Source organism: Alligator mississippiensis, chromosome 3 (assembly GCF_030867095.1).
Source record: "Alligator mississippiensis isolate rAllMis1 chromosome 3, rAllMis1, whole genome shotgun sequence".
NCBI classification, from domain to species: Eukaryota; Metazoa; Chordata; order Crocodylia; family Alligatoridae; genus Alligator; species Alligator mississippiensis.
In genome coordinates, this window is record NC_081826.1 from 175,730,286 (window position 1) to 175,874,464 (window position 144,179).

Here is a 144,179-nt window from a genome sequence, read left to right on the forward strand (position 1 = left end):
TGCTGAACACTTACAAATCCTGTTCCCAAAACAACTCTGTATTCTATGGTACTGGAAAAGTCTTTCCTAACTGGTATCTAGTGTCCCAGACATTTCTGTATAAAAGCCAGTGTAGTTAATCCAATTTTAGTTTCTTTGAAATACACTTGCAGAAAAGAAAAATTGAAAGGTTATATTCCTAGTATGTTATCTTTATAAACACCATTAAACAAATAGGTTTAGTAATATACAAAATTCATTATCTCCATGTTGTAGTAGTGTTGAAGTGATGTAGCCATGATGGTCCAGGAAATATGTGAGAAACAAGTATTCTTGAGGGTGATATCTTTTATGGGACCAACTGCATGGTTGGGAGAGAAATAGACAATGCTTTCAGGGACAAGGCATTTTTTTTCTGGTCTGAGAAAAAAAGGCACAGCTTAAACTCAGATGTCTATAAATTTAATTTTTAACTGGACTGAGACAGATGGCTTGACCACTCCTTCAGCACACCACTTTTCAAGTTCATTTTCAGAAATTTTGTCTGGATCCTCCCTTGCCTTGATCTCTTTGAAACTGATTCTGCAATCTTTAAAGTCTCACTGGCTTCAGTGGGGCTATTCAAGCATATAAGTACTACTCAATATGACTAAAGATTGTAGAAATTGGTCCTTTGGGAATAACCATCTCATCTCTTCTTCCAGCACAGTTTTTTTCAGAAGTGAGGCTCTTCTGCCATTTTCCCCAGCTCCATCCCAATTCTGCTCCCCTGACTGAAACTGAAATGTAAATTAGCTGGAAACATTAATGTCTGAGAGCACAATAAGCATATCATGTCAATGGAACTGGTTTACAAAGTTCATTACCGTGTCTTCATTGACATCACACAGTCAACCAAGCAGCTGTTGACACTGGCAATATGTAACATAGAAAGCATGGAAGAGATGCACTTTATGGACTAACTAAATCAGAGAGAAATATGAGCCTGAGCTGACTTCATCAGATACTGTAAAAGGAAACCCAAAGAGCAGTCTTTCAAATAGACAGTAATTTAAATATAAAAGATATGAAATGGAGAGAGTGAGGCCTGATTCACTGCTGGAAACATGCCCCTCTGATTACAAACAAGTAATAAGCACATACGGACAAAGAGGTCACAAAAACTAGTCCAGGTAATGGGGTAAGAATCTGTAGTCCTTGTGTAGACCACATTTAACACAATTCAGTTCTGTGACTGATTTCTGGTTCTGCAATTTTGTATTCAAGTTGGTTTTTAAAATTTCATTTACTGCTATTCCAGAGATGGGGTAGCCATCAGACAGAGCTGAGAGTCCAGCTGGGCAGGGATCAGCAACTTACAGACCATGGGCCAAATCTGGCCCATGGAACCTCTGGATCTGGCCCACAGATGTGGGGCTTCAGCAGCATTCAACAGCGGGGGGCATCTTCTGTTGGTGCTCTCCCTTACCACTGTGTGGATGAGCGCCAGGTGTATGCACTCTCTTCATGCTGCTAGGGAGACAAGTGATGGCAGCAACATGGTCCTAGCACTTGTCTACCTCTAACCCAGGGTAGGTCATTCTGGCCTACAGCTGGAAAAGGCGGCCTAAAAGGGAGATGTCTGGGAAATTAAGGAAGGTCTTGGGTAGCTGAAGGTAGAAGTGTGAAGGGAAGGAAACTGAGTGCTTAAAAGACCCCTGTTAAAACTGCCTGTGAGTTGGGTCACAGGATGGAATATGGAAAGAGAAGAAGCAGGATTGTATGGAGCCAGGGAGGTAATCACAAGAGCCAGCTGCTACCAAACTGCTACCAGCTGCTACCAAGTTTGAGGTAATCACAAGAGCCAGCTGCTAACACAGGAAAATTACAAGGGGGAGAGATTCCCAAAGATTGCAAGGGTCATAGGTGTTCATAGAATCATAGAATCATAGACGTAGGGTCAGAAGGGACCTTGCAGATCTTCAAGTCTGATCGCCTGCCTGGGCAGGAGGAAAACTGGGCTCAAGTGACCCCAGCCAGGTAGGCATTGAGCTGCTTCTTAAAGACCCCCAGGGTAGGAACCAGCACCACTTCCCTTGGAAGTTGGTTCCAGATCCTAGCTGCCCTAACTGTGAAGTAGTTCTTACGGATGTCCAATCTAAACCTACTCTCCAACAACTTGTGGCCATTATTCCGTGTTATCCCGGGGGGGGCGCTAGGGGAAACAAGGTCTCCCCCAAACCCTTCTGGTCCCCCCCTAGTGAGTTTATAGATGGTCACAAGGTCCCCTCTCAGCCTTCTCTGTTGAAGGCTGAACAGGTTCAGGTCCCATAGCCTCTCATTGTAGGGTCTGCCCTGCTGTCCCCGGATCATGCGGGTGGCCCTCCTCTGGACCCTCTCAATGTTGTCCACATCCCTCTTGAAGTGGGGTGCCCAGAACTGGACACAGTACTCCAGCTGTGGCCTGACCAGTGTCGCGCAAAGGGGGAGGATCACCTCCTTGGCCCTACTTGAGATGCACCTGTGGATGCACGATAAGGTCTGGTTAGCCCTGCCAACCGTGACCTCACATTGTCGGCCCATATTCATCTTGGGATCAATGATGACTCCAAGATCCCTTTCTGCCTCCATGCTCTCAAGAAGGGAGTTTCCCATCTTATAAGTGTGCTGCTGGTTACTACTGCCCAAGTGCAGCACCCTGCACTTGTCCGTATTGAAACGCATCCTGTTTTTGTTAGCCCACCCTTGCAACCTATCCAGGTCTTTCTGCAGTCTTTCCCTCCACCTCACCCCAAATTTTGGTATCATCAGCAAATTTGAACAGGTTGCTTTTCACCCTGTCGTCCAAATCTCTGATAAAGAAATTGAAGTGTGGGCCCAAGGACCGAGCCCTGGGGGACTCCACTGCCCACTTCCCCCCAGGTCGAATATGACCCATCCACCACCACCCTCTGAGTACAACCCTTCAGCCAATTTGCAATCCATCTGACTGGGTAGGCATCAATGCCACAGTCACCTAGTTTTTTAATGAGGATGGGGTGGGAGACAGTGTCAAAGGCCTTGCTGAAGTCCAGAAAGACTACATCCACGGTGACACCTGCATCCAATGCTTTTGTGACCTGATCGTAAAAGGCAATCAGGTTGGTCTGACATGACCTGCCCCTAATGAAACCGTGCTGGTTGCCTTTGAGCATCATCCCCGATGCCGGCCCGTCACAGATGTGCTCCTTGATGATCTTCTCAAAGAGTTTCCCCAGGATTGAGGTAAGACTGACGGGCCTATAGTTGCCCGGGTCCTCCCTCCTCTCTTTTTTAAAGATGGGGACCACATTGGCCATCTTCCAATCATCCGGATAGTCTGGATAGTCTTCCTAATCGGGGGATGGCATGCACAGCTATGCAAGGTCTTAAATGCCTGTATACCAATGCTCGGAGTATGGGGAACTCGCCCTCAGAACAGCCAGTTCAAACCCAGACATAGTAGGGCTTACAGAAACATGGTGGGATTCATCCCACAACTGGGCAGTTAGCATTAGGGGCTATAGGCTCTACAGGCAGGATAGAGAAGGAAGGGAGGAGGTGTGGCGCTCTATGTCAAAGAGCAATACACATCCTCTGCCAGCAAAATGGGGTCAGAGGAGGGGCAAGCTGAAGTGCTTTGGGTCAAGATACATGGGGGTCGTGGGGAGAGGGATTTAACGGTGGGGGTCTACTACAGACCCCCCAACTAAGGGGAGGAGCTGGACCAGGAATTTTTGGGCCAGCTTGCAGAGGCACTTAAGGCAAGGGATGTAGTTGTCATGGGTGATCTAAATTACCCAGACATCTGCTGGGAGGAGCAGTCAGCCAGGTCGGACCGTTCCAGGAGGTTCCTGGCCGAGATACAGGACCTCCACTTAATCCAGGAGGTGCACAGTCCCACCAGAGGAAATGCCCTGTTGGACCTGGTCCTGGCCACAGGCGATGATCTGGTAAGGGGTCTCCAGGTCCTTGACCACCTGGGTGATAGTGATCATCACTTGCTGGAATTCATCATCCAGCGCAGGGTGGTAAAATGGGGACACAAAATTATGGGTGTGGGCTGAGGTGTTGATTCTTAGGTTTCTGTTTCCTTTCAAGCAATGAAACACTTCATTTGAAAAGAAATGATTGAAATTTGAAATAGTAAATCATGGAAGCTAAACAGATACCTTCCAAGAAATTGTAGATTTAGTCTTCAGGGTGGCGATAGAAAATACCTGTAGTGGTTCTGACTCACTTTATTTAGAGTAATTTAGAGCTCAATCTTACAAATTTTCATAAGCAAAACTTGTATTATGCTTCAGTGGGGATTCTACATGGGAAAGATTTGCAATGTCCTCACCCCTTTTCCCTAGTTAAGACCAAAGGGCAATTATTCTTCTTGTTTGATCTTTGTAAGGATTGCAGAACACATCTCCTAACTGTTACACAAATACTTAAATTAATTTATGATAATCTGAAGTATTGAGGGTACTGGGTAAAGTCAAATCCTCTTAACTGACACATCCCAATGGGCACAGAAACTTGCCAATTAAGCAATGATTGGAATTATCAGAGGCTCATAAGGATACACATTTTTAGAAATGATAATTTTCATTCCTAAATTTTGGTATGAATAAGGTTTGTACATTGAACTTTTTGAACAACAGACACATGACAAAGAAATTGTAATTTAACAGCTGTGGGTGCTTTTTCTTTATCTGGATTTAAGATTGGCTTAGCTTTATGAACTGAAAATGAACCAAACCATTTAAAAGAAAAAATAAAATGTCTGAGACAGAGGTTTAAAAAGTTGATCTCTCTCTCTCTCTCTCTCTCTCTCTCTCTCTCTCTCACACACACACACACACACACACACACACACACACACACACACCATTTTTCTTAAGCAGATTAGATGTCATTTGAGAATATGGATCTCAACCACAATTATGAACGCTATTAATACACATTTACTCAGCAGGAACATGCAACATAACAGATCTGAAAAGCCTTCACAAAAGGTTATTTTTATACAAAGAAAAAATAATTATGTTGAGAAATGAACTGAGACTAGACCTGAGTGAAAAGTGAATGTTCAGTGAAAAAATGTTCATCTGAATTCAAAAAGGAAATGAAATGTCTATTTTAACATTTTTGCGTTTGTGCCAGTAAATCAGAATGACTCAAATACTTCTGCAAAGCCAATATTAAGATCCAGTATTTGAATATTCACCAGGGGTGAAACTCAACTTTGTCCTGAGGTCCAGCAACAGAGCCATGTGCAGAGGCATAACAAGCAGTTTTTTGCCTTGGGTAGTGACCGCTACTGATCCTGTGCCCCCTGTAAGTTGGTGCTAGGGTCTGGTGCTCCATTCACCCACCTGTAGCTATGCTACTATTCACATGCTATTGATACCTCCACATACACCCACGTCATAGGGCTAAATGATAATAGACTCATGCTTCCCAGGGTGAATTTTGCTCTGAAATCAAGTTCTGAATGATATGATTTAGATGAATATTTAAAATGTGTTATTTGTGCTGTGATGGTTATTCACATAAGTCAGTGAGCTGAAATAATGCCTCAGTAAGACCCATCCAACATAGTGCCAGTTTTGAGTTCAGATACCACTGTGCAAATAAACTGCTTGCATGTGCTCATGGAGAAACAGCTGTTTGCAAATAGGCAAAGAGTATCCATAGAAAGAGGCAAAATCCAACTAGGACAAATCATTACTTTTAAGTTCCAACTCTAATTGAGATGACTAATGTGCTCTTTTTCAAGCCTTGGCCTTGTAATCGCATTTTAGCACAACTGAGGGGAAACCTCTTTTATGACAGTGCCACATTATTATATGTTGCCTTGTCAACTATCCTTAGCATTTCTCTGGGGTAGGTAAAACTAAAATGCTACTTACTATTTCTGGAAAGCTCCCTGTATAAGTATAGATTTGGATCCCAATCCTAAAAAGAATTATACACATTTAACTAAACAAATCAGGAGTGCCACTAGGACTATTTTAACAAGTAGGTCTCAATGGGACTACTAGCATACTTCAAAAAAGGAAATGCATACCCACTGATAAGTCTTTACACTAGGGAGTCATTCTTATGCAAAGTAATTATTTTGACCTCAATTAGATCAGGAGCAACTCCTTGGCTCCCTGTTATAGGTGAAACACTGCCCCATTGAAGTTCATAGGAGTTTTGCCACTAATATTACTACTGAAATAAAGATTTCACCAGACAGGAAACAATTCTGTTCATCTAGGCTTCTGGTTTGAAAGTATAACTGTTTTTTAATCAACCCATTCACTAAGTTCCAGTGATATACTCTTACCACACACATATTTGCTTTAATTCTAGATACTGGAGGATTATCCCATTCTAGTCCTAAATTAATTACTTTGGCCTTAAATTATTGGTGTTTTGTTGGTTCTGAGAATCGCAAACACAGTTCTGAACACATGATTTCTGAAGTCCTTTGAAGTAAAACAGCTGGGTAAGATTTTGCCCAAACTGACAGTTTCAAAAAAAATTAGGTTTTCTAAACCTAGAATTAATAGAATGTTTCCATAACTGTTCTAGATCATCATTCCATTGGAGATTAATTCTTTTCTTTTTTTAAAAAAGCAAAGATTCTCTTGCAGAATCTTTGCAATACAAATACTGCAACACTGTTATTCAAATGGGTTTAAAAAACAAACTCACTTTTATATAGAAAGCAAAATAAATCAACAAGTTTTGTTGCCTAAACTGAGAGATACAAAAAGAAAAGAAATTATTTAAAAATCTTCTCATTTTTAAAATTCTTTCAGCTTTAATAAACTAAAGGGTCATTTAACACAGATAAAGAAGTTACAGGATTTTTAACTTGGCAACATCCCTTCAATACAATGAAAGTTGAAGTTACACCCAGAAGATCATACTTCAAAGAAAGCAATGGATTTTTAAACCTTATAACAGTTCCACATGCATTTGTACTAAGTGCCCAATAATAGATTTCTGAAATCACTTTAAGTTACTTTTAGTTTCATTTCAGTGGTGTTAATGCATAATATACTGTTATAAGGCTTTAAAACTTAGTAGCAATCTGGAGTAGAGTACAGGAGATATCAGAAAGAGAAGGATATACAAATACCATCTAGGAAAGAATAATACCTTTTCTATCCAATGTACAAATTCCATGCTTACAGTGGACCTCATTTAATCTAATGAAGGTAGAATTATTTCTCATACATAGCCTTATCAACAGAGGTAAATAAAGAACAGAAAGTTCTTCCAGAATTAGGCCCTGATCCAGCAAAACATTTAAACACACACATAACTTAAACAATACAAATAGTCTAAGGTTGCATACAAGCATTCAAATAATCTGGGATAATTCTCCCAGGTTTGCTTTCCTAGTAAAGAAAATTACCCATAGCTGTGTATATGCTGAGGCCTTGAAGAGTGGAGAACTTGCAGTTCTGGGCAGTAGAGGGTGGGGGTGGGGGTGGGGGCAGCGGAGGGGTAGGAGAAGGGGGGAGGAAGACAGATCTGGAGGAAGAGGGGGGACAGGTCCATGCACACATCTCAGTGTGCTCTGTAGACTCCCTTAGTTTGCCTAGTGAAAGATGGAAGCAGCGCATAGCGCAGCTCTGTTCGGCTGACTCAGACTGCCCCTAGTCAGCCTGTTTCCCTACAGCACAATGTGGGGATTGTGAAGGTGGAACACTGGAGTCCAATGAATGAAACACTATCTCTCTGGGAAGGGACCAGGGGGGATCCTGGAGGACCATGTTCTCTTCTGAGAGAAGCAACAGCATGTACATGCATTTACTCTCTCAAGAGAAACTCTCCCAGGAGTGATAATATATATGATTTATCGCTGGTTGTGCCCAAGTTATTTTTCTCCTGGAGCAACCATTTTTACCCTAGGAGAAAAATCCTGAACATCTGTACATTTGTGCTTTCTCCTGAGTGACCAGCGACTCTCCCAGGAGAAACTGAATGTCTGTACAAGGCCTTAAACTACAGTGGAATTATTCACATGCTTAAAGTTACAGACTTGTCTAAACACTGCATCTTAAAACTTCCTCCCTATATTCTCTATTTGGAAGCATGCCATAAAAGATACCCTGAACAATTTTCAAGTACAATTTTATAGAAATCCCAAGCACTTAATATTGTTGTCAGCAAGGGTTTTATCACTGAGGTCAAAGGGATCAAGACTGGATTCTGAGTATAAAATGTATGTTTCTCTGTGGAAAAAAGCATTTGCCCTAGTCTTTTAAAGAGAAGGGGGGAAAAAAGATTTTAGGACTAGATCCTATAAATGCCACTTAGGTGTCTAAATGAAATCCTATTTCACCACTGCTCAAGTCCCTGCATAACCATCAGTGCAGTGCAGCCAACATTATCTCCATCTTAGCTTTTAGACCAGGTCATTGAAAGAGGTTAGGAGAGGAAGGACCCACCCACATTTTGCACTCACAATTTTTTAGGGCCAAAGCAAAGGCCTCCTCCTGAAAATCCTCCCCTTTTGTGTAAATGAGTAGTTCTGAGTGGGAACAGAAGTAAGGCATGTTCTGAGAAGTGATAACTGAGCCTTTGCACCCAATCAGTCCTTGATTCACTGTGACTGCCCATTATGACAATACATTTGTCCATTAAGACTAGAAGTGTCCATCAGCTTTTTTATAGAACATACTTCAGGTATTAAGTACTTTCAGTCACTGTTAATTTGCATCAAATTTAAACTAATAACTAGAAGTGACAGGCCGCATACCCTATTTGGAGACCTCAAACTATCATCATCGTGCCTATTCTCAAAAATATTAGACAGGTCACAAGTAAAAGCTTAATCATAAATGTTGTGCATCTCTAGTGATGAAGCACTTACCTCTGCTTTGAAAAAATACCTGAAATTTAAAATTCATAGGGGCAGTATCAGGATAAAAATTGTGTATGTTTAAAAAGGCACAAATGTCTTCATATATGTTAGGGATATCAATCTTCTTCTATAAATGTATGTTACTTTTAACCATCTAATTTACTTTGCTGCTTGTATACAGTTTCTTTGCTTTTTGACCCTTGCATAAGGCTTTATAAACCTCTTTTTCCAAATAAAGGAGCCGCATTTTGCCAACTTCACCCATACAGATACTTTTTGCTCTCACAAGGCACAGACAGAAATGCAGCTCCCCAGTATAATCATGGCATTTCACAGAAAGCGCCATGAGTTAGATCAATCCTCCCCACCCAACAGACATTAGCTATTAGGTCAGGAAGGTGGAGGATCAGCTTGAAATTGGAGACAGGCTGCATCTCTAGCTCTGTCTCCCCTCTTGCAGATCTAGTGCTATGTCTGAATGGGAAGCGGGAGAAGACAGGGAAGGGAGCTCATTCTGGGGGTTCCCCAGCTGCCCTGGAGTGGGGAGGGGGGTAGATTGGAACCCTACACCTCAGGAGGGCTCCAATATACCCACCCCAACATCCAATGCCAGCTGGACAACCCCCAGAACAAGCTCCCTATGTTCTCTTTCCCCCTTCCCATTGTGAAGACAATGCAGGAGCAGAGCTGGACTGCATGTCAAGCCCTGCTCTTGGTATACACAGATATATATTAACGAAGGTGCTCCATTTTGGAGGGTTCAATGAGGGTTCAGATAGTCTTGGGATCAGGCCCTTTAAAGTGCTCTGCAGCCGTGCATTTGTTTTTGGTCAGGGCTACAGACTGCTTTCTGGGGCTAGACTGGATGAAAACTGTCACATTTGTCTGTGCCCACAAACAGCCACAGTGGGCACATCTACACATGCTATTAATTCGAAGTAGACTTACTGTGCAGTAAAAATACTGTGCTGTAAGCCTACTGGTACATCTACATGTACTCCATCTTGGGAGCAGATTTGCTCCTAATGGGAGCAGACCAGTACAGGGCTGCCCCTGCCCTGCTCTGCCCACCTGCAGCACCCAGGGGGAGCTCCAGGCTCCTCCTGGGTGCTAGTCCAGAGGCTGGCAGTGAGCACAGAGTCAGGAGAGTTCTGCTGGTTGCACACTGTCTCCTGGCCCTGTACACATTGGGAGAGGTACAGAGGTGCATGGGCTGGGAGACAGCTGCTGCTGCAGAGCTCTCCTGCCCCATGCACATGGGGACAAGCCTGGGGCTTCCCCACACAGCCCAGAGTTGGCCAGAACCTGTCCCAGAACAGGACAGTTCCTGGCCTAGAACTTCCCCAGGCTGCATGGGGAAGGCTGCAGGTGCAGCCCAAAGCTGGCTGGGACCTGCCCCAAAACAGGTTAGTTCCCAGCCAGCTCTGGGATGCATGTGCAGACTTCCCTGTGCAGCCTGGGGCTGGCCAGGAACTGTCCTGTTCTGGGGCAGGTTCCAGCCAGCTCCAGGCTGGGTGGGGAACTCTCATTGTGCATGGAGCTCCTGGTCCCAGCTCTGCGATTAGAGGAGGGGCAATTTTCCCCAGACCAAGACAATGTCCCCCTATATCAGCAGAAGGCAGCTCCTGGCCCCAGCTCTGTGATTGGAGTGGGGGCTGGGAGGTTGCTCCCTGCCCCTGGGAACTGCCTGCTGCCAGGTGGGCTCCGATCGCAGAGCCCAGCCAGGACAATGACCCCCTACCCCAGTAACAGGCAGCTCCCAGCCCTGGTTCCGTGATTGCTCTTGCAGGTAGCAAATTAACCACACAACTGACTAATTGGCTGCACAGTAAATGTCTGCATGTGTAGATGATGACACTTTACTATGCTGTCATTTAGTCAACTGCATGGAAAAGCGTCTTGTGTAGATGTGCCAGTGTCATCAAGATGGCCACTTGAATTAAGGCAGGTTGCAATTCTTAAATGAGAGAAGGAAAAGGAAAACTCCTTCCGCAAAACTGAAGTACAGTATCTCTATTCCTGTTAATTGGAAAGTTTGATGATTGATTTTATACTGCAATAGAATATAATGAAGCAATATATTATGCAAGGATAATGAAGTTCACATTATTCATATTTTAAGCCCAGATCCTGTAGGCCTTGTTTATTTAAGAGCTCCTGCCCACACAAGTTCTTAGGCTAAAATCAATTGGACTCTTCAGAAGAGGACTAATCAATATGGGTATGGGCCAGAGAACTTTGTCTATCAGTAATGATCTATGAGATCAGCTGTAAGGTTTAAAAATATAAACTTAATTCTGCTTACCTGCTTTGCTTTGTTATGAGACAGACAGCAAACCTCTACAGACTACTGATGCAGTATTCACATTTGTAGAGAGATATTTTTTTAAAGGAGGGAGCTTTTCCTTATCTGCTGTCTTCTTCATTTCTTTTATTGTTTCGGCTCAGTGCCAGCACTTAACACATCAGAGGCCAGGACAAAGAGAAATTAATTACTTTATATAAACCTCCTATGACTCGTTTGTTCTCAATGAGATCTCTTTCCTGCTAACTGTTAAAACAGCACAGTCATTACATTTGACAATTAATGTCATAGTTTTGCTCTCTCCAAATTTGACACCACCCATCAAATATTCAAGATTGATTTTTTTTTCTGTTTATCACATGATACAATTATCTTAGATTTGAGACTCAATCCTACAGTCCTTACTCAGACAAAACTCCATTTGTCTGCAGTAAATATTTTATCTGAATAGGAAGTCTTGTTTATTTAAGAGCTCTGGTCCCATGGAGCTCTGGTCCCATGGAGTCAAAACTGTCACAGTGTAATCACTTTTTTCCAGTTTGATTTAGATTTTTTACTCTAATATGAAGATGACATTTAGAACTTCATACACAGCCTATAGCTCACAGAAAAGTACCCAGTAAAGCTATAGAAAATGGTTTAGTGGCTTCATCTGTAGGTATTTAAGGCAGGCACTAAGTATGTTCCTATGGTAGTCTGGTAAAAGTTTTAGCTATCAAAGTACTGGATTCCTGGACTGTTTAGAATTGCAAGTTCCAATACTAGTAGGGACAGTTCATAATTTCATCCTATTGAACTATAAAATCCATGCTTTGTATCAGTCTTTCAATTTATCCTCTTTACTAGCCTATCCTGATACATTATTTACTCCAAAAAACCATTTATCAGCAACAGCACTTTAAGTCATTTCTCTTTCACATTTGCTATATAACTTGTTTTCTCTATATTATGGCAGAGCTCATTTTACAGATCTGTTTTTCCTTGCTTTGCACTCTATTAGCATTGAAAAATATTTTGACCAAAGAATCAAAAGAAATATAATTATGACTTGAAAAATTCTTGAAAATAGCTAGAAGTCACTTGCTTCTCATGTTTATTGATTTAGTTCAAAATGATCACCACATACTGTACATTTACTATCTGCCAGTACACTGCTCCAGTCCTTGAGTTATTATTATATGCTTCAAGGAATATAATTAACACAATTTCTTTCCTGAGACTGTATTTCATCCAGCTCTGACGAAAGACCACAAGAGAGAGCAAAGAAAATGATTTCATGAGATCTCCTACTTATGCAATTTTCTTCAACCACAGATTGTGTTGGCAGTCTAGACAGTGGCTTGTAAAGCAATCACTGATGTCATCAACATCCTTATTTTATATATTTAGTATGACACATGCAAAAATATCGCTCCTTAAAGTAACATACAAATAATGCATCTCACTAGAGATGGGTCTGGACTAAAATAACCCAGATCAGAACTCCTCCAAATGAGAAGGTATTTGAAATTTGAACATAAAACAAAATTGGAATCAGAGCAAGGAGGAGCATGGTCCAGGATTTAGGACATTAGCCTGAGACTCAGGAGACTCACAGTCATTCCTCAGTTCTACCAAGGAACTTGTGTGATGTTGGGCAAAATCAGTCTCACTCTCTGATTTAATAATTAAACTTCCTTATATTGTAAAGCGTTGTAAAAATGACAGCATTAAAGATCATGAGAGGCCCACATACTAAGGTAATTAGGGCCATAAAACTATTGGAAACCACATTTTGCAAATACTACCTTACAACGCTTTCTATTTCCAAAGCATATTTCTGTCGACCTGAAAACATTTTGCAAAGATGAGTAAAGATGTGTATTTTCCTGTTACAAAATGGAAACAAATAAACACCTGAAGAGCATTAAAGATGGATTAACTCCTATTAGACCTGCACTGACTTCAAACTGGCTACTAAAGAAAGGGTTGAAAGATTTGCAACAAAATATATAAATGCTGCTACAGTGATCACACAAAGAATTCCTACAGGTCTGAACATTTCTACTTGTTCCATAATCAATGCATATCTAAACTGACAAAGGCTTTTCTCTGTTAAACCACTGTGTAGCATAGTCCCATGTCAGGATTAAAAAAAACGTCTGAAGCCTCAAAGACTTAGAGACACTGATCAGATGGTCAAACTTGTAAAGACTGCTATCACAGTGAAGAATCTCCAGAGACATGTAAAGGGACAGGTAGTTCCCTCACTGGAAAAGGCTACAAAACTTAACCCAGAAACCACCACATCTCCCATTCAATTTCACAGGCCAGTCATATACCCTGTTCAAGTTGTGCATTCAAGGCTTCCAATTTGCTATGACTATATCCAGGAAAACAGACTAGGCACAAGAGAAAGATGCAATTATCTTATTTCTCTGGAACTGACATAGACATGAAATTGGCAGAGTTGGTTGAATACTGCCAAAGATCTTCACTTGACTTACTGAAAGATTGGAAAAGACCCCACGTAATGTGTTCAGACACTGATATTCTACTAGCTCAACTGAAAAAAAAAAGAATGTTTCTGTTGTTTCTATCCTGGTTTCCAGATTAAATAAGATTTGAACTAAAATCCCCAGAAGTGAGAGGATCTAATAATTACCAGTGTTTCACTGTTTGTACATAAAGTCAAAACTTCTTGATATTTTGATAGGCATATACAGTATTTCATATCCCAATGCCTATGTTTTCAAAGACCAAATCTTTTAATTATATTTTACATTTACATATGCAATATGAAAATATCTAACAGCTGCACATGCATTTTGTATATGGTGTATGTTATTTAAACACAACACCTCAGGACTGAAAAAAAACCTATGTACTTTCTTGGAGTATATGCTTACCTGAATTTAAGATAACTGAAGCTTACTAACTACCAAAACAGCCTGTGCTGAGCATTTTGCACCTCACTAAAGCTTGTTACTTTATTGCTCAGAGTGCCTTCAGCCTCTAACAGTAGCCTTGACATTGAGGCTCCTAGTCAGTTTCAGAAATTTTGCATAAATAGGGCACGTCTACACATGCATTAATGTGCTTTAGTTAATGTGCATTACATCTAGTACCTCCATTGTGAGGTACTAGGAAAATGTGTATTAGACTGTCTAAATGCACATTAGCTAAAGAGCATGGAGTACTTTTACACATGCTCTGGGAATCAGAGTTGACGCTTTAATTTAACAGCCATTCAAATTAAAGCGCCACAGTGTCTCGTGTATCAGCATCCCCACACTTAAAAATGGCAGTAGAGATGCTTGAACTATAGCTCCTTTGACAAGCTTTAATTCAAGCTCACCACCATTTTAAGCATGGGGATGCTGATACACAAGACACAGGAGGCTGCTGGAGTGCAATAATTGCCATGTTCCAGCAGACTCAATTAATCAATTACAGCTATAATTACAGTGTGTCAGAGCAGCCTCCACTTGTGTACACACACCCATGGTTTAAGGCATGCTTTAATGTGCATTAGCTAAATAGCATGGTTTTTTAAATACACATTGAAATAGGCTAATACATACTAAAGCACACATGTAGACATGCCCAGAGAGTATAAAAATACTATAAAGTAGACAGTAGGGTTAAGAGTCCCCATGCACTTAATCAATATGCAGACCATCAGAGTCTGTCACACTGTAATTGGTGACAAATTACAACTGGTATTGTCTTATGTAATTAAGCACTTATCTAATGTGCATATAAATGGAGTACAGTGTAGTCTAGAACCAAACTGTAGACAGCTATAATGATTGTACATTTGCATAGCTGTAGCAGTTGTGCAGGTACAATTCTTCTTGGCATAGACCCGTGTCCATGGCTAGAAAGTGCTTTTCCACATTTCTCAGTACACTGTGGTGGATGGATGAAAGCCACACTGAAATCTTACTTCTAAGTAACTGGATGCTATTTGCTGTTAGTAATCATTTTATTTTTTAAAAAGTGCAAATATATGTATATACTAGTGAAGGCTAGAAGACTGACAACCCTGGAAACTAAATTCCTAAACATAACACCCCTAGAACCAAAATATCAGAGGCAGTGGCACTGTAAGCTTCTCAACATCGTTTCACCAGGATCCATTCTAGCCCAAGTTAAGGTACCCTCTCCACACAGTCTTTTGTTATAGACCACGTTTTTTTCAACAGGACCTCATTCAGCACACAATAAGGCACAATAAGGACAGCATTAAATTAATAAGCGGATATTGACCAACAAGGAGAAAACTAAATGTCCAATGTGTGGACCTTGCCTTTTTCTCTACAGACCACACTCAGAAGACTGAATTCTTAGCTTCCTCACTGGCTTTTCTAGGGAAATCATAACTAAAATATCTAGGTGCTTTACAGGTATTAATGAATTGCTTTCACACACACCTATGGAATGAACAGGGATTTTTGTTGTTATTTTACAGGTTGTTAAAACACAAAAAAAGTAAGTAAATAATATCCAATTTTGGGTTCTCAGTTTAAAATACTTAGAAGTGGGTTATTGGGTTTTTCAGAGTCCAAGGTCTCAAGTCAGGCCCCCCAAAACAGGGAGCATACAATGGATGACCACCCATGTAAAGTTTGATTTAAATGAAATGCGTTGCACTATGCAAGAACTAAGTGGCAGTATCCAGCTGCCCTCACCATAAAGCCACCCCTTCTCTTCCTGTAGTCTCTGGATTATTCATTACACACCTACAAATTCTGTAATAAAGGATGCAAAGGATCCAGAGACAACACTTACATGATTTCTTCCTTTCAACTTTGTCTCCAGGTACCACCTTCCGTTATCCTACCTCCACTAGCTCCCCATCCTATGCATCCTGCCTGATTCATTATTCATTCAATCTGCCTCTGCCCCACCACTCATCCCCTATTCTTTTTCCCAGTCCCTTTCCTATGACAGGCCTGGCTAAGCAAATAAGAAAAGAAAATAAAGAAAAAAAATGTCTTAAAAAAGGAAGCATCAAGCAACCTTAATTATAGAGCCACATGTGATACTGTAAAATGCTACAAGAATTATCCCTACACAATTCGCATGGCATCAGAACCACTTTAGTTTCCTTGGTGAAACTTTCAGTTCACGAGTTATGAATGTGGTTTGGCCCTCTGGCTAATTCACAGAGATTTTAATCTCCACCAGGGATAATGGAATTTCCGAGTTGAAATCCAACCCAAGTCAAAAGAACCATCAAACTTTCAGCTATATCAATCTACTTTGAGTTCTGTCTTCCACACAGATCCCAGCTGCAGCAGCTTGCCCTAACACCTACTTAAGAACTCCTTGTAACTCAGCAGCCACCTTCCCATAGGAGGCCTCAAATAGACTACAGTTTTTATCTGGTATCTGGTCCAGGCAAGTTCCTCACACAGCATGGCAATCTGCTTGCAATTTGCCTCCCAGTTACCTACAACCAAACTCTGCTTCCTCTCCTTTAAGGGTACCTTTCTTACCTGTGTAATAAGGGCATGCAAAGCGGGCCATATTTGATTCAGATTCGGCCCAAATCAGGAACAGTGATTCAATTAGTTGATTTGGATCACTGACCCTGGTTCGATTCAGCTGAATCTGAATCTGAAGATTCAATGCTGATTCAGAGAATCAGCAATACAGACAGACACAGCTTTAAAAGTTTGTTCTACATACCTTGAGGTAGCAGATGCGGCTCATGATCACTGCAGTGCTGGGGCATGTGGAGCGTCCCACAGGAGTGCGGGGCGGGGGGCCCTCCACATGCTTGGCAGCGAACCCAGAAGTAGATCGGAAGTACTTCCAATCCACTTCTGGGTCTGCCGGGGACTGTGTGGGGGCCCCTGCCCCCACCCCTGCGCCCTCCCGAGGCAGCAATTGGCTACAGGAGGACCCTGGATGCCCCTCCCAGACCCAGGAGATGCCAGTCACCGAAGGCATAGGGGGCACCCCCGGCGCACACCCCAGCAGACCCGGAATTGGACTGGAAGTGCTTCTGGTCCACTTCTGGGTCTGCTGCCAAGTGCACTGGGGAGCCCCACAGTGCTTCAATGGGACACTCCATGCACCCTAGCATCATAGAATTCATGAGCCCCTGCTACCTAGAGATATGTAGAAAAAACATTTAAAGCTGTCTCTATGTCCGAATCTTTCTGAATCTCTCCAAATCGATTTAGAGGGTTCCGATTCAATTTGGAGAGATTAAAGGGTCCTCTGATTTGCTTTGGATTTGGAGATTTGGCCACCAAATTGGGCCAAATCTCCACCAAATTGAATCAGGGAACGAAGTTTCACACAGCTCTACTGTGTAACCCTAGTCACGGTGCTATGTCCGGATTCAGGGTCCTGGGGCGCCAAATAGCCTTGGTCAACCTCCCAGCCCCTACAGCTGGGGCCACCTCCCCATGGAGTGCTTTCTTGGGGTTTTCCCACACACTGGAGTATATACAGTCTAACTATTTACACAGTTTATTGTTTACAAAACAGTCCACATATGAATGAGGTTAATAGCAGAACAGGATATCAGTAATCTAATTGTCAAAGGCAGGTATCAGTGAACTAAAACACTCTATACAAATTGAATCAAAGACACCCTCAGTACAACTCCCCAGCTTAAACCTTGAAACTCCAGTGAATTTTAGTAGGAGCACACAGGTTTAACACAAACATCAGCTCTCCTTCACACTGGCAACACAATAACCATGGCTGGCCCTGCTGCTTCAGAAAGTCCTGCTCTCTGCTAGAGCCTGCATAGGGAAGAGAAGCTTTCCTCTGCTCCAGCTGTCTATGGTACCTGCAAAGAAAAAAACACTGTCCCTTTCCCCAAAAGCACCTTTCTCCAATTCTCAAAAATGGCCCCTTGTGCTGATAAGTGAAATAACCCTGGGTTTATCACCCACCTGGCCCCAGGCTGCTACTCAGTTAACTCTCCCCAGAGCCTTCTCAGATCAACACCCTGCCCACCTAGGCAAGTCTACCTTACCACCCCTTTTTCTTCCACACGGGCCCCTCTGTCTCACAGAGGGAAAAAAGGATATCACAGTACTCTAGATGTGGCCTCACCAGTGCTGAACAGAGGAGAAAAATCACTTCCCTTGACCTACTGGCTACACACCTACCAATGCAGCCCAGTATGCCATTCATCTTCTTGGCAACAAGGGCACACTGCTGGCTCATATTCAGCTTATTGTCCACTGTAACCCCCAGGTCCTTTTCTGCAGAGCTGCTACCCAGCCAGTCAGTCCCCAGCCTGTACCAGTGCATGGGATTGTTTGAACTTGTCCTTGTTCAACCTCATGAGATTCCTTTTGGCCCAATTCTCCAATTTGTCTAGGTCACTCTGAATCCTAGCCCTACCCTCTAGCATATCTACTACTCCCTCCAGCTTGGTGTCATCTGCAGACTTGCTGAGAGTGCACTCTATGCCATCTTCCAGGTCGTTGATCAAGACATTGAACAAAACTGGCCCCAGGACCGACCCCTGGGGCACTCCACTTGATACCAACTGCCAACTATGCAGTGAGCCATTGATAACTACTCTCTGAGCCTGATGCTCCAGCCAGTTTTCTATCCACTCTACAGTCCTTTCATCCAGCCAACACTTCCTTAGCTTGCCTGTGAGAATGCTGTGGGAGACCTTATCAAAAGCCTTGCTAAAATCAAGGTACACCATATCCACTGGTCTCCCCACATCCACAGAGTCAGTCACTTTGTCATAGAATGCAATCAGGTTGGTCAGGCATGACTTGCCCATGGTGAATGCATGCTGACTGTTCCTAATCACCTTCTTCTCCTGCAAGTGCTTAGAAATAGATTCTTGGAAGACCTGTTCCATGATTTTTCCAGGGACTAAGCTGAGGCTGACTAATCTGTAGTTCCCTGGATCTTTCTTCTCCCCTTCCTTAAATATGGGCACTATGTTTGCCATTTTCCAATTATCTGGGCCCTCTCCTAATCACCATGAGTTTTCAAAGATGATGGCCAATGGCTCTGCAATCATATCAGCCAACTCCCTCAGCCCTCAGGTGCATCCCATCCAGATCCATGGATTTGTACACATCCAGCTTTTACAGGAAGTAGTCCCTAAACTGTTCTTTTAGCACTGAGGGCTGCTCACCTTCTCCCCAAACTGTGCTGCCCAGTGCAGTAGTCTGGGAGCTGAACTTGCCTTTGAAGACTGAGGCAAAAAGGCATTGCGCACTTCAGCCTTTTCTGCATCATCTATAGTTCTCCCCTTCAGACTGGCTTCCCAGGGGATCCTTCCCATGAATTCCCATAGCAAGTCAAAGTCTGCTTTTCTTAGGTCCAGGGTCCTTACTCTGCTGCTCTCCATTCTTCCTTTCCTCAGGATCCTGAACTCAATCTTCTTGTGGTCACTGCTGCCCAAGTCACCATGTACTACTACATTTCCCACCAATTCTTCCCTGCTTGTGAGCAGCAGGTCAAGAAGAACATGGCCCCTAACTGGCTGCGCCAGCACTTGTACCAGGAAGTTGTCCCCAGTACTCTCCAAAAACTTCCTGGATTGCCTGTGCACTGCTGTATTGCCCTCCCAGGAGATATCAGGGTGATTGAAGTCCCCCATGAGAAGCAGGGCTCGTGATCAGGAAACTTCTGCTAGTTGTTTGAAAAAAGCCTCATCCACCACTTCCTCCTGGTCTTGTGGTCTATAGCAGACCCCCACCACAATAACCCATTTATGGCTATTGTGCATTTTGTACAAACCATAAGATGTATATATAGGGTACCATACTCACATATGCAGTAAAAACACATAAGATACCCCAGAGCTAAGACTGTCTGGGGGTTCCTTGTGCCCCTCAGCAAAACTCAGACTTCTGAAAATCAGAAAACGTCAATGAGAAGATGTACCTTTTTGCTGACAAGAGGCATTGGTGTAGTGTTCCTTCTATGGAGAAGGCTGCTTATCTTTAGTGCAGGTGTAGGCAGCTTCTACTCAGTACAGTTCAAAAGCATAGTGTAAATATGTGTATTCTGGGAGTAGAGGGGGGAATTCATTCAAGAAGACAATGTTAAGAGTATGGGTGTGCAAGTTCTCTCTCCATTTGCTCATTTATGGAAGTCTGAGTTCTGCTGAATTCAATTTTCTGGAAGGATATGATGTGCCAGCAGACAACCAGACCTCTCTGTTAACCTAAGAATGCTGTCAATTAATATAATGGTTCTTAGAACAGTAACACAAACGTTTCTGGAAGAGTTATTTATCATTTAAGCGGTTGTAGTTAACATGTAGATTTGCTACATAGGGGAGGCTATATATCCTGGGAAACAAATTCAGATGATCTGAAACTTGGACTACTAAGCCCTACCTTGCCCCTCTGGAGATCATACCAAATGTCAAAAACAATACAAATAGTCATGTGTATTTTAGAGCACTTAGGCTGCTCACAGACGTGGAAAAAAAACCAACGACTCTTTACCAGAACAGGCAGTTCATTAGTTAGTTCACTTCTGAGGCTGGGACTATCAGTCAGTGGACTGGCACTCTTGAGGCTGGGAGCACACCAGTCACGTGTTCAGGTGCAATGGGAACATGTAATAATTGCATGGCTTATTCCCTGTTTTAACACACCATTAACTGCCTGAGTATGTAGCCAGGTTACTACTTAAGACATGATTAACTGTTTAATCACATCTTAAGTGTAATGTCTGCGAGGGGCCTAAGGAAATGCTGGAAATGAGAAAGGATGAGTAGTCAAATATGTTATATTTGTTACACAGATGACAAAAAATATGTGCTGTCCCTCAGGATCTAGAATGCACCCACCTCGCTAAATTGGCCACAAGTGATATGAGCAGAATGACTGACCCAATAGGTCTGTCCTCTAAAACTAGATTAAAAAAAATGTTTCTCATGCTCCTAAAATACTAATTTCTGTCTTCTTTCATTTCAGCTTCTTTCACAAAAACATCCTTTTGCTGGACTTTTTTATTAATGACTTTTCCTTTGATAAAACCGAAATGCATTTACTATTTACTGAGCAATTTGCTCAAGAAATAAAGCAAAAAAAAATGTGTATTACAGCCTTCTTTACCCACCCACCTTCTACACACACCAGCAGCAAATTTTTTGGCAATATGCATTCATGAATCATGTGGTCCTGTTCAAAGGGAAATCTAGATTCATAGATGCTAGGGTCGGAAGGGACCTCAATAGATCATCGAGTCCGCCCCCCTGCATAGGCAGGAAAGAGTGCTGGGTTCAGATGACCCCAGCTAGTTGCTTATCTAACCTCCTCTTGAAGACCCCCAGGGTAGGGGAGAGCACCACCTCCCTTGGGAGCCCATTCCAGACCTTGGCTACTCTAACTGTGAAGAAGTTCTTCCTAATGTCTAGTCTAAATCTGCTCTCTGCTAGCTTGTGGCCATTATTTCTTGTAACCCCCGGGGGCGCCTTGGTGAATAAAACCTCACCAATTCCCTTCTGTGCCCCCGTGATGAACTTATAGGCAGCCACAAGGTCACCTCTCAACCTTCTCTTGCGGAGGCTGAAAAGGTCCAGGTGCCCCAGTCTCTCCTCATAGGGCTTGGCCTGCAAGCCCATAACCATACAAGTGGCCCTTCTCTGGACCCTCTCCAGGTTATCCACATCCCTCTTGAAGTGTGGCGCCCAAAACTGCATGCAGTATTCCAACTGCGGTCTGACCAGCGCCCGATAGAAGGGAAGTATCACCTCCTTGGATCTGTTCGTCATGCATCTGATGATGCACGATAAAGTGCCATTAGCTTTTCTGATGGCTTCGTCACACTGCTGACTCATGTTCATCTTGGAGTTCACTAGGACTCCAAGATCTCTTTCCGCTTCTGTTCCACCAAGCAGGTCATTCCCTAGGCAGTAGGTATGCTGGACATTTTTCCTCCCTAGGTGCAACACTTTGCATTTCTCCTTGTTGAATTGCATTCTGTTGTTTTCTGCCCATATGTCCAACCTGTCCAGGTCTGCTTGTAGTTATTCCCTGCCCCCCGGCGTGTCCACTTCTCCCCACAGTTTTGTGTCATCTGCAAACTTGGACAGAGTACACTTCACTCCCTTGTCCAAGTCACTGATGAAGATATTGAAGATTATCAGTCCAAGGACCGAGCCCTGCGGGACCCCACTGCCCACACCCTTCCAGGTCGATACCGACCCACCCACTACAACTCTCTGGGTGCGACTCTGTAGCCAATTCACCATCCACCAGACTGTGTAGTCATCCAAGTCACAGCCTCTTAACTTGTTTACCAGTATGGTGTGGGATACCGTATCAAAGGTCTTCCTGAAGTCTAAGTATACAACATCAACCCCTACTGCTGCATCCAGGCGTTTTGTAACCTGGTCATAAAAAGAGACTAGATTAGTCAGGCATGATCTACCTGCTACGAACCCGTGCTGGTTTCCCCTCTGCATAATTTTTCCTGCCAGGCTCTCGCAAATGTGAGCCTTGATAATTTTTTCGAAGACTTTGCCTAGGATGGAGGTGAGACTGACTGGCCTATAGTTGCCCGGGTCCTCCTTCCTCCCCTTCTTGAAAATGGGGACCACATTGGCCCTTTTCCAGTCCTCCGGGACCTGGCCCGTGTGCCATGAGTGTTCAAATATTACCGCCAGTGGCTAGATTAGTTTCTGTTGCTATACATTGTTTTACTGTATATACAAGAACAAATTAGAATGGATAACACACAGGGAATTTAAAAGTTAAATAAAAGAATGGAGACATCTTTCTCTTACCAAGTAAAACATCCTACAGCAGTTGTTTTGGTCAGTGCCTTAATCTGGACTCCATTTACAAACCTTAGAAGCTGACTTACAGTTCTGATTTTGCTCCAAATGGCCTTTGCAGATGTGGCAATTTGTAAAGATATTGTTTATAGCTATTAGGATGTGGGTCAGAAAGGAACTGCAAAAATTGAGGTACATTTAAAACATAAAGCATTAATAAATATGCAATTATTCCTGCCTTGGTTTTGAATCAGGGGCCTTTCCCATGTTAGGAAAACTACACTACTGTAACTACCCAGCTGCAGTGCTCACAGTACTGTCTAGACCACTGAAGTGCAACAGCCCATTTTGAAATAGAACTTGAGAACATACAGCCTGATCTCAAACTTTTGGATTAAAACCCCACATGCAATAATGAATCTTCCATTTCCCATGTTGATCTCTCGTCTTATAAATGTTCTGAGACCCCTAATTTATTGATAGAAGTGTTCCTGCAGAAAGAACCAAGGAGACATTGAACTCTCTCAAGTGTTCCTGTCCTAACCTTAGGGCCCTGACATTGCTAAACTATGTTAACTAACATGTGAAAACCCTAGTACAGACAGAGTGAGTATTTTAACTTTTGCTAGCTAGTAAATATCCCTACCGTGGTTTACTTACCTACATAAATGTTTTATATCATGTCAGTCAAGACACTTTCTCTTTCATGTGTTAGTGCTACTTTCCTTATCTAATCCCAGAAATTCATTCTATTCTGTCTCCAGATAAGATAATGGGTTGCCTAGAGAAAGGAAAAAGTAAAAGCAATGAATCTTCAAGCTAAGTATGAACTCTTCTTTCTTCAGCAGCTTCCTGACTATTGCACAGCAGGCCCCTCAGAGTTAGAAATAATTCATATAGCACAGCTGCCTCCCTCATGCTCCAGCAGATCACTGACTATATTATGAGAGCAAAGCCATCCAGCTTATTCAGCACTCTCTGTTGGAAAGAATCCATGAGAACTTTATTACCTTGGTCATCTGACTCCTGAGATTCATTGTCATCAGTGTCCCCCTCAGGTGGCAGTGTCTATACCCTGGCCTACAGGAAGAAAAAGGTAAAAAAGAGGAGGTGTGACACTGCCCTTGTGCTGATAAAATTCCTACTGTTCATTAACAGATGATTATGAGAGAGAAACTGGTGACAGAGGGGCAAGCGTAATAAGAAACCATCAAGCTGAGAAATGATAAACACATAGACATCATTTCTGTGAGGCCACACAGAAGTGAACCTGAATTAGATCAGTCCATATAAAGGGCACGAACAGAAGAGCAGCTCCCCACTGTAACTCATAGAGATTTGCAGGGTGCTCTATGAGTAACAACAATCCCCTGGACCCAACAGAAATTCACTGTTGGGTCCCGGGGTGTTGGAGAATCCAGCTGCTGGCTGCGTGTCTGAAGCAGGTCTCCCTTAGCAATATCTCTTCTCCCCCTTCCTCCCTTCCAGCTCCAGTGCTGTTTTAAGAAAGGTGGGGGAAAGGGAGTGGAGGGAGCTCATTCTGGGGGGCCCCCAGCCAGTGTTGGAGGGAGGGGCAGGTGGATTGGAGCCCCTGTCCCTGCAGATGGATTGGAAACCCCCTCCTTACCCTGAACTGAAACAAACCCAGACCAAACTCCCTCTACTCCCTCTCCCCCCTCCCCCCATTCTGAATACAGCACTGGAGCAGGGATGAGCTGCAGTCAGCCCAACTCTGCATACAGCCACAAGTTACTGACGATGCTCTGTTTGGCAGCATCTTCATCTGACCCCTTATGCAATGAGGGTTCAGATTTTGGTGGGATTGGGCCCTTTTAAAGTGCTCTGCAGTCATGCATTTCTTTGGTCATGGCTGTAGAGCACTTTCAGGGGCCAGATCAGGCAAAAACTGTCACTTCTGTCTGTGCCTAAAATGTACCTGAAAGGAATGAGAGGGTTGCAAAGCCAGGACGTGACAGAATTCAAGCTGCATATTCAACATTAGTTTTGTTCCCTTGTGTGAATGAATTACAACAAATGTTCCCTTATTCAACACCTTTTTTTTAAATCACTGACACCTGGACAAAATGGTAGCTCTAACTGCTTGTCTACACAAGGGGTTTGAAATGTATTAGCTGACGTGTATTAAAACAGATTTTAACCCTAGCATTGTCATAGCTTATGCTACATGCCTTGAATACCAAATTCAAGAGAAAGCCCACAACTAGACTAATCACCCCATTTCCAAAAATCCTTCTCTTTTCTCTCCAGGTTAGCTTTCACAGTGGCTGGAGAAAGTAAAAGGTATGAATGAAAACACTGTCTGCTTGTACTAGCCTCTCTTCAGTCACAGTCTGTAGACAAAAACGAGCTGAGCTTCTATTGTTATCTAGAAGTGTTTATGCTCTGGCAGAAGCTGTGGTCAGGTTTCATAAGTGACATTTTAAAAGTGTGGAGCTATTATGGCAACAAGTGAACCTGGCTGGGAGGAGGAAGCAGTATAGTAATGCCTGAAGGTTTCATGCTTATTTTCTTTTATATTTCAAAAGACTATGTTGAAAAAAATTGATTAAATAAAGTCTAGTCCTCAACACATGAGAATTAGGTCAGCTTAGTAGCCAATGTCTAGGTTATCAGCTCCTCAAGGAAAATAACAGGGAATGATGCAGACAAACCTTAGGAATAAGCAAAGAATGTTTATGATGCCTGAAATTAAAAAAGAAATATGAGTGACAGGAAGAAGTTTCCATTATCTGATTTATTTTTAGCCAAACATGTATGATGTATAATTGACTGAAGGTTGTTTCAGCAGTACAGTGGTTACTGTGTGCTGGATTTGTGAAAGTTTGACACCAGGCAAGCAGGAACGGTGCTAACTTCATTTTGTTATTTTTTAATACTTCAAAGTGTTCATTTCGTCATACATAGGAGGGCATTTGTCCTAGAGCCTGAAAGAAGATTTGATGTTAAGGAAGGACAAGAACTTCCATAGACATGGAAAAAATGTGCAAAAGATATGACTAAAACAAATAATAATAATTTTAAAAAGTGATAGAATCTGCCTGCCTTAAGAAAAAAAAGCTGTTAGGGGTTTGGGAGGGGAAGTCTGCTCTCAAATTACTCCAGTTTTGAAGGACTGTTCCTAACCTGGCAATTTATGAAGTACACCAAGTTTCAGGGCAATCTGATTAAGCATATGGATTTTAGGCACTTTGGAAGAGCTGATCTTTATTCAGAAGGGGCTATGCAGCCTTTACAACAGCAAAGTAGCATTTCAGTTTTAATGAAACCCATAACAATTTCTCTCTTAACAGGAATGAAATATAAAATATATGGATTTTTCCCAAAGTTAAGATATTTCATTATGAAAATGCAGCTTTTGCTAATTTAGAGTAACAAAAATTCCTTTACAGCATGACAAATTAGAACCTTGAAATGTTATAAACATATGAAAAGATCTAGAACCTTTGCAGAATACAAAAGAGCTTCTGTTATCTACTGCTATAATCTTCAAAGTGATCAGATTCTGGGTAGGTGGGCTTAGTATACAAACCTAGACAGACTGATAAGAAGTCTGTGGAGCTTGTTTGATTTCTCTCTCTGAAAAGGCAGGAGCAACAATTTCATCTAAGCTGCTCAAAATGAGCACAGAGCTAGTGAGAATTTCCAGATAAGTAATATGGGTTTTGTTGTTGTCTTTTTTTAACCCTGACCTATTTACACATTAACATGAAACATCTCTGTTTCTCAAATGGCAGGTTTGAAACCCGTCATATAATTTATCATTCTTAATAAGATTGTATTTAGTTGTGGGTGTAAAAAAATACAAAGATGAGGTGTGCCTGGCGAACCCAGGATATGAGTCACTTCACCCAACATTTTGCAATATACTCTTCCTACATAGTAATTACACGAAAGAAAAAAAGAGAAGGGGTAACAGAAAGGGGAGGAAATGGGTTTCCGTGGGGTTGGTTTCCTCCTCCCCATCCATAAAAACTATGTTTAAATTTTCCTCACAAAAGGGATTAGTAAGAAAGAGAACAGTAAATCAGTCACCAGTGAGGCAAATGATAATAATGACATGGGCTGACTAAGAATTATGTGTCCCAAAGGGTCACTCCTAAAAAAGTCTCTCAGAAGTTGTCTTTGCTAAATTCCAGCCCTACTTGAACATGAAACATGAACTGAGCTGTCTGAGTTTCATATTCTGGGTAGCATGTATGAGAAAAAGACAAAAATCAAAAGACAGAAAGTGTGTGTATGGATGCATGTATGTATGTTTTTAGAATTATCAGCATCTGGAAGCTAACTACCCAGAAAAATAGTCAAATTCTGTACGTTAAAAGGTAAGGGCAACATTTAATTATTATTTAAATTAATCTATGGATATGGAACACTGGTGTGGAATTTTAAAATCTGGATACTGGTTGTTTGCATATTTACATGTATTTTTTTAAATGTTAACATTTTATTTATCTTCATGTGAATGGAATGGTCCTTGGCAATACCATTGATCTTTCAATGCTAGAGTAAGATGTTGTTTTTATGCAAAATAAACATGCATAAATGCTGGTTTCTTTCTAGAGCTTTATGCAAGAAAGAAAAATATTCAGGATTTGTCAGAAAATAACATTTTTGTCTAACTATTGGTCCATACAAACACTCAGTCATAGAACCCAAGCACTCCCTAGTTACCTACCCTCTGATATCAACTTCTTGGGCTACCTTCTTATGTGTCTTTATGGGTTTCAAATAGGTCAAGTTAAATACAGAAATTCTTTAAAAATAGATTAAAGAAGATCTGATTCCACTTAAGCAGTTAACAAACACCAATAAAAATCTGCTGCAGAATAATCCTGAGGTGAGATCATAGCATCAGTATTTCTTAAACTGGGTTAGCAAATATTCACATGCCAATAACAAGGTAGTAAGAACAGTAGGCATAACACACATGATGACATAGTCCAATTAATATTTTCCATAAATCCTTCTGTAATTTCACCCCACTCCTAGCAGAGCATATCTTAAGTGTCTGTTCCATGTTCAGAAATTTCTCTTAAGGGATTTTATTATGTATTTTTGACATTCTGATGCTGTATTTACGGGAACCAAGATATGTCCTTTTAAAGCACTGGTACCATTGTTGGTCTCAATACTGTAAATGTGTGTAATAATTCAGTAGAACTACTCACATTGCTCACATATACAAATGAATGCACAACTGAGGCTGTGAGCATGTTCTGATAGCATGGATAACATTGTGCTGATTTTGTGCACTTACCTCCATACTACCAGTGATGACTTTGTACATGTATTAATATGAATTTTTAGACATTTGTTGTGGCTTTGTGTGTGCTCTTGTTCTTATTTTTTAAACATAAGTCATTCATGCATTTTTAACATTCCTGGGGGATTCTATCTTGTCAAGTTCAATATAAGAGATTATGTTTATACATATGAATAGTAGCACTGACTTTGTAAGAGTATTCATGTTCATAAAGTTAGGTATTTGCATATGTAGTGCAAGATAAAAAAATATGTGCACAGTACAAGAACTCCTTAGGAAAAATGGTTTGCTTTGATTTAAATTTTCTTTGAAGAATTACTAGATTAAGACAATAAGAAAAATACTTTAGAACGTAAAAAAAAATGGAAACACCAAATTTCACCAAATATCCTGGTATCTTTATGCATGTTTTTAGATGACTTTAGTGGAACAGCTATTCAGTCTGGCAAGTAATTTCTCTCCCTGTGGAGAAAAAATATGAAGGGGAAATTCAAACATGTTATACTCCATTCATACTCTATTTTTGTTTTTATGTTTCAACTTTGCATCTCTAAGCCTGACAAAACATATTCTAACACATAATTTAATGTGAACTTTTGTAAAGTGGTGCTGCTAACGCACTTCTACAACAAGCTCCATAACTTCCATGACTCTGTTGAGATTTATTATATGCAAATTATTAAGAAAAAATTACAACTATTCAGCAAAAGTAGGTTTTTTGCTCAACAGAAATATGTAGAGGAAAAGTTCCATTTTAATAAAAGGTTAAAACTTGCTGCAAACTCTGCTAATTTTAATTCTCTACTGTTGTAGTTCTAGAGGACAAAGATTCCACTTGAGCTAATTTACAACTTCATCCATCAGTTGAGCATATGATAACAGTCTGCAAAATACTAGTGTGACTGCTGAAAAACATTCTCAGTCACCATTTTGGTTGTAAGAACCTAATTATGGTGTGTTGAGCTACAGTAGATCAGCGTTTTCCCTTGAATTTCAGAACACTATCAAATGTCTCTCTTAAGCCTAAGCTCATACAATTGCTCAAACAGTGTCTGCACAACGGACCTTTCAGTATAATACAAGCTTTTCTTTACTTTTAGTTATGGATCCACGAAAGGCAGACACTTGATCTTTTCCTTTAGGTTTTACAAGCAGATTGACTGAGTGCTATTGAAATGCTCCAGGTAGAAATAGGAAATCTGCAGATATAAGGGATCAGTTTTGCTAACTCCAAATTTAAGAGAGAGATTTTCTAAAGCAAAATTGGCAGCAATGTAGCTAGCTCCCATTGAAAGTCAGTGGAATACATATAAATCAACAGGAATTGGGTACGTAGTGCCATATGTGGCCTTGAAAACACATCCCAAATATTTTTCACCATTAGGAAAAAACACCCAGAGAGGATGCATGTATTGAAAAGCAGGAGACCTTGATAATACATTTAATCCAAAAAAGGATGGAGAGATTTCTACAGATATCTGTACTTGAAAGCTATTATAAGCAGGCAATTAAAAATATTTGGAATTTGAATTATGTGGTATACAATGGTTAGAGGATCCAAATTAAATTATATGAGTTTGCTTTTATTCTTAAAAATAGTTCAGTGATCCAGGTGCTCATCCCTAAGGTAACTTTCTGCAGAAATTGCTGCTTCCTTGGCATATATGTCAATCATTTTGCAACTGGAATAAGAAGTAAAAATCCCTTCATCAGGCAGAGCACAGCGCTTCCCATATTTCCAATCAATCTACTCCTGAGCATCCTTTCTCCCAGTGCATTTCTGCTGCTGCTGGGAGAAAGAAGGACCAACCTGGGAAAGATTATTACCCAATTACTATGAAAAATATATTAAATGGAAATTAATAAACTAAAAAACAGGGCAGGAGCAGTGACATCCAACTTGCTTTAATATAGCTGAAATCAGGTGGGACTTTCATGAGAAATTACTTGAGACAAAGCTATTGGTAAAAAAAAAACAAACAAAAACCTCTATCACTCAGCTAATAAAGCAGGAAAATGTTAGCTAGACAACTAACAGGCAATACTGACCCTAATCCACTCTGTTATTAAAAAGGTAGAAACAAGAAGCATTTCACACAATACAGAAAATAGCTAGCAGATTTTATAAAATATGTTTTATTAGCACCTTCATTCATCAAACTTTTAGAGCATAATGGTGGATTAATTAAATGTCCCCACCATTCAGTCATACCATTTAGCCTATAACCTGGGTAGGATTGATGGAAAGAATAAGAATAAAGTTTTAAAAAGTTCTTATGGATATGCAGAAAGTTAAGCATGTACTTAAGTACCATGCTGAGCAGAGATGATTCTTCAAACTGAGGATATATTTCAGTGATTAATTTAAGCACAGTTCAACCACCAGTGCAGATGGTTAAGTGCTATTTGTCAAATTGTAGATTTAACAAAGAATGATAAAAAAAAAAATTTTGTCAGTTCTATGATTAAAGTTAGGTCTCAAGACATTAACAGGTTGGGGTTTTTTTGTTTTGTTTCGTTTTTGCCAATTGATTAAAAATGTAAACTTGTTAACCCCCAAACCTTGATAGGGCTTTATTCTGAATTATTTTTTCTTAGCTAGCACAAGACACATTCAGCCAAATGGCTCACTAAACTAAGGCATCTGAAGAGTTTGCTTGAATGAAGAAAATACTTCTGACAATATGGAGATGCTTAAGGACAATGGCCAAGATTTCCAGAACTGACTGGAAATGTTTCATGCCTCTTTTTGGTGCTTAAATTGAGACCCATTTATGGAACTGTTTTTTGGAAAGAGCTGAACACGTGCCCTCTGAAAAAAATAAGCTCCCCTTTTTTATAGGTACCTTACACAAAAATGGAGGCACTCAGAATTAGTTGCCATTTTTCAAAATCTCAGGTGATTAGAGCCATATTCTTAAAATGGCTATGGTCTGGGAAGCCTACAAGTGAAATGTCCTATCTCAGAAAGCATCCTGAAGAACTGTAAGGAGAGGTGTTCATCATTTCTTGTGGCTTTTACTCAGAAGCTGGAAGGCTTTGTTATGGTTGTATGAGGTTCTGGGGCTTTATTGGATTAAAGTGGGTGGGCACATAAAAAATCCAGTTACCTAACTGAAGAAAGCACAACAATTATAGTTTGCTATCACCTGAGTCCCCAGCAACATTGGGCAGAAGTTAAACAAGCCCAAGCTCTTCAGTTTCTGTTTAATTACAAGACCTTTCTCAGTAAATGGCCAACCATTTACTAGGCAACCAACCCACAAAACATACCAAATGTTTAGAAACATGCCTCTAATGTAGTAAAGGTAATGGCTTGCCCTCATGGAATATCAGCTATTCACAGGAATTCTTATGCTATAATCATGGCATTGTATTTATACTTCCATTAGGGCCCCTTTCTAGGGCTGTGCAAAGCTTTGGGAGCTGTTCAATTCAGAGGAGATTCAGCCTGATTCAGGGACCAAATCTCCAAATCCGAATCGAATCAGGAGACCAAGTAAAAGCTCCAAATCAATTTGAAGCATCCAAATCAATTCAGAAAAGCTTTGGAAAAGATTCAGCTGATTTGGAGATTCAGCCATAGACTAAATAGGAAGCTGCCATCAGCTGGTAAATCTGTTGGGGCTGTGGGGCGAGGGACAAGCTTACTTGGGCAGGGGGGCGATAGGTTGCAGGATGTGAGTGTGGCAGCGCTGGGAGCAGGGGCTCCACTCACTCCAGTCAGAAGGGGGCAAGCAGCTGCAGGGCACAGCCCCTGCTGCTCCCCACACTGGGGCAGAGGCAGGCACAGCCAGGGGAGCCACAGGAGAAGCCCCCTGGCTGCCCTGCCTGGTCCCATCCCCTGCCAGGCCCCAGACTCTGGCACTTTAAAAAAAAAAAAAGAAGAAAAAGTCCTAAACTCACTGGCTCTGGCAGCAGAGATTGGGGCCTTTGAGGGAGCCCCCCCACACATTACGGGGCAGTGGGGAGCAGTGGGGATGGCCCCCCCCAGCCTTGCACCTGTGCAGCAGCTGCCTTATGGCGCGGGTACAGCATGGCTTGGCAGGGCACTGCACACTGTCTGGGAGCTGGGGTGGCTCCACATGTCAGCTGGAGCCTGGCAAAGCTCAACCCAAGCAGCCCCAGCTCCCAGATAGTGTGCAGCACCCTGCTGAGCATGCTGCACCCGCGCCATGGGGCAGCTGCCACATGGGTGCCAGTCGGGGAGGTGATCCCTGTTGCCCCCCACTGCCCCATGCTGCATGGGGGAGCTCTGCTACGAGCACCCCAGGAGCCCCAATCACTGGTGCTGCTGCCAGTGAGTGCAGGGCTTTTTTTTTTCATTGCCAGGATGCTGGGGCCAGGTGGGGCATCCAGGGACAGGGCTAGCTGGGGAGGAGATCAGGGAGTGGGGGCTGTGTGGGACGCTCTGCCACATGGCCCCAGAGCCCCCACAGCCCCTGCTACAGCCAGTGGGTGCAAGTTTGGGGTTTTTTTCTTTATTCATGGATTGCTGGGGCCAGGCAGGGGGGCCATCAGGGGCGGGGCCGGGTGGGGGGATGTTCGGGGAGTAGGGGCTGCACAGGGGGGCTCTGCCACGAGTGCTCAGAGGCCCCAATTGCCGCTGCGGCAGCCAGTGAGTATAGGGCTTTTTTTTTTTTTTTTTTGCTTTTTTTTTTAAAGTGCCAGGACCAGCCTGGTGCTGGGCAGGACAGCCATGGGGGCTTCTCCTGTGGCTCCCCCCACCTGGGGAGAGGAAGGCACAGCTAGAGGAGCTGCAGGAAAACCTGTAGGTGCCCGGCTATGCCTGCATCTCCCCAGCCAATCCAAATCACTGAATCTCTCCAAATCAGCACTAAATCTTCTGAAGCTGATTCAGCCAAATTGATTTAGGACAGTGATCTAAATCTCCAAATCAAATCACTGTCCTTTGAGTTGGACGAATCCGAATTGAATACTTCCCTATTTGCACAGGCCTACCCCTTTCCCTGTCAGAGGTGTAAAGAACTTTTAGGCTAAATGAGAATTAGGCCCTGGTTGAGTTGAAAGCTGACCAAAGGCTCTTCCAACTGATTCATCAAGTCCAAAACAAAAAAATACGAAGTTGGGGTTTTCAAAAGCATTTTTAGGGGATTTAGGAGTCCAGAGGATTTAGACACATAGCTTGACATACTACTTTCTTCTGAGCATGAGTAGAGATAGAAACAGCCACCTTGGTTAGATGAATATAGTCAATAATAAAATTGAAAACTATTTACAATTTTTAAAAGATAGTATTTTACTTGGGGAACTCTCTTAACTGCAGGACTTTTCATTAGTGCTTGTATTGCCTTTTTATGATGAGTCTTTGCTTCACAGAAATTTGCATATTCTTAGACATGTCTCTAAAACCCACAAACTGCACTCTGTGTTTTGCATTAGGATGCATTCAGATGCGTAGCGCCAGGTCCAATATTTACTGCCAACCTGCAAAGGGACCATCATTGATATATTTCATAGAAAAATCACACTCCCTCCCCTGCCACAGTTAACCTTATTTTAAAAAACATTTTAAGCACAACCTTGCAAAATACTAAGCATCTCATGTAGGTCGTGATCAGACTTGGGACCCATTCAAATCACTAATGTATAAAAACATGTGTCATTGTGCTGGAAGCACTCATAGATTCATAGATTCATAGATGTTAGGGTCGGAAGGGACCTCAATAGATCATCGAGTCCAACCCCCTGCATTGGCAGAAAGGAGTGCTGGGTCTAGATGACCCCAGCTAGATGCTCATCTAACCTCTTCTTGAAGACCCCCAGGGTAGGGGAGAGCACCACCTTCCTTGGGAGCCTGTTCCAGACCTTGGCCACTCTAACTGTGAAGAAGTTCTTCCTAATGTCCAGTCTAAATCTGCTCTCTGCTAGCTTGTGGCCATTATTTCTTGTAAGCCCCGGGGGCGCCTTGGTGAATAAAACTTCACCAATTCCCTTCTGTGCCCCCATGATGAACTTATCATCTCACAAGAAAAGTCTTTCAAATTCAGTTGAACATCTGCCTATAGGATAAATTCCACAGAAAGGCAAACTCAAGCATCCCTAATATCTGGGGGAGAGACATGGGAAAACAAATCTCTGCTAAGTAGTAGATCTTAATTTGAATAGGTAGTTAAGATTATATACATATCCAAAATATGTATCCAGAAATGCTAAATCCTGCTTGTGCTACAACTGATATCAGTGGGACTCTACACAGGTTAAAATAAATGTAAAATAAGCAAGATTTAGACCTTTGTTAAGAAGTGTTCCAATGAAATTATTTTGGAAGAAGAATGTACCTACGTTGGACAAAGAGGACTAACAGCAAACCACTCAAGATCAACCATGTATCTTTGGAGAAAGTGAACAGGTATGGGGATTAAGGATACAAGGATTATTTTCTCTTAACATTTAAGCCAGAAAATTCATCACTCTTTTAAATGGGTGGAATTGAATTCACCCACCTTATCTAATTGGTATGATTAATGTACTTTAATGACATTTAAAATGTCTACAATCTAATTCTACAATCCTATGAGTAATTCCTTTCATGCACAGAAGCTAAAGAGACTACTTGTGAATCAGTGCTCACAGGAGGATGGCTTACAGAACTGAGTCAACTTTGTCCAATCAAAACATCTTTGTTTGACACAATTTGAAAATATTTTTAGGAATATTTCCCCACACAGGCTTGACAACCTAGTTAGTCTTCATTCCCAGAACAGCCACTCTCTAGGAAAATACCGCTGAAAACGGATAAGAAACAATTCTTTGTAAGTACAATGAATCATATTTATAGTTCATTATGGTTTCTCTGGATAACCTCATTGTTACAATTCTTGATTTATTTATAGTTATTTCTACTAATGAAGTCTATATATTATTGCTTAAAGTATTTTCTGAACTCTTTTGTTGGTCTGTTTCTTCATCCTAAGAACAAATTGCTCTGTGTTATTTGCTATCTGCATGTGAGCACATTTTTCTGAAAGGAAAATATACTGGACTCCCTCAATAGCCTTTCCATGCTCCCTAACCCCACATTACATAGCTAGACTGATAAAGACTGGTGGCACTTAAAAAATATACAGTATCCCAAAACGTGTCACTCAAAGTCAGCATTGAGGCAGATTAATCGGGCAATCCAAAGGAAGCTTGAACTGGCTCTGCCCAGGGCACTGGCAATGACAATGTAAACCAGGGCCCAATTAATTTAACATTATAATTCCAAGATTCTTTTCATTACAAATTTAGCCAGAGCTTGGAGCTATACTTAAATCTTACTTTGCATTTAAGTAAAAGACTCCTGTTTTAAAGAGTGGATGTGATGACTTAATTACAGGGAAAAAAACTATGACTACTCTGCCTCCAAATCCAAAGAATTTAAAATGAAAAAAAATGCTCCAGAGATTAGGCCCAGAGCATGGAAATAACACATCTTTGACTTAGAAACGTGCTGGAGAGCAACTGTCTTTAGTGCAGAACCTAGGTTCTGTTCACTAATGGTATGTCTCCACAGTACAATCTCATGTTATGGAGAGACAAGCAGGGTTAATTCTGCATACTGTTTTGGGGATTGGAAGAAGTATAATTACAGTAGCATGGCACTTTGCTTGAACTAATGTGCCCTGATACTCAGGGCATTTATGTAGCCAGTCTGTTTCTAGTATGTGGACTAGGGTATTCAAAGCTATGCTCTGTATCTCTGCATGGTACTGCATTGTGGTGTATAGACATACCCTATGTGGCTGAAGGACAGAAGTCTCCTTATCCCATGCAAAACAGTTCCCAGTGAAGCCCCTCCACTAATATAATTTAAATTATTGAGTGGCCTTACATGTGCCTCTGTGTCTGTTTGAAGACCTCTTATTTCATAAAGGATCTAAATTGTTTCTTAATAGCAATCTTAAATGAAGGGCATGATTATACACATAACAACATTTTGCCAGTCCAGCCAGGACAATTACCGTCATCCTGAAAATTATCTGAATCCATAATTTTAAAAAGTTAAAGTTAGAAAACCGCAAGGAACATACCATAAGCCTTTACATGAAGAGGTGTGTAGAAAAAAGGAATCCTGTACTCCCATCACAGCAAACCCAATGGAATATGGAACAGGGGGGGCTTAGATGTAATGGAGGGTCATACTTCTCTAGTAATTGCCACTAGATTTGAAGGAGAAAGGGAATCAAAGAGGGAGATCTTGGATGAGTGACACTGAAGGATATTTTGTTACTACACCTGAAAACTACAAGAAAGTTTGCCAATACTGCAACTACAAAGACATTGTTTAGTATGTTTAGCTGTGTTGAGAACATCAGAATTAATAGAAGCCAAAAGCTGCAAATGTATTTGTCAGTAATCAACAAATCAGACTATGCCCAGGAATTTCTCCACAGTCCACTGTCAGAGTAGAAGCACATGTTGATAGCATAATCATATATATTGCCACTATGAAAAGGCACCCTAGAGAGGGTTTGGCTATGCATACTGTTTCACAGTGCTCGTAAGAGCTTATCTACAAGGGAAACTTCTTACAAAATAAGCAAGAGTTAATTTTGAAAGAACAATAGCTATTCTTCACTTGTTCTCTATGTGAACAGCCATGCCCCACATGGCAAGTCAATTGCATAACAATTATTCTGCAATAGCAATTCTCTAGTCACCTTCCCAAGAAGAAACATTCTAATGCTCCAGCTTCCAAGGAAAGGAAAGCAATGGTGAATTTCCAGGTACACACTCCTGGGCTCTTGGGTTTTTGCCACCATAAAAAATTTCATGACAGCACAAAGGCAACATCTGTTTGGCAGCAATTTCATGGCAGCACAAGGGCAACATCATGATGCCCACACCCATCATGTGAAATGATGCCCAGAAAGGGTGGCTTGATGATTCCTAGTAATAGAAATTAATTCCTCCACTCCTGGGCTCAAAAATTTCTTGTTTGGTAGAAAAAAGGGAGCTAATTTCTCAGAACTTAAATCAAACCTGTTTTCATGTATTTATGAATACATACACATATAACAGAAGCTTTTTGACTTTGGCTTGTCTGACATTTGAAAGAAGTTTTGATACTGGAAATAAATATTTTAAATGATCAAAATTTAGGCATATAAATCAGTACAAATTAATATTATTCCTCTTCTTACTAGAGAGAGTCAGCTGCCTCTCAACAACCACTTATTATAACCAATACCTATTAGCTCTTCCTACAATTTAGAAGTACATTATGTTATTTAAGATACTGTCTTTCCTCTTCAACTCCTTAACCCATCAATTCATACCATTTATATTACATGAATATTTATTTAATTGGTTCTTGACAATGATTAACATTCACATATTCCATGTATTTCATACACATCCCTAACCCCTCATTATCTTATTCATTTATTTTTCCCCTCAGAGACAATTGCCAGCTTGACCATATTACATGCATTACATCCTTTCACTTTAATTATCTTTCTGCAAAATGAAGGACAACATAACTAACACACACTTGCATATATAATATCTCTCACATGGGTGGGCACACTGAGGCCTTCCTACCTATATACTCAACACTCAGCATCATCTCTAGGGACCAGATCTGCTCCTGCTGAAATCACTGAGTGTTTTGTCACTGACTAGGACATGAGTTTGATAAGAGCCTGTGTTGACAAACAAAATAGGACATTGTGAAGTAGGACATGATGGCATGGTCCCATCAATATAGTTGCCTCTTCTTTGATGAACTAGCGCAACTCAAACTGAAAACAAAGAATGAAAGCAGCAGCTGGTTTTCTGTAATCCCACCTAATTGTTGTTCTACAAGTGTCGGGGGATAATGGTCTTTCCCCTCTCTAGTTGCCCCACAAAAAATGTCATTTCAGCAATTTAGGCAAACCTTACAGACTTTGCCACTCAGTCTTTGCCTGCTAAAAAACAGCACACTTTGAGTGTTGAGTTCATGCATATACACAACCGGTTTTACTGAATAATCTGGGTATTTCCCTCCCCAGAAGAGTAACATCTACGCCAAAGGCTATTTACGATTTGAAACAGATCACATGCGTGCGTGCGTGCGCCCACGCGCGCGCACACACGCACGCACGCACATCAGGGTTACCCGACTTGGGTAAAATATCCACTCTCTTCCAAAAGCCAGGTTATTTTCTAGAACATTTAGGGACCACAAGTATATACATGATGAAATAAAGTTCTCTAGCGCTGAAGGAGAAGATTATGAATTTGTCCAGGTCACTTTACAGCACATTGTTTTGAGGTTTCACTTTGAGCAAAACTTTCAGGGAGAGGCCAGCTGGAGCAAGATAGACTCACAGCTCAGATAAGGTCATCAATGATTTTGGAGGTTGTGGACTGAAACTGTTTTTCTGAAAATAGGATAGGAGATCTGCTATGGGAGATCTGTAAGAAAGGCAAAGAGCTAAATCAATCAGCATACCTAGAGACATGCTTGAATGAGGGCATGCATGGAAGAATTGAAGAGTTATCAAGATAGCATTAAGTACACGTTTGTGTATTTAACATAATTTCAGGGTTTCATGTGTATATGCTATTTCCTCTTTTGTTAGGATAATAATGCTCCTGGCTTCTTTTCTTTAAAGCAATTTCCTGGTTTGTTTAGGTTTTGTTATCTTCTGTTTTACCCTGCCTTGTGACCTGTCATATCTTTTCATTAGGAAACATAAAAAGGACCCTAACTTTGATCTACTTTTAAAAACATACTACCATCAAACAATGCGTATTATAGATCAGGGTGTCCCCACTCTATGCTGATGGCTACAAAGAGCAAAGAATGGCAGTCAAAACTTACAATAACCTTCTTAAGACAAGCTTTGTCACTAATAGGTTTTGTTATCCAACAAACATCTGAGGCAGGTGAGAACAAGGGTGAGCTGCTTATCATGTACCACTGGCCAAAGATCTTATAAGTTAAAGCTGCTTGGAAGCAACAAACATAATGGGGAAATCCTGGCCCCAGTGAGGTCAAGGGGAGATTTGTCATTAAATTCAAAACTAGTTAGACCTCTTTCTCTATTCCTGCTGGTATACATCAAGAGAGACTCTATGAAAGTTGAATAAAACTTGTCCAAATGAGAAGCAGGCCAATCAGATCCCCAGGTATTTAAAGCAAGTTTAAAGAGAAGAGCATATACTCATTGCTATGACTTTGTATTTCTATTACACCTTTCAGCCAAGGATCTCAAATTGAATATGTAATATAATGAAGCAATCTTCACAGCTGCCTTACAGAAAACACATTTTACACGTTAAAAAAAAAAGAGCCTATCAAGGTGAAAATACATTTTGTTTTGAACCAGTTTCTCTATGTTATTTTTATACAGCAAATAAAAGGGGACCCCTGGGGAAGGTTCCCTTATAGGGCACCCTTGGGGAAGACCAGGTGCAATGAATACAAACTCCTGGAAGGCCGCTTCAGGCTCAATTCCAGGAAAAACTCCTTCACAGTTAGGGTGTCCAGACTGTGGAATAAACTCCCTCCAGTGGTGGTGCCGTCACCTACCCTGGAAATCTTCAAAAGGAGACTGGACAGTCACCTCACTGGGGTCACTTGACCCCAGTTATCATTTCCTGCCTAGTGGATCCGATGATCTACAAGGTCCCTTCCAGCCTTTAACAATCTATGAATCTAATCTATTAATTTATTTTTCACTGTCAACTTTCACATGCCACATAGCCCGTTTCTTGAAATGTGCTCCACAATGAGGCTAGTTTATCATGCAACCCGTCCTTCACACAGCATGTACACTAGTGAGTCCCACTGAAGTCTAACTGCATGAAAGAGAACAGGATTGAAAGGACTCTGCAATAGAGGCATTTTCCCCCACTGCATGCTACAAATAGAAATTCCAAGCTACATGTGTTGCACAAGGACAAAATAGAATAGAGCCCAAAAGATGTACAAGAGAAAGAAAACTGCACTTGAAAAATCAAATTACACCTACAAAACATAACCCATCAAAATAGGTTTCATTTTTCTTCAAGGTATTCTCCAGAACTTGGCTACATTATACTTGAAGCAGTAGTGATGGCATACCAGTCCAAGTAATTCTGTTGTATTTACATGTCTGCAATGCTTAACAAAAAAAAAATCCCCAACATGTAAGGGAATTTAGCAGCTGCCTCTAACTCCAATCATGGGAATGCCTGCAGTCCTAAACATGAAATCAATGTGTTCAATTATATAAATTTTGTGAATGTTTATTTTGGCTTTTACCTGTAGAAGCTGCAATGATCATGAAAACAAAATGACTTTTTCCCATGATGGGTGTGGGCATCATGATGTTGCCCTTGTGCTGCCATGAAATTGCTGCCAAACAGATGTTGCCTTTGTGCTGTCATGAAATTTTTTATGGTGGCAAAAACCCAAGCAAACAGATGATGTCCCTGTCCTTTGTCACACCTTAAATGCCCAGAAAGGGTGGCATGATGATTCCTAGTAATAATTTGTGCTGCCTTTCTGAATCAGATGTCTGTGCATTGATGATGTGAGAGTGCAGGCAGCCCACACTCTCCAGCAGCCCCAGGGCTTCAGGGGCCCTATCCTGTGGTACATCTACCCCGGGTACTTGGCCCCAACTTGAGATGTGCATCTGCAAGCATGGAGCAAGGAAGTGCTTCCCAGCTATGTGGGATATGCAGTAGGGCTGTGTGAAATTCTGGCAGCCATTTCATTTAGTTTCGGATTCGGACGTTTCAGGAGCCGAAACACCAAATCCAAAGCGAAACAAGGCTCTGAAACAGCTCCAAAACTAAACAGATCCATCCAAAATGTTTTGGAAATGTTTCAGACTGTTTTGGAGGCAGGCTTGCAGGGAAAGAGAAACTAAGAAGAGGGAGGGGGAGGAGGGGGGGAAAGGACTGCTCTGATATTGACATCTGTAGCTGGCCAGTGACAATGACCTGTCCCTGAGGTCCCTTCCAATCCCAATGCTCTGGGGGAGAGGCAGACAAGCACCATAAAAGGCTGTTTGTGAATTGCTTTCTGTCATTTTGCAGCTGCATCTATGTCTGTGTAGCAGCAGCAGCAGCAGCAGCAGCAGAGACCAGCAGCTGTAAGCTTGCAGCTTGGTAGTGCCTTCCTACCAAGTTGTAGCCAATCCTTTCCTATTTACCCCTACCTATCCTCCCTATTGTTATCCCTTGCAACTCTTTCTTCCCCCAAAATCCTGTTATTGGTTCTTCTTATTTTTTCCCCCCAAACAAAAAGAAGGCAGTGTTTTGCCTGGCAGTCTCTCATCACTGTGCTCTTCATGAAAGCACTACACATACATTACATACACACTCACACAGACAAATTTTTTTCCAGCACATGAAATATGAAGTGTGCTGGTAAGGCAGGTGCCAGGTCTTCTGGCAGGGAAGCCAGAGGGGGCAGAGGGAGAGCTGTAAGTTCCCCCTCCCGCAAACTCACCCTCTTTCCTAGCACTAGCAGGCATGAGGCTTCTGGTGCTAGTGGCAGCAAGCAGGTGGCACCAGTGCCTGCATCTGCACCCCCTCCAATAACACCAGACATAATAATAACCCCCAGCACCACCATCATGACAGTCTCCTCCACCCCCATTTCAGTTCCCATCCTGAGCCTTCCAGTGCAGGAGGAGGAGCTGGATCTGGAAGCAGGGGAACTGAGTGCCCCAGCAAAAGAAATTCTGGAGACTGAGGAGGAATCTGAGTTTGTGCATCATTCCCCTCCAAGTTCCCTTAGAGCCAGGTATCCTTCCCTGGAAGGAAGTTCAGAGGAGGTTGACGTTGTGGAGGCAAGTGGCTCAGCTGAGTCAGCTCCTCCTGTTGTTGTGCCTGCTGAGAAGAGGGATCAGGCAGGATTCGCACCTGCACCTCAGAAGCAAGGGGGTAGTGTGGTTTGGGATCATTTTGAGATGGCAGATGATCCTACATATGCTATCTGCCTGCACTGCTGATGTAAGACCAGCTGGGGCAAGGATGTGAAGCACTTCAGCACCATGGGGACGCTGATGCATCTCAGGAGACAACAGCCCCTTGCCCTTGCTCCTCCTCAGCCTGGCACCAGAGGGAGCATGTCCAAAAAAGAAGTCCCCCTCTCGCTCCAAAGCCCCCATCCCCTAGAAGCAGAGGCAGGCCACCCTGGAACAGTGGGGAAAGGCAGGGACAAAGGCGGGCGAATTCCCAAGGTGAGTGAGATCACGCAGAGCACTGGGGAAATGCTTGCTCTTGCTGGTCAGTCCCTCTCCTTATTTCAGTGTCCAGAGTTTAGGCAGCTCATGGTGCTCGTGGCCTCATCCTACCAAGTGCCTGCATACACCACCTTTAGCAGGACAGTGGTGCCCTTACTGTATGAGGCATGCAGCGAGTACTTGAGGGAGGAGCTGTGGAAAACAGAGCTGCAGGTAGCCCTGCACTTCACCTCAGATATCTGGAGCAGCTGGAGTGGAGATCATACCTACCTCCCCTTCACAGGGCACTGGTGCAATCAGTCAGGGCATCAGTGGACTCTCCTTCAAGCGGAGGTGATGGATGAGTCCCACACAGCAAGGGAGATCATGGTGGCCATGAACCACATGGTGCAGGGGTGGGTCTTTGGGCAGACCAAGCTCACCCGCAGGTTCATTCATGGTCACTGACAATGGGGGCAATATGGTGAAGGCGGTGCGTGATGCCAACTTTGTTGGCATCCGCTGTGTGGCAAGCAAGTTCCACCTCATAGTCAGGGAAGCCTTGGAGAGGGACAGGGCTGCTGGTGACAACCGGCCAGCTCATTTTGAAATGCAGGAAGGTGGTGGGCTACTTCCACCTGATCAAGGGTGGCAAGATGCTGCAGGACAAACAGACAGAGCTGAGTGTCCCGCAGCACAAAATCATCCAAGATGTGGAGACTCAGTGGAACTACATGTATCTCATGCTGGAAAGCCTGGTGGAGCAACAGAAGGCCATCCATGAGATGGCCTTGCTCAGGGAGATTGGGATCAGCAGCCCACTTAACAAAACAGGGTGGGATAACATCTCTCAGATCTTGGTGGTCCTCAAGCCATTCCTCGAGGTCACTGAGACTGTCAGCACTGGTGATGCCCTCCTTAGCCAGGTGATCCCCATAGTGTGGGAACTTGAGAACCAAACAGAGAAGTTCCAGGGGATTGATGTTCCTGGCTGGAGCAAGCCACTGTCACCAGAGGTGCAGGCACTGGTGAAGCAGCTGAAGGAGGGCATCAAGAAACAGTTGTATCCATTGCAGTCCAGTACAGTCCACATGCTGGCAGCCATGTGTGACCCAAGGGTGAAGGGGAACGTATGCGGCAGCAAAACCCTGGATCACTGGATAGAGGTGCTGGTGAACAGTCAGGGAGGCAGAAGGGCACATGTGGGGAGACGTGGAAGAGGGTGGCTACCTATCTCGGTGAGGACGTGAAGCGGCTGGACTATGACCCCTTGGCCTATTGGACAACCTGCAGCCACATGTGGCAGGATCTGGTCATGGTTGCCCATGAACACCTGTCCTGTCCCTTAACCAGTGTGCCAAGTGAGAAGGTGTTCAGCATTGCTAGGGATGTTGTGACACCCCAGTGCACCTCCTTGGATCCTGGTTTGGTGGAGCAGCTGGTGTTCCTCAAGGTGAACCTCCTGCTGCTGGGGTTCCCCAAGCTCCACATGCAGACAAAATGAATGCCACCCTCTTCACTCCATCCACACCTATTTCCCTTTTTTATTTTTTTAAACCATTTAATGCCCTGCTCTCAGAACTGAAGGTGGCACTTACTGCATCACCAGCCAGCAGGGAAAGAACATGTCCCTGCTGAGCTCCCACACCAGGACGAACGTCAAGGTATGGGCTGGGGCTCTGGAGAAGAAGGCGGCCCCAGGTCCTGGGTATGACCTAAAACTGCACCCTACCAGGGTTGGGAGGCCTGGTGCGACTGCTGGTGGTGCAGCAGCTCCCAAGAAATGCCAGGACCAAGGACCTCCCTAGTGAAAGGTGGGTAGGAGGCACCTTATAACCTCCAGCCACCACACGCTAGGGAAAGCCCAGACAGAGGATCCCTTTTGAGGATCAGGACTGAGAGACTGGAGACAGAGTGGTTTTCTTGTGAGAAATGTGCCCACACAGGGAGTTGGGTATTTTTTTTCTGTAATAGATTCTGGTGTGAAGTTTGTGGGGGTACTGGAGATATGTTGACAGGTTCTACATTTCTTGTCATGTCATGCTATGGATCCATTCAGCATGTTTTGGGCTGTAGGAAGCTGGTTTCTGGTGATGAGGTTAGCAAGGTTCAGTGCTTGTTCAAATTTACAAACTACTTCTCACAGACGGGCCTATGAACTTCACTTCATCAACCTCCTAGATACAGAAACTCATGGACTCAGTATAGACACTGGATTTATGACACATTCCAACCTGCCTGACATCTGACTCCCCAGGTAGCAAGTACCTCTGCACTTTTACCTGCTACATCCCCCTTCCACTCCTTCCCACCCCCCAGCCTGTGACTCACGCGCTGACGCCTCAATTTACGTTTTCACTGACTGGATTTCTTGCCTGCCAGCTTCTGGCTTCTTTACTATTCCTTCCATCCAGGAAGAGCACACACAGCAACTGCTGATAACAGGAAGTCCTTTTTTAAATACATAGGGGGTAAACAGAAGGTACCAGGTAATGTGGGGCCCCTGAAGGACATACTAGGAAATCCGGTGGTTGCACCAGACAACAAAGCTAATCTCTTTAACAATTTCTTTGCCTCCATTTTTTCTGAGCAGGGACCAGGTCATCCCCCCCCACCGGGATCCCCAGCGGTCCCAGGGGAGGCACAGCCAGGCCCAGGGTCAGTGAGGACCTAGTCAGGGAACTTCTGGTGGGATTAGAAGTGTTCCAAATCAGCAGGTCCTGACGATCTCCACCCCAGAGTGCTGAAGTAATTAGCAGAGGTCATTGAGGGACCCCTGGCATGGCTTTACGAGCACTCATGGTGCTCTGGTGAGGTGCCAGAGGATGGGAAAAGGGCCAATGTGGTCCCCATTTTCATAAAAGGGAGGAAAGAGGACCCAGGAAACTATAGACCCATTAGTCTTATCTTGGTCCTGGGGAAGCTCTTTGAGAAAGTTATCCAGGTGCATATCTGCAAGGGACCAGCAGGGGAGATTATCCTTAGGGGCAACCAACATGGGTTCATTAGAGGCAGGTCCTGTCAGACCAACCTGGTGACCTTCTACAACCAGGTCAGAAAAGACTTAGACGCAGGTGTCACAGTGAACATAGTCTTTCCGGACTTTAGGAAGGCCTTTGACACTGTCTCTCACCCCATTCTCATTAAAAAATTAGGCAACTGGGGTGTTGATACCTACACGGTCAGATGGGTCACTAATTGGCTGGAGGGCTGTACCCAGAGAGTGGTGGTGGATGGGTCATTTTCAACCTGGAGGGATGTGGGCAGTGGGGTTCCCCAAGGCTCAGTCCTGGGGCCTGCATTGTTCAACATCTTCATCAGCGACTTGGATGAGGGGGTGAAAAGCACCTTGGTCAAGTTCGTGGACAACACTAAGATGTGGGGAGAAGTGGGCACACTAGAGGAGAGGGACAGGCTGCAATCAGATCTGGACAGGTTACAGGGGTAGGCAGATGAGAACAGGCTGGATTTCTATACTGACAAGTGCAAGGTACTGCACCTGGGGAGGAAGAACCAGCAGCATACCTACAGGATGGGGAACTCCCTTCTCATCAGCACAGAGGCAGAAAAGGATCTTGGAGTCATTATGGACTCCAAGATGAATATGGGCCGACAATGTGGGGATGCGGTCAGGAAGGCTAACCGCACCTTGTCGTGCATCCATAGATGCATCACGAGCAGGTCCAAGGAGGTAATCCTCCCCCTCTATGCGACATGGGTCAGGCCACAGTTGTAGTATTGCATCCAGTTTTGGGTGCCACAGTTCAGGAGGGATGTGGATAGCATTGAGAGGGTCCAGAGGAGGGCCACTCGCATGATCAGGGGGCAGCAAGGCAGGCCCTATGAGGGGAGGCTACAGGGCCTGAACCTGTTCAGCCTTCACAAGAGAAGGCTGAGAAAGGGGTTCTGGTGGCCATCTACAAATTTACCAAGGGAGACCAGCAGGCAGTGCAAGAGTCACTGTTTCCCCAAGCACTACCAGGAGTAATGAGGAATAACAGCCATAAGTTGATGGAGAGTAGATTCAGGCTAGATATCAGGAGCCACTACTTCACAGTCAGGGCAGCTAGGATCTGGAACCAACTTCCAAAGGAAGTGCTCCTCACTCCTACCCTGCGGGTCTTCAAAAGGAGGCTAGATAGACACCTAGCCAGGGTCATTTGACCCCAGCATTCTTTCCTGCCAATGCCGGGGGGTAGGATGATCTGCTCAGATCCCTTCCGACCCTACTAACTATTAAACTATGATGCTTCCTCAGCCTGATGAAGCTTCTTTGAAAGCTTCTTTGCAAGCTTTCAGGTTTTTAAATTCAAAAACTTGCAAAGAAGAATTTCTCCACCTATTCAGTTGGTCTAATAAAAGATATCAGATTGGTCCTAAGAACCTTGTCTGGGCTATGTCCTTAGACCAACACAGCTATAACCTACACCCCTTAACACACACAAGTGACACAAGTTTTGTTTTCAGAAGTTTGAGGTGCAGTTTCACTGAAACCCCTGTACCACTCTGCCTGAAACCTGGCAGGCGTCATGCCTACACGAGGGACTTTATGTGGCAGGACAGGTGCCAATTAGGGTGGCCATTTAATGCCTCACTCTCAGAGCTGGAAGTAGCAGTTTAGTTTCTCACCAGCCAGCAGGGGAAGAAAATGTCCCTGCTGAGCTCCCATGCCAGGAAAAACCTGGCGGTATAAAGGCTGGAGCTATATGGGGAGGAGAGAGCCCCACAGCATCCTGGGCATGATCTAAAACTGCACCCTGCCAGGGTAGGAAGGCCTGGGTGGGACTGCCAGTGGCATGGCAGCCCCAGGAAATGCCAGGACTGTGAATCTCCCTGGTGAAAGGTAGGTAGGAGGCACCTCCAGCCACCTCACAGTCCTGACTGGGGAAAGCCCAGACCTGTAATATCTTTGAGGGGCCTGAGGCTTACTGCTTGCAGTGGAGTTGTGAGGGTGAGAACAGGGACTACTATCCCTGCAGTTTTCATCCCACTGCACCTTAACACACACACAAATTCACACATCACAAATTTTGCTTTGAACAGTTTGAAGTGTGGTTTCCCAGAAACCCCTCCACCTATCTCCTTGAAACTTGGCAGGCTTCATGGCCTCAGAAGGGGCTAGCACCCATGCAAGTCTAATCTGAATCAGGCAAGAAATGACAAAGTTATAGGCAGTTTTGTGATTCCTCATTATAGCCTATGGCTGAAACACTGTCAAAATTCCATAACAGTTTTGGCCTAAATGAAACGGGACAGCAATCTAAAACACTGAAATGAATCACTGTCATGGGATGGGGTCCCCAGAGATGGCTGTGACACCCCTAGGGCTCTGTGACTGTGTTAATCTTCCCCACAGGCACCCTTTTCCTCGCCTGCCACCTCTTGCTGGTAATTATAATATAGGGAGGCTGCCCTTGTTTGTATTTAAACATGGTCCTGATAGACCCTGCTGACCCTGTGGGTTCTTGGACAACTTTTTGGGTCCTGCTCAAAGTGGATGCCTCACAGGACACCCTCAGCCTTATGGGCTAAACACATGGCTCCAGAACTGCCCCTTACCATGCCTCAAGTCTTGCAGATATTATACCAATGTCATCTCCTTGAGTTGAGGCCTCAGCTTAGTCTAGCCTCCATAACTGCATCCTCTGGCACTGGGGTCTGCTTTCCCACTTTGTCTGTGCACCCCCTGGCACTGGCGTCCCCATACTGTAATGGACCCCAAATGAGGCATTCTCCTTCCCCAAAAGCTTCAGCCCAATCCACCAGGCTACAAACAGAAACCAAAATATGAGCCCCCAGCTATAACATAATGCAAGCAGCCCATGGTGTGCTCTGTCCCTTTAAAAGGACTACTCCTCCCCCCAGCACTAAATGCCTTGCAGGCCAAGGTCCCTGGTAAGCTCCTGGAGCCTCTTAACCCTACCACAGTAGAACACAGTCATACAACTCCACATAGCTTCTTCTAAGAGAACTCTTTACCCCCCTCCCAGCTGCTGACAGAAAACTACCCTTTAGTCCCAACCCTGGGGTTTGTGTGTGCCCCAGGCCCTACCTCTTCCGGTCAGCTGACGGCCTGCAGGTGCAGGCTAATTCCCTCATTCCTGCTGCCATGGTAACCTGCAGCTGAGGGGTTTCTGACTGACTGCTAGGGCCCTCTCTCCAGGCAGTTTCTGCCCTTAAAGGAGCAGGCACCTTAGTGCCCTGCGACAATCACTTTTCCTCCAAAACACCGAATCCAAACCGAAACAAAACACAGCTGTTTCACACAGTCCTAATATACAAACGCACATCCTGGGTTGGAGCGAGGCACTCGGGGCTGTTATCTCACAGGATTGGACCCCTGAAGTCCCAGGAGCAGCAGCAGCCTGATCCTGTAGAACAAGGGCCATGGGTGACAACTGTCTCAACCCATTTATCAAATTAGCTTTGTCAGGACATACCCCAGTGCAGCTTACCCTGACACAAAGAATTGTCTGTTGCCTGTTTGTAGCCTAAGTTACTTAAGAGCTGCCTGTATTTGGTAATGCTATGATTGTCACAGGGCACTAAGGTGCCTGCTCCTAGAAGAGCAGAAACTGCCTGGAGAGAGTCCACAGAGACAGACAGAAGCTCAGATGCAGGTTACTAGGGCAACAGGCTGAAGAGCAAATTAGCCTGCAGCTGCGCTTGGTCAGCTGACCAGAAGTGGGCAGGACTGTGGGCCATATAAACCCACAGGCTGGAGCTAAGGGAGGTAGTTCCCTGCTAGCAGCTAGAAGGGAAGGAGTCTATAGGGAGGAAGTGCCCAGTGATACTGCAATTGCCTGATATGCTGCACCTAGGGCTAAGGGAAGTCTGTGAGCTCTACAGGTACCCTTGCCTATGAGGTGCTTGGTGTCAGGGACAAAATCTGATTCTTTTAAGAGGGGTAGAGCACACCCTAATCTTCTGTATTATGTTATAGCCCAGGGGCTTATGTTTTGTTTGCTGTTGTATAACAATGGTGGTTTGGGTGAGGCTATTTGAGGAAAGAGGAGGCCTCACTGGGGGCCTACTACAGTGTGGGGACCCTGGTGCCCCCAAGGATGCAGCATTTTGCAGGTGCACAGACAAGGCTGTGGAGAACCCAGGGAGGACAAGGGGGGCAAATCACAGCAACGCCAAATTGGCACAGTTAAGGGGCCCTAGGGTAACATGGTCATCCTTGGAGACCCCATCCCGTGACAATGATTACAACACTTCCAGACGTAACTGAGCTAGCTTGTAAACTACGTAGATTAAGTGCTGTTTGTAATGTAGTCCTAGCAGCATGAAACTCAATGTAAGTTGGCAAAACCCTCCTGTGAAGTCAAAATAATGACCTTGCTGCCACCATAGCTCATTGTGAGCTGTTCTTATGCTCACAAGTTTAAAACTACTCCGGTAACTGCAGTGTACACATACACTTAAGTGTTCCTGAAGTCTCACCTGAACTTACTTAAACCAATTGCTAAACTGAAGTTTAAGCATGATTAAATTGCAAATGGAAATGTGCAAGCAACTGGACTTGCGTTAAACTGCCATGTAAAACTTACAGAAACATCAATTCACCCACCTTCATAAAGGTGCAGATTGCAGCTGTTAAATCTACTATGCATGTATTTGTGCTTGTGTTCTAGGTTTACCTTTATCTTACAAGCTATTGGACCAATATCACAGTCATAGTTTCATAGCTGGTAGGGTCAGAAGGGACCTGAGCAGATCATCAAACCTGACCCCCTGCCATAGCAGGGAAGAGTACTGGGGTCAAAAAACCCCAGCAAGGTGTTCATATAGCCTCTTCTTAAAGACCCCCAGGGTAGGAGCCAGCACCACTTCGCTTGGAAGTTGGTTCCAGATCCTAGCTGCCCTGACAGTGAAGTAGCGCCTCCTGATATCTACCCTCTGCCAGCTTGTGACCGTTATTTCTAGTCACTCCTGGTAGTGCTCGGGGGAACAGGGACTCCCCCAATACCTGCTAGTCCCCTCTGACTAGTTTGTAACAGGCCACTAGATCCCCCCTCAGCCTTCTCTTGTGGAGGCTGAACAGGTTCAGGTCCCTTAGCCTCTCCTCGTAGGGCCTGCCCTGCTGCCCCCTGATCATGAGGGTGGCCCTCCTCTGAACCCTCTCAATGCTGTCCACATCTCTCCTGAAGTGCGGCGCCCAGAACTGGATGCAGTATTCCAACTGCGGCCTAACCAGTGCTGCATAGAGGGGGAGGATCAGCTCCTTGGACCTGCTTGAGATGCATCTGTGAATTCATGGCAAGGTACAGTTGGCCTTCGTGACCGCGTCCCTACATTGTCGGCCCGTGTTCATTTTGGCATCAGTAATGACTCCAAGATCCTTTTCTGCCTCTGCACTGATTAGAAGGGAGTTCCCCAGCCTGTAGGTATGCTGCTGGTTCTTCCTCCCCAGGTGCAGTACCTTGCACTTGTCAGTGTTGAAATCCATCCTGTTCTCATTCACCCACCCCTGTAACCTGTCCAGGTCCGATTGCAGCCTATTCCTCCCTTCTAGCATGCCCACTTTCCCCCACATCTTAGTATCGTCTGCGAATTTGAACAGGGTGCTTTTTGCCCCCTCGTCCAAGTCACTGATGAGTCAACTCAAGCAAAATCCTGGAAACTGCTATTGACAATTTTCCAAACATCTGCTTACTTCAAAAGATTAGAGTACTCTCTAAATAAGCATGGCACAGAAATAGCACACATTGCTTCATGAACTGGGGATGGGGGAAGATTTACAACATGAGGAAAATTGAAAAACTCTTCTCTGTGTACTCCCATGAAAGGTCTCATGATATGGAAAAACATTTTGTTACTCCAAGAGGTGACAGATTGTCATAAAGACTTGGATCCTTAAAATACTTACGTGTATGGTTAACTTCAGACATGACAATAGCCAGATTCTATTTAAAGTGATCCCAGGGAATTATTTTTTAAATACAGGCTCCTGAGAAAGATATCCTTGAATTCTCCAAGCAGATACATAAATGCTCCTTTTATTTGCTTTGACTATTCCAAATGGGATCTTATTAAGAAATCTTATATTTAAAAAATAAGCCTAGAGTGATATAAAATATATGCAACTAAAATATATGGTCCTTTCTACTCTTTTATTAACCACTGTATATTATATCACATTTCCCAGTGTTGTGGGATCAGATAATTGGAGATGTTGTTCTAATATACATACCTCAAGAAGCAGAGAGAAAGTTGACAGAAGAATCTTACCTGGCTTTACTGATTTTTGTGAACTAAAATTTCTAACGTAAAACCTCACATGAGGGCTTAAATATTAAATTTAACCACCACACAACACTATACTCTGGAGTCCCTGGTTAGATCCTAATTCTTAAAGCAACCCTTATGCTTGAAAAAGGCTCCTTTCTCATGTAAAAATATCTGCTCAAGTAAGTAATGTTTACTGCTGAGAGACAGGGTTTGTGAGGTTGGTGAACACTGAACAAAGATTTCTGGATATGGTTTGTGAGGGTAGAAAGGTAGAATAGGGAGGTAAAAATTTATTTCCTAAAATCAGGAATTCTGTAAAAATGAGGAAATGTTTTTAACGATAATCAAAAATTAAAAGGAAGACTTTAAAGGTTCTTAGAAATAACAGGACAACAGGTGAGAGAGAGAGACAGAAAAACAGAAACATTCCCCATCTTCTATCCATAGCATTTAAAATGTGCTTATCTTGATGTCAACTTTCTGCATCTTTATCCAACAATAGCAGCTGTTATTTCAGTGCTTTGTGTGCCACCCATGCAAGGGTTAACAAATACATTATAGATAAGGAGCAAAATAATATCCCATAAACGGCTAATGATTTGCAGCTAAATTCATCCTCTCTGAGATGAGCCCAATCCTGCTGTTCTGCGTGTTAGTTGGGTTCCAGATGTTGCATTGTATCCCTTACAGTCTTTGAGCCACGTAAGTAGCTCGGTGCTGGGTTTCCCATCAGCAACCCAACATGCCCAGCCAAAAAAGAAAAGACCCCTCAGCACATGCACCCACCCCTTGGAGAGCTCCCAGCCTAGAATGGAGAAAGGAAACAACACCTGAAATTAATTTGGGAATTTCATGAGGCAAATTAACCAGATTTTCAGGGAGGCTCAGGTTTAATGAATGAGTTTGCTCTAACCCATTCCAAGTCACATACTTTTTTTTGTACCAAAGGGGAACTATTTTAATAGTGTTCAGAAGTCAAAGGTCCAAATTCAAACCCATGAGTGAGTACAAGGCTCATTTAAGTAAATGGTACTGACAACCACTTGCACAAAGATTGAATTTAATCTCAATGTCACAATACATCATATAAATTAGGAACAATAAGATGAAGATAGAAAAATTAGGGAAAGAGTACCAGGGAATGGGGGGAATAGGGAAGGAAAGAAAATACTAGCTGAAACATGTAATCTTAATTTCCTTTTGGTATCAGTTGGCTAGCCTCCCAGTGCAACTAAAATAAAAACAATACAACAGGTCAAAGATACTTTCAATGAGATGAGTGCATCTGACTCTTCAATCAACATTACTACCCTAGAGAGAAAGTTTCAGCATAAAACTTGAAAAAAGAATAATGAAATTAGTTCCTTAGACTCAATATTATATGCCTGAAGAAAAAGTTTCAGCAGAATTTTTAAATGTGGGCATTTTATTTCCCCCAATGATTCTTTGCAATTCAGTTACATTTTAAAAAATGTACACTCTAAATAAATGGATAAACAAACAAACAAACAAAAGAATGTCATGGAAAACAATGACATTCATTCCATGAACACTAAGACTTGGGGAGTTTGAATAAAAATAACAAGAATGTACTTTTAATGCATGTGTTTTTCAGTCTTCTTTTTTTTAAAGCAATGTTTACACTATGTCTCTCCAGCCTCAAATATGCAGAGTTCTTAATCAAACAACCTTGTTATTCCTTTAGTATTTGTTTTTGCCTCATTAAAAAAAAATCCCAAAATAACAATCATTTTTAAAAAAATAAGAAGTGCTACTCTGAATTTCAAAACCTGTCCAGGGGTGTTGGATATAAATATATGTAGAATATATTCCTGACGTATTCATTTCATTCTCTTCTGCTAAAGAAGTTAAAGAAGCCCAGGGATTGAATAAATTACTATTGATAAAATGCCAGAAATATCAGCTACATATTACGTTTTCTTCATTTGGGAATCTTAAAAAAACAAAAGAGGCTACACTCAGATGTTGGGATGAATCATTACTTAAAAAAAAACAAAACAAAAAACTACAGGAGGTGTTAATTGAAATGCTGAATTGGCTGGTACATGGCTGGGTGTTGCCCTTGAAGATCCGGATCAAAACCTGTTAAAAGCAATGAAAGGATTTCCAGTGTCTTCACCTTACAAAAGATCAAGCTCTCCTTTTCCCTCGCCCACTCCACCCCACCCCCATGGAAAATTGGTGTGAAGCAAAATTCCCATTTTTCTTTTCTACTTCCCTGTGTCTGCAGGTATTGAGATCTCTGAGACACTTTCTAAATATATTTATGTCTGTCTCACTGAGTCCTGTCTACAGAAAAATAAAGTTTAGTAGAACAGTCCACATAGCATGTTAACTTTTTATTTAGAACTACCTGGGAAGCAAGTCCATTCAGAGAAAAGACTTGCCACATAATGTAAATACAAGTAAGCATGCATGATTTTAAGATGGACAATTAGTTAACCTCTTTCCCAGCTGCATACAAGGCAAGGAACTTGTTCAGCAATTTTTAAAATGTAGCATCATATATAAATTAGGTTCAGCTCTTACAACAGAAAATAAGTATATAAGTATATTTTCAGTGAATGTGTGCTGCTTTAGTGACTTATTCATGACACAGTGAATTTCATTAGCATGGCTCCAGTAATGACTTATTTCTGAGCAGAGAGATAAAATTCTCATCCAAAGGTTAGAGTTAACTCAATGTCTAGTGTGTGGGAAATAGTCCCAGGGAAACAGATGTAAACAGAAAAATCAATTTGGTAGAAAAATAAAAGATATTCAAGCTGAAGGCTCTGAAATAGTAAAATCAGCAGTCTGCATCACCAGAAATAGCTAGAAGAGAAAATTCACTTATGCATAATTAGCTTCTATACCCTTCGTTTAAGATGGGCATATTCTCCCCTGCAGACTAGAAAATGAGAAGTTTTGAAGCACACAACTGTTCAGAGTTGGGGAAGAAAGCGAAAAAAATGCCTACCTATTATTTGATTATCCAAGTAATCTTGGGCAGCTTTTTCCCCTGCTGTAGTAAAAGCAAGCAATTAGGGATTAAGGCAGCAGTATAAAACTACAACCATTATCTCTTGGACTTTCTGGTCCACTGTCCCTATACTATATAGCTGAATTAATTCATTTCTGATCTTGCCCTTAACTTAAACCTGCTTATGCATAAAGTCACTGTCGAGAAAACTCAAGGGAAGGATGCTTCTTCAATATTTATTCAATAAACCAGGAGGGGGTAGGAAAAAAAGACAGCAGACCTTATAGTATTTTGACCATGTAATGCACCAGTGCTCTACACACACATTTTTTTGGACTGACAAAGCTTAATGCAAGTGATGGTGGTAAATTTGTTTTTATGATTTAGATGTGGTTGATGGAACATGAGAACCTCCTATGTGAGTGATATAGGAATGAATATAAACAAAAATATACCTTTTGTGGCTATTCATTTTGTTTTCATTAATTTTGACATTTGAGAGACCATTTTGTGTTACAAATTAGATTATCCTGTGGCAATGGTTGGGTGGTTTAAGTTTACTAAAACAAGTATGAAAATTGTAAATACTACAATTGCAAAAGCATCTTTTTTTATATTTATGGCTAAGACTGTTGTGGCCATGATGAAACATACACTGATTAAAGTGAATAATTTGGCAGAATTATCACAATTTAGGATTGCAATCTTTTCCCACTTCAGCAAAATGTCAAAAATAATTTTCCACATAACTCAGTTTATCCACCAGGGTTGGAAAATTGTATGACCAGAACTCCCTTAAACAAACCTCTGCCTTAACCACTTGACCGTACTGCAACCCAGCCAAGTCACAAATTCTTTATCTCAGTTTTCCCATCTGTCCAGCATTATACTAACAACACTTAACTACCTATACACCAAATGAATGAAAAGCTACATTGTGAGGCTCAGCAACTTTGAAAAGTGTTTGTTATTCATTTAGATATTTAACTTTAGACATCCCAGTTTGAGAAATCTGCACTAAATAATTTTCTTGTGACCTACAGAATTACCTGTAGGACTGGGAATCCAAAGAACTGCCATTTAATTTGTTTTTGACAGTTAGTTTCTATGTAACCATGTGCATATCAGTTACATCCTTTGAATTGCAGTTTCAACATCTGTAAAATGAGACATTAATATCTACTTTACAAATAACATTTGTAAAGTGTTATCCACGTGCAAAGACAAAGGATGATTAATACCAGAGGTGGGGATGGAATGCTGCATCTTTATTCCCTAGTCTTACATTAAGGGCACTGAGCCACAAAACTGTCTCATTAAAAAAATTCACAGTGGTATGTTTTTTTGCAGAAAAATATCAGATGTCCCCTCTTCTCTCCACTAAATTCCTGGATAATGAAAATAATTAGCACACATTAGTCTAAATTTCATTCTTTCCATTTACCTCAAATGAACAAATGTACAGGTTTACACTACATGTAGTACAATAAATTAGAATTTATTATATATCTAATATGTCAAGAAAAGACAAATTATCAAATTGTACTCTGGAAAGTAACTAAGCAAAGATCTGAATTTCTTCAAATGATATGAATGTGTGGGAATGGGTAACCTACAAGTTCCTCACTGAAGTCAACGAAGAAGCTAATGCACTTACCATTCCTGTTTTGTGGCAGTACTTCCCATTCTAGAGGTGAACCTCAAATCTACATTATATTTAGATCCCATCTTATATGTGCAAGATAACATATAGAGCTTTTAAAGTAGCCCCAGAAGCCTGTTTAGATTAAAAGATATTTTAATGAGTGGCAAAATCAGTACATTTCAAATCCTTCAATCTGTATATAGGGAAAACTCCCAATGAAATCAATGCATGTCTTATCAGTAGACATTTTAATTAAAAAAAGGGAGAAGAAAGAATTGGGAATTTCCTCACATTTGAGAATCTTTGGATACCCATTTAAGCCAGCTTCCAAGTCCATCTCTGCCATCAGAGGAATCTAACAGGGCATAAATATTATCTAGGATCTGCCATATCATTTTTAAGACAACTTCTAAGTGCAAGAACAATATGTATTATTATTTCTGAAGAGGCACTGAATTCTAAAATCCATAGAAAGCTAATTAAATATGACATTTTTTGAAAGTCACTGGTTTTCAATCTTAGTGAGAAAGATAGGGCACACACCAAGAGTCTGAGTAAATGTTTTTATTTTAACATTATTATTCTTTTATCAGTTCAGTTTCTATTTCTAGTGACCTTTTGGTTCACTGGAATCTTATTTCATTATGGCCATCCATTTTAAAAAGGCTTCCTGGCTTTTTTGTAAGTATCCTTTTCCATACAGATCTCAGCAGGCAGAAAAACTCTTAATGAAGCAAAGATCAGCTGACAGAGGACTGTCTTAATCAGATTCATAAATAAAGGAAAAAAATCACTGGATGAAAAAAAAAGAGTTCTGTTCTACACTTAAATAGAAATAAAATTCTACCTTAGTTGTTCAACTATGTTCTGCATCAAAAATCACAATTTACTCTGAACTCACAATACAAAGAAGCATTCTTGAGCCTTGTTATGTGAAATGATATGCACAACATAATTAATTGCTTACAGATTAAAAGAACACAAAGAAGCTTGACTATTGTTCAATGACGTATTCTTCAGGCACCTGCTAGGCAAGACGCTTCTTCAGTTTTACTGCATGAGACGTTTTAGAAGCTCGCTGCAAGTTGCCAGCAGTTTAATTTAAAATAAATTTTTTTGCTTTTAAATACTTATAATAAAAGTTAAATCCGAATTTCAGTCACTGTGAGATGGTTGGTATGTGGTCTTTATTTCCTTTTCTGATGGACAATTTTAATTAACTTCACACAGGAGCTGCCTATTATCCAGTGTGATGCTGCATTTTCCTGCTAATGGGATGACCGTTTGTGTCTGGCTATGTACTAAAATAAACAGGCATATGTAGAAAAAGGCAAAAACAGAGTATCAAAAAGATGCCCAAAAAGATTTTTTTTTCCCATACAGATTTTATAGGTCAGAAGGGCAGGAAAAATAACTCGTATCTCTCCACATAAGGGACTTTCCAAATAAGGAAAAAGGAGCATTGTATTCCTATTTTAACCCCTCCTTTCCTTTTGGAATTCATACAGGCATTCCTGAATGAACAGGGATCCACACACACAGGAAGAAAGTGGAGATTGGCTGCACCACAGAAATAGATGTTAGTTAGATGTGTTGTTGTATACTGTTCTGCACTAAGGAGAATCTGAAGACGACCATGTGGCCTCAGATAGTATCACCATCTCCCCAGGACTTAGAACACAAGAACTGCCATTTACTAGGTTTAATGCTCCTGAATTTTCTGAACAGAACAGGTGTATTAATTTCATGTGTAGATTCATAGACTGTTAGGGGCTGGAAGGGACCTCACAGATCATCAGGTCCAGTCCTCCCGCTCTGGGCAGGAAGACAACTGGGATCAAGTGAGCCCAGCAAGGTGACTATCTAGTCTCCTCTTGAAAACCTCCAGGTTAGGTGACTGCACCACCTCTGGAGGGAGTTTATTTCACGGTCTGGACACCCTGACCGTGAAGGAGTTTTTCCTTGTATTAAGCCTGAAGCAGCCTTCCAGGGGGTTGTATCCATTGGTCCTGGTCTTCCCCAGGGGTGCCCTAGTGAACAGTTGTCACCGAGCTCCTGATGCACACCTCTGATATAGGGGTAAGCTGCTATCAAGACTCCTCTCAAGCTTCTCTTCTTTAAGCTAAAGAGGCCCAGGACCTTCAGCCTTTCCTCATTTGGCTTGCCTTGCAAGTCCCTAATCATACAGGTGGCCCTTTCCTGGACCCTCTCAAGTTTTTCCACGTCCTTATTGAAGTGCGGCACCCAGAACTGGACACAGTATTCCAACTGTGGTCTCTCCAGTGCTGAGTATAGCGGGAGTATCACTTACTTAGTTTTACACTAGATGCATTGGTTGATGCATGCCAGTGTGTTATTTGCCCTGCTGGCCACGGCCTCGAACTGACGGCTCATATTCATGTGACAGTCAATAATTACCCCTAGGTCCCTTTTGGCTGTGGTGCAAGTCAAGCTGTCACCACCAAACCTGTCGGTATGTTGAGGGTTGCTTGCCCTCAGATGGAGCGCCTTACACTCGGAAATGTTAAACTTCATCTGGTTCCCGTCTGCCCAACTCTCAAGCCTGTCCTGGTCCAACTGTATCTGCAACCTATCTTCTGACGTGTCCATACTGCTCCATAATTTGGTGTCGTCCACAAACTTGGCCAGCAAGCTTTTCACTTCCCCATCCAAATCGTTGATAAAGATGTTGAAAAGCACTGGTCCAAGCACAGACCCCTGAGGGACACCACTGGCCACTTTGCACCAGGATGACACACATCTATTCATGAGAACTCTCTGCATCCTACCCTGTAGCCAATTTCCCACCCACTGAGCCGTCAAGCAGCTGAGCCCACAATCTTCCAGTTTTCCCACAAGGATATCATGGCATACAAGCTCAAAAGCCTTTTGGAAGTCTAGGTATGTAACGTCTACCTCATCTCCCATGTCCAGATGGCGAGAGACCTGGTCATAGAAGATGAGATTAGTAAGACAAGACCTACCCACGACAAAGGTATGCTGGCCGACGTTAAGAATATTACCTTCCGCGAGCGTATCGCACATAGATTCTTTAATGAGCTTTTCCAGGATTTTCCCTGGGATAGAGGTTAGGCTGATTGGCCTATAGTTGCCCAGGTCCTCCCTCTTCCCCTTCTTGAAGATGAGCACAATATTGGCCCTCTTCCAATCCTCAGGAAATTCCCCTGGGCACCACAAATTCTGAAAAAGCTTTGCCAGGGGTTCTATGATGACCTCAGCCAACTCCTTCAGGACTCTCGGATGAAGTCCATCCGGTCCTGCTGACATAAATGTCTAGCTTTTCTAGTTGGTATTGCACCTGCTCAGCATCCACAGTGGGGAGGCTGTCATTCCCGGCATGCCCCTATGAGCCTTATCTCACTTGTCTTTCCCCTTGGTCCGGTGAAATTCCAAAGCAAAATGAGCATTCAGGAGTTCAGCTTTTTCCTGGATGTTGGTTAACAGCTGTCCCCAGGTGTTAAGCAGGGGTCCCACACTTCCATTTGTTTTCCTTCTACTGCCTACATACCTAAAGAAGGACTTCTTATTGTCCTTGACTCCTGTGGCTAACCTAAACTCAGTCACCACCTTGGCTTTCCTGATCATTTCCCTACAAGTGCTGGCCACTAATGTATAGTCCTCCTTAAGGACTGTCCTTAGCTTCCACTGCCTCTGTGAGATCACTAAGGGTCTAGATGGCACAATGTATTCCCTCTTAACTCATAAATCACTTCTTTCTCCACTGCCTTGGGGAATGAATCCTTAAAAAAGGACTGTTCAAAAACTAACTCAATTTTTCAGTGTTTTATGGAGCTTCGATCTGTTAGTTCCCCACACTGGAAGAACTGCCATGAAACTTTGGGTTGGGCTCAGAAAGTAGCTATTATCTTGTCATTATTTTCCCTGAGCATTTGTTGGAAGCTTGCTCAAGTGTAGCCAGTGTTGCTCCCTTGCCTATGTGTTCCAATAGCCCTTTATTAACACAGTTATCTAGGAAATTCTATTAACCCAACATATATAGTTACATTACCCTACTAACAGGGCACATACAGTATTCTTATTACTACAAAGCAGCATTCCTTGATTACAAAATAGCTCCTCCATGTCCATCACAACCCTCACAAAACTATTTCTCATAGGTCATATAGCATTCAGCTGGTATCAGCTCTCTGCTGCTAGTGGTCTGGTCCAGAACTAGGCTAGTGACTTAAAAGGGGGAAGGATCTACGTGCCATTTGTAATTCCTTGATTCACCCAGTCCGTCCTGTATTACTTAGTATTTTTAATTTTGTTTAATAAGTTGTAGCCAAAAAATGTGAGATTCAAAGATAAATTAACTTTTAGAATGCAGGAATATCATTCTATCTACCCTGCTGCTAAACCCTCACCATTAAAAAAAACATAAATCAAGCTTTACAACATTATGAAATTCTCATAAAAAATATACCATAACTTTAAGAGATGAGCTATTTGTTTTTGTCTTCAGGATGCATTTGCTTCATGTTTGCAAGCTTCTATTTCCATTTTAAAAGAAATTCTGTAAAATCTTTTGATTTCAGTAGCTGGGTCTCTCAAGAAAAAAGGTAACTATAGTAAGTAGAAGTGACAGTAAAGTGAGGAAATTTTCTGCTGAATATTTCAACTTTTTTCAAAAAAAGTAAACTTTTTTTGGTTTTCTAATGGAAAAAATTGTCAATGCATGAATAATTTCATTTGATCAAAATTAAATTATTAAAATATTTCAAATGTCAAAAATGTAACCACCAATTAATATATAAATACAATGGGGGAGGTATCTAATATACACATACACACACACAGGTTTGGAAGTTTCTGATTTTAAAAAATCAAATTTACAAGGCAGGAAATTTTTCATTAATCAAAACCCACTTTTTCATCAAAAAACAAAAACAATTTAGATAATTTTGAACCAGCCCTAACTGAGGGGCTTGTGATAGAATTATGATAAATAGCAACATGATACAGCTAATAATTTTTTTTTTGCATGAATGCACACTACTTTCTGTGGCATCATTCTCAAGGTATTGTATAAATGTAAAGATTGTATTGCTGTAAAGATGTACATGTTGCATACTCATTAGGTTTACTGTGTAATATAGAGACAATTTAAGCCAAAATTTGGAAATTATGAACAAGACTTTGCCCTAATCTTATCTTCATCTCCAAAAAAGCCAGGATTGCATAAAAGGGACTTAAAAGCAGCATAATCACTAAGTGCTCCTATAGACGTGCAGCAAGGCTGTTCCAATGTGCTGTAAATCTAGCACATCAGAGTCGATTAATCAAGTCTGCTGGAACACGGCAGTTAATGTACTGTAGTAGCCTCCAGCGCCACGTGTATCGATGTCCCCACACTGAAAAATGGCAGTGGGGATCTTTAAACTAAAGCTCATTTGATGAGCTTTAGTTCAAAGCACCCCACCACCATTTTTCAATGCGGGACACTGATACACGTGATGCTTGGGTAATTTTAATTAGCTCAGCTCTCTAATTAAAGGCCCCCCCCCCACCACCACCACAGTAATAAACACCCTGCAATAGATGGCCATATGACTCCCTTTCACTGACATTCTCTCAGGTCTTGGTATAGGTGGCCTGACAAATTTATCAAGGCACAGGTTCTTTGCAGAAAATTTAGACAGGCCCCAGAATTGCCTAAATTGTGCTGGGGACCTTTTCACACAAAGAGCTGCTCAGAATCCAGAGAGTGTGCCACTGTAGCTTGGATCCCACTCTCTCTCTCAGACTGTAAAGGCTGTGCTATATTTTGCCTTCCGAGTTTATTTCCTAGTTTGCACCCCTAAGTCACTGTGTGAGCTTGGCAAATCACTTAACCATTTTGCACAGCTTTCCCCACTAGTAAAATGGGTATTATTATCTACTACATACTGGAAAAATTGTGTCTTTGGATTCACTTAAGTCTTTCGATGAAAAAATTATATGGAGGTGCAATATAGTACTATTAACACATACTAAAAGTTAAGAGATTAAAATCTGTCTTCCTTATAAAGGAAAACTTTGGGCAGAATAATAGGGTTCTTTTAGAAAAGTCCTCCACTATGTTTAAGTTCCAGCAGAAATAGGCTAGAAACCTCAAGTTTAATGTCCTTCCTAAATAATACAGTATCAGAATAGGAGTTTCAGACACAACATCTATATATGTCTCTGTCTCTCTCTCACATATTTAAGCTGTCAAGTATGTTCTAGATACTGAAAGGAGACATTAAGTGGTTAATCAACAGATACCTGCCATTAATGTTATTGACGGGAACAATACAATCACTGCAGCTTCACGAATCAAATGCCGAGTTTAGGCAAGAAAATGCAAATACCTTTTTAACATATTACTTTTACCCTATAGCAGTTTTCCATGTTATTTTGAGAAGTCTCTGAACTTTCACTGGTTGCCAAATGAAGTAATACGAACGTACAATAACTTGTTTTTATTTTAGTTTTCAGCTTTAGTGTATTTAAGCTGTCTCTTTCAGAAGCTACAGTTTTTAAAATTAATGGTCAATGCACTTACCGATCTCAAAGGCATACATTTAAAACCATTTAGAAGGAACATAGATCCATTCAGCTTTCAAGAGTTTTTTTTTTAATAAATAGGACATAAATGTATCAATATTCAATGAAAAATTAAAATCTTTTTTTTAATTCTTAAAAAAAATTAACCATTTATCATTAAAACACTTTATAATCAACTCAATTTCATAACACAATGAAAAGATAAGAAAGCACTAATTTACTTTTACAGAACTGAAAGAAGAAACAGGTGTAAATGTAATATGCATAGATACTATTTTTTAATGCTATGCCACCAAAATATATGCACATAACCTTTATGTTGTTAAAGGGTCAAAAATCTGCAATCATTGGTTAAGTTATTGACAGATCCTAGTATATTCCAAACGTAAAACCTTGATAAAGGGTAAAATCACAAAGATTCACTGAAGAGTTTGATCACGTGCTGCATTATAATTTTTGTTACTAAGGTGTACTGACCAACATCTAAAATGTAAGGCAGTCTTTTAATTGTGGAGACAAGTATAGTATCATTCCTAACTTGGAACATGATTCTGCATTTATCTGGGTATACTCAACCCTTTTTGTAGGGTCTGCCCTTAAGGTATTAAAATTACCTGGGGTCAGTGGAACAATTTGTTGCAGAACACATTTTGGCAGTCCATGGAGCTGGCAGGTTGCACAGTACTGGTTATCTTTGTCTCCAGCTCTTTATCCAGACACTCAGTTAGGAAGAAGCTGAAAAAATAAACAGTGTAAGTAATTTTTTGCAAAAAATGGTATCATTCTTCTAGCATTAAAAATATACAGATATTTCTCTAACATTGTTTTTTCATGTCAACTACTGCTGTGGCCCCCACAAGGATACATTCTGCTCCAGTGAATGGGACAGAGGAAGCCCCCACAGTATACTGCCCACATCATGGAAAAGTTTTGAGAATCCCTGAATGACAGTTTGTGGATCACATTCAGCCAAGATCTTATGTGGCTATACAGGTGAGTTAGAAGCAAACCCAATCCTGTTCAGTCTCCCCACATCTTGATTTGGCCATGGGGTAAGGGAAAAAGGGAGAAAAGACTGGATACTTAGCATTCCTCCCCCCCCCCCCATCTTCTAAACAGATGGGAGGCTGGAGTTGGCCTAAGAGGAGGGAGTATCCTATAGCTAATAAAATATATAGCCTGTTAGTCTTGGTTAGAAGCTAGGGGAGAAGCAAACAAGGCATAGCTTTTCTCAGTCAAAGGTATTTCATGGGGCTTCCCAGGGATGCTGCAGTATGTGCCACCCCATAGGAAATTGTCTAACCATCTAACAGCAGGAAAAAACTGAAAATGGCTGCATATGTGACACTGTCAAATGTACAATGTCAAACTGAACTGGAGAAAAAAAATATTTTTCTAGCCTTTTATTCATAATAATGAAAATAATATGTTACTTGTAATAGCAACAGTTAAAATATTTTTCTTCAGGAATCATCATGGTTTTAAAATTTCCAGTGTCCTTTTAAGGGCGTTGTTTGCCTTAAAATAAAACTAGAGAGCTGACTCTCTTAAATGAAAGTACAATTCTCTTATACAGCTTATTTTTTTAAAGAAGCTTCTACATACTTTAAAATTTCAAACAACTTCAAAAGCATCAGACTGATTAAAATGTTGCATTCTTTAGCTGTCAGAAACAAACTTTGGCACCTTTTGAATTAAAACATGTAAATTTAAGGTTATTGAAAAAATGCACAGGCTTACCACAAGTACCATGAAATTACTGGAAACAAATACAATTATATTATACATGCCATCTAGTATTCTCCTGGCCTAGCCCAAAACACAAACAATTAAAAGCTAGTGTACCTATCATCACTATTAGATACTGTCAGGGACTGTTGTGTGTGTGTGTGTGTGTGTGTGTGCGTGCGCGTGTGTGCGTGTGTGAGTGTGTTTGCATTTGTGCGTGCATTAATTTCTTCTGGTTTCCCTTTAATCTCCAGGGTCTGCTGTTGCCATTACACCATTGACTCTTTAACTTCCAGTAAACGGAAAATTTACATTTATGTACCTCCTCCAGCCTCAAAGAGCTGTACAAGCCACATAGATGAACTGCTTCTCCCAAATTTGCAATGTTGTAACACTTGAGCAGAACATATCAAGAGCTCATAACATTTCAGGAAAGGAAGCAAAGAGAATCTATCCGAAACTGCAGGGAAAGCTGAGAGGGACAGAATGCAAACTTAAGGCTGAGCTCATCTGAGACTGATGAAATCTTAACTCTATTAAAGACAGCACCTCTTAATTTATTCTGCCATTGACTGCCTAAAGCAAAACATAATGACGGTGCCAGCCTATGGACTTGCTAGACTAATTCACCTGGCACAAATGTCCATTCTCAGGACTATCTTCATATGTAGACAAGTCCTTAAGCACTACTTCAGAGTGACCGCTGATGTTTCAAAAACTGTTATATAACTCAGCTGAGACTCAGTTGTAATAGCATGAGGATGTTAGTGACTGCCAAGTCGTTCTCCATACTAGTTGCTGCCCCACTGGTGAGGCACAGCTGAGAGTAACTCTGGATTTCCCTCCATCCAAAAATAAATCCACCACGGACACAGCCCAGGTGCTCAGCACAGGCTGAAGCAAAATGTCTGTAACAAAGTAAACAGTATAAAGCTTCCTCCCTCATTGTATGATCAGGTTGAAAAAAAAAGGGGGGGAGAGGGGAGGCTCTCAAGGTCCCTTGTGACAACTGGTGGCTACAATGTGTGAGGGTCTTGTAGTTCACATGGGCACTGCCTCAAAGCTAAAGGATTATACACACACACACACACACGTGTATATGCATTAGGTATGTATCTGTGCATGTTATATGTGTGTGGACGTGTGTGTATAAGGTATATATGCATGTGGGGGAGGGAGAAAGACACTGTGTAGTCACAGAGAAGGGCCTTGGCTCACAGGGGGACTCTCCCAGCTGAAGGAACGCGCTGGGCAGAGGACACTGCAGCACCCGGGCTGCCCCCGGCTACCTCCACCCGCCTCCGCCCAGCCCCGCTTTGTAAGTCAGGAGCCAATGAGGTGGGAGAAGGCAGGTGCCCAGAACGCCACCCCCGCCAATAGAACCTTCTCCGGGCAAAGCGCGCCCCCCAGGCTTCCCAGCGTATGCCTGCGTGTGCCGCGCCCGCCCGCTGGGCTTGAGGCGTGCCTCCCACTTTCGGGTCGCCGAGCGACAGAAGCAGCGCGGATCGCTTTGTTTCCCCGGGGGCCCGTTCTGCCCTGCCCCTCAGCCACAGCCGCAGCGGCAGGGGTGGGGGGGGAGCCGCTCCCACCCCCTAAAAAATCCTGCGCGCCCGAGTCATGCGCTGAGACTTGTCCCTGGAGATTAACCTGAGCCAGGTTCCACCCTGAGCGCACACCTCAGCGCCGCACCACAGCCCTGCCCCTCCCCCTCGGCTGGGCTCACACTCGGGCTTCGCGGCAACAGCAGCCCAGCGGAGCCGGAGCTGCGCCCGCCAGACCCGGCAGCCTGCGCCAGGCAAAAGTGCGCTGGGCGGCGCCGGTAGGTGCCAGGGGGACTGCGTGGTCCCAGCCGCTTTGCAACGGGCCCCATGCACGCACCCGCATCCGCCAGCTGTGGGCAGGGCCCCTACCGCCCGCCGGGGGTTGTGGCTGGGGGTGGGTCTCCTCGTGCCAGACCCGTGGGGGCTCGCTGCCGGGGTGCTGGAGCCCCCGTGGGGTTGCAGGGAGCGGCGCTTCCCGCTCCTGCCTAGTTGAAATGAAAGAGAGGAGAGGTTTGAGGGGGTTACATGTAAAATTGGCCCATCCTGCCGCTTTGAGAGTGAGGATTTGGCTTGAGGTGTTTGCACGTATGGGAGGGGGGGTACCCCCCCCCACACACGTACATACACGTCTGTTGTCTGCTTGGCAGTGGATTGAGGGTGCCAGGGCAAATGAATAAAAAGGGCTTCCCCCCCCTCCCCAAGGAAGGGACATGAGCTTCAAGTCGCCTCCCTTAAAAGTTAGAAAAAGTTTTGCCCTGGCTTTCAATGGGAGTGAAAATGTGAGCTCTGGATTTTCACCATTGACCTTTTGAGGAGAGAGCGTACCGAGTGAATCAGGCTACAGCTCCAAGCGCTGAGGTTGATGTTGACGCAACGGTAATAGAGCAAATAAATTGGGTCAGAAAGAAATTAGATCAAGCAGGGTTGGTAACAACAGCCTTGCAGGACCCTCTGTAATACAAACAGCTACTCAGTTCAAAGGGTATCTGTGAAATGCCTTTCTTAAGACAGAATCAGTTTTAAGGTAAGGTTTTATGTGCTTATAAACTTTTTCTTTAGTCAAACCCTCTCTTACAAACATGTTTCCTTCAACATATGTGCCCAGAGAATACTTACTATAGAGGTGCTCATAAATGCAGAGCCTGCTGTTATTTTAATTGCAAGAAGCATGGTGAGAAAAAAAATCAAGATAGAAGAGATACACAGTAGTAGATGAAACAGTTCCTCTCCTACAGTACAATCAATTAATCTTCACCCATTGTGTATTTTGGACTTTTCCTTAAATGTATTTTCTTGTTCTTTCTCCATACCAGGAGATAGATATACAAGTGAATTAAAAATCTGGATGTTATCCTCCTCTCCTGCAAATTATGCAATTCACATATGTTGCATGGAAAAATAAAATAAATTTAAGATTTAAACTGTAAGAACTTATGGTAAGAAATGCCAGTCTGTGGTGGTGCTAACAACGTTTCGTTTGGCCCCTATTCACATACGCATTAGGATAGTCTTCAGTCACGTTATCACAGACTCACTCACAGTACTTCTGCCTTATTCAGTAAATGGGTATCTCCCATCCCCTGCCCACACCACTCAGCATGTGGTCCTAGTCTTTTTTTAATGTCAGCCATTTGAACCTTGCACTAAATACAGAATCATGAATTTCCTTTTTTTTAGCATTTATACAATGCTGCCACCAGAAACAATTTTTTTTTCCAACACCTCTGTGAGGGAGGGAGATGCTAATACTGATGGTGGAGTCGAGGCAGAAAGAGATTAAGACCATCATTATCAAGTGACCCCCTCGCTTTGGGTGACCAAGATAGGTATGGGTTTTTTTCTCCCAAGGTATATGGCATTATAGACCATTTATAGCACAATGCTTTCTGACTTTACAGTTGTGAGTACTTTTGCAAATCTGGTTCCAGCCTTCTTGCTCACTGGACACCCAGACAAGGCACAAACACTGGCCATCTACCACAATTCTAAAAAAAAAAGAAAAGAAAAACTGAAGTGTCTTTCCCAGTATTGCATGGGAGCTCTGTGACAGTGGTACGTGGTAGCAGTAGAATCTGGTTCTACAGACAGATATTAAGCTGTCAAAACTACATGCCATTCTTCCTCTTCTGCGACTGCCCTACTTCATTCACTAAACACCTTCCAACTTCTGCAACAAATCAGGCAGCAGATTATAGGCAACAGTCACTCACTATACACAGATCTGAATCAGTCCCAGGAAACTGTCTATGAATGAGGTAGGTAGGGGGTCCCATGGGTGGAGGGGTGGGGGATCAGGTAATAAAATATCATACTTAAGTATTTTGCAAACTGACATTTTTTGTGAAAAGCAAGAGGGAACTCTAAAAACAAAAACAAAATAAAGCCCCAAAATGTTTTATAGTGAATCTTTTGTTGGAATCTGATTCAACAAGGTGCTTTGTACCAGTAACACCAGTTGACTTTATTGCAAAACGAGTTTTTCACATATTACAGAATTGAGCTAATAGCGTGTATATTAAAATACAAAAAGTAGTTCACCCTTACATTTGTGTACAGAATTTGTAAATTTTTCAAGGCAAGAAGGAAATGGAACTTGGAAGAGGGTAAATTACACACTGGACTTTCTTAAAGTGTGCGCATCTCCAACGAACATAGAATTCTTAATGAATAAACTTACTTTTCATTATGAATGCATGTAACATTATAAATAGTATAAATCAAATGTAATCTAATTTGATTGTTTTTAATGAATTTTTTAAGATACAATTCTGCTGACAAAAATACTGCTGGGTTAAATGCATATAGGATTAGATGCTAAATTTTGACATCAGGATTAATCTCCATCATTCTACATGCATGCGTTTTTCATGAGAAATGTAAATGAAAAATATATTGTATTCCAAGTAGAAAGGCTAGATGTTTTCAGCACAAAATTCTAGCTATTTCAACAAAAAGAAAGTTAAAAATCATCACTTTTATAGTTGTGCACAAACCTTGATTCCTGTTTCTTTAAAAAAAAAAAAACAACCCTGCCTGAAATGATCGTTTTAACGTTTATTTGCTCATAAATTTAAAAAAAATGGGAGGATGCATGTCTTCTTAAATCTGAGAGAAAAGCTCTTAAAGAAATAATGTAGAACTGTTGATTCAAAAATCTATTAAATAGATTTAACTTAGAACTCCATAGGCTGGCTTTCAAACTGCACAGAAAGGTTATCATTCTGTGCTGTTCCTGCCATAGGGTTTCTCGTGAAGAGTCTTTCTCTAGAAAAATGTTTTTACTATTAGATGAACTTACAACTCCATTATATAGATAAACCTATTTAAATAAGAGGTGTCTCATTAGCTACACAACTTGTATGCTAAAATATCTGTGAAATGAGGATGCCATGAATATTATTGATCAACTATCTGGAAAAAAATAGTAAAGCTAACAAGCATGCTTCTAATAATAACAAACAAGCAAAACTTTTTCCTGTGATTTTTGTCATTAGCTCCATCGCCTCCTCCACAGCACAGGTCAGTTGGAATTCCCCAACCCTCAGATGCTCCTGGAACTCTTGGAGGGAGGGTTGTGGAAAAGGCCATTCTGCCTGAGTCTCTGTTGATGATCTTCTCCACAGATTCCCCCTACCACTCCCTTCCCTCACTAGTTGGTTTGTTTGCATGTAGTCATGCAGTGAGCCATTCCCCAAATACCTTCCAAAATTCCTAGTTTAAAGATACCAAAAGAAAAACAAAACACCATGAAATGAGCTGTTTTCACAGCATTCATATGTACGCAGCATAACATTACTAACTTTTCCTTAACTTCGTTGACTTGTCCTTTTTCCACCTTCACCAAAGAACACGGGTCTTACAGAAGGGTGTCCAGAGGATGTCAGCAAAGGGGTGGTAGGGGAGAGGAGAGAGAAAGACGGTGCTGTAGCAATGGCTGAGCTTTCCTCTACCCAGTAAGAACAAGATCTGAGCCAAGTAGTGAAAAGATAGAAATTCTTACAAATTTGTCTGGAGTAGGATCAAGCCACATGTCAAAATCAGAATCTTGATTAATCCAAGTTAATTTTTCAAGCTTCTTTCAAATAAAATACTCCTGACAGAATAGCTATTAAGGCTTGTTTGATTAGCATTTACTCAGCCTACTTGGGAACTTGCTATACACCTCATTAAGAGGCAAGAACACATTTACAAGTCACCTTCTAGGAAAAAAAAAACTGTACAGAACCTTTCCTTAACATATAATGGAGGATTTCAGATCCGTTGAGCCAATTGCACTAAAACAAAACAGCAAAGAATGTAGATTAGCCTGGGAGAAATAGGAGGAGGTTTTGACATGTTCAGATTACAGTAAACTTTAGTAGGACTACGCATTCTTGAGACATCAACGTCTGATCATGAGGTATCATTTTCATAAATCTGTCTCCGTGTAATGTGCAACAGTAAGAGGTCTGAATGTTACATGTTCTCTTGTTAAGTAGCAAAAACTCCTGGATGTCACCAGATATGTGATCTAAAGCTGTTCCCAAATAGCTACAACTTCTATGGGAACAGCTCAGATAAACAGGTTTCCTGCAGCTTTACAGTGTAATAGTTTAAAAAATTAAGTATGAACTTCATTATACTGCAAGTGTAACTCTTGATATTGAATTGAAAGCTGACTAAAGTATCTGTTGTGGATAATTTTTATGATGGACAAGCTTTTTTTTTCTTTTTATGAAGCAGTGCTGACTTCTGCAGATGCAATGTTCTATAAAGCATTCACCGAATCCTTTGAGCAGTTGCCAGTCTGCAAGTTGTCTCTGAACTGCTCGCTAGTCATGCTTTGTGATGTACATGGTCACTAGGACAGTGCAAAGCTTTGGTTCCTGATTTGATTTGGCGGAGATACAGCCTGATTCGGTGGCCAAATCTCCAAATCTGAATCGAATCAGGATACCCTTTAATCTCTCAGAATCGAATCAGAACCCTCCAAATCAATTTGAAGAGATTTGGAAAGATTCGGCAATTTGGACATAGACAAAGCTTTAAATGTGTTTTCTACGTACTTCAAGGTACCAGGCAGCTTGTGAATGCTGCAATGGTGAAGCAAATGGAACATCCCACAGCAGTGTGGCTCCCCAGCACTTTTGGCAACAGACCCAGAAGTAGACCAGAAGCACTTCCAGTCCGCTTTCGGGTCCATGGGGGAGCATGCTGGCTGCCCCCCTCCCCCTGTGCTCCCCTGGCTTGGCACCTGGTGCCTTCTGGGTCTGAGGGACACCCAAGGTCTCCCCCCGTGGCTGATCACCGAGCCCAGGGGAGTATGGGGTCACTCCTGCATGCTCCCCAGCGGACCCAGAAGTGGACCAGAAGTACTTTCGGTCCGCTTTCGGGTTTGCCACTGAGCACACAGGAGCCCCCCATGCTGCTGTGGAACGCTCCATCCACCTCAGCATAGCAGCATGTACGAGACGTGCCTTGTACCTCGAGGTATGTAGAAAAAACATTTAAAGCTGTATCTATGGCCGAATCGCTGATTCTCTGAATTGGCATCGAATCCTCAGATTCCGATTTGGCTGAATCGAATCGGGGACAGTGATCTGAATCAATGAAGTAAATCAATATCCCCAATTCAGGCCAAATCCTAATCGAATATGGCCTGCTTCACACACCTCTATTGGTCACCTCGTATTCCTTCTGTTTTCAGATTGGAAGGCTGAAGTATTTAAGCAGGGAAGTGTGTGAGATAAGTAGCCAGTATTCCTGCTAATGCATGAATCACATCTGCATGCATTTATACAAGATCAGCAATTCTGTGTGAACAAAATCTCTAGGAAGACATAGTGACTAAAAAACAGGAGGAAGAAAAAAGTTCCTTCTCCATTTCTCATTACATGTTCTATGTTGAGTGTAACAGCTTATTGACAAGACACAGGTTTTTATAATACTTGTTGATTATGTTTTAATGCTAGAATCGTGAAGAAAGATATTATACGATCTAACCTTTGGACTGAATTCAGTTTCTGAACAGTAGCCTCCCCTTTTTGTGGGAAATAGATTCTCTATAAATATGCATTTCCTCTTAAAATTGACATGCTGGTATAAGAAAATGAGGGATGCATTTTCTGGATATTTGTATCATACTATTTGGACAGTAATCTGGGTAACTTCACTGACATCAATGTTACTACACCAGGCTATGTTTATTCTACTCTGGATATTGTTGCATGTATATCTTGTATACCAAATTAAGTGATAGTCCTTACCCCTTACATACTAGCTGTTTCTAGGATGATACATAATATGTAAGGTACTTAGTATGCACAAAAGAGTATGCATGCCTTTATAGTCTTATTTTGCAATGGTCCTCACAGTTCATGGTAATCAACATTTGAAAGTAAATACTAATAATTATATTGTTAAATAAGAGAGACAAACACCACCTCTAGCTGATTTCTTGCATTGATAACATTTCCTGTATGTGGTAATACAGCTGTGTGAGTCATTTGTGAAAAGAGCTCTAAGTTTATTGGATTCAATTAAAAAAAAAATCACACACTGAAACGTGAATTATTCAGATCTATTTGATGAATTACTGCAAGTAAATACGAGATTATAGCATTTTATGTTCCTAGTTATCTGTCATCATGTTCTTATTCTTGCATCTCTGTGGGCATGTCTACACATGCATTTAGGCACACCTAAATTTAATGCACATTAGCTTAATGTGTGCATGAAGGCGATTTTAGACTCATGTCTACATGTGCACATGTTAAAGCGCATTAATGCAGTGTTATTAATGCAGTGTGCACAGACTCATGTGGAACTAAAGTTAGTCCCAAGTCAGTCCATATACAGCGTCAGTGCACCTTAATGTACCTACGTGTGAATTAATGTGCTTTAGCTATTCGCGCCTAAATCTGATAACTGCTTTTGCAGGTATCAAATTTAGCCATGAATAACCAAAATCGCCATTTTTAAGGCACATTAAGGGTGCACACTTGTGGACGTGCACCCTTAATGCATCTTAAATTGGGCTAAAGCACCTTAAATCGGCACATGTAGATGCACCCTGTATGCATTAAAGGAGTTGACTGACTTCAATAGTTCTCAGGGAGAAGCTGCATTCCGTTTCTTGTTGATTCATATTCCCAGCTAAAAAAGCTTGTGTCTTATATGCTATATACTCTGTCAGTGGACACTGTAAGGATCCAAGCTGAAGAGCAGAGCTACATTACCCAATTTTGTTTAATTTACACTGAATCCTGTTTCCAAACACAGACATAATCTACTCCTGTAACTGTTAAATCAGTGGCAAGATTCCATGGACTCTATTGGTTTCAGGATTGGGTTCCAAAACTAGAATTGTAAAACTGTTATCGATGAACATGGCAGACATCCACATAGGTAGCAAAAATGGAATTCAAGTACAGGATTTGGACCTCCTTCTAAGACCCCATATTTGAAAACTGCTTCCACCCTTCAGATTCCTTTACTTGGTTATGCATAGGGATGACAATTAACAAGTGACTGTGAAAACAACTTTTATAGGTGAGCTTATTCACCGTTGTGCTCTTTCTTGATCTTTCTGCTACAATGGCTGCTTGCTTTTTCACTATTGTTTACTTTTCCTCTTACTTTGGTGGTTTCCAGTAGATTTTAAATCTTGTTTTGGTCAGAAAGATGGCACTCATGTAAGGACATTCCTATGAAACCAAAAGTAAGCTTCTGGTTTGAAATTGTAGAATCATTTTATATCAATTGCACATTAGATCTGGCAAAGAGATTTAAAGGATCTCATGTCACAAAAAGCTGAATTTCCAAATTATGGCTCCAGTCCTGAAAACAAAGGAAAAATGTTTAAAGTAATTGGGGGCGTGTCTACACATGCATATTAACATGATGCAATAAACTCCAGTGCTTACCATGCTGGAATTTATTGCTCCTGGGCACCATGTCTACACGTGCATCTCGGACTGTAGCATGTTGAGCCAAGTCCAGTCCTGGCTGGAAGGGAGCCCAAGGGGGTCAGCCTGCCAGCCCAGGACTGCTCCGACCCAGCTCAGCCTGCTGTGGAGGAGCTGGCTGGGGCACAAGGCTGCTGCAGTGCAGGGCTAGCTGGCAGGCAGCCCCTACACTGAAGTACCCTCATGCCTCAGCCAGCCACGTCACCATCTACACATGTGGTTGCTGTGGATTAAAAAACTCCACAGTAGGATAGTACTTGTATTTACAAATACTACTCTGCTGCACAGTTAATTAGTTTACTCCTGCCTAATAGCCTTGTACATGTAGATGCCAAGATGTTTACTGATGAGCTAATTAGTCTACTCTGTGGTAAACGTTTTGTGTAGATGCGCCCTGGTACTCCTGCTTGCACGTATCAAGAGTTGTAGGATTGCGCCTTAACTCAGGACAAGGCACATATAACTATTTTTAGTCACTAAAAATATTGCTGTATAACATAAAAGCAGAGTGCCTCAAGATCATTACAAATATAAGTTGTATGGGTCAACACATGTCTCTTGTTTTTTTTGTAATCTCTATTTGGAAAATTATATATTCAGCTGCCATCACTATTACTGTAGTACACAAGCTTCAATTTAAACGTATGTTCCTTATTTAAGAACAATGTACATAGGTCAACATTTTAAAAATTAAATGCCTAATACCTAGATAAGTAAGGATTGAACCTGTACCCACTGAAGCCAGGGGTGCAGCTCCCAAAGAGATGTGGTGCATAATTTTATGTTTAGGTAGGCCAAGGTTTTCAAAACTGATTAGTAATGCTTCTCGAGATTTTCAAAAGTAACTATATCATTCTAGTGCTTCAAAGGTTTGAGATCTCCACCTTAAAAAACTTTAAAGGGGCCTGAATTTCAGAGAGGAAGTGTTTAATACGTGCTGAAAAATCAAGCCTTTTTAGGTGGCTCAAGTAGGAGACTTCAAACCTTTAAGGCATTCAAACTTGGATACCATTTTTTAAATGTAATTATTGTTCTTGATAAGTCTAAAAAGCTATCCAGAATAAAATAAGCTATTTATGTAATACTTTGCAGGATCTTTGCAGAAAACTGTATTTTAAAAATCTTTAACTCTACAATACAATAGCATTACTTGGAACTCTGGTTTGAATACAATACTAGCCTGTAGGAGTTAGAGTTTTCTGGCTATAAAAACGCTGTGCACTGCATCTTTGAAAAAGAAAGGCATCCACCTTGACCTTGTTATTAACTGCTTCACAGTCAGTGGAGAGCAAACAAGAAACTTTTTTCCCCTGGGATTCAATAACCCATATGGAAAAGTCATATAGAATCAATTATATCCTTTCAATGGCTTTTTAGAATGCTGTTACAGAAATATAATTATAATATACAAGTAGATTTACTAACAGTAACAGCAAGATTATCTGTTATACTTTAAGATTTTTGGAATGTTACAGAATTTAAGATGTGACAATTAAATAGCACCGTACAAAAAAAGAAGAAAAAAAGAAACAAACAAAAATCTCAGTTGTGGAAGGCAAACATGACTTATCTGCTAATTTGTAACTAAACAACTAAATGTAGTTTTTGAACTATTCTAAAGACACAGATGTAATATACTGATGCCTAGACACCACAAACAAGGCCAGAGCTACCACGTGCTAGATTCTCAACTTAAACACCCAGGGAAGGACTGCTGTGAGCCCCCAAAGCTTACTTATTATCTAAGCAGATGCCCTAATATGGGGCTGCATACTGACAATTTGTGTAAGTTGCATTCCTTTTTTTCCTCCTTTTACTTTTTTAAATTAAATGTTATATAGTCAGCTTAAGTAGGAGTCCAAAACCAAAGTCAATCTACAACTGCTCCAGATAGCAAAGATCAGGATTTGACCTACTGTCAGGATCCATTTTGATCGAGCCCAGACACAAGCAGCCATGTTGGAATCTCCATGCATTACAATGTAAGCTTGACACTTACTATTTTTAATGAAGCAGTGGCACAGCTTCAATTTAAAACATGTCATTTTTTTCTTCTCAGGTCAAACAAATGGTGATAAATGGATTATACGAACACTACTGAAGTCTTTACAAGAACTTCCCTTATTCAGAGCTAGAGAGGAGGCAAGATGTTGGCATAGCTGTTGACCTAAGAACCTGCTATGCCAACATCTTGTCATCTTTCTTGTCTACATGCAGCAGGGCAAACTTTCTCCATTGTTCTGGACATTCGTACCTGTTTTAGCCTTCTACTCGAAATGCTACCTGCTTCCTAAATTACAGTAATGAAGTAAGGTCTATATACATCTCGTGGTACCTTGATGATGTTCAGAACTCTATAGAAGCACTTATTCTTTTCTAAAGGAACAGCTGTTTAATTTGGATTAGAGAACTTAGCACTGAAATACATTGCATTGGAAACAGGAAGGAATCCTGCATTGTCTGAGCTGTACCTGTTTGTAGAAAGAAGATTTCAGTTGTCCCATGCTGTTAACCTTCAGGAGCACTATGCATGCCTACACTTGAGCAGGGAGGCTGCTCTGCACTGTAATTCCAGCATGTTGGAATAGACTTGATTCATCAAGTCTTCTGGACAGTGGCAATCCCCACACTCCAGCAGCCTCCTGCATCTCATGTATCAGTGTCCCCACACTTCAAAATGTGGTGGAGGGCACTTTATCTAAAGCTTGTTCGAGCTTTAGGTAAAGTGCCCCTGCTGCCATTTTGAAGTGCGGAGACACTGGTGCACCAGACACTCTGGACACTTTAATTAGAGTGGCTCTTGGAGCTGCTCTAAAGTGTCCCCCTCTCCCCCCCCCCCCGTCCTGGAACACATGTATAAATGCCCTATATTCCCTTTTTACATTGTCCCAGGGACACAGGATCAGGCAAGGGGGAAGCCTCATCCAGAGGCAGACCCCAGATGAAAGTAAACGAAGAAAAAAACCTACTTGTTGCAGGGGCCCAGAGAAGCGAGGAGGTGCGCCAGGGAAAACCGCCCGAGTGGTTTATCAGCCACGCCCATCTCCAGCTGGAGCCGGGTGGCATCACGGAGAGGCATTACCCGTTGAAGATAAAAATCGACCCCAAGGGTGCGGGAAGGAGGATGCTGAGTGCTGAAGGAGCGACGGGGAACCGCTGGGCGGAGCGCGTCCAGCCGCTGCAGTTGGCAGTGGCGGCAGCAGCAGGAGCTCTGGGAGATCCCTGCACTGGGGAAGATTGGCGGGGATCAAAGGGGCCGGCAGTGAGGCTGGCAGCAGAGGAACCGGCAGGGAGGCCAGCAGCAGCGACGGTAAGAGCTGGCGAGGGAGCTCTCACTAGAGGCGGCAAGTATCACGACCCCAGGGTGGAGGCGGATCCCGGAGGGGATGCGAGAAACCCCGGCTGGGATGAAGTCGCAGGTCCTGACTGAGGGGACACGCTAGTCTAGGGGCATTAGGAGCAAGGGGAGCACAGGACCCATCATGTGGTTGCTCCTCTTTTCTTTTCCTCTCTATTCCATTTCTCTTGCAATCTTGTCTTTAGTTCTTTTTTTCTTTCACTTTGGGTTGTTCCCAGGGCGTGGGGTTTTCTCGTGGTGCGTGTACCATTTGTGCTTTTCTTTCTTGGTCTGATCTATTTTAGTTCCCTGCCTAGAGCAGGTTAGCTTAGCACACCATTCCAGGTTGGGGGAATTAGAGTCCTTGTGTGAAGACGGAAGACCGCGTGAGAACACGGCGACGACCAACAGCATCCATCACAGAACACACAGGGCGTCGAAAGGAACAACCCCAAAGGCAGAGTGTCACCAGACTCTCTGGGTCTGGCCAGAGCCCAAGGCACCTGTCCGCAAGAGAGGAAGGAACTGAGGAAGACACCAACAGGGGATAGCCGCAAAAGATCCTGAGGCTCGTCTCAAAGGTTGGCGTATGTCCGGGGTGTAGGGGAGGTTGGAGCCCCATGGACATTCACCAGGACGCGTGACAACTCTGGAGGCATCCTCAAAGGGGACCCCCTTCACTGAAAGACCATATGAAGTCGTGGCAGGAGAGTTTGTGGGATACCCCAAAGGTAATCAAGGAACCCTCCAGGGTCTACACAAGGTTCCTTGGTGAGCAAGACCAGCTGCCTGGGCAAAGGCAGCACGGGAGCGAATCATCGAGCCGAGACGGGCACACACATCCTTCAGAACTGTAATTCTTGTATTGTGTAACTTTTTTGGATATCTATTTTAATGTTTGTTCTTCATTGCCAAGAGTCTACTACATAAAGGTCTTTGTAACCTGTTGCATAACAATCCTAAAACAATAACTGAACACACATTAATGAAATGTTGCAACTGTACCATCTCATGTTTCCAAAAACACTTTTTCTAAAATCAGGACAGGAAAAAAGAGAGAGAGAATACTTGATGTTGAGAGATTACCATTTTACTGTAGGGAAAATGATTAAATACTCAAGTAAAAATAGAATATGATGATGATTGTATGGATATATATGTGCATGCTTACTACTTATCCAGAATTACTACATAATTTTAACATAAATTTATGGGAGTCTTCTAAACAGGTACTGGAAATGTAAGCATTTTCTGTAAGCATACTAAGAAGTACTACAAAAAAATACTACCATAGCATCTTCTTTTAAGAGTCTGAAATGTTTTTGTACAAAAATATATAGACACACAGCACCCCAATGACTATATACATGTGGAGTGTCAAGTGTAGTGGCTCTAGCTGGCAAGGGAAATCTTTCATTCTTCCATAGGGAGGTTGAGGTGTAAAAAGCCAGTATGGCCGGGAGGGGAGGGGGGGGAAAGGGGGACACACACATGCTACGAACAGGATGCAAAGGAATAAACCTGTTTTGCCAGAAATTTCTAGTACTTTTGCAGACTGGAGGTGGAGGTCTTGTGGCAGCATATCCATTATTATCCATTATTATTTTGGTGTTAAGCTTGTTAAGTGTTTCAGATCAGAACACTTGCGGTATCTATTGCATTTACTTTATTACTATGAAACAAGGAAAAACATAGGAATAGGTAAACTTATGTTGGCATAAGTTAAAACATTGGAAGGGGGAAGAACATGGTTGGTATGGAAAATAATTTCTTGTTCTGAAAATACAACGGATTCATCACGTTTCTTTTAATAATATAAGCTGTATTTTAGTAGTGTTTAACTGGTAGTTACATTAGAGTAGCAAGTGTAGAGACTATATGACTTGTAAAGAACCCTTAATATAGCATTTAACAGCCTGCAACTGTTCACAAGCATTATCTTAGCTTATTTATGAAAAGCAATAAACTCTTGTTTCCCAAACCATGAAATAAATCGCAAGGCTATGTATAAACTGACTTTATATATGCTGCAGTTTGGTTGGAGCTAAGTGATGTCCGCATACAGTACCATTGTTCATAGTTGCCAAGGTAATGAATGTACTTCAAAGGTCAAAAAGTGGATAGAAAGCTTGAAGCAGAAAAGAACTGAGCATGGAATTAACAAAGCAAACTGTAACACTTGTCTGCAGTATACCGTGCAGCAATTTGTGCAGGTCATCCCAGGCTTTAACATTTCTCACTCAAATGCAATGTGGTCATCTCAAAATTGGGTCAATACAAATGTGGAGCATCCCACATGAGCATGTTTTATGCTTACTGGTATGTCCATCAGCCCTCCTAATACTGCAGAGCTGTTTTTATAAATTTAGCTTGTCAGGCAGGTTTGAAGATCACCACTTTTCAAATGTATCTAGCCCACATTTAAAAAGGAGATAACTACTTATGAAATTAAAATGCCTATGTATATTCTTTTTTTTCTTTTTTTCTGCATATGTCAAGACATAAGGTTGGATCCAGGCAATTTATGATGTCTGTTTTTTTCAGGAATTTGCTTTATATAAAAAAAAAAAATCTCAACATGTAAAAGCTTCCAACCAATAATTTGTTTTTAATTGGCAAACACTGCAACAAAAGCTTCCAAACCTACAGCCCCTATACTCTGCCCCTCCTACAGTTGGCCACACCCAACATGAGAGGCTGACAGAGTAGAATACAACTGAAACAGTCTAATAAACAGGATTATTTCAAAGATGAGGTATAAGTCAATTCACTTAACAACTGCATGAAAACTTCACTTCTCTGGGTTTAGAGATGAGTCTTTTTAAGAGATACTACTGCTAAATATATAAAATAGAAAGCAACAATAAGTGAAACCCAGTTTTCAAAAGTAGCTGCCTAAAGGATGCACATAGATGAGTACTACCTGGGTCTACAAAACAAAGTAACTGCATATCTGAGAGCTTGCTTCCATGGTGTGCTAATACTGGATGGGCAGCTCAGGTCATCGCCCTAGGGAAATTCAATTAACTTTTTGAAAACTAAAACTGTTTAAAGTATTTTTTCCTTTTTAACCTTACTCTCTAGAGATTTGTTTTGGGAACCTAAAAACATATTTTAAAACTTGATAAAATATTTTGTAGCTAAACATAATGCAATGATTTTCCTTCAAAAAACTGGATTAAGTTTAGATGCTGATTCAATTCTCTGAAATCACTGACATTATAACAACTCGTGTAGAATAGTGATTTCTTTTTCCTTGTCACTGATCTATTTTGGGGGAAGGGGTAGAAGGGAAAAAATGTACATCTGCATTTTGGCTAAGTACCAACATTTGGGCAAGTTAAATTGGGTTCAGAATTACTGCCTGATTTAAACTTAGCTCTGCTGGTGCTGACTTTATACTTACAGACCTGGTCTCAATCACCAGCAGTCAGTCTAAACCTGTAACTGTACATACACACAAACAGGTCTAAAAATTGCAGAACCTGGTTTAAGATCAACCTGGATCTATGTACGAGCAAACTCATTCAATTTAGGTCATACCAATGCATAGAACTTATGTACACTTTCCCTGTGCACCCTGGGGCTGGGAAAACCCAGCCATAGGTCCCAGCCCAGGTCTATTCTTTTCACCTCCCTCCCTGCAGTAGGCTATTTTTGCCCACCTCCCCTTGGCCCCCCAACCATTCACCCCTCTTAATCCCCATCCCACAAGCTGCTCTGGATGCAGCCGCTTTTATTGGCATTTGCCATTGCCCAAAGCCAAGCAAGTTGGTCCCAATGTGTGGGGGGTGTGAAAGGGTGTAGATTCACTGGGGGGACCCCACCCGCGGGTTATACCTGCCCCCCTACCTGCAGGTTGCACCAGCCCCCCTGCCCACAAATCACGCCTGCCTCCCCACCCCTTGTGGATCACATCTGCACCCTTCCACCCATGGGTTGCATCTTCCCCCCCACCCCTCATGGGTCACGCCTGCCCACCCTACCCCACCTGTGCGTCACGCCTGCCCTCCACCCCTCATGGGTTGTGCCTCCCATCCCATCCCCTGGCAGATCCCCAACCTGACTTACAGATATCAGGCAGCCATTTTGAATAGATTTAACCTCCCCCTAATTCCCTCAACTGTCTGAACTTAGCCTTTAAGTTTGATTAGCATAAAAAGTAGATCTTCCCATTTCTGGCTGAGTTTCAGGTCCATGCAAACAAGCAGCTTATAGAAGAGTAATGGTGCCTGGAATGGTTCCTTACTAATACCACTGATTGGCAAGATTCTTTCACACAAAATTGCAACCATTGCTTAAGCTTACTGAATAGTGCTTTGCCACCCAGCAGAATTACAAGGCATGTCTTTTTGATGGCAGTTCAGAGTTGCATATGCATTCTATTTAATCCAAAGTTTCCCCTATAGCTAACCACATGATAAAAAGCCTATTAACAAAATCTTACATTGCAATATTAGTTTGTTTGCCAGTTTTTGGTCAAATGTTAAATAGAGATCTTTACAGAATTATTTGTCTTTGCGTGGTCTGATACTAAAACACAGCAACACGATGATTATAATGTAGATATGTAGCCTTTTTTTAAATTGTCTTTTCTCAAATCAGTTTTTGTCTTCATCTTGCTGTCACAATCGTAGGTAAAAAAATGCTTTCCGCTTGAACAAAAAATGTCTATATTGAAACAGACAATCATTTAGAGAACATGGTTATTTTTAAATGCAGCTCAGCAAGATAACATGGTGTTTTGTTTTTATTTTATTAATTCATACTTTAATCATCCTCACTAAAAGTGTAGCTGAATGGGATATAATGACCTGTGTACACAAGGTCAGATCTGATGATCCAGTCAGTGGTTCTTCCTGAATTTAACCTCTGTAAATTGTATAATTTCAACAATATATTTTCATGAAATAAGGTGACAGGTTGGATATTATGTTACTAAATTTAGAATGATTTTTTTTCCTACTTTGAATGTGAGAGAAAATTGCCAGACATTGGATTCCATAAAAGAAGTACTGTTTGGAAAAACAGTTTTTGATATTGAGTTAGTTTTCCCTTGTTTTGAATTAGAATAAAAAGCTGAAATTTCAGTTTCTTAAGAAAGAAACTTGTTGAGAAGTAATGATTTAATAGTTTCAAATCAAAACATTTCAGTTGTGTCAAAATATTCTTTCAGCTCAGACTAAATCCAACATTTGGATTATAGATATTTTTGTTTTATCTCAAGGAAGTCTAAACATTTTTCTTCAGCCTTTTCCCTTTCAAAATTGAATTGAAAAATCAGCATGCTCTGGTGGAATTTAAGTATGAAAAAAATGGAATTTTCCATAGAAAACTAGTCCATCAGTTTTTGAGAACTCTGCATAAAGTGTTATTAAATGATGATATGAAGCTTCCTTGTTTTCTTGCCCATACATACATTTTCTATCAAAGATAGCCCAACGTATTCAAAAGGCTTTTAATCTATCATCTACAGAACAGAAGATTGCTTAGAGAAGTTGAAGGACAGAAAATAATGTCATATTTTATCTCTTGGTGTGCAACAGGGAGAAGAGATTTGGGTGAAATCCTAACCTTTTGGAAGTCAAAGCAACCAGTACCATGTCCTTTTTTGCTTAATATGTATGCAGGTATGGTGATGTTAAAGCTTACAAGGTCTGTTACTAGATTGATTTCATAAAATACTTTAAAAGGTTAACATGCATTTGATTTCTGGAAGACAGATGTTTTACAGAAAAAAAACCCTGATTTTATTTCTCTTAAAATGAAAAGGCAACCTTTTACACTTCAATTGAGGTAGGAGGAGGGGGGCAAGAATCAATAGTTTCCACGCTTTTTCAACTGTTTTTGAGTGCATCACAAAACAACTTTTCTCAGTTAATATGACACTACTAAACATCGTTAAGATTTTCCCACTTGTGACATCTAGAAAACAGTTTCTGGATATTATTTTTATTGCTGTTAGATATTTAATTCACAAATAATTGTTTCATGTTTTGCATACCTAACCAACATGTCTTGAATTTAAAATATTAATCAAATATGTAAGGAATTCCCAACAACTGTTTTGGTTTCATATGCTACCTGTGAAGCATCTGCAGATCTTAAAAAGTGCTCTAAGGTGAGTAAACCAAATTATTCTCATTTTGGTGATGGGAAACACTGATGAAGAAAGGGTTTAAATGTTTTCCAAGCCAGTAGAAGACTCAGGCTTTGAACTCTCTTGACCTCAACTTCTCTGTTCAGTCAAGCAAACTTCAGGTCCACATTGAGTTTCTTTTAGATCATAATTCTGAGAGGCTCAAAAACTTAATGAACTTCATATTAATGTTTTGAACTGAACTTTTGTGAGAATGTATTCCTCTAATAACCCAGCTCCACAGCTAAAATGATGTGCCTTAAAAAAAAATCAGGTAGCAATCAATCAGTATCACATTGTCAGGACAAGAGGTTGGGGTTCTGTTAGTCATTCTGTGACGTTGTAGGACTAATTTTACAAAGGTATAGCTAGCCACCATCTTCAAGATTAGGTCACAACTAACAACAAAAATCTTCAGTTATAGGGTTATTTTAGTGGTGATCCTGACTCTAGCCTGCCATGTCTTGCTGAAAGGATTTCTATTGGGAGGGTTGAATTTTAAACACCACTGGATAGTCGGACCTGTGTTAGTTTCTCTTGTGGCTCTGAACTCTTGTAACACAACTCCATGATGCTGAAAATTCTGCAGTTCTTATTATTAAAACTCGCAGTGCTCACTTTTTTTTACTAATTATCTTTTATTGGTTTTTTGCTTTTTTGTTGTTCTCTAGGTATCTCAGATCTCTCTTCTCCAATTACTAACAGACAGCTTCATCAGCCTCAGGTAAGTACAATGTCCAGTCTGTATCAAAAATAGTAAAATTAAAGTAGGATAATCAACTAAATGAAAAGAAACCCTTCTGGGATATGGTTACTCAGTCCGCCCTTCTCTTAGGGATATACAAATCAAACAACCTTCCACCTTTTCACCTGACTATCTGTGTCAGAGCTTCAATTTCTAGAGCCTGTAATGCTCTGTATTCACCATCTCGGTTCACCCTTTTAACCATAAAAACTAAAAGGAAAAGTTTTTACTTGTTTCTGAAGGGCTCAGTTGACTCCTCCTGACTAGCCCCCTCATTCCGTGCAATTATATTGGCTCTGGCACCACATTCCCAGTGACGCTTCATCAGCCGGATTCTCTGCCTAGAACAACGTCTCTGAGTCTCTCAGGCAGCCAACTGCAGGCTCTTTGCTGCTGCAGCCATTCCACCCCTCTTCCTGGGCTCCTCCCTGCACCATGTCACTCCTCTTCCCCTCCTCCAGGTCCCTCACCATCTCTCCCTCTTTCTGGGGCTGCTGTAACTTTATGGAACAGTAACTCTGGAAATTCATCTCCTGGGGAGCATTCTGTTCCTTCACGGGCTCCAGCCTGCTCCCAGGCAGCATTGGTGCCATCTTCTTCTCCTCACACATTTCTTCAAGAACAATCATTCTCTTTTATATACATACCCTATTCTCTCAAGACTAACCAAAGAGTTTATTAACAGGAAGGAGGACTATTCAAGGGAAATGCAAACCTTGTTGGACAACTGTAGCAGAATCCTAGACATCTGGACAGGGCAACTAGGTGGGCTAATTCAGCAGTTATAGGAACTCTGTACACAGATTTCTGGACTGAAGCTATGGAAGGATGTTCTTTCCTCATGGCACAATGTAGCCATCAGTGCACTCCCCATAATGATTCTGGATGACCCTTTACACTCAGGTTTGCCCTGGTTTATGAAGCCATTGATTACATTAAACCAAATGCCATTGACAAGTATATAGCAGAATTCCTATGTTCAACTATATGCTCAACAGGAACAGGCTGGCGGGTGGGTGTACTTTTCTGAGGAAAATGAAAAGAAGTTGGAGATGTCTGTTTGCACATATGACAGTTCAGTGACTAATGTAACCAATAACATCAACCTGTTGCATTATCCATATCAGTGAAAATGAGATTTTTCCCCTCACATTGGGTAAATGAGGAGCCAGCCGTAGCTGCAGATTGAAATGGTTATTTCTAGGGGTGCACTGATAGAGATTTTTGGGGCCGATACTGATAGCTGATTTTTAAGGAAGCATATCAGTCAATCCTGATCTGATTTCCGATACGCAGCCCGGCATCTTGAAGAGCAGTGTCTGGCTGGTAATTCTGTTGTGGTGGAAGGGGAGGGGAAGTGGCATGGGGGGAAGGAGAGGGACAGATGGAGGCCCCTGCAGTGAGGGAGGGAGAGGGACTGAGGCTGATACTGCCCAGCCAGGGCAGGGCAGGGCAGGGCAGGGCGTGGGCTCATCTGTGAAAGCTGAAAGGTGTGCCTGTATGATAAAGGTGCTTGCTGAAGGCTCTATGAAGATTATATCAAGTGTTTTTCTGTATTTGTTTAGATATTAAGCTATATGTTGTTGCTAAAAGCCTAATTAAGTTTTAGGACGCAGTGAGGCCTTGTATAAAGTATGGCCTAATAAATTTAGCAAAGCCTAGAAGTAGTAAGGCCCTGTGGCGCAGTTAAAATTACTTTATCACAGGAATGCAAGGCTTGTACTGCTAATTGGTCAGTCTAAGGACAGTTGAAGTAAAAGGAATCTGAGTGGTCTTTCGTTATCAGTATCATTCAGAAGCTATAAATGAGCTGGAATATTTGGAAACCATTCAGAAGGAAGAGCCAGCTCTGTGAAAAGGATTAGTAGCTGTTGCCTGGATCAGTGGGCCCGTGGACCTCGAGGAGCCCAAGAACTGCATCCCAGGGTGCTTCACGGTACCCCTTTGGACAGTCGTTCGGGGACGCCTGACTTCACTGAACTTTGAGGAAAAGAAGCTTGCTGTGTATCAGGCCTCAGAGGGGACTGCCGATAAGTTGCTGACGCTAATTGCTTTTGTCTGTTATTGTTTGTCTTGTTACTACGTGTACTTGTGTTTTTGTTAAGTCAATAAATCTTTATTACCTTTCTACCCCCGACCATACTCTCAATCCTGAACCCTCCGCAGGCTGCAGCTGGGACACTCATCCAGGGGGCACGGGTGGGGAGGGGCCGGCTCCTGCTGGTCCGCACACCCTGGGAGGGCATGGGGAGCATGTGTGTGGAGCAGCGGGAGCTGGCCCCTCCCTCAGCTCTGATGGATTTGCACAGGGTGTGCTGCTGCTGCTGCTGCTGCGGACTGGGGCAGTGCTGGGCTCTTCCTGGTGAGGGCTGAGATGGGCTGTGCTTGGGGTGAGCAGCAGTAGAGCTGGGAGGAGGGCTATGGCGGGGGCTGCAGCCACCCCAAAATTTGCTGTAGTTCCCCACAACCCTCCCTCCCAGTGCTGCCACCACCTGCCCTGAGTGCAGCCCAGCCCAGCCCAGCCCAGCCCAGATCAGGAACAGCCTGGTACCGCCCCAAGCCCCAGCCCGCAGCGGCAGCCCGCCCTACCCCATGCAGATCTGGGGGCACACATTCCCCATGCCCTCCTGGAGTGCACGCAGTGGTGGGAAACACCTGCACCCCCCAGACGAGCCGAGGCTCCGTCCTGCATCCCACTCTGCCCCAGTTGGGCAGCGCCTGCCCCAGCCCCACTCCCCCCCTCACTGTCGGGGCCTTGATCTGCCCCCCCACACCCCTTCCCTCCCCCCTCCCCTTCCATGACAATAGACACCAGCTGCATACAGCTCTCCAAGCTTCCAGGCTGTGCTCCTTGCTGCCTGTGTCTGCGTGAATGCACAGGGCATTTATCGGCCATATCAAGGCAAATTCCAATACAGTCAATTTTCTTTATATCGGTGCTGATTTGATATTGGACTAATGTACTGGTGCACCTCTAGTTATTTCAGTAAGCCCATCCTAGGCTGGGCGTGGTCCCTGAATTAGAAATAGTCCATGCTTCTAGACAGACAGGAAAAAGGAGATATATCACACAGAGAAATTATGGATAAAGCTTTGTTGCTGCTTCAAGTAACAGCTTGTTCTTCTAGTGACGGATTTCTCCTTATGTATCATATGAGTTTTACTGATCAACCCTTTGACATAAATAGTAAGTTCTTTTTCCATAAAGTATCAGGGCATGTCCCCAAATACAGGGGCATGTGCTTGAAGCGGCAAAAAACCTAGCAGCACAAATTTGTTTCTGCACGCCCCTGCACATGGGCTTTGGTGTAGGGCAAAATGCCCTGCTTAGGGAGAATGCCATTTCCCCAGCGTGCTGGAGGACCCAGGGAGGAACTGGAGGTGGAGGTATACTCTGGCTGGAAGCCAGAGCGTCTCCTGGAAGGACTGAGCCTCTGTGTCTGCTGATGCATGCTCCTGTAGAGTGTGCCATACTACTTTTCATGTCAGGTTCCCCTTCCCTGCTCCCACTTTTTTTTTTTTGTGTTCGCTACCAGGATTTGCTGGTAGCAAATTTTGACCCCGTGCTGGAAATTTGCAGTGTGGGGCATGTTTTAACATGCCAGGCATGCGGTTTGTGGTGTGCCTCCGCAAACTGCACATGCCTGCTCATCTGGATCTGGCCTCTTTGTGTGTATTATTATGCAACTGTTCATCAACTAAAGCTATTAAATACCCCTTTGCTATATAGCAGGGGTGGACTTCTTTTTTTACTCTTCTGACACTTTCTTTGTAATGCATAAATGATACAGATTATTAAAGGTGAGGAAGTTTCTGAAATAGTGAGTTGCTATTATAGTAAGATGCACTGATTAATGTAACCTTTTATAGAGATGTTTCAAATTCACTATTTTTTTTATACACAGCCATGCAGATTAGCAGCAAATAAAGGGAGGGGTTACAGGTGTAATCATAGGTGCAATAAAGATTGTAGTCCTGCAGGGCTACAATACATATCTTGGGAGTTCCAATTTCAGGCACTATGTGAATACTTTTGAAATGGATATGCCTCTGGATCAGTCAGCCCTTAAGACTAAGTTTCTTTTTGTTCTTGAAGTAGTCCAGCATAAATTTCATATTCTGCTTCATGACTTTGTTTTATTTTTTCATAAACTGGCCTAATCTTCCACTCCTTGAATTACAAGTATTAAGAGTCACTTTTTTATGCCCCTCTCCTCACATCCATTTTATTTATACCTTCAGATTCTTGCCAATCTGCTCTGAGACCAGCTCTGGTGCAGTAGTGCATAGTGAAAGATCAGCTGTCATTGCTAATGTTGGCAACTAGTTTTAATAATTAGTGTATCTTCTCTTGGCATGAAGAACAATTTAGAAATCAAACACGCTGTACATTATGAACAAAAGTTATGAAATGCTCCTAAATGCATTGGAAATGCTTCTGTATCAGGAAACACACTTACAAATGGAGGCAGTTATGTGGGTGAAACTAATCAGTTTCAGTTGGAGTGTAACAAACTGAACTTATGCTTCAAACATAGTGTTTCTTTAATATTTCTCATTCTGTTTATTGCAGCAGGCCTACAGAGTCCTTGGCATTAAAAAAATGTCAAGATTACAAGCAAATACCATAAAGTTCACAAAACTGCCTTAATTGCAACTGGACTCTCACTTCCTTTAGTGCGAGTAGTGTGTGGCCTTTACCTCTGATTGGTACCAATTTCATTCTCATCCACATCACTGTGGATTTTGCTGCTAATTCAGATGGAAATAGGCACTTGTCTTGCTGGAAGGATTTTGATGACAGCTGTTGAAAGGAGCCAATAGCCCTAAAACAAACAATTTATTTTATTTTGTTTACCATGACTATAAAATATTAAAGCACAGAGACCTTTGCTCCTTGCCCTTTGATTTTTCTCTGTGTTTTTCAAACATAGTAGCAATTAGTAAGTGGCAAAGTTGAGTAAAATCAATGCTGAATTTCCCCTATAATCACCTGGAATCAGATAGTGATTCTAAATGCCAAACCGAGGCCAGAGTTTAATGGGCTTGATGGAGTAACAAAGTCTCTCAGCCTTGTTATTCATTTTAAGTACTGTGCTTTGAGTCATTGTGCTGTAAATCATTACAGTCTGTGCTAATTTCAGAGTATGCTTTACAGAAAGTGCACAGGTAAGTCAAAACGGCCAGCTGATATTAGATAATGTTTAAAAAAAAAAAAAAAGGTCGCCAAATGGCCTAGTAGAAGACTGCCACTCTGGTGTTTTCACATGTGCTCCAGGGTGGGGGAAGGGGAGTGTTTTAATTAGAGTAGCTCTCAGGAGCCACTCAAATTAAAAAGCCCATGGTCTCTCATGTATTCCATGCCCTGTATTTCATAGTGGCTCATTAGACGAGCTTTAGTTAAAGTGCGCCCACCATTGAAATGTGGGGACCCTAAATACATGAGACACTGAAGCACAAAGGAGCATTCCGATTAGCGATTAGAATGCCCCAGCAGACTTGAGAATGTGTCAGGGCATGTGTATAGGTACCCTTTCTGTGAACTGCAATATGCTGGGGGAGGGGAAAGCTGTCTTGGGATCACAGTCTGGCTCAGCAGTGCTGGCTTGCAGTGATGCCCCACAGCCAAGCGGTAGCAGTGCCCTGAGCTCTCTCTTTCTTTGCTTGCTGAGGGGACGGTGGAACTCTCTGTCTCTGGCACTGCTCATCTTCCAGAGTGCTGGGCTGGTGATAGAGAGCTCCCCCATTCTCTTAGCAAGCAAAGTAAGGAGAGAGCTCAGGGCACTACTACTGCTTGGCCATGGGGCTTTACCCCAAGCCAGCACTGCTGAGCTGGGTTGCAATCCTGAGCTCCACACAGCTGGGAGTTATCCCACACTTCAAGATAGCTCCTTACCAATCCTTGGAGCCCAGGCTCCCTGCCACCCCAGGGTTGACACCAGGGGAAGCCTAGATCTCCACATGGCTGCTGCAGGATGGCAGAGCATGGCAGAGAGGCAGGAGAGCCCTGGACTCAGCTGCTCCTGTTGGGAGCAAATTTGCTTCTGATGTGGGCACTTGTGTAGACATGTTCCTAAGTGCAGTTTACTGTGCCTTATTTTAATGCACAGTACTCATAAGGCACATTAATTCCACGTGTAGATGCACCCACTGACAACTGGCCTGTTGTAGTATCTTGCTAGTCCCACAAATAGCTCTTATCTTCATATGACGGTGCTAATTCTACGTAGTTCTAATCTAATTTGGAACTGCAGTAGCAAGACACAGTGGGCACATCTACAAGTGCACTTTAATATACAGTAACCTATTTTACTGAGCATTGAAGTGACATGCAAAAAAAAGTGTTATTATGCTAATGTGCAGTAAAATAAGCTACTGTGCATTAAGCCTCACCTAAAAAGTATGTGCTTGCGCTACTGACCATTAGCACAGCCTAATGTGCATTTAGCACCTCACATTAGAGGTACTACATTTAATGTGCATTGGTAAAAGTACCCTGAGGCACATGTTGACACACCTAGTGACATGGAGCCACTTTCAGTATGGAAGGATGCAAAGAGACACACAAAGAGGTACATGCTTCATATATGTTTCTACCAATAGTTTCAAACAGGTTAGGGACCAATTGTTTCACATCTGGTATGCAGACCACTTTAATCACATGCCTGCTCACTACTTGGTGTATAACTGTCCGCGGTAATACTATCTCCCCGAGGAGTCTACAAACAAAACAGCAGTTCAAATCACCAGAATAGCCAGTGTCCACAGGACAATCATCACTGTCTTTTTCATAGGGGAGGGATGGGTAGGACAAGTATTTTCCTCACGACCCAACTAGTATTTCTAAGCTAGTTTACAAAAATAAAAGCCTCCTTCTGAAATTATGTAGCTGCTGCAGCCTGCTCCAGAGATGGAATAGTGGTTTATGTGATCACTATAGCAACACATCTATGGGTAGCCGGTCTCATTTTCTAGCTCTTCAGCAGAATTAACATGGCACATTCTATAGTACTATAGTACAGCATGACAAGTGTGCATTGTTCATACAATACCACTGATTCAATTACAGTGGATCAGTTTTCCAACTGCAACAAACATCAGAAAGACTAAAGGTCCACTCTTGTGGTCTCTGAATAAAAGGAGATTGTCATAAATCAGATTCTGAAATAACCTTATGAAAAATAAAGAGCTAACTGCACCAGGTAGTGAGAAAGAGCAATTAATGGGGTTTATAACTAGATTTTCTATAGAAAAGACACTGAAAACCATGGAATTTAATAGCGAATAACTTTTCTGTTGATTTTCAAAAATCACCCTCAAGAATTCTATAATAAAAACAGAAATCTCATACAATGTATGTTCAAAAAAAAAAGCTATACTGGGCATGTCTATATGAGACACTTAACTGCACATTAGCATAGTTTACTGTGAAGTAAACACATACATCTACACATACACATGCTTACTACGCAGTAAACCTCTCTAATCTTGAGTAAATTTCCTACCTGCAAATGCAAGTGGCAAATTTACTCAAGATTAGTAATGGCACGGTAGTGTTCGTGTAGATTCCTGACTGGGAGCAAAATCTGCTCCTGGTCAGCCGTCCACCAGGGGGGTGGGGCAAGCTCCATCACAGGAGTCCAGGTGGGGACTATATCCCCCTGCAGCAGCAGCAGGGAGCTCCAAGCCCCCTGCTCTGAGATTGTGATCGGGGAGTGGGGTTTGGGAGACTTCTACCTCCCGGTGCCGGAACCAGAGCCAGTAATGAGAGATAAGAGTCTCCCAGCACTGGTCTCATGGTCGCGGAGCAAGCCCTGGGGGTAGCCTGTTCCCCAACCAGCTTTGCAAGTGTGGAGTTGGGAGTGAACAGGCTTGGGAGATTGTTCCGTGCTCAGCTCTGCACTCAAGAAGCTAGGTGAGAAACAAGCTCCCCAGCCTGTTTCCCCCACCCCCCTAGGTCCACACTCACAGAGCTGGGTGGGGAAAAAAGACCCCCAACCTGTCCCGTCCCCTCCAGTTCTGGGCTCGCAGAGCTGAGAAGGGAACAGCTGCCCAGCATCCAACCAGTGTGCCGGATGGGGGCTTGGAATCAGGGACATATCCCAGTCCCATGCCCTGATCAGGTGATCAAGGCATGAGGCTTGGAAAGTGCTGCAGGGGTGGGGTAGGTCCCAGCCCACTTAACCAATCCATTGGTGGGACAGCAAACTAGGTGCTAGCTGCCCCACTGTGTTACCAGATTTGCCCATTACTTTGAGGTTCATTTATTAGGGATAGTTTCTAGGGTCTTGGTGATTCTGTCAATGTGCTGCTTGTGTTACTATATGGAGCTGTATCTCTCCCTTCTCCAAGCCCTCACCCCCAATGGAGCTATCTTGCCGGACTCAGTTTCAATGGGACTGGGTTCCTCCAGTCACCAAATCAGTCATACACACACACACACACACAAATTAACGTAACATGCCTGACCCGGCCGGGTTGATCAGCATGGACAGGCTGACACCCTCATATGCCAAGAATCAGTTCATAAGAGCAACAATAAAATGCAGTCAGACACAAGCACACAGGGGAACAGAATCCCTCTGAATCCGGCTGGGTGTCCAGCTGACACCCTCATGGGCCAGCATTCAGTTCATAAGGGCACATCTGAGTCCAACTGGGTCAATCAGCCTGTACAAGCTGATCTCCTTATGTGTTTCAAACTCAGCACATCCCAATCTTTGGCCTCTTGATGAGCAGACCCCCACAATATTTTTGGGCTTCACAGGGATCTTTAGCTTAGGTAAAAGAAGCGTTGCTGCAGAGCACGGGAGGAAAGAGAAGCAGAGAAGGAAAAATATACCCAATTACTACCAGTTTGACTATAAAAGTTATTTATTGCTAAGCATATGAAATATATAATGGTACTAGTAGTAACAGACATGCAAAGGAAAAACACAAGCAATTACAATACTACCCTGGTTTCACTAAGTATTTGGGGAAACTTAGCTCAAGCTTAACTAATACAGTTCAGGTTCAGAAATTTATGCCTAGAGAGAAAAGAGAGAGAGCGCGCTGGGATCTCATCAGTCCAAGGTACTCAGGCTGCAAAGCTGACAGGCACAGTCCATAGCACAATTCTTGGAGAGAGAGAGACGATCTGTTCTTCCAGCGTCCCAAGAACGACAGGGGATGGTGTCAGCACAGGAGTTTTCTTCTTCTTTCTTCTTCTTTCCTTCCTTTCTTCCTTCTTCTTGAAGCGCACACACACTTTTTACAGATTTTTATACCCTCAGTTCAGCTGCTTTGAAGCATCCTTAATTGTGTAAATCATTGTCTTTTCTATTGACAAGGGGTTATCTGGTTTGGAACATCTCAAGAAACTGATTGATAATCAGGAAACACTTAAGATTAGGGAGTAACCAAATACTTGGGAGCCAGCTTGAAATTCCTATGGATGGCAGATATACTGATGGGATATCGCATGGTTTCTTCAGAAACAATAGATAGCTTGCAGCATCAGGATTTTGGATTTTTATTTGTTGTGCACAAGCCTCAGCTTAGCATGACTTTTCCAGATCTTACTATAGTCTTTTAACAGATTTAAGATAATTATTGGGGTGCCCATAACCTTTTGTGGAGAGGACTCCCACCAGTCATCTCGGGAAAAGTATGACAACACCTGTGATTAGGGCTCCAATGGGCTGGACGCTGTGATGAACCCTTAACCATTGTTCAAATGTTGCCCGTACCCGCTCTGACTCGGTCTCTTGCCTCAGCATTCCCTAACCCGGCAACCGAGTTTTAGTCAATCAAGTTTAAATAGGCCTCCCATAGTGGGACCGGGGAATGTACGGCCCGAGATGCCTATGAAACTTAGAGGTGTGTGTGTGTCTGGGGGGTGGGAAAAGTCCTTGTAAATCCAGATTAGAACTGGTCTGATAAATGCTGAGCTGGGTGTGTGTGAACATGGGTTGATTAACATTTGGAGCACAGATTCCCCATCATGCAGTGCTCCCCAGCTTCTCTGGTCCCAGAATTCACTGCAGTCTCTGCTTCAGGCTTTCTGTTCTCCATCTCTTATGTAAATGAATGGTCATCTGGTTCCATCTCGGATGCAAATGAGACCTAGGGCAGTTGGTTCATTCTTGTCACCCCTAGCTTGAGGGTCTTAGGTGTGTCTCTCACTGCATCTTAATCAGTTTCGTTTAGGTAGAGGAGGGGAGGGAGGGGGGGTGAGTCCTTTGTGAGTCAGACAGACTTCATCCTGTGCCAGGGTTGCCCAAGAACACACAGCTGAGACTTAACAACTGGCAGATTGGGTAAGGGGGCTGGAACCTGCCCCTGATTGGGGAGCCAGTGCCAGGAGCCCCCTGCTGCCAGGATAGGGGGACATTGTCCCTGCCCCAGCAGCAGGTAGCCCCTCAGGGCCAGGAGACTGGTGTCTCCTGGGCTGGTGCTCTCTGTAGCTCCCCTGGATCTGCACCCAGGAAGAGCCTTCAGCTCCTCCTGGTGGTGGCAGGAGCCCATTCCAGGGCTGCAGGAAACAGTGCAAAGAGCAGCAAATCTGCTTCCTAATCCCTGCATGTATACCATATTTCATGGTGTATAAATCAAAGTTTGAAGCTAAAATATTTACCCTGAAAAATTTCCACCTCAACTTATATACCGTATCACTATTTGAAATTTTAAAAAATTGTGTTTCAAAGGTTATTCACTTTCAGCTGGACCCCGCACCAGCACCCTGCCACGCCCAGTGCACAGAGAGGTGGTGTCCTGGTGTCTAGTGGCTTCCCGGGTGCTGACTCAGGCCAGGCCAGGCCTGCCTCCTCCCTGCCCCTGCCTAATATTCCGGAGCCAGGCTGAGTGCCCAAACACCATACCCATCAAGTCTGGCCCAGGGACACTTACCCACAGCCCAGTGCCTGCCCTGTGGGTAGATCCTGGCAGGGTGGGAGCTACGGCGCCATCACCCACCCACTTCCAGCAGCACCATGGCACAGAACAGCATCAGTGAGCGGTGCTTGCCAGGCAGGAGCCATTCACAGCCCCCCATGCTGAGCTCTGTCACTACCCACCCAGCTGTGGCTCATGGTCTCTAGCCACAGCACCCACCACTGACCTGCATTTATAAGGTGCCAGGATGAGGTGACTGCCAGTTCAAGTGCCTGATGCCTTCCCTGGGGGTGGCTTTGGCGAGGCAGGGTCGACTTATACACTGGATCTACAAAAATCCTAACTTTTTTGATCAGAAATATGGGATTGACTTAGACACTGTGTAGACTTTACATTGTAAAATAAAGTGCTTACTCCACAGTAGTTTACACCAGAGTAGATTTAGAAACTTCCACTGAGTATTAAGAGCATGAGTATGAAAAATGGAAGACATGTAACTCAAAACAAAATAGAAAACAAATTATTACCAGTTAAAGTGTAAAATGAATACTGCAATTTATATAAGGCATATATAGATGACACAAGAGTTAATGTAGACTGCCCAAAAATTTTAATGCGGCCTTTTTTTTGGTGCAGTGAATTTTTGTTTGCATGACATGGCATTCGTGTTTGCATGAACAGTGCTTTCAAGTGAGTTAAGCCCCTGCGTGTCATTCCCTGCAGATGTCAGTAGAGGGAGTCAAATACCAATTTACCCCCTAGAATGTCTTTCCTAATGTATTACAGCACAAGGCACATGTGAACCACCTGGGCTCCCCAGTCCCCAGACTCTCACTGGGCAGTCCTGACTGTCTGGGAGTCTCCCCTGGTCACGGTCAGGGTCACCCCAAAATCCTCGCCTCTTGCACCTGCCTATGCTCATTCGGTCTTGTCTGGTCTGGTCTCTCCATCAGTGCAGGATCACAAGGAACCCATCCCAATCCCAAAAGACAAGTTGTGCAGGTGAATCCTTCCCTCCCATTCATTCCTTTCACTTTCCATTCCTCCATGGAATTTTTCATTAATATAATGTTTTAATAACTACCTATATCATAGGAGTATTGGCTGGGTGGGCGTTTGTTGCCACCCAGTTGATAGGTGATTGCTGCCTATATATATATGTTGGTGGTCTTCTGTCTTTTATTTTTCCGGAGGGGTGTTTTGGACTACATTCCACAGCATTCCCGAGCTCATTGATCTTCTTACAGTTTCCAATGGGAAAGCCTCCAGCTCCCTGGCCAGGTGCACTGTCAATCTGTTTGTGTAGTGCCACATACGGCTTTTGGAGTTGTTGTGAATTGTTTTATAAATGTTTTTGGACTGTTTTTTTTCAAAATGTGGATTGCTATTCGACTTGTCCCCGTCCCCCCACCCCACCTAGCCCACCAAGAGGTAGAATAGGGTAGGGGGGCTCATTCAGATGTGGATGACGGTGCATAATGCCCCCCCTCACAAACCACTCAGTCACTGGAAAAGCAGCAAACCCCTTGCCCAGTCCTGATTTCCCCCCCCTTCCCCTGACCGTCCCCCCTTTTACCCTCCATCTGCAACACCGCACGCCCCTGTAGACAGACACAGATTTTAAAGTGTAAAAAAAAAAAAGAATTTATTTTGGAACAAAGCACTCCTTAGGGGTTGTTCTCAGCAATGTATGCTGTAAGACAAGGGCCGCCTGACCAGCCTCTCCTTGAGGATATCTCCTTGGACCCTGTGCTGCTGCCCCTTGTCTCTGTTGTCTTTCCACCGCCTGTTGCGCCTCTTGTTCCCACGAGTCCTTGCAAACGTCTCCTTGGATCTCACAGATATTGTACAGGGCTTTAAGGGGTAGGCAGCATCCACTAATATGACAGGGGGGAACAGCAACACTGAGGATCACTCTCCCCTCCATGCTAGGTGCGCAGTGTCCTTCACAAGGTCAGCCAGAGGGGAGTTTCAGAACATACCCACCCACCCTGTAAAAATGTTTGTGAACCAGCCCCAGTGGTCCACCATGGCTTCCAGGATCACAGAGGCATATCCTTTCCTGTTTGTGTAAAACCTCCCACTCCCTGCAGGGAACAGCACTGGGATGTGAGTGCTGTCTAAAGCCCCCATGCAGTTTGGGAACCCCTTCTCATAAAGCCGTTTATGACTTGCTGTGGATTCACCAGGCAGATAAATTTGTTAGAAGCAATGTCCCTAAGCAGCTGGCAAACCTCACAAGTCTCCTGTCCCACCGTGCAGGCAGCCACACCAGACTGATTGGCAATATAGCGGAGGCTGGATGGGCTGCCCAGTTTCACGATGGCCATTGCAACCGTCTTGTCTGGTGGGATGGCCTGATGCATGTTTGTGTCCTGCCTCATGATGTGTTGGCCCAGCATGGAGACAATATGGTAGAACATCTCCCTTTTCATTCGGAACATCTCCAGCTACTTCTGGTCATTCCAAATGGTCAGGATGATTCGCTCCCAGCAGTCTGAGCTGCTCTCGTGGGCCCACACCATGCGGATTCTGCTGGTCCTCCTCAGGTTTCTCAACAGAGCCTGGTCAGGTTCCACTTGTTTGCTTCACTCCCCTGAGTACCCGATGTATCTTCTTAATGTTGGTAAAGCAGGAACACAACAACTTGCCACTGAACAGCATAGTGTCCTACTCCTACTAAAGACTTCCTGCAGTAATCTCCAGTAAAACAGCATTTCCAGTACTGCCCTCCACTTCCTCCTCCTGCTTCATGTTGTCCATCATGTTGTACTTCATCCTCGTTCTCCATTTTGCCCATCTTCCCAGCAGCGGTCTCTCACCCATCTGCACCAAGCAGGGAGGCAGGGACTCTGTGTGTGTGTGTGGTTGGTCTGATGTAGCTGCTTTTTCAACACTTCACCCCAGAACCCTGGGGCATTGTGCCTTTTGCACAAGCTTTGCAGCCATTGGTGTTGTGATGTAATCAAGCTTGCAAACAAAAACAAATTAGCCTACTCCTCTCCTGGCTATTCAAAACTTTTGCCAGTTTATGGGAAAACATAAGGCTGTACTTGTGTAATAAAATTATTTTGCACAAGCAGGCAGTTATTGAAGATTTTTGCAACATTCCTGGCTATTCAGCAGCCATTCCAAAGTACAATGTCCTTATTTACCCCATCACCAAGTCTCTTTTGTTGTTAACTGGAGATGCTTCATCACCTTCAGGTGTTTTGATACAGGTAATGACTTCAAAATCCTTGGAATTTTCTCAGACTCTCCTGCAAGCACAGCCTGAGTAAAAAGGCACCCCCCTCCCCCCAAATTTGCCAGCCCCTTTTGCAAATTACTTGTGCTTGTGCTGTTGATCACCAACTGCTTCACCATGTCTCAGAAAGCCAAGGCCAGGAGTATGATGGAACCGATAGCCCAGGAAGCTGATACCTCCAATGCCCTTAGACCCAACTGGAGCCTGGAAGAACTGGAGGACTTAATTGACATTTGGTCAGAGCAAAGGATCATAGACAAGCTGGACAGTACGAGGAATAAGCCTGTTTATGTCAAGATCACAAAAGGCATGCAGGCGCAAGGGTACAATCGTGATTGGGCCCGGGTCCGGTGCAAGATCAAGTCCCTGAGATCAGCATTTTACAGAGCCAAAGATGCGAACTCTCATTCTAGGGCAGGTCACACAATTGCCCCCTTCTATGACAAGCTGTCTGTTATTCTCCAGGGATACGGATGACAACCTGGCTTTGCAGACTTTCTGCACTGGGGTTGGGCTGGAGGTGGAGGAAGAGAAGGCGGCGGCAGCAGCCCCTCCTCAGGGTGAAACCATGTCTCAGCTGCTCAGAGACTGCTCCCTGTTCCCTGATGACCAGTTGCAGGAAGAACCATCATCTGCTGGACCTGGTAAGTCTCTTGTAATGTGCCTCTTGCCACTTTCAGGCAACTCCCGGGTTCGTACTGGTTGGGTTTCGGGGATCAGAGGGTAGGGGAGAAATTCATGTGTTGCTGTATGTGGGTCGCCATGTTCTTTCAGTGGTGGTGCAGGCTGGCCAGGTTTCATAGTAGGCTGGCCAGGTTTCATAGCTAATTATTTGCTTTAATTAATTTGTTGCAGCTAGCACGGGCAGTAGCAGCCATGGATCTGTTCCTCCCAGAGCAGCGAGTATTCATAAGTTTTGGGCAGTATAAGTGGTGCCCCAGTTTTACAGGTCTGTTCCATGCCTGCTGGGATTTTGTGCACTGCATGGTGGAGGTGTGTACTTTCCTCCTCTTGAGGGGAAGCCAACCATTGCTTTTTTCTTTGCTTATCAGCTGCCGTAACCCATGGCAACTGGGAATGGCACCCTGCTCACACTTCAGCAGAGTGCTGTAAAGATTTTCACAGCAAGCAGAGACAGTCCTGCGAAACCTCACTCATGGTTTTGGCAGAGTCCTCAGTACCCAGAGCACAAAGGGAAGCTGCCTGGTGGGACGAACTTCATGATGCAATGCGTAAGGACCATGCCATCCTCAAAGAAGTGCGAGACACCATTCGGAATTTGAAAGACACAGTTGACAAGTCCAGTGCTGACTTCCAGAGTTCAAATGACATTTTCAAGAAAGCCTTGCAGAAATACTTAAAAAATGAATGGGTACAACACCCAAAAGGGAAAAATTGGTCTGCCCATCTTGCCTCTGTGAAAGATGAGCCTGTTCCCCCTAACTCTTTGGGGTCACAGCAGTGCCATATGATTGACAGGAGACACTGTGTTTCAGGGAGACAGGGGCGACTCAGGGTCATGGTGGTGTGAAGGCAAACCAGGCCACCACCAACCAGCCACTTGCACAGGTACACTGTGGGGGTCCAGAGGCTTCCTTGTGCCAGGCAGTAGCGTGTGTGGAACCCCAGAGTGAGGCCTTGGGTGGGGGCCTGGGGTTTGCAGCTTTGCCTCTACACAAACCCAGGGACTTCATGAACTTTTCTACCTTCTTTTTCCACCCTTTTCCTGCCCAGCGCCAGACTGTCTGGGTTTCCACACCAAAACAAGGCTGCTGGGTTTTGTTTTGTTTTTTTGGGGGGGGGAGGTTGTCCCGCTTGAGTACTATAAATTGGGGGAGCAGAGGTTGGGGGCCACATTCACTGTATCAACGAGGGAGGTTTGAGGCGGGTGAGGGAGCAGAGAAGGCACAGCAATGAAACTTGCCCCTGGGGGGCACAGCAATGAGAATCCAGGGTTCACAAAGACTGCAGGCTGATGAAGCGGGGTGCAGTGAAAATATACCCCACTTCATGAAGTAGGGATGTGCTACACTACACTGTTGGTAAGTGACACCTGACACTTGTCTGTGCCCTGAGGGTCGTCCGTCCCTAGGGAGGTGCGACTACAAGCTTGCCAACTCCCCTCTCCTGCTGCCGCCACGGAATGCGGGATTGGCTCTTTGCAGGGGTGGGGGTGTTGCTTAATTAATTTACCCAAGGCCGTGCAGCAGTGACATAAAGTCATCTCCAGCGGTGCATGGTTACTGGCATGGTTACTGGCCATGTCCTGCATCAGTACGAGCATTTCATTCATTGCTGCAGATGGCTTGGGAGTCAGGGGGCTCCTTCCACTAAGGAAGCTGCGGCTTGAGTTTCTCCTCTGAATTGTGGAGGCCTTCTTGGTTGCTTTGCCTGCTCTCTGCCTTAGACTTCTCACCCTCCTCCTGGTTAGCTTTGACCACTGCAGTGGCAGAAGCTGAGGCTTCTTCACTGGCTTTGGCCCGAGCATGAGCTCAATTCATACAAGTTCTGTAGGCTCACTTCATATAGTCTTCTTGACCTGCACCATTATTATTACTGGCCATGTACCTACCACCACATTCAGACTGGGGTATATACATGAGAGAACATACATTATCGGTGGCGTGGGGGCCCAACGATTTAACAGGGGGTAGAAAATGTAGGTATTATTTTCTAATAATGTGCCCAGGAAAGATTCCAAAGGTACAATGCAACGAAGAGGGAGTAGCATGGCCTGACTCAGCCAGTCAGCTGAGTCGGGTCATCCATCTGGACCTGAGGAGGCCTCAACCATGCCTGGGGCCCCCACCTGAGGGGGCCCCCTTTGCAACCATGGCTGGGCGCCCCACCCCCTGTGTTCCTGCTGTGCGGGACATGGTCAGTAACTGGGAAGGGGGTGCAGGATGCCTCTCTCCACCACTCTCCCTCACCCACCCACCTGGGGGCCCACTCCACCCCTCCCAAAGCTTTGTGCCCAGCAAAGATGCCAAAGGTACAATGCAATGGAGAGTTGCACCCCACACCTCTCCCCCACCCTACCTGAGGGGGCCCCTTTGCAACCATGCTTGGGGGCCCCCACAGTTAGGGGGCCTCTCCCTAACTAAACTTTGTGGGTGGGTTGGCTGGTTTTCTTCTTGCAAGAAAATACTGGCTGGTAGGGCTGTGCAAAGCTTTGGTCTCTGATTTGATTTGGTGGAGATTTGACCCAATTCGGTGGCTGAATCTCTGAATCAGAATTGAATCAGGAGACCCTTTAATCTCTTCAAATCAAATCAGAATCCTCTGAATTGATTCAGAGAGATTTGGAAAGATTCAATAATTCTGACATAGACACAGCTTTAAATGCTTTTTCTACATAGCTCAAGGTACCAGGTGGCTCGTGAATGCTGAGATGATGGGGCGGATGGAGCATCCCACAGGAGTGCAGGAGGGTCCCCAGCACACTCAGCAGCAAACCTGGAAGTGGACCAGAAGCACTTCCGGTCCACTTCTGGGTCTGCCAGGGAGTACATGGAGGGACCCCCCACGCCTCCCCAGCTTAGTGAGTGGTGCCTCCTGGGTCTGGGAGGTACCTGGGGTCCCCCACAACTGATCACCAAGCCAGGGGAGGCATGGGGGGCCCCCCACATGTTCGGTGACAGACCCAGAAGTACTTCCGGTCCACTTCCAGGTTCACCAAGCATGCAGGGCCCCCCCCCCGCCATGCTCCTGTGGGACATTCCATCCACTCCAGCATCACAGCATTCACGAGCCATGCCTGATACCTCAAGGTATGTAGAAAAAACATTTAAAGCTGTGTCTATGGCCAAATTGCTGATTCTCCAAATCAGCATCGAATCTTCAGATTCGGCCAAATCGAAACAGGACAGTGTTCCAAATCAACAAATCGAATAACTGTCCCCGATTTGGGCCAAATCCAAATCAAATACAGCCCATTTCTCACACCCCTACTGGCTGGCTGGCTGTATGCAGACTAGCACTGGCCAAGCACTTGACCTCCCTCCATGCGATAGCAGTCCACCCTGCAACTTTCCAGTAATGGTCGTGGGGTCATCATTGACCAGCAGCGCCAGTAACCAAGCTGGCTGCCTGCCTGCCTGCCTGCCTGCCTCCCTCCATCTCTCCCTCTCGCCCTCCCACCATACAGCCCTCCATCTATCCATATCTATTACAGAAGAGACATGGGAGCATAATTGTGAATTGGCGTTTTATGCTATGTGTGGCTGCAGTGTAAACTGTATTGTGATTTCTCAAAGGAATTGATTGCAATGCAATTTATTGTGAAAAAAATAAAGATGAGGAAGAAAAAATTATGATTTGTACTTGCTCTGCTTGATTCCATGGACCTGGGAGGCAGGGGCTCTGGGGGCTTGCAGGCTGCCAGGGGAGGGGAGTGAGTGCGGTTGCTTCCCAGGCTGAACACAAACAGGGCCCATATTTCAGATTGAATGGCCTCTCCTCCAGTCATCTCTCAATAATATGTCTGGGAATAGCCATCTGATGCAAAATGTCTGGATAATCAGCCACATGCATATGGCTATGCATCCAGAGATAGAGTACCTCTGGATGCTCAAATACCAAAAATGCACTATATGTACAAAAAGGCAAGGTGAGCAGGAAAAAAGAGAATATGTCAAGGCCTAGGACAAGCAGGCCATCTATTGCAATGCTTACAGAATGTTCTCTGCAGCATGAGCAGTTATTGCATGATCAAAGCGCCCATGAGGAATTGTCCAGACGTGGTCAAATACCCCCTCTCCAACCTCCAGCTTCCACTCGGCTCCTGCTCCTTTTCTGGAGGTGCAAACCCAACTCCGACTATTTCCCCTGCAAACATCTGCATGCACACTTGAAATGACCAGGCTCTCTCCAGGGGGGGAACAGGTTGAAGCAGGCAGGTGGCGGAGGGGGCGGGGGTGCACTCTGCAAACCCTCTGAAAGGTTCTGCATGCAGCATGTTTTTGTAAAGAAAACTGCACATTGCAAAGAAAGCACTAGAAAAAAAAAACTTTTTGCATTTCACCTCCCATAGCAGTACAACCTGCCTGCAAAGAAGCTGTTTTTGAGCTGCAACAGCAGGCGTTAACCCCAACCTCCCACCCCCCTCAGTGACCATATGCATTATAATGCACTTTAAAGACTTAATAAAGACTTGCTAAAGGCCTGAGTGTGGTTGTTAATGTCTTTTTCTTACAAGATATATCTGACTGGACCGCACCCTAGCTAGCACTTAACAAGTGCTAGCAACTCTTCACCCTGGAAATCTTTGCAAGTGTTTTGAGTAATATAATGCAATGACTAAACCGTCCCCCTCCCCCCAAAGCACAGCATCCCTGCCACTGAGGCGGGCATGGTCTCCAAAAACAAAACAAACTCAACCTTCCCAAAGAAAAAATGACACATTCATTATAGTAGAACAAAAAACTTTACGGAAATGAAAATGAATAGCAAAAAAACTATGTACAAATTGACATTATATATAAAAATATAACAAATACAAATTGTAACCCCCCCGCATCCAAACTCACTCTCACACACACACAGGGTCGGTGGGACATATTACCTAAATATAACCAGGGACGCTACATACCCTGGCTGCTAAATTTGACAGGCAGTGTCTTGGACTTGCGGCTCCAGACTAAAATGTAATGCAAGTTCAGGTTGCAATATTGAAGGGAGTCATATAACCACTCCCTCCCTCCAAAGTTTCAAAATAATCGCAGAAAAATTACTGTTCCTCTGGTAGCTGTTGAGAGCCATGGCCACTGCACTGGTAGTCGACTGGGTGTGAAGGGGGTCACAGCAGGTGGAGGGTACCAGGAGAGGCGAGGCTGGAGGACAGGAGGGTACACGGGTAGTGGGGGTAGTTACATAGACAATAGGTGGCGGGGGAACAATTTTACGAGGGGGTAAAAAATGATATTTCTTTGCCCCATCATTTTTTAAAGTAATACAATGCAAACAGCCAGAGACCCCAAAATCCACACTTGGAGTGGCATAACACAAAAACGACACAAGTTAACACATCTCTGAGTAGTGTTAGTCTAGGGCGCTAAATGGACTTTAAAGCAGCAGGAAATCCCAGGTTGTGCAAACACAAACATAGATGCATCGACATAAATGGGAAATTTTGTTTCATCTACATATGCCCATAGACCTTTAAAAATATGCAATCCAGGCTACTGAAAATGGTAGGGGAAAGTTACTATCATGGTTTTCTTTTTGTTTTTTTACATGAATGCGACTGAGCTATTGTATTGACATATATAATATAACCTATTTTATAGATAGACTTTTGATTTTGCACTCTATGAGAATTTATAGCACAGCTACCACAGTGGCTTTTATCTACAAAGAATGGCTTGAATAAAGTTAAGATAAAGATTTATTAGTCACAGCAATTCAGGTATGTTTATCATCACTTTTTATTTCTGTATTCATTTGCAAAAACATATTACCCTCTGCTGGATTTTATAGGAATTATACTACTATGTAGAATTACCAATAGAGCAAAACAACAAACTGGTAAGGAGGCTGTAATAAGAAAACTCAAGCTTGTATGGCATCTTCTATTCATCTGGCTCACTATAAAATAAATAATTTTTATTAGTAATCTATGCTTCCTGTTGCATATTTAAGCTGCACTATTGTTTTATTTGATATCTGAACTGTATACAATTATTTCAAAATTTTCTATTCCTCAAGTACTTAAGTATCAGGTTGTAATGTTATTTTGTCACATACAGAATATTATGTATAGTTGGAATGATTAAATTCTAGGTTGCTAGGGGTGGTAAGTGGTTAATGGGCATGTCTACAGGTGGTGCTGCGTTGCTGTAGTGACGCACTATGGTCACGTAACTTTCATGAGTGTCTACATGTGAACAGCAGCTACTTTGCTGTAGCAGTGCACTCCCACATTACAGGGTACCTCTATGGCAAACTAGCAGCTAAAAATAACTCTGCATTGTGCGTACGGCACAGTACGGATGGTACTGTGTCATGCTTTAGTTCTGCCACAAGGAAGGACTAAAGCACAGTGCAGTAACAACATCACCAAAGGGCAACATATAGATGAGCCCAATATGTCTTACTACCACTCTAGAGACATGAGCTCAGGCCACGCTTTGAACATGTGCTGGAGGCTGCTCCAGCCAAACCATTTGCATTGGGTACCTGGTCATTCCCACTGAGGAATCAACTAGTGGACAGATGAAGTAAAAGCCACATCATACCCTTGTGTAATACTGGCTACAGAAATTGTCTTAATATTGCTTGGGCAGGCCTCTCACTTGAATAATGTCTAATCAAGAGAATCTGAATGTACGTGCATAATGAAGGCCCCTGACAAATGTTAAAGTAAAGGCATGATAGGATCCAAATAATTGCAGTTCATGCCATGCCACGTGTGCATGGCAGGAGGTACAATTGCAGAATCTCACATCAGATCCCATTGCACCCTATTACTGGTGCAGAGGGAGCCTCATCCTGGGCTCCCCTTGCACCAGCAAGTAGCAAGCTTGGCTTCCCTCCCCAGGAGTGCATGGTGCGCTCACCTACCAAGAAGCCCCAATTCCCCAGCTGGAGTAGGTGGGGCCCAGGATCAGGCTCCCCATGCCCCAGCAATATGGCATACAAAACGTGTAGTACGTTTGTGGCTGGTTCTTATCACACTTTTAAGTGACCTTGTGGCCAGCGCCCAGCCTGTCAAGACTCCTGTGTGCTCCCGAGGCTGGGAGGCCCCTTAGTTGACTGAGGCTGCCAGCTGGGGAGTGCACCATGTCGTGTGTTCATTTGAAGATGTGATAAGAACCAGCCATGAACTTATTGCACATATTTTGTGTAATAATTTTGTGGCTTATTCCTCATTTTATCATCACATGAATTGATTGAATGTGCCACCAGGTCACTACTTAGGACACGATTAATCAGTTCAATGTCTTCTTAAGTTACTTGGCTAGTAAACTGGCTAAGTTTTTGTGTTATGTGGCATGTCAATCCTGAACAAAGCAAATAGCTGTCTACTAAGGAAATTCTAAGACAGTAGTAGGCAACCTTTTTAGGCTGTGGGCTGGAGTTGTAAGCTACAAAGAGCCAACTCTTAAAATTCTAGTTTATTAGATGGATGTGCAGTGATTCAATAAGGTCAAGATTGTACTCTGGTACTGCTCACTTCAACACACACACACATACACACAGAGTACCAGTTTTAGGTATACCTATCCTGAGGCATTAGAGTCTGCTGACAATGGCCATTCAAGGGTTTTTCCAAGGCGGTGTTGTATCCAGAAGGAGGTCGCCGGCTGGTCCTCCTCGCTGGACAGATAGGGTGCTGCTCAAATTGGAGATGAAGAGGGCACCACCGAGGGTCATTCTTCCCTGCCTTTTCTTCTTTGGCAGACTTCTGTGCTCCCCCTAGTTTTCAGATCTGCCCAATCCAAGGGTTTCTGACTCTCATGCGATGTCCCCCTGGATGGCTGCTGGGTGACAGCTGTCAGCTCTGGGGTCATGTCCACTAGTACACGTGATTCAGGACTCCGTTGGTGAATTTTGATTAATTTACCTGGTGGTATTGTCTGGGTTCTGAAAACGGTTGATCAGGAAGTATTCAGTCTTAAGAGTCAATCTCTGGCATTGATTAACTCAAATCAGGTACACTGTTGCATGTACAATGAAGTTTCATGGAGTTCCCAGCTCTGTATTGATACTTTCCTCTAGTTAGTTTACAGCCTGTAGGTTTTAATCCTTGCTCATTAACTCATAACTGTAGTTAGCTACTGCCCTTATGCACTCAATTACTCATTCCCATTCATTCAGAGATCAGCCTGATACAGAGAGATTGCAGTTCAATTCCTGCCCTTCCTGGTATTGTTACATACATGATACAACTTACTTCTAAAAATAAAATACATTCATTACAAGGTTAAAATAATAAAATATAGAATATAAAAGGTGAAATGCCATGGCACATTCAATAAATAGAATACAAAATACAATGAGGGGAAATACAGATGCACAATACCATGCTATATCTAAAAGCCCTTATCACATGTAATTTATAAAACACTATTCCCCCAGCCCCAAATAAAGGGAGCAAGTGGAATTAGGAGGTGATACTGATTAAAGCATGTCTGCTCCCCGCCAGTCATTCTGTACTGCCTTTGATGATTGGAGGCTTTCACTGCTGACACATTCATGCTTAAACTCTGGATGGATTTGAAAATTGCCAAAAGGGCCTCCCCAGAAACCTGTGAAAGAGTGGACTAAGAGGGAGGGGGGGGTGTTGTTTGTTTTTCAAGTTGTATTTTCTTTCACTAATTGCTTTTATTTCCCTGCCCACTTTCTAAGCTTGGGATTCCTCTTCCAGTGAAAGGAGAAATAGAAATGGAAAAGGAACCCCCATGTGCAGTCCTGCTCTTGGCCACCCCTTTTAAAGGTGCAAGGCAGCAAAGAAGTTTCAGAGGAATGCAAGGTGGGTTAGTGGCAAGCAATGCCCATGTTCCATCCATCTCTGACCACCCTCCCCTTACCCCTGTGCTCCCCAACCCCACTCCTCTGAAATGAAAGATAAAGATAAGAAACATGCCTCTTATAAGGCTACTATTCATGACTGTGAAAAGAAATGGAAGAGGTTTTAATTCTGGGAACTTTGTCAGGTGTCTGCCAACCTGAGAAGCTCTTTACACAGGCTTTCTTTCTTATCTGTTGCCTCTTTGCCTCCTAACTTCTTCTCCCTGATGCCCCCAGCTCTTTCCTTTGCCTACTAGGATATGAAATAGCCCATAAAGCAATCCCTTCTTTATACTGCATGGCTGTCAAGCTTCCCCGCACCCCCATCTTCAGCTTTGTCAGAACTCTCTCAGGAACTGGGTCCACATTGAGCAACTTCTGCATTCCTTTCCAGTTGGCCCTGTCCCTGCAGTTCCTCTCTCTCACAGCTTGTGAAAGGAGAGAACAGAGAAAATACATAACTCTTATATGCACCCAGTCCTGCTGATGGCACAGTAACTAGAAGGAGAATGTAGCCACATGCTGCATAAGGGCATGTGATAGGGGTTTGTGGGAGGTTGTGATCTGTCCAGCCCATCAGATGTATCCTTCCCACACTCCCATTCTCATCCCTATTATTTGCAAGGAGAGAATAAAAACTCACAGGAAATGCTCCCCAATATCACCACCTTTATTACATGCACATAACCTTTGAGCTATGCCCACTTACTGCTGCATGGTACTGCAGACACCAGCAGAAATTAAAGAAATTAAAGCAATGCAAGCCAGCATGTTTTTATTTAGCATATGCAGTTTCAGCATATTCTTACAGCCATTTTAAGGCAATGTCATCACCAGTGTAAAGAGCTTGAAGGCCACCAGGTAGCATAGTAAATGGACATGAGTCAACAATGTGGGACATGGTTTGAACTTGTCCAGAAGGGCATTTGTTGTCATTGCAAAGGCCCCAGTTGGTATAGGTTTGAGGCACAGTGACTCTATCCAGTTCCAAAAGAGGTGAAAAGTGCCTATTAATGAAGTGGCCAGTTAAATCCTGATTGACTGACTACATGGTCAGAGATGATGTGATGAGATTGGTGCTTGTGCTGCCCATCATGCCTTCAAGTAAGTAAGGAAAAGTCAGAGAGTTTTGAAAGGGTGGACCATAAACCACCATGAGCATTCAGGGGCACCTTTTGAACAACTTTTTCTCCCTGATTCAATACCAAAAGCTTTTCCCCACGAGAGCCAGAAGCAAAAACATGGGTTTAAAGAAGAAAGTCTCCATAGCAATGAGACCTGTCTCCCCTCACCAACACATCACTTAGTGCTCCGTGGAAATTGCCACTGGATCACTGAAGAAAAAAAATCAACTGAAAAGCACAGTCTCAGTTTCTCAGCATCAGAAGTTTTGCCTCAGAGGAGGCATCCATGGTGGCAACAGATGGAGGGCACCACAACTTGCCCACTGTACATCTGCATCACAGGGGCAGCCCCACTTCACTGGATGCACTCTTAAGCAATCTGTTTCTATATGTCATGCTCTCCCACTAGTCACCAAGATTCATCTCTACAGGTTTTTCTGGAGATAACCTGGACTGGATGTATTCAGGTCAGCAGGCCCGGATGAGCTGCATCTGAAAGTACTGAAGGAATTAGCCACTGTCATAGCAGAACTACTTGCACAGCTGTCTGAGTGCTCATGGCACTCAGGTCAGGTCCTTGAAGACTGCAAGAGGGCCAATGTGGTCCCTATTTTCAAGAAGAGGAGGAAGAAGTATCCAAGTAATTATAGGCCAGTCAGTCTCACCTCCATCCTTGGAAAGGACTTTGAAAAGATTATGAAGGATCATATTTGTGGGAGTCCAGCAGGAAAAATAATGCAGCAGGGAAACCAGCATGGATTCATAGCAGGTAGATCAAGCCTGACCAATCTGGTTTCATTTTATGACAGGGTCACAAAATGCTTAGACGCAGGAGTAGAGGTGGATGTCATTTTCTTTGATTTTAACAAGGTCTTCAATGCAGTAGCTCATCCTATTCTCATAAATAAATTAAGAGGTTGTGACATAGATGTTTACACAGTCCTGTGGGTGGCAAATTGACTTAGCAGTCACACCCAGAGAGTGGTAGTAGTCGATACTAGTGGGTATCGACCTGGAAGGATGTGGGTAGTGGGGTTCTGCAGGGTTTGGTCCTTGGACCTGTACTCTTCAATATCTTCATTAATGACTTGGATGCGGTTGTGAAGTGTACTCTGTTCAAGTTTGCAGATGATATTAAATTGTGTGGTGAAGCGCACACACCAGAGGGTAGAGAACAATTGCAGGCAGACCTGGACAGGTTAGAAAAGTGGGCATAACACAATAGGATGCAGTACAAGGACAAGTGTAGAGTGCTGCACCTAGGATGCAAAAATATCCAGCACACCAACTGGCTGGGAAGTGACCATCTCAGCAGCACAGAAGCGGAAGGGGATTTCGGAGTCATAGTGGACTCCAAGATGAACATGAGTTGTCAGCGTGACAAAATCATCAGCAAAGCTAACAGCACTTTATCATGCATCAGTGGATGCATGACAAATAGAACCAAGGAGGTGATACTTCCCCTCTATGCAGCATTGGTCAGACTGCAGTTGGAGTACTGCATCCAGTTTGGGGTAGTGTACTTCAAGAAGGCTGTTGATAGACTCGAGAGGGTCCAGAGGAGGGCCATTCATATGGTTAGGGGCTTACAGGACAAGCCTTATGAGGAGAGACTGAGGGATCTGGACCTCTTCAGCTTCTGCAAGACAAGGCTAAGAGGTGATCTTGTGGCCACCTACAAATTCATTAGGGGGACGCAGCAAGGGATTGGAGATTCTCTGTTCACCAGGGCACCTCTTGGGGTAACAAGAAACAATGGTCACAAACTGTCAGAGAACAGATTTAGGCTAGATATCAGGAAAAACTTCTTCACAATAAGGCTGGCCAACATTTGGAATGGGCTTCCAAGGGATATGGTGCTCTCCCCTACCTTGGGGGTTTTTAAGAGAAGGCTGGATAGGCATCTGGCTGGGGTCATCTAACACCAGCACTCTTTCCTGCCCAGGCCAGGGGGTTGGACTCGATGATCTGTTGAGGTCCCTTCTGACCCTAGCATCTATGAATCTATGAATCTATTGTGCAGCAGCTGTGGAGACATGTCTGACAAGCAATGTTGTTCCCCTGTATATGAACCACCAATGAACAGCTGTCATTGTAACAACAACAGATTGTATCAGGTTTGATAGGCCAATTGACATCCACCATGGCTGGCCTCCACCGAAGGCCTTGCAGAATGGCTGGATTCATAAATGGATCTATAAGAACCCTCCATTGCATCCTCCCACACTTAGCCCAACACATGATTGGATAAGGAAATTACTATAGATCCATGTGTGCCTTATTTCACATCCAACCCTCAGAACTAAACAGCACTCCCCGCTGCAGGGAGGGATACATGAGACGCAGGAGCTGCTGGAGTACAGTAATTGCCACACTCCAGCAGACTCGATTAATTGAATCTGCTCCAATGTGTTGGAATTCCAGCGTATTGGCGCAGCCCCTACACTCTGTGCCTCATGGCTAAAGCCAAGAGTCCTCTTTGCCTAAATAAGAAAAAACACAAACCCAATCAGTTCCAACTCCATCCATGGGCTTTTTTAAGGACAGGTTAGAAAGCCACTTGACAGATGATTTAGTCAGAGATGAACCTGCCTTGAGGAGGGGGTTGCACTACATGACCGCAGGAAGACCCTCCCAGCTCTACTTTTCTATGATTCTAATAACCAACACATTATTCCATCCTGCCTTTCCCCCATCCTGCCTTTTTGTTTGATTGTGCAAAAAATTAACCCTCGTTAAATCAGGTTGTAAACAAAGGTACTAAATTAGAGCACTTTCGGGAACTTCTATATATTTCCCTGTGAGGGTTAAGTTTCATGCCCCTGGTCTGCCACAGGGAGGAGGCAGAGTTCAAGGAGACTCAGCTGGAAGGGGGCTGGGGTGGAGTCTCTACTACCAACAACAACAATCCTTGCCTTACAGATTCCAGAATTTAAAAGTTTAGGAAGTCCTAATTTGGAGGTTGCAGCCATCCTATCATGCTTTAATACCCACTGATGGCTCTATCCTGCGTAAATTTATCTAATCCTCTTTTGAAACTGGCTAGATTGTCAGCCTCTGCCATGTTTTGTGAAAATGAGTTCCACTTGTTAATTAGGGAGATAAAGGGTGCAGCTCCTTGTAAATAATCTTGTAATTATTGTAAGTACTGCTGTTGTCTGTTATCAATAATACAGTCCTGTGGTTTCCAGTTTAATTGAAGAGTGCTCATTTGTTTTTGCTGCAGGGTAGTGCTGGGCTGCAAGCACTGGGCTGCAAGCGAACATACTGCTTAGAGTCACCTGCCACCTTAAATCCTTTCCCTGGGCTGCATTCTGAGAGAAGTAATGTCCCTATATGCTTACTAAAGAGTCCAGCACTTAACACCTGGGCAAGCCCATGCACCTGCACTCTGGCATGCAGCAAATTGCCCCTGGTGAGGTAGGGGAGACTAGGGCCAGCACCTGGGCTAGTTTCAGCAGCCATACCTGGGGTCGTGGGGGGCTCCCAGGGCTCTAGCGGGGTCAATCAGAGATGAACAGTCACAGGCGCCTCATGCATTTGTGGTGCCTCAAAAGGCTATGAGGCATTGCAACCTACCTTCCTTGAGGACATGGCAAAAGGGATAGTGGTGCATTGCAACAACATGCTGCATTAATGGGGCTTTTCTATAGCAAATTAGATAGGGATTGCGCATACATTAAAATTAATAAGTCACAAAAGCCTAAAATTCAAACTTTCATTTTGTCCTTAGATGTCCTTTATCATTTGGCCACAGAACAGAAGAAAGAAACAATACTGCATTTTGAATTAATGTAAATGATGATCGAGAAATAAACACCATTGTTTTGAATCTCTTCTATTTATTCTTTTCCGATTCCTCACACTTCTTCTCTTCCTCCTGTATGCCTGCCAGCTTCCCAGCTGCTTTGATACTCTGCTCTCTTTCCTGTCTGCTATTAGAGATTGTAATGATGTGCTGAGCTGGCTAAGTCAGCCAGTTTCACTTTCATCCTGCTGAACTCATGGCTTGCAGACAAGAGAAGGGGAATGGGGAGGGAAACAGAAGAGATTACAAAGTGAAAGGAAGATCCTAGTGGGGAATCTTAGAGAACCTATTTCTTTAATCTCATTTGCCCAAAAAAGATCACTTACATCATCCACCAACATCAATAACTTGCGTCACCCAATCTATTCTTGAGTGTCCTTTTATTAAAAGGGATACTGGATCAGCTGGCCCCCGGCCATGTCTGATAGCACCCTGTGGGGCAACTTCCCATGTCCTTGCTTCCCCTAGGGGGCCTGGCATTGCCCAACTGTGGGTCTCAGGGCCTGAAGGTATGTCAGTGTTCTGTAGCTTGGCACCTCAGCGGGGTCGCTTTCTTGGCACAATCTGTCGTTGTGTCCTGGGCCACCTCCATCCCACCCTGCGTGTAGCTGTGGACCATGTCTGGCATGGGTATGGCCTTGGCAGGTTGAGCCCCTGGCTCCATAGGTGACTGTTCTTTTGCTGGAGCCTGGGCCCCTTCTTTCCTCCACAGTCTGTGGGGGCCATGTCTGGTTCATGTGAACTCTGTGCCTTTAAGAAATGAATGCTCAGACATGGCAGGAAAACCCCTGCAACAATTGGAGATGCCATGCTGGCCAGTGGTCCATTGGCTTGTGGCTCTGCCGGCCTATGCTGTCCATGTGGAAGGATTCCAGAGGCACCACAGATGCTCCCTCCTTCCTGCTTTCCCCTGTGCATGGCGACCCAACTCCTCTTATCCCGGGCGACTTGAGGAGCTGGACCAATCCGTGGTCCCACTTCCAGGGGCAGGACACTGGAGTGGCAACATGCAGACTGGCCGTCTAGAGGCACAGACCTGCCACATGTTTATTCAGAAATCAAAACATCATTCACTAAAAGAACATGTAAACATTCTTTCAGTTAACTACTTTTGGCTCCTATCTTTTTACAATGATTTGTGCAATGGATTTTTGCCACTCTTAAACAGTCACAGAAAGAGGAAATCTTACCAGTACTCATGGGATTTTAAAAGGAGTATTCCTTCCAGAAAAGCAAAACTATTTGTAAAGCTATTTTTGACTTTGGCCCCTGGCCAAAGTCTCTTTCCCCTGTGTGTTAAAATAATGGCCCAATTTGGATCTGAGGAATTTTATGTCTGGTCCCAAGCATTATACCTCCTGTTGTGCCTGACATGCAAAGCAATTGTGCCTCATATGCGTAACTGGTTGGGATAGGTCATAATATTCCTCCCAACTGCACTACTGCTGAGCAGCACCCCAGCCACATCCTCTGGATCAGGCAGGCGGCAGCCCTGTCCCAGACACCAGGGATGTCCCAGGCCTGATCCTGGTGCTCAGCTGAGTGGTGAAATTGGGTATGGGGCAGCCCAGGGTCTGGTTCCAAACTTGGGGCTGATGCTGCCAATCATCTAATTGTCAGCACGACCTCCAGGACAGCCTAGGGTTTGGTTTGAGACCCAGAGCTGTTAGGGGCCAGCACCAACAACAGGCATTTTGAAGTTCCAGATCTCGGCAGCCCTCCCAAGAAGGGTTACAGGACAAGACCCCTACTGGGTCCCAGTAAAACCACATCCCAGTGCTGACAATCAGCAATTGTCAGCATTGGGACAGAGGCAACCCTTAGCCAGGTTCCAGAGCGGGGGTTGCCCAAGTCACAATGTGGACAAATCATCTGATTGTTAGCATTGGAATGATGGGATATATATAATTTATGCTGCTATGCAAACTAGCCACAAAGATGTTCCACATATTTTGAAGAATACCTTTATGGCTAGTTGGCCATTTTATGTCACCATGAATTCAATGAACTTGCTTAACATGTTAACTACACCATAAATGGCATGTGCATCAGATATTCAGGTTGTAGCCGTATTGGTCTAGAGGCAAAAGGAATCAGAACTCGTGGTAGAGGTGATATCTTTTACTAGATCAACTAGATTTTTGCAAAAAAAAAACAAAAAAAAAATTGCAAGCTTTCAGGACAGATACCCTTCTTCAGGCATAAGAGAAAAGATTGTAAAAGTTCTCTTGGGTAGAAATAAAAGAAAAGCATTTAATCTTTTTACTCCTCTGTGAAATATAAAATACCATAACCAGAAGGAAATATGACTACATCCTGCTTACCACCAAACAACTTTGAGGTCAAGAGACTATTTCAACTTTTCTCTGAGCCTAATCTGCATATAAAATGAACTGTTCCAAACAGATGATTTTACCACACCTTCAACTCTCCTATGAAATATGAACTTTCATTTCTAGCCAGAGAACTTTCACAATCTTTTTTCCAATGCCTGAAAAAGGGTGTTTATGCCTGAAATCTTTTTTTTTGCAAAAATCTAGTTGATCTAATAAAAGATATCACCTCTCCTGCTGAGGAGTAATGTCTCTTCCAAGGAACAATGCATTGCAGATAGTGAAAAGGGAAGCTCAGGTAGAGGGGAGAGAAAGGGAAAAATGTCCCAGTGTCAGGGAACTCCTCTCACCTCCTTTTCTTCCCCTTTTCTTGTTTGAGGTTTTAAAGAATTAATACTGGCAGGAAGAGTATAGGTTCCTTGGGTTTGCTGGCCAAGATTCAGGCCTGACAACTTAAACAAGGTCGGAAACTGGATGTTTCTAATCTTTTCACTTTGGGACAACCATTAATCAACCTGGTTCTCATGGAGTTGTCCTGCAGTTTTCATTTCAGCCCAGAAGTGTGGGGTGCAAGCATGCTGTCCGCAGCTGCAGTCATTGCCCATGCACATACAGCCTCTGCATGAGAGCAAAGATTCTCATTCCATTATTCCCCAAGAAGCACTGACGGACCCCTTGTACTGAGGAAGGACACATGCTCTCAAGCAGCTTCCCCTTGTGTGGCACAGCCTATTGATTTATATCGTGTAGTTAGTAGTGTTTCACATTGTATTTGGTGTTTTTCCCAGTTTTCTGTATTAAATTTGTTTTTTTTATTACACTGCTTGCAAAGGGGGGGGGGGGGTGTTGTTTATGCTGGACACCCTAGTAATTAATATAGTGTTTCCAAATATCTGGCTGGGGGCTCAAGCCATGGGTACAATTTATGAGGGACCCTGAAATGTGAACCCGGCCCTCATGCTGCCACTCTGTAACCCTTCTTCTGGGCACTCTAGTAACACAGCAAAGCGAGATGTTGAAATCCCCCATATAATTTCTATTTTCACAACATCCTTGGAAATGTGCTGTGAGCGGTGTTTCTTTATCTAGTGCATATTTTGCGAACAGCAACACCTTTAAGAACTACGCTTCTTGTCATTACATCAGCGGTTCACAATGGCCTGAGAGAGAGACTTACACTCTCACATGCTAACACCTGATCACCTGATGATGGACTACCATGCTCTGTGGGGCATGCTGAAAGAGATAGGGGCACAGGTGGTATTCTCTTCTGTCCTACCAGTGAGCGGACATGGAAGACGACACGAGACCTGCATCAGAGAGGTCAACTTGTGGCTTCGGGAATGGTGTCTTGAGGCGGGCTTCGGCTTCCTAGACAATGACCTACACATCAGGACGAGAGACATGCTTGGGTGGAATGGGCTTCACCTTTCCCCCAAAGGTAAGCGTGTGTTCTCTTCTAGGTTGGCTGATCTCCTCCAGCGGGCTTTAAACTAGGCTCATCAGGGGAAGGGGAAAATGAGGGCGGAGGAAACCTTGGACCACTAAACCAAGTGTCACACACAAGAACAGCCCTGCCTAGACCAACGACGAGCGGAACAAATACCCAGGTAAGCAACAGAGGCCTGAGTAGTTCTGAGATTAGGGGGCCAGTGCATGCATCTTCAGGAGGCCTCAAATGCCTCTACGCTAATCCTCGTAGTATGGGGAACAAGCAGGAGGAACTCACCCTCCTGCTAGCTAACACCAACCCAAACATAGCGGGGCTCACCGAAACATGGTGGGACCCAATCCACAACTGGGCAGTGAATATCAAGGGCTATAGAATGTACAAGAGGGATAGGACAGGGAGGAGAGGTGGGGGTGTGGTACTTTACGTCAAGGAGAAATACATATCCTCAATGAGTGGCACTGGGTCAGAGGAGTGGCACATTGAAGTGCTCTGGGTTAGAATACAAGGAAGTCGAGGGGAAAGGGACTTAATGGTGGGGTTCTACTACAGACCACCCAACCAAGGGGAAGAGCTAGACCGGGAATTCTTAAGTCAGCTCACGGAGGTAGTTAGGTCAAAGGATGTGGTCATCATGGGTGACCTGAACTTTCCAGACATCTGCTGGGAAGAGTAGTCAGCCAGGACTGACCACTCATGTAGGTTCCTAGCTGAGATACAGGACCTCCATCTAACCCAGGAGGTGCACAACCCCACCAGGGGAGACGCCTTGTTGGATCTGGTCCTGACCATGGGCGATGACCTGGTGAGGGGTCTGCGGGTACTTGACCACCTGGGCAACAGTGATCATCACTTGCTGGAATTCACCATCTAGCGCAAGGTGGCAAAGGCCTGCAGCAAGGCAGCAGCCCTGGGCTTCAGGAGGGTGGATTTCAATGAGATAAGGAAAATAGTCGGGGAGACACTGACGTCCCAGAGGGGAGAGGAGTTGGGTGTCCAAGAAAAGTGGTCATTCCTTCAGGAGACGATCCTCCAAGCCCAAAGGAAGGTAATCCCAATGCGGATCAAAGGAGGCAAGAGAGCACAAAAACCCCTATGGCTCACCAAAAACATATGGGAATGTCTCCTAGCTAAAAAGGAAGTGTACACCAAATAGAAGGGAGGAGCCATCACCAGGGAGGACAATACCTCGGTTTCTCGGGGCTGTAGTGGGGGCGGTCAGGAAGGCCAAGGTGGAGATGGAACTGGAACAAGCTACCCAGATCATGGACAACAAGAAGTCCTTTTTTAAATACATAGGGGGTAAAAAGAAGGTACCGGGTAATGTGGGGTCTCTGCAGGACATGCTAGAAAATCTGGTCGTCACACCAGACAGCAAAGCTAACCTATTTAACAATTTCTTTGCCTCCATTTTTCTGAACAGGGACCGGGTCACCACCCCCACCAGGACCCCCATAGGACCCAGGGGAGGCAGACCCAGGCCTAGGGTCAGTGAGGACCTAGTCAGGGAACTTCTGGAGAGACTGGACATATTTAAATCAGCAGGTCCTGATGATCTCCACCCCAGAGTGCTGAAGGAATTAGCAGAGGTCATTGCGGGGCGCCTGGCACAGCTTTACGAGCACTCATGGTGCTCTGGCATGGTGCCAGAGGGCTGGGAAAGGGTCAATGTGGTTCCCATTTTCAAAAAAAGGAGGAAGGAGGACCCAGGTAACTATAGAACAGTCAGTCTTACCTGAATCCTGGGTAAGCTTTTTGAGAGAATTATTCTGGCGCGTGTCTGCGAGGGGCAGCAGGGGAGATTATGCTTAGGGGCAACCAACACAGATTCATCAGAGGCAGGTCCTGTCAGACCAACCTGGTGGCCTTCTATGACCAGATCACCAAAACCTTAGACACAGGTTTAGCAGTGGATGTAGTCTTTCTGGACTTGTGGAAGGCCTTCGACACTGTCTCGCACGCCATTCTCATTAAAAAACTAGGAGACTGTGGCGTCAACACCTACACAGTCAAATGGGTCACTAGTTGGCTGGAGGGCCGCACCCAGAGAGTGGTGGTGGATGGGTCTTATTAGACCTGGAGGGATGTGGGCAGTGGGGTTCCGCAGGGCTTGGTCCTCAGGCCTGCACTGTTCAACATCTTCATCAGTGACTTGGACGGGGGTGTAAAAAGCACCCTGTTCAAATTCACAGACGACACTAAGATGTGGGGAGAAGTGGGCATGCTAGAAGGGAGGAATAGGCTGCAATCAGACCTAGACAGGTTGCAGGGGTGGGCAGATGAGAACAAGATGGGTTTCAACACTGACAAATGCAAGGTACTGCACCTGGGGAGGAAGAACCAGCAGCATACCTACAGGCTGAGGAGCTCCCTTCTCATCTGTGCAGAGGCAGAAAAGGATCTTGGAGTCATTATTGATGCTAAAATGAACATGGGCCGACAGTGTGGGGACGTGGTCAGGAAGGTCAACTGAACCTTGTTATGCACTCACAGATGCATCTCAAGCAGGTCCAAGGAGGTGATCCTCCCCCTCTAACTGGTCAGGCTGCAGTTGGAGTAATGAATCCAGTTCTAGGTGCCGCACTTCAGGAGGGATGTGGACAGCATGGAGAGGGTCCAGAGGAGGGCCACTTGCGTGATCAGGGGTCAGCAGAGCAGGCCCTACAAGGAGAAGCTAAGGGACCTGAACCTGTTCAGCCTCCACAAGAGAAGGCTGAGGTGGGATCTAGTGGCCTGTTACAAACTAGTCAGGGGGGACCAGCAGGCATTGGGGGAGTCCCTGTTCCTCCGAGCACTACCAGGAGTGACAAGAAATAACGGTCACAAGCTGGCAGAGGGCAGATTCAGACTAGATATCAGGAGGCGCTACTTCACTGTCAGGGCAGCTAGGATCTGAAACCACCTTCCAAGAGAAGTGGTGCTGGCTCCTATCCTGGGGGTCTTTAAGAGGAGGCTAGGTTAACACCTTGCAGGGGTCTTTTGACCCCAGTACTCTTTCCTGCCATGGCAGGGGTTCAGGCTTGATGATCTGCTCAGGTCCCTTCTGACCCTACCAACTATGAAACCTTTCCCGTGTTCCAACAGATCAGCTACATGATGCCCATGTGTCCATCTCTCCACTCCCACGCCCCAAAGCAGGTCCATGAGGAAAAGTCCAGTTTCCCAGTACCCTTTGTCTGTCTCCTTGTATTCCCTATATGAATGCATTTTGGTTTCTCAGTTGCAAATCAGCAAGAGTTTAAGGCACAATTATCTGACCTCCTTTCCTCATAGGATTTCTTCTAATATTTTATCAAATCTCATTAACTGCTCTCTTTCAAGCAAGCTCCTCCCTACACTGCAACAGCCTTGCCTCTAACCAGAACAAAGTGAATAAAGATGGCTTAGACTTCTTGGACAAAATGAGGAGAAACCTCTCTCCCCAATGCCTAGGCAAGAAGCTGCAATTAACAATCAAAGATATTTTCAAGATCCAACTGTCACGGAAGGATAATGCCAAGGCAGCCATCCAGGAGCTCCTCAAAGCTATCTTCTATGTCTCCAGCAACGATCTCACACAAACGACCTGGCAAGAGAGTTCCATAGAGAAATTTAAGAATGGCCTTCACTGGCAGATTGAGAACTTGGAGACATGTTTGGATGCTGAGAGGGAAAAGAGGGAAAGAAGCCCTGGAACTTATAACCCCTTGGTCACCAAACTGAAACTGAAGAGATATTTCCAAGCAATAGACAATTTCCTCAAAGAGAAGCAATACAGCCAGTGCGCCTGGGAGATTATTTCTGTGGAACTGTCAAGGTGCTTTCAGTTTATTGACAAACTCACTGAAAAGCTCAGGTACTGCACTCCCTTTTTCCTACAGAAGTTGAATTATTTTAAGAGAACAGGTGAAAGGATAAGGGCAATAATCCTGTAACATAGATCTATGACAAATTTATGTTATATTTTTCTGGAGTAGGCAATATAATTTTTTCCTTTAAGGTGATCATGCCCCTAGGACACTAATGGAACCTGAAAACCACTCCTAAGTCCATAACCCAACCCACCCGGATAATTTAACCAAATGGTAAGCCCTCTGGTTACAACACAAACCTTCCCTTCTGGGCAAACAAACGCTATGAAAGGAAAAGCACACTACCTCTTCCCCACTCGAGGAGCAGCCTCCACCCCAGGCTCTCGCCCCTCTCTGCCGCTCTTCTCTTATTCAGGGTCCCTCAGGTAGCTCTTTCGCTCCAGGGAACTCCTCTCCCTGGGGACAGCAGGTACAGACTAGACTAGACTAGACTGCACTACCCTGTCCTGCCCAGCTCTGGCGGGGTGTTTATAAGCCCAGGGCCTTGCTCTCTTCCTGTCATGTGTCCTGTTAGCTAGCCTGCCCCCAGAGCTGTTTATTAACCCCAGCCTTGCCTGATGCCTTCCTCAGGTGGACAAAAACCCTTCCATTAAAGGGGCCCTACTATTTCACTATAACAGGGTAAGAGTTCCCTGTCACAAACCTACAACTTTCATGAAAGTTAATTGCATAACAGGATCATAATTATAATGAATGTCTTTGACATTTCAGCAGTCTCATCTAGAGATGCACAGTCCTGCTCCAGGGCCTACCCTAATCAAAATGGGATCAGAGGAGGAGAAAGTTGAGGAATTGTGGGTTAGGATACATGGAGGTTGAGCAGAAAGAGACTTGGTGGTGGGGTTCTGCTACAGACCACTACACCAAGAGGAAAAGCTAGACTTGGAATTCTTGAGGCAGCTCTCAGAGGCCATACAGTCTAGGGATGTGGTTGTCTTGGGGGACCTAAACTACCCTGACATCTGCTGGGAGGAGCAGTCAGCCAAATCCAACTGTTCACATAGGTTCTTAACCTGCATGCAGGACCTTCACCTAACACAGGAGGTATACGGTCCCACTAGGGGGAATGCCTCACTGGACTTGGTGTTAGCTATGGGGGAGGACCTGGTAGGGGAGCTGCAGATTCGTGGTCACCTTGGGGACAGTGACCACCAATCAATCAAATTCACCATACAGCATAGATAACTAGTAGGGTGGAAGTGCTTGACTTTAGGAAGGCTAACTTCAATGTGCTTAGGAGTCTAGTCAATGATGCACTGCAGGAGAAGAGTATTGGTGAGATGGGAGTCCAGGAAGGGTGGTCGTTCCTAAAGGAAGTGATCCTTTGGGCACCGAGGGAGACTATCCCAATATGAGGAAGGGGGGGAAAGGAGCCAAAAAACTTCCTTGGCTAAACAGGGAGATCCAGGGGAGCCTAAGGGCAAAAAAGAAGAAAAGCCAAAGGAACTACAGAGCTGAGGCTGGCAACACAAATTAAAGACAACAAAAAGTCTTATTTTAGGTATGCAGGGAGTAAAAGGAAGGTGCAGGGCAGCATAGGACCCTTACTGAACAAGGAGGAGCAATTAGTGACAGAGAGGGGGGCAAGCCTGAGGTATTCAATGAGTTTTTTGCCTCAGTGTTCCTGAACAGGGCTTGAGATAAGTCTCCTAATGGGTTCTTAGATGATGAGCATCAGGGAGACACCAGCCTACCAACTGTCGACACTGACTTGGTGCAGAGTCACTTAGATGGACTGGATGTGTTCAGGTCAGCAGGCCCGGATGAGCTGCATCTGAAAGTACTGAAGGAATTAGCCGGTGTCATAGCAGAACCACTGGCATGGCTGTTTGAGCACTCGTGGTGCTCAGGTCAGGTCCCAGAGGACCGGAAAAGGTGGCCCCTATTTTCAAGAAGGGGAGGAAGGAGGATCCAAGTAATTATAGGCCAGTCAGTCCAAGTAATTATAGGCCAGGATATTTCCATGGCTAGCTGCTAAAACAGATGCGCTGAAAAAGACTATATGCCTTTACTTCCATTTTTTGTTACTTTGGCCTTAATTATTTATATTTTTAATTGGTTTTGTGCGGGCTGGGAGCGGTCTGAGGCCCTTGGAAGCGCGCGGCGGGCTGTGGCCAGCAGCCCTGGCACGCGGGTCGGGGAATGCAGGCCGGCGGACTAGAATTAGGCACGGACGCGTAGCGGTTGATTAAAGATTATTTTACTTACACCGTAGATGTAGTGCAGGCAGGAAAAACTTGCTTGCGTTGCAGTTACAGACAGACACATGGAGTTTGCTAGGCTCCACAACACGAACTCGAACAAGACCCGCAGAAAACTCGAGCCTCTTGAAATAACTCGGACAGAGCTCTGGATACACACACACACGAAGCTTGCTAGGCTCCGTGGAACAAGCGCGCAGGGAAGGGGTTCGTCGAGGGATCGCGCTCGGCGACGGGGAGAGGCCAGAGGTTGATCAGACCCCTATAGCCTTCTTAAGGCACACGCTGGGTCCGTTAGGCTCCACAGCGCTTAGAGTCCTTCACGAGACGTGAAGTCCTCCTCCTCCACGAGATGGTTGTGGAGTCCTCCAACCTGGGCGGAAACCGCTCAAGCCTCTTATACGGCTAGCAAGCCAATCACTAGCCGCCATGTGGGAATAATTTAGAAACAGCCAATAGTGGGGAACAAATTTGCATGCGAATGGCGGGAACTCCTTTGCACCGGGGTTTTCTCTTTGCAACTGAGAAATGCACCCTGCAAAGAAAGCTCCTCGTGGCGGGAAATAATTTAGCAGTGCCGAAGCAGACACACACAAAATCACACCCTTGGGTTGTGACAGGTTTCTCTCTTATAATTATTCTTATCTAAAACATTACTCTGCCAGAAAATACACACTCATAATTCCTATGTAAGCTAACAGAAGAGGAGGGTGCATTGCAGTTTTAAGTGGAAGCTTTGTGGATACTGCGCATTAGATGTACAATTCTTTTGCTCCATCTAGCAATTTAGGCCCAATATTTCATTTATGGTCACTGCAAGTAGGCAAAGGCTACTGGAAATGCTGTAATGCAGGGATGTCAAATATATAGCCTATGGGCTGTCTTCATCCCTCACAACTGCTGCTTCTGGCCCGCCAGGCTACAGGTGTGCCAGGGAATTTGGGGGCATGGTGACTGGCAGGTGGGGCCTGCCAGAATCTGGGATCGCATGGCCCTGGTTAATATGGCTATCAATGGCAAGTGAACAAGCAAGGGCTGTTTGGATACAGTGATCGCATTCAAATGAGCGTGCTGTGTAGTATGTGGCACCACAAGCACGTCTGCAGTGCCACAGTCAGGTGTTCTCCTGCTTGGTCCATAGCTGCTTGCCTCACTGCCTCTGCCACTGTCGCTGTTCCCACTTTCACCATCACCACTGTCACAGCTGCAGCTTCCACTAGTTCTGTGGATCAAGTTCACAAGGAGCCCTGTGGTCTGGATTCAACCTAGGGAATGGGGGGATTTTGATACTTTTGTGTTAATGTTTTGTTGTTTGTTTTTTCATTAAATGATCAAGGAACTAATTTTCTTTCCTTGCATTAAAAACCACTCTATTGAAGTGTGGGAAACTCCAATATCACAGCCTAATGTTGGATTATGAAAAGCACAAAGTCAAATGAACCACAGAAAAGCACTGAACAGACTGAGTTTCCACACCCGCAGGCCAGCAAGAAAGCAAACCAAAAATGTCTAAAGGAAATCTGATTTTAAACATTGCTTAGCTTTCATGATCTTAAGTGTTATACTAACAAAGCAAAATGAGATGTTTAAATCCCCTGTATAATTTCTATTTTCACAACATCTTTGGTAATGTGCTGTGAACCTTGTTTCTTTATGCAGGTATATGTAGCTCATTGTTTGCAAACAGCAACACCTTTAAGAACTACGCTTCTTGTCATTACATCAGTGGTTCTCCATGGCCTGAGAGAGATGCTTACACTATCACATGCTCCAGTGTTCACCTCTCCAGTGTTCCAGCTGATCAGCTATATGGACTAAGGACAGATATTCCAAAAGCCTGAGCCTGAATTGATTCAATCTTTGAAGGTTAGTCTAACCTAGCTAGGTTAAACCAGTTTGTAACTACACAAACATCCCCTCTGGACTGAAAAAAATGCAGGCACATGCCTGAAGTGGCTCAGGCTAGAAGCCAGGGGCGGGTGAGGGGTGCCACAGCAGCCCTCCCTTCCCTTACATAGTGCTGAGCTGACAGGATGTGGCCAGGCCCCAGCGGGATGGGGAGGGGTTTCTTCTCCCCACTTCTGGCAGCTCAGCAGGGAATTGATAACTGTGTTTATCACCCCATTCAGAAAAAAAACAGAGGGACATTACCAGCTACCTGATGATTTTGCCTTTCTCCTGTCTGCCACAGCATGGACTGTAGCCAGCGTGTGGTCTGCTAGCTAATGCTGTGTGTTTGTGTAAGCCAGAGGGGACGGGAGAATCCCTACATAGATTCATAGATTGTAAGGCCAGAAGGGACCTCAGAAGATCATCAGATCCAGCCCCCCCACACCAAGCAAAAAAGATAACTGGGGGTCGCATGACCCCAGCAAGGTGACTGTCTAGTCTCTTCTTGAGCTTCATCTGAGACTACTGAAAGAATTGCCCGGTGTCATATCAGAACCACTGGCATGGCTGTTTGAACACTTGTGGCACTCAGGTCAGGTCCCGGAGGACCGAAAAAGGGCCAATGTGTTCCCTATTTTCAAGAAGGGGAGGAAGGAGGATCTAAGTAATTATAGGCCAGTCAGTCTTACCTCCATCCTTGGAAAGGTCTTTAAAAAGATTATGAAGGATTATATTTGTGGGAGTCCAGCCCACAGTGCTGCTCCAGGGCCTCCAGCTGGGCCCAGTGTGCCCACCCTGCCTGGTCCTGTGCCTCCTCCCGGGCAGTCTCCTGGGCAGTGTCTTCATCCTGCCAGGCAAGGTCCCATGCCTGCTGCTGTGCCTGCTCCTGTGCCGCCCATTTCTCAACCGTGGCCACCAGCTGCTGGAGCAGGAGGGTCCAGTCTATGGTGCACTGCTGGCGCAGCTGGCGCATCCGGGCAGCTCCAGCAGTAGGTGGCAGCAAGCTGATGCAGCACTCCCGCAGGGCCCTGCAGCCTCTCCCCCATATACAGATGTTGGCCCTGCAGCGGCAAGAACCTTTTGTGCAAATTTGCAACGTTGCAGAAATAAAATGCTCTGCAGCAGGGGCCCTGTGCTGCCCAGCCTCAGATCGGAGGTCGGCTGTGCGTGGGTCGCCAGGGGCCATGGTAAGCCGTCCAGGCAAGGTTGGGCCCAGGTGGCCATAGGCTGAGCCCCCTGGTGCTGCTGGCTCCCTTAGGGCTGGTGGCCTACTGGATGCTGGCTGTAGGCAGCCTACCTCTCCTGCCCCCTTCCCAGGATGGGCCAAGCTGGGATGCTGGCAGCACCTGCTGCTGCAGCTCCAGACCCCGCCTCCCCCTTCCCCAAAGGCCAAGAACCACATAGGCACTGGGGAGAGAGGTTTCTCCCCATTTTGTCCAAGAAGTCTAAGCCATCTTTGTTCACTTTGTTCTGGTAAAAGCCAAGGCTGTTGCAGCCCAGAGAGGTGTTTGTGGAGAGAAGCAGCACAAGGCAGAATTGCACTAAACACATGGTGATCATGATGATGCTGATGATGTGTTAGATTCCCTGCCTTTGAGTAGCACTTCACAGACTGGTGTTTGTCAAAGGTGTTTGATAGTCTCTTGTGTTTTGGATGCTCCATGTCTGGGAGTTTAAATATTCTCTACCAGTTTTCTTTCATTACTTTTTACCTTTCAAGATTTCCCTTTCTTTGGGATTCCCCCCCCCCCCACACACACACACACACTTTTCAGTTGATCTCTTTCTTTAATGTAAACCATCAGATAATCCAAAGGCTGAAATCAGACTTGGCTCTCTTGACTATTTAAGAAATGCAAGTGTTTCCTTTTATTTTATTCCAGATTAGAAAAATGAGAATGAAAAAATAAAAGGGATGATGGTTAGCAAAGCCCTCCATGTACTGTGTATCATGTCAGGGGATTCAAAGAAATAGAGAAAGTGTACAGGGAATCTGGACCCTTTCCTCAAGAACTTACTACCAGCTCTAAGGAGGGAGGGGGTAAAAAAAAGAAGTATTTTGTGTCTGCTTATTAGGGATTCCTGCGTAACTCCTTTAAATCTGAACAACACAGAATCTAACAAGAAGGGCAGTTCTTAGACCAGGTGGTGCTGCTTGCAAAAAGTATACTAGTGAAGTTAACAAATTTCACAGCATGTATCCAAGGGTGCTGTGAAAGTAGAAATTCTACTGGAGACTGAAACAACCCCATTTGCTATGTGACTAGTAACATTCAAGATTAGAATAACTAAGATCTGATTTTCCTTTGACCATGTTAGTATTTTTCTTTTCCAGTCTGCATCTTGCTGGGTGTTGAATGTGGAAAAGTGATCTGTTCAGTCCGTATCCAATTTCACTTTCATAGTACAGCAGTAAGCTGTGATATTGGAATTGCCTTCACGCCTTTTCATCCACAAAAGAAAAATTACTTTCATGATTATTTAGAAAAAAGTCTAGGAACGAAACATTAGGGCATTTCCAGTCACCCTCCTTCATGTGCTGTGAGCATAATCTGAAAATTGTACCTAAACTGCTTAACATAAAGAAAGCAGTTTATGGCATGTCTCATATACATTATCCAGGACCCCTTTTAGGTGCATGCAATCCACCACACTCTCTTAGCTCACAGGGGAATTCTGATTGTGTATTTTTAGCAGACTGGTGCTGTAGGTTAGAATCAATACAAGAGTGGAACAAGTTAAAAATATAATTACTAAACAAATACTGATGAAATATGTGGAAGTAAAGATGCATCGTGTTTATCAGCATATCTGTCTTAGCAGTACGGCACAGGAATGTTGCGTTTCCTGGGAACAATTCTATAGAGCTAGAGCTTGGTGAATGTTATCTTAAAATGGACTAAATGTGGTTAAATGTAATTGAAAACCAAACTGAAACTTTGGGGTTTTATTTATTGTTGTGTTTCCCTTTACTGACACCTAACTATGTTTACTTGTGTTACTAAATTTACAAAGAATCCACAAGCAAACATAGATACTATTAATTTGTTTATTTGGAAACAATTGATAAATTATTTATATCAATAGTTTCTATATTTGTTTTTGATACATTTCTGCCTTGAATATTTACCTCTTGTCCTGAACAGCAAGCCTTCTACTGCTATTGCCTCCCTTCCTGATGGTTGACTTCCAAGTCACAAACAGCTTTCAAAGTGGCTTTTCTGGAAGGAATGTTTTTGTAATATAACAGTTGCACTGCATTTGCAAGACTTTCTCTTTCTGCAGATGTTTACAAGTGGCGGCAGTGTATTTCTACAAATATTTGTGAAATGCTACAGTCAGACCCAAGGTACTTCATCTTTGGGGGACAGAGAGCAAGAGAGAGAGAGCTTCATGATGGAAAGGAGGGAGATTGCCTGTAACATGTTCCTACAAAATGTGTAATTCTTGATCTCTCCACTCCCTCTCCTGGATAGGCAATGTCTTGTGCTTTCCAGTCTTCAGGAACACTTCTAGGTTCTGGGTTTCCTCTGCTCTTTGTCTATTTTCCTATGTTTTATGGCAGAGATTGAGAGAGCAATGTCTGAGTGCAAGCGTGCAATAATTTCAATTGATCAGAAATGATTGAAGCTGGGAGCATACTTCTGTACCTCAGCAAAGGAGCAGGAATCAGCAGAATTCCATGGAAGTTCTGTTTGTTTTTTTTAATTCTCACAATCTGTGCTGTTTTTTGGAGGGTTGCATGCAAAATTGGCCTGCATAAGTGGAGGTTAAGGGTGTGTGGGAGCGCATCTCCCACTGTCCCGAAGAGCACGGGATGGGGAATGAAGGGGGAAGCAGCACCGGACTCTGAGAGTAGGGCAGAGGGCCTGGGAAGGGCCGATAGAGCTGCCTACCTGGGGGTCAGAGTTCCAGCAGCATTGGGGGAGCAACGGCCAGATCCTGAACAGCCTCAGACACGCTTTAAGAGCATGTGCTGCGTGCAGGTGGGTTGCTTCCGGTATAACCAGAAGCACCGAGCTGGCTCCAGCAGAAAGCCAGCAGCCAGCTGACAGCCAGCACACCAGGGAAGACCGGCACTGGGAAGAGAGCTGGCACAACAGGGAGAGCAGGCACTCTGGGAAGAACCTGCATGCCAGGGAACACCAGCACTTGGAGCAGAGCAGGCAAAACGAGGAGAGCAGGCACACCGGGAAAAACTTGCATGTTGGGGAGAGTCAACAGCAGACTGAGAGCCAGTGAATTGAAGGTAGCTGGCTGGGAGGAAAAGGTTGGCTAAATGTAGGAAGCCAGCCCGAGGTGCATGCCAGAGTATTATTTGCCCTACTGGCTACAGCATCTCACTGCTGGCTCATATATGTACTGTGGTCTATTATTACCCCAGGTCCCTTTCATTCGTGGTGCTAGTCAGCTTGGTACCACTAAGCCTGTAGGTGTGTTGGGGTTTGCTCATCCCAAGGTGGAGCACTTTGCATTTCTCGACATTTAACTTCATCAGATTCTGATCTGCCCAACTTGCTAGCCTGTCTAGGTCCGCCTGCATCTGTAGCCTATCTTCAACCGTGACCACACTTCCCCATAATGTGGTGTTGCCTGCGAACTTGGCCAGTGAGATCTTCACCCCCACATCCAAATCTTTAATAAAGATGTTGAAAAGTACTGGACCAAGCACCAACCCCTGCAGGACACCGCTGCCCGCTCCTCACCAGGATGACACAGATCCATTCACTATGACTCTCTGGGTCCTATCCTGCAGCCAGTTTCTCACCTACCTGACTGTCTCAGTCTGAGTTAAGCCCACAATCCTCCAATTTTCTTGTGAGGACATTGCGGGATACTAGATCAAAGGCCTTTTGGAAGTCAAGGTATACAATGTCAACCTGCTCTCTTGTGTCCAGGTGGTGAGTTACCCGGTCATAGGAGATGGGGTTGCTAAGGCAAGACCTGCCTGGCACAAAACCACGCTGGCTGTCATTCAGAATCTCATATTCTGCAAGCTTATTGCAGATAGACTCCTCGATGAACTTTTCTAGGATTTTCCCTAGGATGGAAGTTAGGCTAATTGGCCTATAGTTACCTGGGTCCTCCCTCCTGCCTTCTTGTGGATGGGCACAACATTGGCCCTCTTCCAGTCCTCAAGGACTTCTCCAGAGTGCCACGAGTTGTGGAAGAGTTTTGCCAGGGGTTCCGCAATGACTTCGGCTAGCTCTTTCAGCACTCTTGCATGAAGATCATCCAGTCCCGCTGACTTGTATATGTCTAATTTTTTTTAATTGGTCATACACCAATACTACGGCAATAGTAGGAAGGTGACTATTCCTACCGTGCTCACCCTGTACTCTACCTGGCATTGTTTTCCCCTTGGTCCGGTGAAAGACTGAGGCAAATAGTCATTCAGGGGGGAGCAGAAGCCAGGCAGATGCCTGCAGTCTTTGCCAGAGCTGGAGCCAGGGAGCTGAGGGGAGGGGCCAGCCTTGCTGTGGAGCAGAGAGCCCTGCCCAGCCCAGAGAGCATGCCGGGATGCTGGGGAATCTGATTTAAATTAAACCAGCAAGGGGTCTGGGACAGACATTGCATAAACCGGTTTCACCCAAATCTGTTAAGTCTAATACTACATTCAACCAGGTTGATCTCAAACCAGTTTCAGCCATTTTCAAATTGGTTTGTGTGCACTGAACATCCGTTCTGTTACAGGTTTAAACCAGCTCCTGATTACTTAAACCAGTTTGTGTGTAATGTCCGTCCCTTTCCCATGCAGCTGTGGCTGGGGTCTCCATGGAGACCGGCCTCAGTCATGCACAGGGATGGCTCAGAAATGGACTTGACTACTGACTGGATCCAGCCCATGGGCCAGACTTTGCCCATCCCTATGCTAACACCTTTTACGTGTTCCAACCGATCAGTACATGATGCCCATCTCTCCATTCTCCCCCACCCACCCCCAAGCAGGTTCATGAGGAAAGGTCCAGTTTCCCAGTGCCCTTGTTTTGTCTTCTTGTATTCCCTATATAAATGCATTTTGGTTTCTTAGACTAGGTTCTTTGGGTAAATGTGATATCTTTTATTAGACCAACTAAATATGGAAGAGATGGAAGATATTGAACTCTTGCTTTCTCAATTGCAAATCAGCAAGAGTTTAAGACACAATTATCTGCCTCCCTTTCCTCATAGGATGACTTCTAATATTTGATCAAAGTTTAAAAGGAACCTACAGTTTTTCTTTCCATCAAAACTGGAGGGAAGAAATGAGGTGGGTGCAGCAAAGCAAGCTATTATCCTTGTCAGTGAAAAGCCAGATAGAGAGAGGTTTCCTCCTTCTGGCTCAGTGTAGAAACTGCAGGTTGAAACAACACTTTATCTTTAACAAAAGGCATGGAGGATAAGGGTGGAAAGAGGGCTTATCTTCTCAATATTTGTAAAATATGAATTTTGTCTTCCTGAGTTAGATAAATATGTTTATATTCTGCACTGCCACACACGGCAAATAAACTTTTAATGCTTTGGATGCTGTGTTGGTTTACAGTGAGGAAAGAAAAGGGAAACTGAAAGTGATTCCACCTGAAGAAAATTCCCAGAGTAGGAAAAACCTAGCAAAGGTTCCTGTACTAGGAATAAAAAGTGATGAAAGAAAACTTGTACGGTATTAAACAGAGACATGGAGCATTCAAAACACAGATCTTGGGGAGATTGCTTCAACAAGCACCACCTTGTCAGGTCCTACTCAAAGACAAGAAAGCAGCACCATCGTGATCATCATGCGTTTGCTAAAATTCTTCCTTGTGCTGCTTCTCTTCAAAGTAAGCTCCTCCCTTCACTGCAACAGCCTTGCCTCTAACCAAAACAAAGTGAACAAAGATGGCTTAGACTTCTTGGACAAAATGAGGAGAAACCTCTCTCCCCAGTGCCTAAGCGAGAGGCTGGATTTAAAAACCAAAGATATTTTCAAAATTGAACTGTCACAGAAGGATAATGCCAAGGCAGCCATCCAGGAGCTCCTCAAAGCTATCTTCTATGTCCTCAGCAACAATCTCACACAAACGACCTGGCAAGAGAGTTCCATAGAGAAATTTAAGAATGGCCTTCACTGGCAGATTGAGAACTTGGAGACGTGTTTGGATGCCGAGAGGGAGAAGGGGGAAAGAAGCCCTGGAAAATATAACCCCTTGGTCACCAGACTGAAACTGAAGAGATATTTCCAAGCAATAGACAATTTCCTCAAAGAGAAGCAATACAGCCAGTGCGCCTGGGAGATTATTTCTGTGGAACTGTCAAGGTGCTTTCAGTTTATTGACAAACTCACTATAAAGCTCAGGTACTGTACTCCCTTTTTTTCCTAGAGAAGCTGAATTATTGTAACAGAACAGATGAAAAGATAAGGGCAATAATTCTGTAACAGAGCTACGACAAAGTTATGTTATCATTTTTCTGGAGTAGGCAGTATAATTTTTCAGTTAAGGTGATCACGTGCCCCTAGGGTAATAATGAGACCTGCAAACCAACCCTTAATCCCAAACGCTACCCATCAGCATAAGTTAACCAAATGGTAAGCCCTTGGCTACAACACAAACCTTCCCTTCTGGGCAAACAAATATTATGAAAGGGAAAGCACACTACCTCTTCCCCACACTGAGAGCAAGCCTCACTCTGGGAGTAGCCTCCATCCTGGGCTCTCACCACGCTCTGCCACTTTGTTCTGGTTCAGGCACCTCCTCTCCCTGTGGACAGACTGCCCTGCTCCGGCTCTGGTCTGGGGTTTATATGCCCAGAGCCCTGCTCTCTTCTGGTCATGAGCCCTGTCAGATGACCTGCCCCAGGGGTGTTTATTAACCCCAGCCTTCCCAGCTGCCTTTGTCATGTTGACCAAGTGGCCCCTTCTGCTTCTCCATAACAAGGTAATGGTTCTCTGTTACAAAACTACAGGTTTCATGATAGCTAATTTCATAACAGGATCATAAATGTCAGGATTTCAGTTCTGATACCTGGGTAGAGGTGATAACATTACAGATAGTGACAGGACATTCCTTTTCATTTCAGCACTTCAACTAATGTTATGAAAACATCTGAATGAAGTCCATCTCCACTGAAGTACCTCACAACTCGGCTGGATCACTCAGCAGTACCTTCTAAGATTCCTTACATCCAACTTGCAATCAGCATTTAGCCCAAAGCTTATGTTACATTGTTCCATGATATTCCATTATTTCATAATGATAGCAAAAGATCTCATGTGCCAACAGTCCCAGAAGAGGCCAATGTCTCCTGTGCAGCATTCCCTCCTAACCTGCCTGGGACAGGAGTTCCACCAGAGATTCCAACAAGGACTTCTTAACAGACTTCTAAGCAAGAGAGGCAGGTTTCGCTACAAGGCTAGGAAGCAAGATACACTTGCACTGAATTCATTTTTCTGTCACGACTAACGTTCCTCACTGTTACTGTACAAGTATTTATTCTCTTACTGCACTCCAAACATGTTTTTACCTCATTTTATGGGATGTGCAAGTGTATACGGGTGATGGCAACTTTTATTTATATCTATGCCTATTTATTAAGATATTTATGCCCTGGTTTTATTTATTTATTTATTTATAACAGAGATATATATTTTTCCAAATAAAACAACACATTAAGCAAAATAGCCAAGTGCAGCAGTCATGATTTGTATAACCGATTTAAACCTGCAAAACCCCAAAAGAGCCGTCTAGTAAAGCTAACCTTAGCTTACAGTAGTGAAAGGTTGACCAGCTGGACCTGTAGGAATGCTCACTGAGTCTGTGCCATCAGTTGTGAAGGCCTACACCCAAAATACGTTTGGAGTCTCCCACAAGACAGACAGAGCCCTGAAAATGTGTTGCAGGTGCAGCGAGCATCCTCCATGAGGGAGCAACTACCTGTGAGTGTATCTACATTACGATTTCAGTTATAAATTTGCTAGATTGCTATGAGACTGGACTACAGTGATGAACGCAAAGTCAATTATAAATTATAACATTTATAATTACTGACCCTGAATCCCTACAAAGCGACTTTTGGTTCATTTTTGAAGACTTTCATCTTGTTTGCATCAGAAACAGCTGGTTGGTGAAAGGGCAGGGTATAAGGGGAGGTAGGAGCTCCAGGAAGACAATCACTGGTCTTGCCTGAGCTTCTTAGACCCATGGGGAGCCTTCTGCTCAAAATAAGTTAAATCAAAGTCGTGGCAGATGAGAATGGAAGGACAACACACAGACACAGACAGACACAGAAGATCTTTATTGGTTGTTAGGAAGGCCCCAGCAGCTGGGAGGAATACTCTGGCATGTCTAGTTATATAATGGTGATTGTGCGTTGTATACAGGGTGCAAAGCCAAGTCCTCAAAAGTTGGGAAATAATGGAAATCAAGTTGCCTATGCAATCTTAGTTCAGCTCCCATTGAGGAAAATATTTTGCTAAGGGATGGAAACGTGTAGCAGGACTGGTACCAAGGATATCTGTGAGCTATCACACCAAGTCTCTGTTATTTCAATCATGTCATAGTTCTGTGACTGCAAGGACTTCCAATTCCTCCTCCTTGTTTCCCAGGCTCCATACCTTTGTGTACAGACACGTAAGGTAACTAGTTGATTGCCCTGATTTCTCAGGAAGAATGAAAACACTTCCCCTGTTGCCCCCTCCTGCTTGCTCTTCCTCCAGGTCACCCACTTCCCTTTTACCTCAGGGCTTTTTTCTCCATCTCCTGGGAAACCTAGTTTAAAGTCCTCCTCACTAGGTTAGTGAGGCTGTCTGTGAAGATGCTCTTCCCTCTCTCTATCAGGTGAATCCCATCTCTTCCCAGCTATCCTTCTTCTTGGAACATCATCCCATGGTCGAAGAAGCCAAAGCCGTGCTGGTGACACCACCTGCACTGCCAAGCATTTATCTGCAGGATGCACCTGCGCCTGCCCAGGAGGATTGAAGAGAACACAACCTGAGCCCTAAAGCCCTTCACACTTGCACCCAAAGCCCTGTAGTCACTTTTGATCTGCTCATTGACTCCCTTGGCAGTATCATTGGTGCTCACATGGATGAGCAGCAGGAGTAGTACTCAGAGAGCCAGGTGAATCTTGGTAATCCATTAATGACATCTTGGATCCAGGCTCCGGGCAAGCAGAAGACTTCCCGAGACAACAGGTCAGGTCAGGAGATGGATCCCTCCATCCCCCACAGAAGGGAGTCTTCAACCAGCACCACCCATTGCTTCTTCTTGGTGGTGGTCTTCTTGACCCTTCCAACCTTGGGGGGGAGGCCTGTCCTGTCCTCCTCCACCAATGGAATGTGCTCCTCCCCTTCTGTTGCTAGGGCTCTGTATCTATTCTCCAGATGAACTGCTGCAGGTAGAGATGTTGATTTCTGCTTGCTGCTAGAGGTCACAAACTTCCAGCTTCTACCTTCCTCAGAGTTCGTGTCCTTTCCCTTCTCGAGTGCTGCCTCTGGCAGTTCTTCCTCCCCAGTCCCGGAGGTCTCCTCCAGCATTGAATCAAGGAACTTCTCATGGCGGAGGATGCTTCGGAGCCTCCTCCTATAGCTCTCCTTCCTGTTCCCTGAGAGAGAACACCAGGAGGCACCATTCACACCACAGGCACCCCCTGACCTGGCCATCCGTGGAAGGAACCTGCAAGCCACAGTTCCCACAGCACAAAACCTGGACCTGAGTGGAAGCCTCCGTGGTGAGCAGTCCTGCCTGGACAGAAACCTCACAAGTGCAAGCAGAGGCATTGGCAGTGGTGCTGGCATTTAGATGTCCGCCAGCCATTTCCACAGGTCTCTTAATCTACCTCTCTTACTGCCCTTCTTCCAAGCACACCTACCCTAGCAACTTCACCTGGAAGCTGGCCTGGTTACTATTCCTTAGCCCCAAAGGGTTCCTTTTCCCCTGCTTCCTCATACCAACCTGAAAGGCTGTCCCCTCAAAGGGCAGGCAGGAGAGTGGGGGAAACAAAGTGACTTGTGAACTGACCAGTGAACCACCTGCAAACTGTTTGCCCTGTTTGCTGTCCCTGTTAGCTGTCTCCTTGGTCATCTGGGGAGTCTCCTTTTATACCAGGGGTGGACAAAATATAGCCCGTGCGCTGAACCTGTCCCACGGCAGGTCTTTATCTGGCCCATAGTGGGTCCCTTGGTCCTGCCTAGCCCAGGCACAGTCCAGCCATGGCACGTCCTGTCATGCCTTGGGCACACGGTAGAGCTGGGGTGATTCCACAGAGAGACTGCCTTTCTAGACAGCCCAGGTGGCAGGCGGCTCCTTCTGGCTGCTGCTGCTGCCGGCCCTAGCCCTGCAGTACTGGTGGGGACCCACGCTGTAAAACACTGACCCTATGCGCCTTGCACCTGCTCAGGGCTTGCCTGCCCAGGCTCAGCAGTGGCAGCATGGGACAAAAGCTGTTGCTCACCCGGGGAGAACGCAGCCCCTCCCCCTCCCACTGCCAGCAGTTCCCTGCTGCAGCCACATGGAGCCAGGCCAAACTGGGAACAGCAGTGGTGGCGGATGGGCTCCCCAACCCTGAACCTTCTTTTGGACTGATGGGGAAGACCCAGAGGGATCAGGCAGCGAGGAGGAACTTGCCCACTGCTGCCATTACCACCACCGCTGCTGCTACCCTGGGCTGATCCCAGCTGGAGTGGAGCAGGAGTGGCTCTTGAGTGCCACCCACCCATGGGGCAAACAGAGACAGTGCAGCAGCAGCAGATGGGGGAGGTAGGAATGGGAAGGGAGGGAGGTACCCCTGAGCACAGAGGAGAAGGGAGAGATGGCTTCTTACCTAATTTGGGCACATTTAATAAAGTCCCTGGCTGCTGCTATGGCATGTTTGAAAGGGGGTGTGACCGTACCACTGCACCCCATCTGGATCCACCCCTGATTACACCTATCCCAAGGAGAAGGAAATCAGATCAAATCAAAGCAGAAACTCTTTTTCTTCATCACCGTGTCCTACTTGTGGCCTCTAACGTTGGCTACAAAGGACCAACTCACAGGACCATAATAAATTCTAGTTTATTGCATGGGATGTGAAGTTACCAATAAAATCATAAATGCAAACTTTGGGTTATGGGTAGTACTGGTCACCTTAGCACATACACATGCACTCACTCGTTCAAACGCATGTATAGTAGCTGCTGTAGTGATTGTGAGAGTACTGGTGTCAGTGTATCTACCTATCCGAGGCCCTGGAGTCTGCTGTTGATGGTCAGCTTCCTTCAAGGCAATGTCTTCTCTAGAAGGGGGTTGTCTGCTTGTCCTTCTGTCTCGGTAGGTCAGGTGCTGGATGAGAGGGTGCCGCTGAGGGTCACACTTCACTTCACTTCATTTTTATCCCTTTCTGGAAGACTTGTGTGATCCCCCAGCATCATCTTGGCTACCCAATCCAGAGATTGCTGTCCCACGTGGGTCTTGAGTAGTACCTGACAGCTTTTAGTCACGGGGGTCTCTGTCTGCTGGTACCTGAAGTTTCGGGACTCCACCCTTGGCTTATTGACTTAATGGCTGTATTGTCATGGGTTACAGGAATAGTCCATAGGGTGAGTGCTCAGTTCCAGGAATCATTTCTTTAGCTTGATTAGCTTAAAATGGAGTTCCTTTGGCTAGGCTATTGTCTGCTGGTGGTCATCATTCACTCGCATTCACTCAACAGATTTTATCACTTTACAGTTACAATTTCAATGCAGTTTTAACAATGGTCCGGGGTGTAACTTCATTCTACAGGGAGTACATTCCTTAAGAGTTTAAAAGTATAAAATATAAAATACAAAATGCCATGGTAAAGATGAGACAGATGAAATATGAAAATGCACTGTGAGAAATATATAAAAATGCAATGTGAAATAGTGAGGATCAAAGGCTACTGGGGCAGCAAGTGAGTTAGGTTAGCACAGGATATATTTACAGTCTTTGCAGTGGATATTTTAGTTCTTTTTTTTTCTTAGTGACACTGAGCTTAATTGATAGGTAGATGTTGTTTCTAGATTTCTCCTACAGAAAGCCACTTCAGCTTTTTGGCTTGCTCTGAGCCTTGCCACACCCATGCAATGAGTGTGCTAGGACTCTGCTAATACTTAGAAGGAAAAAGAAATGCACAAAATGTAGAATTTTACAGGCAGGTTACCACCTTTAGGAATCTCTCCTCCAAAAGTCCTTTTTCAAATATATAGGGAGGATGAAGAAGGCACAGGGAAATGTGGGGCCCCTGCAAGATGCGCTGGGCAATCTGGTGGTTGCGCCAGAGGAGAAGGCAGACCTCTTTAACAAATTCTTCACCTCCGTTTTCTTGTGCAGGGACCGGGACTCCCCCACCATGTTTCAAGACGGATTCGAGGGGAACGCCTCAAGACCTAAGGTTGAGGAAGACTGGGTTAGAGTGCTTCTGGAGGGGCTGGATGTGTTCAAGTCAGCAGGTCCAGATGCTCTCCACCCCAGGGTGGTGAGGGACCTAGCAGGGGTTATTGCTGGGCCCTTGGCACAGCTTTACGAGCACTCGTGGTGCTCAGGCCAGGTGCCAGATGATTAGAAGATAGCCAATGTGGTCCCCATCTTTAAGAAAGGGAAGAGGGAGGACCTGGGCAACTATAGGCCCGTCAGTCTTACCACAATCCTGGGGAAACTCTTTGAGAAGATCATCAAGGAGCACATCTGTGACGGGCCGGCATCGGGGATGATGCTCAAGGGCAACCAGCACGGTTTCATTAGGGGCAGGTCATGTCAGACCAACCTGATTGCCTTTTACGATCAGGTCACAAAAGCATTGGATGCAGGTGTCGCCGTGGATGTAGTCTTTCTGGACTTCAGCAAGGCCTTTGACACTGTCTCCCACCCCATCCTCATTAAAAAACTAGGCGACTGTGGCATTGATGCCTACACGATCAGATGGATTGCTAATTGGCTGAAGGGTCGTACTCAGAGGGTGGTGGTGGAGGGTCATATTCGACCTGGGGGGAAGTGGGCAGCGGAGTCCCCCAGGGTTCGATCCTTGGGCCCGCGCTGTTCAATTTCTTTATCAGCGATTTGGACAACAGGGTGAAAAGCAACCTGTTCAAATTTGCTGATGATACCAAAATTTGGGGTGAGGTGGGCACGCTAGCAGGGAGGGAAAGACTGCAGAAAGACCTGGATAGGCTGCAAGGGTGGGCTAACAAAAACAGGGTGCGCTTCAATACGGACAGGTGCAGGGTGCTGCACTTGGGCAGTAGTAACTGGCAGCGCACTTATAAGATGGGGAAACTCCCTTCTTGAGAGTACGGAGGCAGAAAGGGATGTTGGAGTCATCACTGACTCCAAGATGAACATGGACCGACAATGCGAGGTCACGGTCGGCAGGGCTAACCGAACCCTATCGTGCATCCACAGGTGCATCTCAAGTAGGGCCAAGGAGGTGATCCTCCCCCTCTACGTGACGCTGGTCAGGCCACAGCTGGAGTACTGTGTCCAGTTTGGGGCACCCCACTTCAAGAGGGATGTGGACAACATTGAGAGGGTCCAGAGGAAGGCCACCCTCATGATCCGGGGACAGCAGGGCAGACCCTACAATGAGAGGCTACGGGACCTGAACCTGTTCAGCCTTCACAAGAGAAGGCTGAGGGGGGACCTGGTGACTGTCTATAAACTCACTAGGGGGGACCAGAAGGGTTTGGGGGAGACCTGGTTTCCCCTAGCGCCCCCCGGGATAACAAGGAATAACAGCCACAAGTTGTTGGAGAATAGGTTTAGATTAGACATCCATAGGAACTACTTCACAGTTAGGGCGGCTAAGATCTGGAACCAACTTCCAAGGGAAGTGGTGCTGGCTCCTACCCTGGGGGTCTTTAAGAAGCGGCTCGATGCCTACCTGGCTGGGGTCACTTGAGCCCAGTTCTCCTCCTGCCCAGGCAGGGGGTCGGACTTGAAGATCTACAAGGTCACTTCCGACCCTACTTCTATGAAATCTATGAATATTAAGGCTGCTCGACAGCTCATTCTGACTTGTGGCTTCAGGAACCATACCTGCTGCCTAGGAAATGACCTGCTTGGTGGCACGGAAGCGGAAAGGGATCCTTGGAGTCCTAGTGGACTCCGAGATGAACGTGAGTCGGCAGCGTGACGAAGTCATCAGAAAAGCTAATGGCACTTTATCATGCATCAGCAGATGCATGACGAACAGAACCAAGGAGGTGATACTGCCCCTCTATCGGGCACTGGTCAGACCGCAGTTGGAATACTGTGTGCAGTTTTGGGCACCGCAGTTCAAGTGGGATGTGGATAATCTGGAGAGGGTCCAGAGAAGGGCCACTCGTATGGTTAAGGGCTTGCAGGCCAAGCCCTATGAGGAGAGACTGGGGCACCTGGACCTCTTCAGCCTCCGCAAGAGAAGGTTGAGAGGCGACCTTGTGGCTGCCTATAAGTTCATCATGGGGGCACAGAAGGGAATTGGTGAGGATTTACTCACCAAGGTGCCCCTGGGGGTTACAAGAAATAATGGCCACAAGATAGCAGAGAGCAGATTTAGACTAGACATTAGGAAGAACTTCTTCACAGTTCGAGTGGCCAAAGTCTGGAACGGGCTCCCAAGGGAGGTGGTGCTCTCCCCTACCCTGGGGGTCTTCAAGAGGAGGTTAGATAGGCATCTAGCTGGGGTCATCTAAACCCAGCACTCTTTCCTGCCTATGCAGGGGGTCGGACTCGATGATCTATTGAGGTCCCTTCCGACCCTAACATCTATGAATCTATGAACCCCTGCCCTGTTACTGAGAGAAGGCTCTTGAATAAGCCATCTGCAAGGGCCTTTTAAGGGTATATAGGCCAAACTCCACTGTGGCGATGCCTAGACAGGCAAGACATATTGAGCCAGGCAGCTTTAAGGAAGGATTATGGCAATTTGACCCCTGTGAGGCACAAGTGTAACTATGGGGGAGGCTGGAAGTAAAAAATATGCAAATGAAACCTCTACACAAGTTAGCACCAGGCCAGATCACGGTAGCACAAGAAAAAGTATACCACTCAAGTTCTCTGGGTGCCTCTCGCAGGACTATCTGTTCCATCCAGGCATGGCAGGTAAGACATGGGGTGGCAAAACAGAGAAGGTGAATCGGAGCTGGGTAGCTACCCACCCCACTCCCCCACCCATCTGAATTGGGGCAAGGACACTCCCTGCTGCCCTGAGCAGGAGCAGGATGTGCACCTCTGCCTCCCCCCCCCCCCCCAATCACCACTCTTTACCCCCCATGACCAGTCCTGCATGTCAAATCAAGCCCACCTGCAAACTAACCTGGCACAACCCATCCAGCCCATGAAGTGAAAAGGTTTCACACCACTGTTACAAACAAAAAGACCCAATCAGAGAAACACTGACTATCCGGCATAGCCTGTTCAAAGCTTTCACACAGTTTATTGCCCCACTATACATCCACCCTTAAGGTACTAACATTTTAATCATTTTAAAGCCTAGCCTATGGGCTTTGAAAAGGACTGCAAGTCACCCTGGGCTGAAGACTGCTTCTGCTGAGAGCCTCTCAGGCCTCCCCTATGGACTGCAGCAGGCCCCAGCTTGGCAGGTGCTGTCAACATCACTGCTTTCCTGCTCTAGGGGCTAAACCCGCACCAGAGGTACAGCTGGGTCACTGACAGGCAAACTGCATGGCCAACTGAGTTGGAAAGGGAAGGGCCTGCCCATCTTGTCAAGCTGTGGGCTTTAAAAGGACTACAAGCTGCCCTGGGATGGGGATCTCAGGCAGACATTGCCAAAGGCTCAATGATACCCATTGGGGGTTACCCTTCATCAGATGGAGTCTGTAATGGAGGGGTGTTTTAAATTGTATTGCTTGTTCAAATATTTGAATTTAACAAAGTTCCCTACTACGCCAGCCTCTCCCTGCATAAATACGATTTGCATGTATACAGTGATGTTAGAATGATTCAACTAAGGTCAGAGAGAAGTTACAGATCCCAAATGAATTCAAAGACTAGTAAAAACACTTGCATACATTGTTAACTTTACCTTTCTCTGTAAATATTTGGTGTAATTTACACAAACTTGTAAATCTGAATGGGAAAGGATTCTAACATCACTGAAGTTTGCATGCACCACTCAGGCTTGTATGCATCCACCATTCCTGTCCATTGGGTGTGTACATACTTCTCACTGCCAACACCTTGAACTGAAAAAAATGTACGTGCATCCCTCTCTTCCACTTGTCAGGCTTGAGTGTTCCCAACCATCACCCATGAGTTCTGTCACCAGTGGGCATTAAAACTTTCAGTTTGACATGAATGATAACTGAAATTTATCCAGACTCCAACGTTAAAATAACCAACTAACTAAAAAGAGTGCAGTTATGATCTGCCCCTCTAGCACATTTTGTGCAGCCTGTTCATGACACGTTCATTACACGTTTGTGTAAATTACACCAAATATTTACAGAGAAAGGTAAAGTTAACAATGTATGCAAGTGTTTTTACTAGTCTTTGAATTCATTTGGGATCTGTAACTTCTCTCTGACCTTAGTTGAATCATTCTAACATCACTGTATACATGCAAATCGTATTTATGCAGGGAGAGGCTGGCGTAGTAGGGAACTTTGTTAAATTCAAATATTTGAACAAGCAATACAATTTAAAACACCCCTCCATTACAGACTCCATCTGATGAAGGGTAACCCCCAATGGGTATCATTGAGCCTTTGGCAATGTCTGCCTGAGATCCCCATCCCAGGGCAGCTTGTAGTCCTTTTAAAGCCCACAGCTTGACAAGATGGGCAGGCCCTTCCCTTTCCAACTCAGTTGGCCATGCAGTTTGCCTGTCAGTGACCCAGCTGTACCTCTGGTGCGGGTTTAGCCCCTAGAGCAGGAAAGCAGTGATGTTGACAGCACCTGCCAAGCTGGGGCCTGCTGCAGTCCATAGGGGAGGCCTGAGAGGCTCTCAGCAGAAGCAGTCTTCAGCCCAGGGTGACTTGCAGTCCTTTTCAAAGCCCATAGGCTAGGCTTTAAAATGATTAAAATGTTAGTACCTTAAGGGTGGATGTATAGTGGGGCAATAAACTGTGTGAAAGCTTTGAACAGGCTATGCCGGATAGTCAGTGTTTCTCTGATTGGGTCTTTTTGTTTGTAACAGTGGTGTGAAACCTTTTCACTTCATGGGCTGGATGGGTTGTGCCAGGTTAGTTTGCAGGTGGGCTTGATTTGACATGCAGGACTGGTCATGGGGGGGTAAAGAGTGGTGATTGGGGGGGGGGGGGGAGGCAGAGGTGCACATCCTGCTCCTGCTCAGGGCAGCAGGGAGTGTCCTTGCCCCAATTCAGATGGGTGGGGGAGTGGGGTGGGTAGCTACCCAGCTCCGATTCACCTTCTCTGTTTTGCCACCCCATGTCTTACCTGCCATGCCTGGATGGAACAGATAGTCCTGCGAGAGGCACCCAGAGAACTTGAGTGGTATACTTTTTCTTGTGCTACCGTGATCTGGCCTGGTGCTAACTTGTGTAGAGGTTTCATTTGCATATTTTTTACTTCCAGCCTCCCCCATAGTTACACTTGTGCCTCACAGGGGTCAAATTGCCATAATCCTTCCTTAAAGCTGCCTGGCTCAATATGTCTTGCCTGTCTAGGCATCGCCACAGTGGAGTTTGGCCTATATACCCTTAAAAGGCCCTTGCAGATGGCTTATTCAAGAGCCTTCTCTCAGTAACAGGGCAGGGGTTCATAGATTCATAGATGTTAGGGTCGGAAGGGACCTCAATAGATCATCGAGTCCGACCCCCTGCATAGGCAGGAAAGAGTGCTGGGTTTAGATGACCCCAGCTAGATGCCTATCTAACCTCCTCTTGAAGACCCCCAGGGTAGGGGAGAGCACCACCTCCCTTGGGAGCCCGTTCCAGACTTTGGCCACTCGAACTGTGAAGAAGTTCTTCCTAATGTCTAGTCTAAATCTGCTCTCTGCTATCTTGTGGCCATTATTTCTTGTAACCCCCAGGGGCACCTTGGTGAGTAAATCCTCACCAATTCCCTTCTGTGCCCCCATGATGAACTTATAGGCAGCCACAAGGTCGCCTCTCAACCTTCTCTTGCGGAGGCTGAAGAGGTCCAGGTGCCCCAGTCTCTCCTCATAGGGCTTGGCCTGCAAGCCCTTAACCATACGAGTGGCCCTTCTCTGGACCCTCTCCAGATTATCCACATCCCACTTGAACTGCGGTGCCCAAAACTGCACACAGTATTCCAACTGCGGTCTGACCAGTGCCCGATAGAGGGGCAGTATCACCTCCTTGGTTCTGTTCGTCATGCATCTGCTGATGCATGATAAAGTGCCATTAGCTTTTCTGATGACTTCGTCACGCTGCCGACTCACGTTCATCTCGGAGTCCACTAGGACTCCAAGGATCCCTTTCCGCTTCCGTGCCACCAAGCAGGTCATTTCCTAGGCAGCAGGTATGGTTCCTGAAGCCACAAGTCAGAATGAGCTGTCGAGCAGCCTTAATATTCATAGATTTCATAGAAGTAGGGTCGGAAGTGACCTTGTAGATCTTCAAGTCCGACCCCCTGCCTGGGCAGGAGGAGAACTGGGCTCAAGTGACCCCAGCCAGGTAGGCATCGAGCCGCTTCTTAAAGACCCCCAGGGTAGGAGCCAGCACCACTTCCCTTGGAAGTTGGTTCCAGATCTTAGCCGCCCTAACTGTGAAGTAGTTCCTATGGATGTCTAATCTAAACCTATTCTCCAACAACTTGTGGCTGTTATTCCTTGTTATCCCGGGGGGCGCTAGGGGAAACCAGGTCT

At 44.1% G+C, this 144,179-nt stretch overlaps 2 protein-coding genes across 15 annotated transcripts; both read left to right on the forward strand.

The window, feature by feature from the left end:
- Positions 1-26,934: 26,934 nt before the first annotated feature.
- On the forward strand, positions 26,935-101,641 carry LOC109281489 (uncharacterized). Of its 14 annotated transcripts, none has more exons than XM_019480780.2 (7): positions 26,935-27,203; positions 63,572-63,704; positions 64,694-66,258; positions 82,810-82,893; positions 84,074-84,126; positions 98,735-98,913; positions 99,322-101,641. In XM_019480780.2, exons 4-7 carry the CDS (start codon positions 82,888-82,890, stop codon positions 99,798-99,800), a joined length of 717 nt encoding a protein of 238 aa, XP_019336325.1. In that variant the 5' UTR covers positions 26,935-27,203; positions 63,572-63,704; positions 64,694-66,258; positions 82,810-82,887; the 3' UTR covers positions 99,801-101,641. The 14 variants fall into 14 exon arrangements, 7 of the variants coding, with proteins under 7 accessions (XP_019336325.1, XP_059580645.1, XP_059580646.1 ...); XM_059724661.1 differs by lacking the exon at positions 26,935-27,203 and adding an exon at positions 34,806-34,920; XR_009460950.1 differs by lacking the exons at positions 98,735-98,913; positions 99,322-101,641 and adding an exon at positions 84,833-86,277 and having other exon boundaries at positions 82,810-83,384.
- Positions 101,642-130,745: 29,104 nt separating this feature from the next.
- On the forward strand, positions 130,746-132,390 carry LOC132249122 (interferon epsilon-like). The gene has a single exon (XM_059723488.1). The coding sequence runs from the start codon at positions 131,192-131,194 to the stop codon at positions 131,771-131,773; it is 582 nt and encodes a 193-aa protein (XP_059579471.1). The 5' UTR covers positions 130,746-131,191; the 3' UTR covers positions 131,774-132,390.
- Positions 132,391-144,179: the final 11,789 nt, after the last annotated feature.

Excerpts from the sequence above, each read along its gene's own strand:
- LOC132249122 (XM_059723488.1), top strand. The coding sequence starts at position 131,192 with ATGCGTTTGCTAAAATTCTTCCTTGTGCTGCTTCTCTTCAAAGTAAGC.
- LOC109281489 (XM_059724660.1), top strand. The coding sequence starts at position 98,664 with ATGCGAACTCTCATTCTAGGGCAGGTCACACAATTGCCCCCTTCTATG. Across the intron at positions 98,914-99,321 it reads ACCATCATCTGCTGGACCTG|CTGCCGTAACCCATGGCAAC; the intron begins GTAAGTCTCTTG and ends TTTGCTTATCAG.